The 120,662-nt window shown below is 33.8% G+C and overlaps 11 protein-coding genes, 2 long non-coding RNA genes and 1 other non-coding gene across 20 annotated transcripts; 4 read left to right on the forward strand and 10 right to left on the reverse strand.

Moving 5' to 3' along the window:
* Positions 1–4,003: 4,003 nt before the first annotated feature.
* On the reverse strand, positions 4,004–5,203 carry LOC145955141 (uncharacterized). The gene has a single exon (XM_083069850.1). The coding sequence runs from the start codon at positions 5,201–5,203 to the stop codon at positions 4,004–4,006; it is 1,200 nt and encodes a 399-aa protein (XP_082925976.1).
* Positions 5,204–9,927: 4,724 nt separating this feature from the next.
* Positions 9,928–11,011, reverse strand: LOC109790843 (fasciclin-like arabinogalactan protein 11). The gene has a single exon (XM_020350091.3). The coding sequence runs from the start codon at positions 10,919–10,921 to the stop codon at positions 10,058–10,060; it is 864 nt and encodes a 287-aa protein (XP_020205680.2). The 5' UTR covers positions 10,922–11,011; the 3' UTR covers positions 9,928–10,057.
* A 1,481-nt stretch (positions 11,012–12,492) lies between these two features.
* LOC114915267 (putative disease resistance protein At5g63020) lies at positions 12,493–13,871 on the reverse strand. The gene is made up of 3 exons (XM_029269738.2): positions 13,826–13,871; positions 13,631–13,689; positions 12,493–13,437 (listed from the first exon to the last, which is right to left on the reverse strand). Exons 2-3 carry the CDS (start codon positions 13,678–13,680, stop codon positions 12,900–12,902), a joined length of 588 nt encoding a protein of 195 aa, XP_029125571.1. The 5' UTR covers positions 13,681–13,689; positions 13,826–13,871; the 3' UTR covers positions 12,493–12,899.
* Positions 13,872–23,627: 9,756 nt separating this feature from the next.
* On the forward strand, positions 23,628–28,111 carry ERD2 (ER lumen protein retaining receptor family protein). The gene is made up of 6 exons (XM_020350098.3): positions 23,628–23,887; positions 23,984–24,249; positions 26,810–26,925; positions 27,370–27,443; positions 27,526–27,589; positions 27,675–28,111. Exons 1-6 carry the CDS (start codon positions 23,797–23,799, stop codon positions 27,709–27,711), a joined length of 648 nt encoding a protein of 215 aa, XP_020205687.1. The 5' UTR covers positions 23,628–23,796; the 3' UTR covers positions 27,712–28,111.
* A 755-nt stretch (positions 28,112–28,866) lies between these two features.
* Positions 28,867–30,549, reverse strand: LOC109790845 (putative glutathione S-transferase). Its single transcript, XM_083068753.1, has 2 exons — positions 30,192–30,549; positions 28,867–29,317 (listed from the first exon to the last, which is right to left on the reverse strand). Exons 1-2 carry the CDS (start codon positions 30,504–30,506, stop codon positions 28,961–28,963), a joined length of 672 nt encoding a protein of 223 aa, XP_082924879.1. The 5' UTR covers positions 30,507–30,549; the 3' UTR covers positions 28,867–28,960.
* A 1,562-nt stretch (positions 30,550–32,111) lies between these two features.
* LOC109790848 (putative glutathione S-transferase) lies at positions 32,112–32,931 on the reverse strand. The gene is made up of 2 exons (XM_020350096.3): positions 32,755–32,931; positions 32,112–32,622 (listed from the first exon to the last, which is right to left on the reverse strand). Exons 1-2 carry the CDS (start codon positions 32,914–32,916, stop codon positions 32,263–32,265), a joined length of 522 nt encoding a protein of 173 aa, XP_020205685.2. The 5' UTR covers positions 32,917–32,931; the 3' UTR covers positions 32,112–32,262.
* A 13,903-nt stretch (positions 32,932–46,834) lies between these two features.
* On the reverse strand, positions 46,835–48,882 carry LOC109790846 (putative glutathione S-transferase). The gene is made up of 2 exons (XM_020350095.2): positions 48,422–48,882; positions 46,835–47,466 (listed from the first exon to the last, which is right to left on the reverse strand). The coding sequence occupies exons 1-2, from the start codon at positions 48,752–48,754 to the stop codon at positions 47,107–47,109; spliced, it is 693 nt and encodes a 230-aa protein (XP_020205684.1). The 5' UTR covers positions 48,755–48,882; the 3' UTR covers positions 46,835–47,106.
* Positions 48,883–58,074: 9,192 nt separating this feature from the next.
* Positions 58,075–59,595, reverse strand: LOC145955142 (uncharacterized). Its single transcript, XM_083069851.1, has one exon. It carries the CDS (start codon positions 59,593–59,595, stop codon positions 58,075–58,077), a length of 1,521 nt encoding a protein of 506 aa, XP_082925977.1.
* A 4,251-nt stretch (positions 59,596–63,846) lies between these two features.
* On the forward strand, positions 63,847–65,786 carry UNE1 (intracellular protein transporter, putative (DUF641)). The gene has a single exon (XM_020350097.3). The coding sequence runs from the start codon at positions 64,081–64,083 to the stop codon at positions 65,383–65,385; it is 1,305 nt and encodes a 434-aa protein (XP_020205686.1). The 5' UTR covers positions 63,847–64,080; the 3' UTR covers positions 65,386–65,786.
* Positions 65,787–69,400: 3,614 nt separating this feature from the next.
* On the reverse strand, positions 69,401–69,474 carry TRNAI-AAU (transfer RNA isoleucine (anticodon AAU)). Its single transcript has one exon. It is a non-coding gene; the product is annotated as a tRNA-Ile (tRNA).
* Positions 69,475–75,191: 5,717 nt separating this feature from the next.
* LOC145955143 (B-cell lymphoma 6 protein) lies at positions 75,192–75,482 on the reverse strand. Its single transcript, XM_083069852.1, has one exon. The coding sequence runs from the start codon at positions 75,480–75,482 to the stop codon at positions 75,192–75,194; it is 291 nt and encodes a 96-aa protein (XP_082925978.1).
* A 9,531-nt stretch (positions 75,483–85,013) lies between these two features.
* Positions 85,014–93,028, forward strand: LOC109790844 (NAD(P)-binding Rossmann-fold superfamily protein). Of its 2 annotated transcripts, XM_020350092.3 has the most exons (16): positions 85,014–85,173; positions 85,608–85,853; positions 85,975–86,142; positions 86,296–86,346; positions 86,821–86,955; positions 87,256–87,279; positions 87,427–87,538; positions 87,760–87,885; positions 87,989–88,038; positions 90,428–90,586; positions 90,676–90,771; positions 90,853–90,968; positions 91,061–91,184; positions 91,946–92,059; positions 92,186–92,266; positions 92,620–93,028. In XM_020350092.3, exons 1-16 carry the CDS (start codon positions 85,126–85,128, stop codon positions 92,764–92,766), a joined length of 1,797 nt encoding a protein of 598 aa, XP_020205681.1. In that variant the 5' UTR covers positions 85,014–85,125; the 3' UTR covers positions 92,767–93,028. The 2 variants fall into 2 exon arrangements, with proteins under 2 accessions (XP_020205681.1, XP_020205682.1); XM_020350093.3 differs by lacking the exon at positions 85,014–85,173 and having other exon boundaries at positions 85,713–85,853; positions 85,991–86,142.
* A 2,326-nt stretch (positions 93,029–95,354) lies between these two features.
* On the reverse strand, positions 95,355–96,618 carry LOC109790842 (uncharacterized). 2 transcript variants are annotated; one of them, XR_003803222.2, is made up of 2 exons: positions 95,744–96,618; positions 95,355–95,619 (listed from the first exon to the last, which is right to left on the reverse strand). It is a non-coding gene; the product is annotated as an uncharacterized LOC109790842 (long non-coding RNA). The 2 variants fall into 2 exon arrangements; XR_002238969.3 differs by having other exon boundaries at positions 95,690–96,618.
* Positions 96,619–103,262: 6,644 nt separating this feature from the next.
* On the forward strand, positions 103,263–105,996 carry LOC145954475 (uncharacterized). 5 transcript variants are annotated; one of them, XR_014431670.1, is made up of 4 exons: positions 103,263–104,007; positions 104,115–104,685; positions 105,580–105,646; positions 105,751–105,996. It is a non-coding gene; the product is annotated as an uncharacterized LOC145954475 (long non-coding RNA). The 5 variants fall into 5 exon arrangements; XR_014431671.1 differs by having other exon boundaries at positions 103,263–103,716; XR_014431668.1 differs by having other exon boundaries at positions 103,264–103,525; positions 103,632–104,685.
* Positions 105,997–120,662: the final 14,666 nt, after the last annotated feature.

Below are 120,662 nucleotides of genomic sequence, written 5' to 3' on the forward strand. Positions count from 1 at the left end.
TGACCAAATTCTAACCACCAGTAGAAGATCCCTGCGTTTCACGTGCAGAGGTTGCTGAGCTCGGTTCCTGTGGAACCCACGTCCTGGCATACATATGGCAGCCTCAACCACATCAGGATCCATAGTAGTGTGGCTGTAGTTGCCGTACTCATTCTGCTCATCGTCCCTCAGTGTAGTCCCCAAAAATTCATTGATCGTCCGAGCGTCAAAGGGGACATGCACACCCCTAACATAGCTAGTGAATGGGGGCAAGGCCCTCCTGTCTCAGAGCATTAGTGTAGAACTCTTTGACCACAGCTATGTTAGCCGAAAGTGGGTAGGAACCGAGCTTTTCCCATCGGCGCCTGCGCAGTTCAGCTTGAAACTCGGGAGCCTCATTTGGCTCCAGCTCGACCCGCCTCTCCAGTATAAATTTCCGAGCACTAGTGACCTCGAAATGCTTCTCATTGCGTTCTGTCAGAAAGAGGTTGGAATAGGGTCGACTCGGCCGGCGCGAGGGTTGACCCGATTTCCCTGCACGAGGGCGCTTACTGGAGGAAGCCATCTGTAGAAAATACACAACAGAAATCCCAGGCAGACAGACATGAGCATAAAACATATAAGGATGACCAGTGCAATTTACCGAAAAGGAAACTAGCCCTAGACTGGAAATAAACCCTAAAAAGAAGCTAAAAACAATGAAAAAAGGGGTCCAGAAGTGATTTGCGCCGGGCATAGGATTTCATGCGCCTGGCGCAGGGAGTGTGTAGAAACTCTCTGGAAGCAAATACGCTGGGCGCAAAACATAATTGCGCCGGGCGCAGAGAGTAGAGAGGACTCTCTGGAACCAACGGCGCTGGGCGCAAAAATAAATTGAGCCGGGCGCAAGTAAGCGTTTTTAGAAAAGTGGCCAGAACGGGCTGTTCCAAGATCAGAACGGGCCGTTCTTAAATTCGAAACGGGCCGTTCTGGAATTGAAACGGTCGGTTCCAAATTCCGAAACGGGCCGTTCTGGACATGGAACAGGCCGTTCCAAAGTCCAAAACGGGCCGTTCTGGAATTTGAACGGGTCGTTTCGCAGCTTCAGCCGAAGGCACCGCGCCTGGCGTGATTGCACCCTTAACAAAAAACCCCATGAAATCCCAAAAAGAAGAAGGAAAGATGCAAAACCAGACAAGAAAAAGTTGAGTGTGAACCTACTTGAGATGAGCTGTTGTAGAGGAGGAGAAATGGTATGCGTGACCCTGAGATGGAGAATGCTGAGAGTGAATGATGAAGAGAAGTTGAAGGAGAAGAGGTGGTTAGAATGGATAGGAAGTTTTCGGAGTGGGAAGTTGAGAGAAAAGGGAATGGAGTTGAGAGGGTGAGAGTGAGTGGGAACGTGGGAGAGGAAGTTGAGAGGTTAAGGCATCTGCAGGGTCGCGCCGGGCGTGAAATTACCCATGCCGGGCGCCATATCAGTAGAAGCCCAAAGGTTGCCCTTTCTGGTGTGATGTCGGGCGGTGCCGTTCTGTGCCCGGCTCAATTAGGGTTACTGCGTACCAAAATTTAATGCGCCGGGCATGGCAGATGGCAAGCCCGGCGCCATTAATGCTCAGACCCTCCAGTGGTGAATGCGCTATGCGCGCCGGGCCTGCCTACCCCCTGGAGCACCTAACTATTAATGCGCCCGGCACGCCAATAAATGCGCCGGGCTTGGTCGTTCCAGTGCCACAATGAAGTTTGGGCCGAGCGCAAAATAAATTAAGCCCGGCGTGTGTCTTGACAGAGACCAAATTACTCTAGGTGCGCTGGGCGTGGATAAGACAAGCCCGGCGTGATTAACTCTGAAGCTTTCACCTAGATTTTCCACTCCTCACACTCCTCACATATTCAACTTAAATCTATCCACTCAAGCAAGAGTCACACAATTAATACCTAACACAAAACACATATAATATAATACAACATACATATCATAGACTATGCACAATCACAAAACAAGTCCCAAAAACAAGTATAACATACAATTCTAACTCAATCATAAACAAGCAAAGCTGAAAACATAAGCAACTGAAAAAAAAAACAGATAAAAACACAGTTCAGATCTCTGGGTTGCCTCCCAGGAAGCGCTTGTTTACTGTCCCGAGCCTGACGGTGACCAACTTGAAGTGCTCTACTCTCCTTCTCCTCCTGTTGCTCTTGTTCCTCCTTGCTTTGTGCTCAATCTGAGGACTGTTCAGCAACTGCTCAGAGGAATTGGTCATTCTAATTTGAACAATACCTTGCATACAAGAGAAAGCTGAAGACTAGAGTACACAAGTTAGCTTCATCAATTCATTGCTAACAACAAAAAAAAGAAAAAATATAACAGAAAACAATAAAGGATTAAATCACAAATAGCTATAAATACTAAATCGCCATTCTAATCCCCGGCAACGGCGCCAAAAACTTGTTGAGATTTCCGTTGAAGTACTTTTGTTATAATTGTAAATCAGTTTAATTCTATCAACGGTCTCAAACACGGCAAGTATACCGGCCGTTCAAGTAGTAAAAATATCGTATCCACAGGGATTAGAAGGTAAAATAAGCATTTATTGACTATTCGTGACTAAAGAATAATTCCAATTTATAGTTTGTCATGTAAATGTGAGATGAAGAGCATGACTATTGGAATGTTAAAACTATAAAAAGATTAGTTTTAGAATGGGAAAGAGTAGAAATGGGATAATGGTATTGTGAGGCTGTGGGGGTCAGATTTCACCGAACGTAACACTAATGTATCCTTAATCTCTTGTTAAATTCATTGCTTAGTCAACCCAATAGTTTACTCAAACTTAATCCCTTAGAGAAAGAGCCTAGGTGCGGATATTGAATATCAATCCCTTGAGTACCCAATACCTACACCCGCATTACGGGCTAGGGTTTAAGACTACTAATGGGTCAAGTTCTATCCCTAGATACAATCTCCACTAGGCATATGTTCCAGAACTAATTTCAAAGGTATTTCCCAATACTCAATGGAACCTTAAATCATGCAAAGGGTGATCAATCCAAAGCAAGCATTAAGCAAAGAAACAAACACAACAATGAATGAAACAACAAATATATATATATCATTGAAAACGTAAGGATTACAATAGAGTATGTTGGCTACATCTAACCCCACAAAATGGGTGAAACCACTCAACAAAGAGGGTAAATACAAAATAGAGATGAAAGGAGGATGAAGAACCGAAGGAAAGATCCGCACACGGACGATCCCAAGCCCTGGGAATCCCTTCCGCAGCTCCTGGAGGCGCCCAATGTGAGAATGAGGGAGAAACCCTCGAAAATGGCTTCAAATACGAGCCTGGGAGGTCAGATTAGGGTTTCGCGCCCGGCGCATAAGTCTTCGCGCCCGGCTCAGAGTCTTCTGAGCACTTTCTGCCTCGTTATAAGCCCGGCGCAATTACTTTTACGCCCGGCGCAGTGTCTTCCAGAGGCTTTCAAGCATTCTCTGCCTTAGAGCAAGCCCGGCGCAATTCTCTATTAAGCCCGGCGCAATTCGTTCCAGAGAGTATTGAGGTACTCTCTGCCTCGATCACGCCCGGCGTGGTGGAGTCTCGCGCCCGGCGCATGTATGACTTCCAGAAGTCCACTGCTCTGTTCTTCTCAAGCCCGGCGCGGAGTCATCTTGCGCCCGGCGCAGCCACTCTGCTCTGCTCCTTGGCTCCTTATGTTTCCAATCCAAAAGATCTTCAATCCTCAAATCTCTAGCTCAATACCTGCACAAAAAATGAGGTGTATTAAGGTATTGTTAGCTAAATTTGGGTTAGTTATATCTGCACACAAAATGAACCAAAAAGAGAACAATTATATTGCAATGGTTCAAAGGATGAGTGGAATTTGTTCAATAAGTCTCATCCAAAAAGAGGTAAAATTGAGACTTAACAGGTACGTAGTATACATCTCTGATCTCTCCGATTTTCCCATTTCTCTGTTGATATCGGATCGTTCCTCGGCCTTTAACAGTTACTTTTGAAGCATCTCCGAAAGAAACAGATCAGACCTCCTCCTTTGAAAGCATTTTGAACAAGTGCTCGTCACCACACATGTGATTGCTTGCGCCGGTGTCCAAGTACCAAACAAAGTTATCAGTACAACTCGGTTTGATCTCGAAAGAACAGCTCGGTTTGATCTCGGTTTCTGGAATAGTTGTCACCAGCAACAATCCTTCATCTTCTTCCTCGGCAAGGAAGTTGGTTGGTTCCTCCTTTTTCTTCTCGGACCTACAATCTTTGGAAATATGACCCAGATTTCCACAATTGTAGCATTTTATCGAGTAACACTCCTTGGCCACATGTCCATACTTCCCACAGTTATAACATTCAATAATGTTATTTGTGTTTGATCGGGCACCCCAGGTCTGACCTCGGCCTCCCCGCGCTTGACCTCGGCCACCCTGAGTTTGACCTCGGCCACGCCAGTTCTGTTGGCCGACATACTCATTACCTCGTCCTCCTCTTCCTCGACCACCTAGGCCTCTACCTCTTCCTCGTCCTCTATTATTCTGAGCATAGAGCACCTTCTCCTCCTTTATTGTCGCCTTTGCCTGGAGAGCTTGTTCAAGGGACTCCCCCTTCTCCTTCTTATTCTTTTTCCTCTGCTCATACGCCTCTAGGGACCCAGTAAGCTCTTCGACAGTGAGCGTTGACAGATCCTTGGACTCTTCAATTGCACACACTATATTCTCAAAGTCATCTGTCAATGACCTTAAGATCTTCTCCACAACTCGGCTTGAGGGAAGATTCTCTCCATTCCTGTTTAGTTTGTTCGCCACAGTCTCCACCCGAGTAATGAACTCGGATACACCTTCTGACTCCTTCATCCTCATGTTTTCCAGTTCGCCCCTAAGGGTTTGAAGCCGAACTTGCTTCACGCGTTCATCTCCCTTTTTTGCTTTCTCGAGTATGTCCCATGCTTCTTTTGAAGATTTAGCATTAGCTATCTTCTCAAAGCCCGACTCGTCAACAGCTCGGTACAGCAAATACAGTGCTGCCTTGTCCTTTGCCCGAGCAACCTTCAATGCATTCAGTTGGGCATTTGTATACCCCTCAGTGGTCACCGGTTCCTCGTACCCATTCTCAACCACATCCCAGTTGTCTTGGGAGCCGAGAAGGGCCTTCATCTGCAGCGTCCAGTTGTCGTAATTGACATCTTTAGTCAATTTGGGTAATGGAATGCCATTAGTTAAACCTGCCATCTCTCTTGAGTGTATACGCTCCACTCACACACCTCACAAGAATTTTTTTCTCTTCTCTCGGGCTGGGTACACCAGGTCGGCTCAGGTCGGCTCAGGTCGGATCAGGTCGGCTTACTCTCACCTCACGCACACAAGCTCTGATGCCAATTTGTTAATGAAAAAAGGGCATAAATTTGGGAGCAAAACAAACTCTCTATATTCTCATTCCTGTTGCAAATGAAATTACACTTATTTGTAGTTGAAAGAAAAACACAACGTTTACATATTTTAAATGCCTCTCATAATTCACACCATTAATATTATTAAAACAAAATAAAACTCCTAATTTAAGTTTCATAACAATTATTAGCTCCAATACGTATACGTATACTTACTCATAGTACAATGATATCCCTTTGGTGCTCTTGTTTTCTTGTGAAACTGAAAGCAATACATGATGAAACATGGTATCAGAAACAAATTCATTACGATCATGAAATAGTAAACTAAATCTTAAGATTACCTTTAGTGCTTAGATAGATGGACTCTTGTGTTATTTTCTGGCAGCTATTTCATCATCTGTTCAGACTCTTCCGAGTTTTTATAGGAAAGTGTTTGTTGCTCTCCCTACTTGGTTTGGGGTGGAAATGAAAGTTGAAGTAGGAGTGGAAGAAACAAATGAAATGAGTAAACGACCATATGGCTAAACAACATTACTAGGAAGTATCTGAATGACTCTCTTGTTAATGAAGCTGCTTAAAATAAATAGCATAGTGTTTTACGAAACATCTTCTCTATATAATAAGATAAATTGTAAATAAAACCCATAAAATTATTACAATTCTAGAAAAATCTATTAATTTGGGGGTACAGTCCCTAAGATAAAGTCTCAAAAAATGCAAAAATTAATCCACACTGAACCTTGGATCTCTGCTACATAAACTCCCCATAACTAGGTTAAGCCTAGTTGGTGGGTCCTCCAAAGAAAATTCTATTTGAGTACTCATTTGGTTAGACAGCAACTCTTGACTGTAAGACACTAACAAAATTTTACAACCTTTGTGATCATTACCAGAAGGTATTCCTATCCTATCTAGGTTGATTCCACCCCAAAGATCATCTAAGATGATAAGGATCTTATTCTCCTCCATCTTTATCCTCTCACATAAACGCCTAGCTCTTCCCTCCAGAGTTTTCTCTTGGAATTGCAAACTCATCATGCTCCCAAGTTCCTCTTGAATTCTTTTCAAGTCTGGCCTTTTCATCACGCTTGCCATCACAACCATATCAAAAACCCCGTCCCTTTGAACTCTCCTCGTGATTTTTTCTACCACATTGCGCTTTCTAGTAATACTCAATCCATAGACCCCAAGTATGACAATATTTGGTTGTGTGAGAGCCGTCATAATTTGATTCGAAATTGAGATCATGAATTCAGTGAACGCAGGACCATTGGCAGATTTTGCAAACATTTTAATTTTAGGATTACCATTTTCCACGCCTTTGCGGAAAATGTTGGGTACCAGAGGGAAAATAAAAACTGCAACAGCGGAAGCACACACAACAATAGAAACAAATTAAAGAAACAAACTCAAAAATTAACGTGGTTCGGCACTTCTTGCCTACATCCACAAACAAATTTTTACTAGCAATTTTTACAAGGACAAAATTGCAAAACCTCTCACACAAGTTTTCTGGAAAAACTTGGAAACCTTACACTTGCACACAACTACCCAAGTTCCCAATACACTCAAAGGAACCTATGTTGTTGTGGTGAGTAAACACAAACCCTCACCCTTTATTTATAGTAGTACTCTACCACTACCCTTCTTCAAACTACCCAATGTGGGACTTTGGAAGGTACCCACACACTTTGGCACAACACAAACTACTCAATGTGAGACTTTGGAGGATACCCACACACTTTGGCACAACACAAACTACTCAATGTGGGACTTTGGAGGATACCCACACACTTTGGGCACAACATTCCTCCCTTCATCCAAGGTCTCACATTAATCCATCATCATAACAGGCCACACTTACAGAAGGAGTACTCTTCTTCTTCTCCTTCATACATTTCAAGTCCTCCTTGAATTCTGGACATTTGAATTGAATGTGACCAAACTCTCCACAGTAATGACACTGAATATTACTCATATCTTTCGGCTGGAATCTTCTACCATGTTGATCACCATACTTCTTTCCTCGCTCGCCTTTAGCTAGCAGTATCTGACTGTCTCCAGAGGATTTATCACCACCCATCATTTGTTGATTCTCCTTCAACGCCCTTATCACCTCATCTAGTAGCAATGTACTCTTCCCAGCTAGCAATGATTGCACTAGTGATTTATAAGATTTGGGTAGAGAAGCCAATATCAACAATGCTTGCTCTTCATCTTTGATAGTCTCCCCTGCATTCATCAGTCTAGATACCAGTTCATTAAACTTATTAATGTGATCAAACACATTACCTTCATCTTCCATCTTCAGCGAGTACAGATCCATTTTCATCATCAATCGATTGGTCAACGTCGTCGATGCAAACTTGCCTTCCAACAAATTCCACAACTTCCTTGGAGAGGTTTCTTTCAACACAGTCACTTTGATTTGTGGAGCTAGTGCCAATCGAATTGTGCTCACTGCCTTTTTCTGGATTGTACTCCATTCTGAATCTTTCATCTCACATGGCTTTTCTTCTTCTAAGGCACAATCAAGACCCTGCTGTACTAAATAGTCCTGGATTGTGCATTGCCATAAGGAGAAGTCTATCCTCCCATCAAACAAAGGAACATCTAACTTCATCGTAGTCATAGCACCGTTCTGCTCTGGCCCACGTACTGCTTCTTTTCCTCCCTGGTACTCTGCTTCTCTTCCTCCCTTGAGCAAAACCTCAATTCTTTTTTGATGTGGAAGATCAGACAATGCTGCAACCACAGAGCATACTAAGAATTAAGAATTCCCCAGAGACCTACCATCGAGCCGGTCTCCCGATCAAACCTGGGACTGATACCACTGTTGGGTACCAGAGGGAAAATAAAAACTGCAACAGCGGAAGCACACACAACAATAGAAACAAATTAAAGAAACAAACTCAAAAATTAACGTGGTTCGGCACTTCTTGCCTACATCCACAAACAAATTTTTACTAGCAATTTTTACAAGGACAAAATTGCAAAACCTCTCACACAAGTTTTCTGGAAAAACTTGGAAACCTTACACTTGCACACAACTACCCAAGTTCCCAATACACTCAAAGGAACCTATGTTGTTGTGGTGAGTAAACACAAACCCTCACCCTTTATTTATAGTAGTACTCTACCACTACCCTTCTTCAAACTACCCAATGTGGGACTTTGGAAGGTACCCACACACTTTGGCACAACACAAACTACTCAATGTGGGACTTTGGAGGATACCCACACACTTTGGCACAACACAAACTACTCAATGTGGGATTTTGGAGGATACCCACACACTTTGGGCACAACAGAAAAAGGCAAGACATAGCAGCCCCAGAAGAAGGTGAGCCAAGGCAAGAATTGCGTATTCCTCAGTCTTTAGGGATGTGGAAACAACAGCTCCCATTTTTCTGATGTTCCTAGTCTTCTTGTTTTCTTGTGAAACCGAAAACTTCAGATGCTGGAACAGAAGTAAATGAAAGTGAAAACTTGAGGGAGTGGAAATGAAGGTGAGAATGCATGGTAGATACAAAGAAAAGAAAAGGCTTATAAAGACGAGGGAAGTTGGCATGCATTAATGAACCTTGGCTACACCACATTGTTAGGAAGTATCTGAATGACTCTGTCGTTGACTCGTGAAGCTTCCAGTCAATGAGCCAATTTGAAAACCGGATCTTTGGACCAGTTCAATGAGTTGTAAGGTATTAAAGGCAATTAATTCCTTCACACAACTTATTATAGTAATTTTTTTAAAACTATCATTATATTATTTTTTTCTTTTAATTAAAATTTCTCTTTCTCTTAACTAAATAGAGTATATATCCTAAATTATTTCTTCTTTTTTTTTCGTCCATAAAGTATTCACCGCCGATAGCAGTGATTAATCTCCTTGCTACGTTGGAGGCACCTCAAAGGGTGAGATATTAAAATGTATGTCTTTTAATTATTTCTCTTTATTACTTAAAATTATTCTTTATTAAATTTTCTTTAATTAAAATGTATATCTTTTAAAGAATTTACAATTAATATCTTTTACTAAATAAATAGAATATATTTTAATTTAAAAATAATTAATATATTAAATAATTATTTTAAATTAAATCTTTTTTTTAGGGATTTTAAATTAAATCTTATAAATAGTTAGAATAGTATTATTTTGAAATGCTACATATGATAAGTGTAATAAGTGATTTGGAACACATGATAAGTGCAATATAATAATAGTGTGGATTTAGGATGAATTTGAATCTTCTCCTTCTCGACTCTAACCTTTTGAGATAGGTTTGGGTGCAAGTTTAAGAAAAGCAAATTAAATTTAAGTACATATTTACTCATACAGAAAAAAAAATTATCATCGATAATGTTCTTCAATCATAATTAAATTTTTATCTTAATAATTAACGTTTATATTTGATAAAATATCTATTACTTATATTATCGAAGTTAAATTTTCAATGTTAATTAGATAACAAAAATAACTGTACGAACTAGTATATATAAAAACTTAAAATAAAATATTTTTAATTATAAGAATTAAAAAGTAAATTTATGAACTATAAAAACTATAAAAAAAATATTTGAATCATTAAATAAAGTAAAAATGTAGTTTTAAATTAATTTAAATACAAATATTCCTTTTTTTCCTTTTGCAACAAAACATGCGAGCAACATGGAAATGGATGCTGTTCAACAGTCAACAGAAGATAGTAGCTGCTGCTGCTGCAAGCAGAGCGACGCCAACGGACATGAAGGTTGTCCCATGAGTTCTAAAAAAAGTGGCGGCACCAGAGCTGTCCTTAGCTGACTGAGCCTGATCATCATCTTCCGCTGAAGAGTTATCCTTATCAGCCTTAGGTGCCTTGGCAACAGCCGGAGCAGGAGCTATAGCCTTAGGCTTAGAGAAGTCCAAAGGAATAAGCACCTTATCAACATGATATATGGAAAGTGTCTTATCAGTGTATACAATGCCAGTGAGTGTGGCATTCACCACCCCAGTTGATATGTTCACACTGTTACCATATGCTGTCACATTTATCTGATACCCTGTGGGGCTGTCACTAGCCAGTGTCAGCACAGGATTGCTGAGAGAATCAAAGTTGGAGCTGGAGACATAAGCGGGAAGAACATGAAACTGTATAAGTGCTTTTTGTTGCCTATCTCCCAAGGAGTTGAAGTACCCTGCTTTCAGTTCTGAGAAGGCACCATCATCTGGTGCAAGAATAGTTAGGCCTCCGTTTTTTGAGGTCACAAGCTGAGCGTTCACTTGGTTGATGATTTGGGTGGTTTTCAGCAACCGGATTAGTGTGTTGAATGACTTGGCCTTCCTCAGGATCTTGACGATGTCTTGGCTGCCAGAAGAATCAGGACCTGACAATGGTGAATTGGGCAATGCTGGGACCAATGGTTTTGTAGGCGCCGGAGCCGGTGTGGTGGGGGCAGGTTTTGTAGGTGCAGGTTTCGCTGGGGCTTTAGGGGCAGCAGCTGGTGACTCAGCTAAAGTGGTTATTGAGAAAATGGGAGCAAGTAGTAGGAGCGAGAAGAAGAGAGTTTGCTTCATCTTCTTGTTGCTGTAGATTAATTTGCTTCTAAATTGCTAATGAGTTGGAAATTGTTAATGCAAAGAATGTTTTGATGTGTGGAAAGTGGATTGGGGGATGGTGCTTATATAGATGCCAAGTGAATGGTAATTAGGTACAAGGTTTAGTTATAAAATAACTTTTAATTGTATGTTCTGGGGGATATCTTTTCTCCATCTTTTAGGTGGTATATCAAGGCAGGTAAAGTTGATTGAGAAGTGGATTTGGCTGCTGTATGGTTTGGCTTTTTGCTTGGAAATGCAGGGAAAATTGAATGAGAAGTGAGATCTCATGATAAAAATGCACACTAGTGCAGAAAAAGGAAGCACCCTCTATTATCATTCAGGTAAGCAGATGTGAAATCAAATCAATCACAATTAAGCAAGTTGTAGTAACTGTTCGAGCCTTATTTTTTTATCATTGGGAAAACTAATAAATGCCTCATTTCTTTCCGTAGAACAATTAAACATAAGAGAAGTCAGTCTATTTTTTGCAGTCTGGCAGATAAGCAAACCAAATCGAAGCCAGGTTCTTTAATCATAATATTCTATTATGGCTTATATATTTTATTCTATCTTTACAATCCATCATAATATGGTTTTATGTGCTTCAAGGGTAGATAAAAGGAAAGATTGTTTTGGTTTCAATTAAATAGAACGAGGGAAAAATTGCTGCTATTCACGGGGCGAAGATCTAAGACTAGTGGTTAAAAAAGAGCCTGTAAACAATTTGATCCTCTCCTTATTATTTCCTCTAAGCTAACAATTCTTTAGCCTGCGGTCATCTGAAGACTCAAACGGATATTTCTACTTGAGTATTCATTTGGCTGGATAACACCTCTTGACTGTGAGACACTAACAAAATTTTACAACTCTTGTGATCATTTACAAACGGTATTCCTATCCTAACTAAGTTGATTCCTTCCGAATGATCATCTAAGATGATAAGGATCTTGTCCTTCATCTTTATCCTCTCACACAAACGTCTAGCTCTTCCCTCTAGAGTTGTTTTATGACTAAGTTGCAGACCTAGCATGTTCCCAAGTTTCCCTTTAATTCTTCTCAAGTATGGCTTTTTCTTCACCCTTGCCATAACAACCACATCAAACAGCTTGTCCCTCGTGATTTTCTCCACCAAGTTTCCCTTTCTTGCATTACTCGATCCGTACACCCTATTATGGTAATACTTGGTTGTGTTAGAGCCATCATAATTTGATCCAAAATTGAGGTCACGGATTCAAAGATCTCACGACCATTGACGGATAATCCTTGATAATTAATCAATAACATTCTTGCCTTTTGTGATACTCGTTCTTGATCTTGTTCACTATGCATTTGGAGAAATAGGTGAGCCATAACAGCCAGGCAAGTATTGAGTATTCCCCAAACTTTATAGCATTGGAAACCATAGCTCCCATTTTTTCTTTGAATTCCTTGGCCTTCTTGTTTTCTTGTGAAACTGAAAGCAATCGTGATAGGTTTTTTATAGAATTGAAGTGCTTGGTTCTCTCCCTACTTGGTTTAGGGTGGAAATGAAGGTTGAAGTACGAGTCTAGAACCAAAGAAGAAGCTTAAAAGCAATAAAGATAAGAGTGAAATTGCCATGAAATGACCCTTTACCTGAGCAGAACAACAATGGTAGGAAGTATCTGAATGACTAAATATTGTTGACACGTGATTGAATAATAATACTTAATTCCTTATTTTGTTGTACACTGATTTAAGGACGTGCTCTTCTAAAAGTTTAGTGAACTGAACTAATTTTAAATGGCTTTTGTATTTGATAAAAGAAAATTATAAGTGTTATAACTAACTAAATTTTAAAATAAAATTATATATTCACAAATCACTTCACTTTAAAACTAGTTTTAATCAAAACCAATTTCATTCAAAATTGAATTTTTAAATGCTCACCAAAATACAAACAGATATGTTAACAACTCTTCAACACTGCAGAGTTCTAAAGACTCGTGCATATATTCATTTGGGGGACATTCTTTTGGTTAGACAAAACCTCTTGACTCTCAGCTACTAACACAATTTTACAACCATCGTGATCATTTCCAAAAGGAATTCCTATCTTACTCAAGTCAATTTCACCCCAAAGACCATAGAGGATGATAAGGATCTTGCCCTTCATCTTTATCCAATCACGCAATTGGCTAGCTCTTTTCTTTAGAGTTTGCTGTTGGAGTCGCAAGCCCAACATGTTCCCAAGTTCATCTTGAATTCTTCTCAGGTCTGGTGATTTGGTCGACCAAGAAGACCAACATGTATTCTTTATCTCCACGGTTGCCATGACAACCACATCAAACACCCCATTCCTCTGAACTCTCCTTGTGATATTATCCACCACTTTGATCATTCTTGCATCACTTGACCCATACATTCCAAGTATGATAACATTCGGTTGTGTCAGAGCCGTAATGACTTCATTAACAATTGTGGTCGTGGGTTCAGAGGCCTCGCGACCATTCACTTGCATGCTGCTATACGAACTGAAAGGTATTTTTGAAATTAGAACGGTTTCATACGATGTAGTTATCAATATTTTATTTATGTATAGGTCGGTATTTTTTAAAAAAATGGAACCGATTCATTTCGTAAAAATGGATGAGATAACTGAATAGATTTTGTAAAATGGAGAGGTTCTAATGTTTTTCAATACGGATGGAATTGGTTGGGATCGACCTGGGTACTTTGCACGGTCTTACTTGTGGAGGCTCTTCACATTCGTCCATTATTATTTTCTGCGAAAGATGAGACGTAGCTGTGAGGCAATGGAAACAATACATCCTATTTTTCTTTTTTACCATATTCCCTCGCATGGTATCAGAAACAAATCCATTAGGAAAACAGAACAGTAAATTAAAGTTTTAAGGTTACCTTTAGTGCACACGTCGATGGAATGTCATGTTTTTCTGGCTTCACTTCCTGCTTGCTTTGGAGTGGAGTGGAGTGGAAACCAAGGTTTAAATAGGAGAGAGGAAAAAACAAGGAAAAGGCTTAAAAACAATAATAATAAAAAATAATAATAATAATAATAATTAATAAATAAATAAAAGTGAGTGCAGTTGCCACGAAATGTCCCTCTGCCGGCACACGAAAATTTTACATAAATAATATTTTTTAAAAGAAAAAATACAAAAATAACACCTGTGCAAGTTTATTTACCAGAGTAGAACGATTTACTGTTCATGGTCAGAATTTGGTTCCCCGGGAACCGAATTCTGACCTTCAATATTTTTTTTTCTTTTTTTTTTCTCAGAATTCGGGTTTTATATATATATATATTTTTTGCGCATTTGGGTACAGACTGGGCAAATTTTGTAAGTGGAACGGCTCGTTCCGAAAGCAGAACGGGTCGTTCTGTGTAAAGACATAGAGTTATTTTTTTGAAATGAAAACGGGCTAAGAACGGGCCGTTCCCGAATAGAACTTTTAACATTTTTTTGAATCTGGAACGGCCTTGGAACGGCCCGTTCCAGAACACGTCTTTAGGAATTAAAAATTGGTTTGGAACAGGCCGTTCTGGTTTTGGAACGGGCCGTTCTGGGTAAACAGTAAAAAGTGGCGCCACCAATTAAAAAAATAAAATACATAGGGAAAAAAATATAAAAAAAATATAAAGAAAATACAGAAAAGATAAATATTATATATACATTTATATAAAATTCATAAAATTAATTAAAAAATGAAAAAAAAATAAATTAAGTTAATAATTAAAAGTGACGTTATAGACCATAGCGCCACTTATTTAAAAATTAAAATACAAATAAAGAAAAAAAAATATAGAACATAAAGAAAATACAGAAAAGATAAATAAATAAATATAAATTATAAGAACTTAATAAAATAAATTAAAATCTGGAAAAAAGAAATTAAGTAAATAATTTTTTTTTAAAAAAAGGTAAAAAATGGTGGAACTATGGCCTATAGTGACACTGTGTTGTTATAGGCTATAGCGCCACTAGGGATGGCAAATATAGGGATGGCAACGAGGCGGGGCGGGTACGGGTTTCATGATACCCGTCCCCGTCCCCGCGAGCCAAACTCATCCTCGTCCACGTACCCGTACCCGTCGAGTATGTGATTTTCATTCCCATCCCCGTCCCTGTCGGGTATCGGGTATACCCGTACCCGTACCCGTCAAATTTTTTTTTTTTTTAAATATAATATTTTTAAATTATTTTTTTAATTATATTATAATTATAATTAGGTTATTTCTTTATCTCATATTATAATAAATAATCACACATAAAAAAATATTAAAATTCTTTAATATAATTAAATTGAAAGTGGTTATTAAATTAAAAATGGGAACGGGGACGGGTACGGGTACGGGTACGGGTACGGGGCGGGTAGGTACATACACGTACCCGTACCCGTACCCGTACTCGATTTAATATATCGGGTTTTACCCGTACCCGTACCCATACTCGGTCAAACCGGGTATTTCTCGTCAAAGTCGGGACGAGTTCGGGTATTACCCGCGGGTACGGGTATATTTACCATCCCTAGGCAAATATACCCGTCCCGACTTTGACGGGGAATACCCGGTTTGACCGGGTACAGGTACGGGTACGGGTAAAATCCGATATATTAAATCGGGTATGGGTACGGGTACGGGTATGTACTTACCCGCCCCGTACCCGTACCCATACCCGTCCCCATTCTTATTTTTAATTTAATATTCACTTTCAATTTAATTACATTAAAAAAATTTAATATTTTTTTATGTGTAATTATTTATTATAATATGAGATAAAGAAATAACCTAATTATAATTATAATATAATTAAAAAATTAATTTAAAAATATTATATTTAAAAAAAAAAAAAAAAAAATTTGACGGGTACGGGTACGGGTATGGGTATACCCGATACCCGACGGGGACGGGGATGGGGATGAAAATCTATACCCGACGGGCATGAGGACGGGGATGGGGATGAGTTTAACTTGCGGGGACGGGGACGGATATCATGAAACCCATACCCACCCCGCCCCGCCCCGTTGCCATCCCTAAGCGCCACTGTTATAAATATTTAAATACATATGTAATTCATAATATAAATATTTAAAGGAAAAAAAATATATAAAGTAAACAAATTACAGAAAAAATAAGTTTATAAATGGAAATTAATATTTAATTTATAATATAAAAAATTATTTTAAAAATTAATTCAGTTTATTATTTTTATTTTACATTTCTATTATTTTTTGTTTATTTTTATTTTTTTCTTACACAGTGTCGCTGTGGACTACATTATTTTTGTTAGTCCATCAAGTGTGCTGATCTATCCTATAGCTACATTTTCTTTGTTATATATATTTTTTTTTCTTTATTTGTATTTTAATTTTTAAATAAGTGGCGCTATGGTCTATAACGTCACTTTTAATTATTAACTTAATTTATTTTTTCCATTTTTTAATTAATTTTCTGAATTTTATATAAATGTATATATAATATTTATCTTTTCTGTATTTTCTTTATATTTTTTATTTGTTTTTCCTATGTATTTTATTTTTTTAATTGGTGGCGCCACTTTTTACTGTTTACCCAGAACGGGTCGTTCCAAAACCAGAACGGCCCGTTCCAAACAAATTTTTAATTCCTAAAGACGTGTTCTGGAATGGGTCGTTCCAAGGCCGTTCCAGATTCAAAAAAACGTTAAAAGTTCTATTTGGGAACGGCTCGTTCTTAGCCCGTTTTCATTTCAAAAAAATAACTTTATGTCTTTACGTAGAACGACCCGTTCTGCTTTCGGAACGGACCGTTCCACTTACAAAATTTGCCCAGTCTGGACCTAAACGCGCAAAAAAAAAATATAAAAACAACTCACAATTCGGTTCCCCAGGAACCGAATTCTGAGAAGAAAAAAAAGAAAAAAAAATATTGAAGGTCAGAATTCAGTTCCCGGGGAACTGAATTCTGACCATGAACAGTAAACCATTCTACTCTGGTAAATAAACTTGCACAGGTGTCATTTTTATATTTTTTTCTATTAAAAAAATACTATTTATGTAAAATTTTCGCCGGCACACACCATTGCTACTTTTTAGGAAATATCTAAATGACTTTGTTATACTCGTCTAAAAGTAAATACGTTTTGCCCTTTTTTGTTTTTTAAGGTTAAATTTTACCCTTTTCAATTTGCTACATTCTTTTACAAGTGTAGTAATTATTTAATTCAATGGTATGCGACCATTACTTCTGGTTTTCGTAAATTCGGGACAACTGAACGAGTTCTTCAAATTATAATAAAGAATTAATAAAACTCCATTACTGTTAGATGAAAATTATAAATCATACAATATTTTTTGTTTAAATTAGGCTTCAACAATTTATCATTCTTCTTCCATAAATCGGAAATGAAGGTTGAAGCAGGAGAGATGAAGAAACAAAGACAAGACTCAAAACCAATAAAGAAATGAGTGAAAAGACTAGAAAGTATCTGCTGCTAGGAGGTATTGTTGTTGACTCATTCTATAATTTTTTGTGCCACTCATTCTAACACCTCCTTTTCAAATTATTGGACAAAATATCTTTTTACTGCATTAAGAAGTTGAGAATTAGGAACCGACTTCTCAATATTATTTTTTATTTTTAATTTATAATATATTTTTAATATAATAAATATATTTTTAAAATACAAATTAAAATAAAATATATTATTATATTAATTAGATTATTTAAATATATAATATCTTTTAAAAAATATTAAAAATAAGTATTTAATTTTTTATTTAGATAAATTTTTTAAGATTATTATAAAAGTTAATTTTTGTGTAATTTTATTAATGTGTATGATATTTTAATGAATAAAGTATAATGTTATTAAAAATATTTAAAACATAAATTAAATTTAAAGGATAAAATAAATTTAAATATTATAAATAGCAAAAAGAAAATACATGATTTTTTTTGAATTTTTATTATCCAAACAAAAAATATATAAAAAAACATATACTATAATTGTTGAAGTTGTAGACATTTTTTTTAGTGTCCAACAGTTTTACAATAACCACATCTTTTGAGTTGACTCTTTTCTCTGAGATACATCTCAGTGTGTATTGATGAAGATTTTCGCAATCTCTCCACTTGGCAAGCGGACCAAGTTTCGATGTAGTATTTAAGTATCGTCCTCAAGGATTTGAGAATTTAGTAATTCTTACTCTAATGATTAATATAGAGATGTTGATATGATTGGAAGTGAGCTAATGTGAGGCAAAATTAAAACGGTAATGTAAAAGTTATAAGAACAATTATATAAAACAAGGATTGGACCCTAGAGCACTTGCTAACTCCTAAATTTCATTAAAATAAATATGATTTCATCTTCATGACTTCCACGTTCATTTAGTAATTCAATAAGATCCCTCAAAATTGAATCCTAAAGTAATTAATCTAAAACATGATTCCTCTATGTTTTATGATTAACACTTTGCATTAAGAACAATGACTTGAACAAGGTGACTAAACAAATCAAGTCTATTCCTAGAGCAAGAGATGTTTAGGTGCAAGATTCAGTTCGGGTTTTCAAAAACGTTTTCCAACCGGATTCAAAAACTAAAAATCATACAACGGGTGATTAAGCCGATATAAGCATTAAGAGAAGAATCAAACACAAGTAATGAAAATGAAATGCATATATATATTTAAGAAGAAGAAAAGTTAGTAGTTACATCTAGACCAATCCTCAAAGATTTAGCCCCTCATGGCCATTTACAAGATCAAAGGAGTGGAAGAAGAAATTACAAAGGAAGAGATGAGCTTGATAAGTGTCTAATTAGTTTGATTTAATACTCACTTGAGACACTTATCTAGCACATTTTGTGTACATATTGATATTATTTTGATCTATATATGCTTAGAATCAAAGAGGTGCTTTTGATTAATGTTAGTACAGGGAATAGGAAGCCTTTGATCCAATTTGGTGCTTATTTTGTAGGTTTTGAAACCTGGAGAAGAATGGCTCAGCCATTCTAAAGCGCTCAGCGGAATCAGGTCAGAGAACTTCCCAAACTCAAGGCGCTCAGCCACTTCAAAGTGCCCAGCGGATTGGCCTTGGAGGAGAAGGAGTGCTCTCTGCCTTCAATCCGCTCAGCCATTCCCATCCGCTCAGCGGATTTCATCCAGGAACAAAGGGTGCTCTCTGCCTCTAAAGCGCTCAGCGGATCTCAGGCGCTCAGCCCTTGAGGTTTCTTCATGGTGAAGAACTCCCAATCCGCTTAGCCGTTTCAAGGCGCTGAGCGGATTCTTCTCTTTCCTGCCTACTCTGTTTTAATTCTAGCAATTATAAAAGGGCAGGGGAGAGAGAAAAGGAAAAATAGAGACGAAAACAAAGAGAAAAACAAGAGCTGGGAGCACAGGAGGAAGAAAGAACAGAGTGGGAACGAAGATTTGGAGGCTGGATCACTTGGGAACGAGGATCAACTCTTTTTCTTCATCTCTTCCTTTGTAATTTCTTCTTCCACTCCTTTGATCTTGTAAATGGCCATGAGGGGCTAAATCTTTGAGGATTGGTCTAGATGTAACTACTAACTCTTCTTCTTCTTAAATATATATATGCATTTCATTTTCATTACTTGTGTTTGATTCTTCTCTTAATGCTTATATCGGCTTGATCACCCGTTGTATGATTTTTGGTTTTTGAATCCGGTTAGAAAACGATTTTGAAAACCCGAACTGAATCTTGCACCTAAACATCTCTTGCTCTAGGAATAGACTTGATTTGTTTAGTCACCTTGTTCAAGTCATTGTTCTTAATGCAAAGTGTTAATCATAAAACATAGAGGAATCATGTTTTAGATTAATTACTTTAGGATTCAATTTTGAGGGATCTTGTTGAATTACTAAATGAACGTGGAAGTCATGAAGATGAAATCATATTTATTTTAAGGAAATTTAGGAGTTAGCAAGTGTTCTAGGGTCCAATCCTTGTTTTATATAATTGTTCTTATAACTTTTACATTACCGTTTTAATTTTGCCTCACATTAGCTCACTTCCAATCATATCAACATCTCTATATTAATCATTAGAGAAAGAATTACTAAATTCTCAAATCCCTGAGGACGATACTTAAATACTATATCGAAACTTGGTCCGCTTGCCAAGTGGAGAGATTGCGAAAATCCTCATCAAGTTTCTGGCGCCGTTGCCGGGGATTTGGTGTTATTTAGTAATTCTTGTTCTTGTGATTTTGTAATTTTGTAAATAATTTAGTTTGTGAATATTTATAATATATATAGATATATTTGTTTTGTTGTGTTTTGTGGACTCACCTATATATTTACAAGTAAGTCAAATCATATGGGGCTATTGAAAGATCCTGCCACTGGAAGGATTTGGGTAGTAAATGGTCAAAGGCTCAAACAATATTTGGGTGGCGAGGTGAAAGACTCACCACCATTACTCATCTGAAGGAGCCATGGTCATACAGGAAGTGTCAAGCTAATGACAATAAAGAAGCGCTTACTGGGAGGCAACCCAGCTATTTTGGTTTGAATTCTCATTTTCATCTCCACCCCCTTAGTTGGTCTGGCTATACTGGAGAAGTGCCTAGGACCCAATTGATGATTGTATTCTCCTAGGAGTCTCCTTGGCTGATGATGAGGTCCATGACCACCCGGTCCTTCTTCAGCCATTGGTTCAGGAATAGAGTGTTGAGTTGAAACTGAAGTGGAAGTACCCTCCTGTTCCTGTCTCTCCTGTTCAAGCTTCCTTTGTCGCCTTCTTCTACTATTATTTTTCCTAGCTGTTTTCTCAATCTATGGATCAAATAGCAATTGCTCAGCAGGAATTTTACCTCGCATACAAAGACTGACTTAAACAGAAAAGTTAGAACAACAGGTAAAGAATATATTTAACAAAATTAAAACTAAACAATATATACAATAAGCTCCAACTAGTACAATAGAAATCACAACTATCTTGACACAAGTCCCCGGCAACGGCGCCAAGAAACTTGTTAGGATTTTAAATAGGCAAGCGCACCCAAGTATCTGTAGTATGAATAAAAGGTTGTCGAACCTCAGAGACTTGTGAGATAACTTAGATTTCTATTATATTAATTGATGCTTATAAATTTAAAACTGGAATAGTTACACATATTCAAATTTGATATAGATGATTTTCCAACTTCAAGAAACCACAGAGTAATTTGATTTAAAGAAAAACAGATATAAGAAACAGTCGGGATTTGATTTCATCAATCTCCCTCCTATGTATTCCTATTGATTCTTTCTAAAGATTCCATTACTCATTGTCATTGAGTTCCCTAAGTTCATTCAAACCCAATTCCTTGGCATAAGAAATTCTAAGATATTTAACTCAATGAATGATTCCTCACTTCATTCAGTTAAACATCCCGCTGTAAGAATCAGAACCTGATACAACTATTAATTTCAAGACCATTCCTGGCTCTCAAAGCTAATAGGTGATTCGTTCCAAGTCTGGATTCAGAAACGTTTTCCAACCAAATCCGAAACCCGAGATCAGAGATAAGTGATCAGATTATCAAAGCATTAAGAACAGGACAGAATCACTAACATAAAGTAATGGATGATATATATATATATGAATCAAAGAGAATACATAGGAGTTTGATGATTACATCTATCCCAACCCTAGAGATTAGCTCTCCATATTACAAGAAATCACCAAATTACAAGTTGAGAGGTAGAAGAAGAAGATCCTTTGAAGATTCGCGTTCCCACGAGCTCCAGAGTACTCTATTTTTCTCCTCTCTCTATTTTTTCTCTTTTCGTACAGCATCCTCCCCTTTTCTCTCTCTTTCTTTTCTTATATATGAAAACAGAGTAAGCAAGAGAGAGATGAATCCGCTCAGCGCCTTGAAACGGCTGAGCGGATTGGGAGTTCTTCACCATGAAGAAACCTCAATGGCTGAGCGCCTTAGATCCGTTGAGCGCTTTAGAGGCAGAGAGCATCCCTTGTTCCTGGATGAAATCCGCTGAGCGGATGGGAATGGCTGAGCGGATTGGAGGTAGAGAGCATTCCTTCTCCTCCAGGGGCCAATCCGCTGGGCGCTTCAGAATGGCTGAGTGCCTTCAGTTTGGGAAGTTCTCTGACTTGAATCCGCTGAGCGCTTCAGAATGGCTGAGCCATTCTTCTCCAGGTTTCAAAACCTACAAAATAAGCACCAATTTGGATCAAAGGCTTCCTATTCTCTATACTAACATTAATCAAAAGCACCTCTTTGATTCTAAGCATATATAGATCAAAATAATATCAATATGTACACAAAATGTGCTAGATAAGTGTCTCAAATGAGTATTAAATCAAACTAATTAGACACTTATCATGTATGTGAGTAGATTTTGGACGACCTTTGAGATTTATTCGCATTTTTGTATCATGATACCATTCATCTCCATTATATTCTGGCCACTCATTTTCGTCAGACAATAATCCAAACGAAGTACTATACACATTGAAAACATGTTGTAATTTGTAAATTGGAGAAATGAATGACATATGGTTTAAGTGAACATGTGCATATGCAACTATGAAATGTGAACAAAGCATGTATATCGCTTGAAATTCATCATAGTCACACTTTTGTGTTTGAAAGAATATTCTGAATCTAGCTCTTTGAGGGTCATCCACCCTCACATGGATTCATTGTTTCAAACACAATGAATGAATGATTTTGTCGATCAGACGTTTCAATGTTGTAGAGATAAAAGGATAAGAAATAAAAAAGTGAAGGATCTCGCTATCTTTTTATTTTTGTGCATGAAGTAGTAGAAAATGGTCCTCGCATTTTGTAGTTGTTAGAAAATACCACAATCTTTTTTAATATCTTTCTTTGCACATATCGATTTTTTTAAACCCTCACAATTATTTAATTAATTGATTAAAAAATTGTACATTTGATTAAACATTGGTAATGCAGAATTTGTATTATTGTCCTATGATTATTAAAAAACTAATAATTAAATTTTATTTTTTATTTCTCTCTATTATGATTATATTTTATTTTTTAAAATTAAATAATCAAATTTTGATGAGTAAATATTTAATTTAATTCCTAAAAAATAATAGAGATGGTCGATGGATTCTTAAAAGATTTTTGTAGTATCTGAGTTTCTAAATTTTAACTCCATTATTTAAGTTAGTCTTTTTGTTATATTCAATCACTAATTTTATTAATCTCATGACTAGTCAACTTAATCTTCACTTTGACATATATTCTCTCTTAACCACCAATTATAAATAATGCAAATTTTTATTACTTTTCAACCGACGACGAAACTTTGTCATGTTTTAATATTTTCAACTTAACAGGTTTAAGATTGTACACATAAATTATTGAATTTAAAGTTTAACAAAATAAGTAATCATTCTAAAAGATCTTAAGTTATAATGCATCAATCGAACATGAATACTTTTATTTTAACTATAATACCCGTAATCAAAATATTTAAACATGACAAGATGTTTATTATTGATTAGAAAAGTAAAAAAAATTTGCATTACAACCCATCTTAGATGCTTAAAAGAAATAACAACCAATTAGAAAAGAAATAATTGTCAATGTGACAATTATTTAATAAAATAATTAGTTAAAATTTAAAGACTCAAATATAAATTTAATGTATTTGTCTTTATTTTATTTCAGAATCTTTCATCATTAGTTTAAAAGAAAGAAAAAAATAGGAGAAGCGGTGAAGAGGGAGGCGAGTGCCAGCTAAGGTAGGAAAAGCAAAAATAAAAAAAAGTGAAAGAAAGAAAAGAAATTGGAGAGAAGAGAGGATTTGCGAATTGCGATTGTTTCTCCGTTGCCTTTCCCTCTCTCTGCTTTCGAATCTTGTCTCTTTCTAGGGCAAAACCATGAACGTCTTCAGGCTCGCCGGTGACATGACCCACCTTCTCAGCATTCTCGTTCTCCTCCTCAAAATCTACGCCACCAAATCATGCTCAGGTCACTCTTCTTCTGCTTCCCCCAATTTTTCATTCTCACCAATAATCACTTACTTAACCCATTTATTGCAACTCTTACTTTTTCTTGCCCTTTCAGGGATTTCTCGCAAGACTCAAGAGCTCTACGCGTTGGTCTTCGTCGCACGCTATTTGGATCTGTTCACCGACTTCATCTCCGTTTACAACACCATCATGAAGCTCGTCTTCATTGCCAGCTCCTTAGCCATTGTTTGGTGCATGCGTTTTCACCCCCTCGTCCGGAGAAGTTACGATAGGGAACTCGACACTTTTCGCCATTATTTTCTAATTGGGGCCACCTTTGCTTTGGGACTCGTCTTGCATGAAAAGTTCACCGTTCAAGAGGTTCCTTGCTTTCTAACTCCCCCTTTTGCACCTCATCGATACGAATATGGCTACATTAGACTGTATAACAGTATACGTGTCTCCTCCTTACAAAACCATGCGTTAGACTCAAACTCACATTCTTAAGATTAGTAATTTATATTTTGAATGTTATTTGTTTTGCATTGTGAATGTGTTATTTTTGCCCTGTTACCTTCCCCTCTACTGAAATTGGACTTTCTTGTTTTTCTTTTGTAATATATTTCTGGTTTTTATTCCTTGTGAATTTCTCCAAATGTTTACTTCTTTAAAAGAAAGCATTGGAAGATGTGTTGTATGCGCTGACTGGGTGATTGATTTGCCTGGTCTCAGAGACAAGCTTAGATAAGCAGGAAACTATTGGTTATGAATGAAGGTTCAACCTTGTTTTGTTTTGGGCACTGTAGCTGTGATTATAATCCGAAAATTTCCACCCTTTTTTATTGCTTTGAAGTCTTACATGACACCTTGGCTTTGGTCGTTAGAAATGATTCTTTAATATGTACCCATGGATCCTCATCTTTTAAGGTGGTGCGTGTTTTGTTTTTTGTTTTTCATTTTCAGCATGCATGATTTCACTAGTACAAAAAAATGCCACTTTGTTCTCAGTCTGTTTCCTATTTTGAGGATTTTGTGAAGGAAATGGTGAAAACAAAATGAGGTGGCGTTTTTGTAATTATTGATGAGATCATATTAACTTGAAAGGAAAACAAAAACCTGATGGTGGGAGGTTGGGTTTGTATGCGCAAGGTCCTAGGTTTGAATCGTGGCACCTTCACTGTAATTTCTGTGGATAAAAAAAAAAAAAACTTAAGGGAAACAGAAAACAAACCAAGCACTGTCAAGTTATGTTACAAATTTCCTTCACTTGATTGAAATGGTTATTTTTCATTTGAAATAGTAGAATGTGATATGGTGCCTTTGATTTTAATGTAACTTTGCTCTGTAAAAATGGTTTAGGGTGATGGTTCATTGGATGCTATATTCTTTGTGAGTGAGGAATTATTACCTTAGGGCCCAACTTGAGTATGGCAAGTGGCAGATTACAGCTATCATGTTCCATTGCTTACCATTAAATTAAAATGGTACTTTGATTGGATCCTTTGAAACCATTTCTATACATGGCATATATAGAATATCTCAAATTTCTGTAAACATTGAGATTCAGTTTAGGATTTGATTTTATTCCTTTCCTTCTTTTATTTGCATAATCATCTACAATACCTATAGATTAGATTCTTGAATATTTTGTCTATTTGTGCTTACTAAAGCTTTACTAGCTCATATTCAACTTAAGGTTTCAATATTTCATCAGAGTTTTTAATTTTCTGTCTAACATATTGAATCTGAAGGTTTTGCCAAACTTCTCTGGACAGTAGTGTATCCATTTATATTTTCTGGCTGGAATGTTTGAATGCTGCTCTTACTCATAACAGAAGCTATAGGAAAAGAAAACTTTAAAATCAAAGTTCTCAAGGAATCTCCATGAGAATGATTGGTGGTTACAATTTAGTTTAATTTTAATTACATACTGTTTTTATCACTGATAGACAAAGTCAATGAATAGGTAACTTTTGATTAAGATTTATATGGTACTTGGTCCACGTGATATGATATAGCTCTTAAAGTAATGAACAATATTAGCCGTGTGAACTTATTCTTATTTTATCACTGTTAACCAATGTTGTTCTTCCTTATCTAGTTTATCTCCTGTTTCCATTTGACTTGTGTATCATACAGAGCCTCTATAAGTCACCTCATAACTCCAATTTTTTAAGCCTCAAATTTTGAGAGCCTGTTGTCTTTTGATCCTAGAAACTGGAATGTGGATCTTTTATGCTGCTTTCTAATATCAATTTCAGTAGTTGAATTTACCAACATCAGTTCAGTACTTTGTCATACATTATTGGAACAAAAACTTACATTTTTTTATTGAGATAAGAAGCTAAGGTAAATTATATTATGGACTGATAATCCTGTTTGTTAACAATTAATTGTTACATTATCTATAAACCCACCTAGTGCTAGATCTATTGTTTGGTTGCTTCTCTTCCTAGTTGGCCAAATAATGTAATTGGGTATTTGGGTTCCTGAGTGCTATTCAGATTTTAGGTTGAATTATGTTACAGATCCACTTGGTATCATGCTTGAAATGATGGCCAAGTTTCATGCAATATTTAAGCTAACTCTTGGAGAAAAAGATACATTATTGATAGTTTAAAAAAACGTATACGTGACATGTGATGGCTTTGATACATGATGAGAAGGTAGGCCTCTGCTTAGTGTGTGATAAAACATTTGGGGATATCTATTGCCTTATGCAATCTGCTGCATGTGTAACTGGTCTTTCCCTTTTTTTCTGGTTAATATTGCAAGATAAAGCAAATCCATCACATGGTTTCAATTGTTCTTCCTGTCCAAACGCTTGTCCTTATTGATTGCCTATTTGTAATTGTTCTGTGCATTACATGTTAGCTTAATAATAATTCTGTTACTTATTGTAACATCACGAATATGTTGACTTTATGTAAATCTGTTGCAGATTTTCTGGGCATTTTCAATATACTTGGAGGCAGTTGCAATATTGCCCCAATTGGTTTTGTTGCAAAGAAGTGGAAATGTGGACAATTTGACTGGGCAATATGTATTCTTTCTTGGGTAAGCACACTTTGGTTGACTTAGTACACTTTTTAAAATCTGCCTTTACTTTTTGGTTGCTTACGCATGAATGTTCTCCTTTATACTGGTCATTAGCAAATAGCAAATACTTAAATATGTTTGTCATAACTATGTGAGGTATTGAGATGTCTACCAGTGACAATGATACACGGATATTTGTCATCTTGAACTAGCTAAGAAATTAGACTCCTCTATATGTTTGTCATAACTTTTTTTATCGTACCTGATTTGCAAATCCTGTTTATTTGGCCAAATTAGCACTTTCGTGCTTATTTTGTATTTCCTAATTTGTCTCCTGTCTTGATGTTTGCCCAATTAGTTGAGCAATTAGCCATTAAGTTGTACCATTTTTTCAATTTGAACATGTCTCATAATGTACTGATTTTTATGATAAAAAATGTACTGATTATTTTTAAACTGCAGTGCATATCGTGCATTTTACATCCTGAACTGGATATACCGCTATCTGACTGAGCCTCATTTTACTCGATGGATAGGTAATGAAGGCTGAAAATAAGAACTAGTTTTGAAATTGTATGTCAATGTTTGCAATATGTTGATTTCCTTCTTGTTTTACAGCTTGCGTCTCAGGTGTTGTTCAGACAGCTTTGTATGCAGATTTCTTCTACTATTACTTCATCAGGTAATGTTATTATCTGTTAAGTTTGGTTTTGTTTGTTCTATGTTCGTCATAACAAATAGGTAATATAATGAGTTTTGTTTTGCAGCTGGAAGAACAATTCGAAACTGAAGTTGCCTGCTTGAATTATTGAGTTGTTTTGGAATATGGACCTTTGTGACCAGTCACTGCTAAATTTTACAGAGCGTGGTTTGGATGATGTTAGTTTTGAGATAAACAAGGCTAACTCCTCTCCCTGTTCATGAATGGGGGTAAGTGAGTTTTTTTTAGGTACAAGGGTAAACGGGTTTGAACTTCTGATGAATATAACCGTCTCGTGGCAATTCAAGAGCAGGTTAAAGTGCAAATGTTATGTGATGATATTTTGTATATTCACTTCTCCATTGCATATTATTGTATAGTTTGTATTCTAAGATAGCTGATTTTGGTTATAATACGAATGATCCCTGATCCCTGGCTTAGGTATGATTACGCTGTAAAATTATACAATTTCTTCTTTTAACGGGGTGACTATAAATTTTTTCAGTCGAAATTCCGTTACTTGATTGCTACTTCTATATGTATATAATAGTAAATTATGCTAATTGGACTTAGTATTTTGACCCTTGATGAAGAAATTCTTGGGTAGGCTGTTAATCACAGTAATTGGTTGTAGTAAATTGTGATCTTTAGCGATTTTTACATGAGACATACCATCGATCTTAAAATATTGACTCTTAAAATAATGATTGTGACCCAAAAAAAAAAAATTATATTATATGACATTTATAAAATATTTTAATTTTTATAGTTACAGAAATGGTTTGTAGTGCTTTAAATTTTATAAGGTATTTGCATTTTATAATTATATGAATGATTTAATTACGTTTCATTTTATTCTTTATGCATAAATTTTTTATTTTCTTATAGTTTTTATAGTTATATACATTTTACATTTTAATCTCAATAAAAATAGACAACAGAGACTTAAAAAGACTAAAAATGGTATATATAAATACTAAAATAGAACGTTTTGAATATAAAATATAAAAACTAAAAGTTAGGGTTTATGAAACGATGACCAAAAGGGGAATTAACTTCAATTACACGTATAAATAAATAAAATTTATAATCCATGCAACTGTTCGGTCACTACACTTGGGCCCTATTTGGTTCCGCGTTAGTCTGAGTTAGAAGTGAATGAATTGGAAGCAACAAATAGTTGCATCTCCAATTTGGTATAAACAGAGAGGAATAGATTTATTCTTTATAATTAGAGAAATGGTTGGTAGTAGCAGATGGAACCCAAAATACCATATGTAAATAAAAATAAGAATTACACACTTAGATAGTATGGTTCCGTCCCATTGTTATTCTACTAAAGTATAGAGAGATCTAAACATTAAAAGTTGAAAAAAGTGTCTTTCTGCGATTGTAGTAAAGAATCATGTTGTCTCTTGGTGGAAAGGTGTCCTTGATGAGAGGGTGGGTCAGAAAATTGTTGATCCATGCAGTGGTGGCTGGATATTTCAATGACTCTATTATCTCCATTGATCCAACTTCCTCCCAAACAGGGAGCCAGTACGAAATCCATCCAAGTGCAATATCTAGGTACCCAATATTCTCCCCACCAAAGAATCTCTTTCCCTTTATCTCTTCTTCTATTTTCTCCATTACTTCTCTTGCTACTTTCACACCCTTTTCCCGCTCATCCCCGCTCGAACACATACCAAGCCATGCTGCATCAAAAAGCTATTCTATACCCATTTCAAAATAACTTAATACATCATTTACTACATACACTTGTTTAAGTCACGAATTATACACATATAGTCATATATATATGAAAAAAAATATTTAATATAATAACTAAAATTGTATTAAATAAAGATTCTTAATCAAATAAAAATTTATATTAAATATATTAAGTGATCAAAATATTTTAATATTTATATATTTTTATTTTTATTTTTGATAAATGATCTTAAATAAATAAAATAATATTACATATTTTTAATTGATTTGTAAATAACAAATTTTAAAAACTTCAAAAATCTATTCATATCAAATCACAAAATATTGATTTAGGTGATTCAAATTTCATATTTTATTCAAATTAAATCACACTTAATTTCTTATTTAATTCACGAGACTTTTAAGACCAAAATCAAACTAAATCACACTACAACACCACCACTAATTGAAATACACAACTTCGGATATCGATCTTCTGGTTCTCTTAATTAAATATTCTCATCATTTTTGGGCTATGCATTATTTTACTCATAACTCCCATCATCTCAAACCATATATCATGCTTCTATTTTTATAACCCGGTCTTGGGACGGTTCCATTTTGTGTATCGTAAGGTAAGAATATGGGGACAGAAAAATTTATAAGTAAAGGATAAGGAATTAGAAGGGTGTCTCAATCATTATGAAACATGCGAATCACGGGCCAACCACACTTCACTTTGATTGGAGAAGTTTTGTTCTTACTCAAGCTTATATTGTTTGAGGTGAAAATAAGTTTAAAATTTGGAACAAAATGGGGATAGTTGAGTTAATATATAAGAAATAAATGATAGAGTAACATAAAAGAAATAAAAAGGGATTTGGTAAAATACCTTTTGCTCAACGAAATTAGTCCAGAAGCGAACAAGTGCTCTTTGATAAGGATGTTGAGGCAAGAGTGGATACTGCTTCCATGTTTCATCGATGTATTCAAGGATGATAAGTGACTCAGCAATGGGTTTGTGGGCATGAACAAGAACCGGAACCTTCTTGTGAACCGGGTTCAGCTGGAGAAGGAGATTGCTCTTGTTGAAGATATCTTCTTCAATGTACTCATATTCTACACCCTTGAGTTTCAAAGCCCACTCTACCCTTTTACCAAATGGACTCGCCCAAAAGCTCACCACCTTCACCTCTTCACTTCCCATCTTTCACTACTTCACTTTCACTTTCCTTTCTCTCTTCTATTAATAATATCTTGTGTTAGGTTGTGGTGCTTATCACTATAATTTTCTTGTCGCCAAATTTGACCAATTCAACCATGTCATCTCTCTTCAAATTCGGCCTATTTTTTTCTTCTTCATATTTACAAGTTCTCATTTGTTTCTTAACTTAAAAATAGTTTATTTATGGTCTTTAATGTTGTTAATTTTATCATTTTAGCCCCCCTTATACCATAAATAATTATTTTCAAATTAAGGGGACAAAAAATAATCGCTTTTAAATTTAGGTAACAAAAAAAATTATGTCCAAATATGAGGGACTAAAATATTTTTTAAAAATTTTAGTATGAGTAATGTAAAAGATGATTTTTTATTTTATTTTATATAACAAATGAATATTTTTGTATATATAATTATGTTATAATTAAAATTTATAATAAATAATATTTTTACCATATAAATTATATTTTAGTTTATGATAAATAATTTATATTGTGATTCAATTTTTTTAATTATTGATAATGTCTTTTGAAAATATTAAAAATTTAATTAATAAATAAGAATGAGAATGATTAATTAAAGAAGACAAGATTAATAAATTAAGAAAAATTTTAAAAAACACTATCCTAGAAGGAAAATGATTAAAAACATTCTTGTTAAAAAAGCCTCTATAATACTCTTGTTCAGAAGAAATCTAATTTAATAAAGAAGATTTTTATTTATAATTTATTTTAAGATAATATTAAATTTAATTAAAAATGAAAATTATATTTTTTTTAACCATAGATTAAAATGATATATTGTTAAAAATAAGAAGATATGAAAAAAAAATCATGAAAAAACGTTCCAGTTGAAAGAAAATAGTTTATAACACTTTTGTTGAAGAATGATGCCTAGAATTACTCTGATTTGAGATAATTATTTGTATTTAATATATAGGATATATTTTCTATTTTATATAGTTAAATTTCATCATAAACAAATATTTTAAAAAATTATATTATAGATTTGTAATAAAATAATTTAAACTGTTATATTTAATAATTGATGAATTTTTATTAGAAGATAAAGATGAAAAATGATAAATTAAAAGATATAGGCATGAGAAGCATCAGATACCCAACAAGGGTTAGTTGATTAGATCCCGATTGGATGAATTGATGACGTAACGAGAAGCTGCAAGGAAATTGCTCGTGTCTTTGATAAAATCAGCAACACAGTAACCAATGAACTCCCATCGTTAGATTTTTTTTTTCCTATCCAACGGTTATTTGTTGAGGAATCACGCAAGCAATGACGAAGGTCATTGACTCATAAAGCTTCTTCAACCATTGGAATGAGTCCCTTCTTTTTACATTAGGTTCCATAGTTTGTGAATGTGATTTATCAAAATCGCTGTGGCTAACGATATATGCTTCAATAGGTAAAAAAAAGAAAAACACCCTTCAACGTCATAGACAACAAACATGGTGTTAATTATTGATTAATTGGATAATCTAAAGACATTGAAATATTCCATCTAGAATGAGATAATTTGACAGCAAACTCACGAACTTCACTGAGAAGAGTCAGAACTATAACTCGATAGAGTTGTATAAAAATGTAAGGCTCTTGCGGCTCGCATAAAACATTAATGGAAATAAACAAGTACATACTTAATCCAACTTTGTCAAAGACAATGTGAGAAAAGGACAAGTTTCCTAAATTTGACTCCACAAAGAGAGAGGAACAGATTACAGATCTAAACCTTATGCAAGTTTTGGCTATTGTTTCTGCGATTGTGATAGTAAAGAAGCATCTTATCTCGTGGGGGCAAGGTGTCCTTGATGACAGGGTGGCTCAGGAAATTGGTCATCCATGAAGTGATGCCTGGAAATTTCAATGGCTCTATCATCTTCATTGATCCAACTTCCTCCCACACAGGAACCAAGTAAGCGATCCATCCAAGTGCAACGTCAAGGTACCCAATATTCTCCCCTCCAAAATATTTCTTCCCCTTAATCTCTTCTTCTATTTTCTCTATTATATCATTCGCTTCCTTCAAAGCCTTTTCTTGTTCTTCCCCACTTCTAGACATTGCTACCCATCCAGCTTTCCCAAGCTATATACAAAGTAAACATTAAAAAAATAAAAACTTGTTGAAAGGGTGTTTTTTTTAAATCTAAAAAAAGGGCACAAAATAAAACCTTGTTAATCTTTAATTTGCAACCCCACAAAAAGATAAAAAGAAAACCTTTTGTTCAACGGTTGTAGCCCAGAAGCGAGCATGAGCTTTGTGATGAGGATGGCGAGGCAACAAGGGATAATGCTTCCATGTTTCATCGATATATTCAACGATGATAAGTGACTCAGCGATGGGTTTGTGAGCGTGAACAATGTTAGGTACAGCTGCCATCACCTTTCGGTGGTTTTCTAATTTTATATTAGAAGCGGGTCTCACATAATAATAAAATAATATTAAAAGTTTAGGAGAAATTACGAAAATGCCATTGGGACTTTCCTATAAATAGAGAAGCTGAAAACCATAATTTTCATCCCAAACCTTCTTCTCTTCTCTCTTCCTCTCTTATACACCTTGAGATCTGTTCTCGGTAGTAGTAGTCTCATAATTCAAAGGAGTAAGTTATAGAGAGAGAAGTGTTGTAATTTCCTCCCTTTCAGTAAATAATATTTTTACTGTGGTTATTTTCTCCCTTGTCTCTTTTTTTTACTCATCTCTTATTTTAGCTGTGAGTAATTATTATGTCTACTCTGGTCCTAACAATGGTATCAGAGCCACTAGGTTGTTTTATTCCGCTGTGATGTACATTGGTATAGTGCCGGAGAAAATTCTTAGTATGCTCTGTGGCTGCAGTATTGTCTGATCAGTCACATCAGAAAAGAATTATTCTTATTACTGGATTTTATCATTGTTCCAGTAGGCGGTACTATTCTAGTGGAAGTTACTTAAGTCGGTTTGATAGAGAGAAATTATGGCAGCAAAATATGAGATAGAGAAGTTCAAAGGGAATAATTTCTCTTTGTGGAAGTTGAAGATAAGAGCAATTTTGAGAAAAGACAACTGTCTTAAAGCAATTGAAGGCAGACCATCAGATATTACTGATGAAAAGTGGAGAGAAATGGATGACAATGCTGTTGCCAATTTGCACTTAGCAATGGCTGATTCAGTTTTGTCTAGTATTGCAGAGAAGACAACTGCAAAGGAGATTTGGGACACTCTCGTAAAATTATACGAGGTCAAGTCACTTCACACCAGAATATTCTTAAAGAGGAAACTCTACACTCTTCGGATGAGTGAGTCCACAGCAGTGACAGACCACATCAACAATCTGAATACGCTATTTGCTCAGCTTACAACAGCTGATTTCAACATAGTGGAAAATGAACATGCGGAGCTTCTACTTCAGAGTTTACCAGATTCATATGATCAACTCATCATCAACATAACAAACAATAATGTTGTTGGTCGTCTATCCTTTGAGGATGTTGCCGGAGCTATTCTTGAAGAAGAGTCCAGGCGAAATAATAAGGAAGATAGACTAGAGACTTCTAAACAAGCAGAAGCATTGACGATGATGAGAGGAAGATCAATGGAACGTGGCTCCAGTGGGAGTCAAAATCATGGTAGATCAAAATCTCGAGGAAGGAAAAACCTCAAATGCTATAATTGTGGCATGAGAGGGCACATGAAGAAAGATTGTTGGCACAAGAAGAGTGGAGGAGGAAAGAATTCTGAAGCGTCAACCTCTCAAGGTTGTGTTGCTAGTACCCAAGAAGATGGAGAAATCTTGTACAGTGAAGCAATAAGTTCCAGAGGCGAAAAACAACTCCATGAATGTTGGATATTGGATTCAGGTGCAACCTGGCACATGACTCCAAATAGAGATTGGTTTTGCACTTATGAATCAATCTCAGGAGGATCCGTATTTATGGGAAATGATCATGCTTTGGAAATTGCTGGAGTTGGTACTATCAAATTAAAAATGTATGATGGTACTGTTCGTACAATTCAAGGGGTACGACATGTGAAGGGCTTGAAAAAGAATCTATTGTCCATTGGGCAACTAGATGATCTCAAGTGCAAGATCCACGTTGAAGGTGGAATCTTGAAGGTAGTTAAAGGCAATTTGGTGGTGATGAAAGCTGAGAAGATCACATCAAATCTATACTTGCTTTTGGGAGAAACGTTGCAAGAAGCAGATGCATCAGTTGCAGCAATAAGTCAAGAAGAGGCAACGATGATGTGGCATCGTAGACTAGGACATATGTCAGAGCGAGGCCTGAAAATTCTTGCGGAACGTAATCTCTTGTCAGGGCTTAAAATGGTAACCTTACCATTTTGTGAGCACTGTGTGACAAGCAAGCAACATAGATTACAATTTGCCAAAGTAACTACAAGGAGCAAACACATTCTAGACTTGATTCATTCTGATGTCTGGGAATCACCAGAAATTTCCATGGGAGGAGCAAAATATTTTGTATCATTCATTGATGATTATTCCCGGAGATTGTGGGTGTACCCAATCAAAAAGAAGTCAGATGTGTTCCCAGTATTCAAGGAATTTAAAGCACAAGTAGAACTTGATACTGGAAAAAGGATTAAGTGCTTAAGGACAGACAATGGAGGAGAATATACAGATGGTGATTTTCTGGCATTCTGCAAGCAAGAGGGTATTAAAAGGCAATTTACAGTTGCTCATACACCTCAGCAGAATGGGGTAGCAGAGCGGATGAATCGAACTCTTCTAGAAAGGACAAGAGCTATGTTGAGAACTGCAGGATTAGCCAAGTCTTTCTGGGCAGAAGCAGTCAAAACTGTTTGTTATTTGATCAATCGCTCACCATCAACAACAATTGGTTTAAAGACACCAATGGAGATGTGGAGTGGAAAACCATCTAATTATTCTTCATTACATGTGTTTGGATGTCCTGTGTACGTGATGTACAACTCCCAAGAAAGAACAAAGCTGGACCCAAAATCCAGGAAATGTATATTCTTGGGTTATGCTGACAATGTTAAGGGGTATCGCTTGTGGGATCCCACTGCCCGCAAGGTTGTTGTTAGCAGGGATGTAGTGTTTGCAGAAACTGAACTGCAAAAGGAGCAGGAAAATGACAGCACTATCAAAGACACCAGTATAGTGGAGATAGGAGGAAAATCTAAAGAAGATGACACCTCTGAAGCAGAACAAGAGCACGATGAACAAGAACCAAATGAGGACAATGATGGAGATGTTCGACGAACAACACGTCAGACGAAGAAACCATCTTGGCATTCAGACTATGTTATGGCAAGTCATGATGCGTACTGTCTCTTAACTGAAGAAGGAGAACCATCAACCTTTCAAGAGGCGTTGAGGAGTTCTGATGTTTCTCAGTGGATGGCAGCAATGCATGAAGAAATGGAGGCCTTACATAGAAATAAAACATGGGAACTTGTTGATCTTCCAAAAGGTCGAAAAACCATTGGTTGCAAATGGGTCTATAAGATCAAACGTGATGGCAATGATCAAGTGGAGAGATATCGTGCAAGATTGGTGGTTAAGGGATATGCTCAGAAAGAGGGCATTGATTTTAACGAGATATTCTCGCCAGTTGTTCGATTAACCACAATCAGAGTTGTTCTAGCTATGTGTGCTGCATTTAATTTACATCTTGAGCAACTTGATGTAAAGACTGCTTTTCTTCATGGGGAACTCCAAGAAGAAATATATATGCTCCAACCAGAAGGCTTTAAAGAAAAAAGAAAAGAAAACTTGGTTTGTAGGTTGACCAAATCTCTGTATGGTCTAAAACAGGCGCCAAGATGCTGGTACAAGAGATTTGATTCCTTCATAATTAGCCTTGGTTACAACAGACTGAGTTCAGACCATTGTACGTACTACAATAGGTTTGATGACAATGATTTCATCATTTTGTTGTTGTATGTGGATGACATGGTGGTAGGCCCCAACAAAGATCAGATCCAAGAATTGAAGGTACAATTGGCTAGGGAGTTTGATATGAAGGACTTGGGACCGGCAAACAAGATTTTAGGGATGCAAATTCACCGAGATAAAAAGGATAGGAAGATTTGGCTTTCTCAGAGGAATTATTTACTGAAAGTCTTGCGGCGCTTCAACATGCAAGACTGTAAGCCAATTTCTACCCCACTTCCTGTCAATTACAAATTATCCTCAAGTATGAGTCCTAGCAATGAAGCAGAGAGGATGGAAATGTCTCGAGTGCCATATGCATCAGCGGTGGGAAGCCTTATGTATGCCATGATTTGTACGAGACCAGACATTGCACAAGCAGTGGGAGCGGTCAGTAGGTTTATGGCAGATCCTGGTAGAGAGCATTGGAGTATTGTAAAGAGGATCCTTAGATATATCAAAGGAACCTCAGATGTTGCATTATGTTTTGAAGGATCGGAGTTTGTTGTCAGAGGCTATGTTGATTCAGACTTTGCAGGAGATCTGGATAAACGAAAATCTACTACTGGTTATGTGTTTACACTTGCTGGAGGAGCAGTGAGCTGGTTGTCTAAGTTACAGACTGTTGTAGCTCTATCTACTACAGAAGCTGAATACATGGCAGCTACGCAAGCATGCAAGGAAGCAATTTGGATTCAAAGGTTACTGGAAGAACTCGGGCACAAGCAGGAGAAAATTACTGTGTATTGTGACAGTCAGAGTGCCTTGCACATTGCAAGGAATCCAGCCTTTCATTCCAGGACAAAGCACATAGGAATTCAATATCACTTTGTTCGTGAAGTAGTAGAAGAAGGAAAAGTGGATATGCAGAAGATCCATACAAAAGACAACATAGCAGACGTAATGACAAAGCCTGTCAACACTGACAAGTTTACATGGTGTCGATCCTTATTTGGCCTATTGGAAACATAAGCAACATGAAGTATCAATAAAGAAGAAATGGTGTGAAGATATGATTAACTTAATCATAATCTTCAAGTGGGAGAAATGTTAGGTACAGCTGCGTACAGCTGCCACCACCTTTCGGTGGTTTTCTAATTTTATATTAGAAGCGGGTCCCACATAATAATAAAATAATATTAAAAGTTTAGGAGAAATTACGAAAATGCCATTGGGACTTTCCTATAAATAGGGAAGCTGAAAACCATAATTTTCATCCCAAACCTTCTTCTCTTCTCTCTTTCCTCTCTTATACACCTTGAGATCTGTTCTCGGTAGTAGTAGTCTCCTAATTCAAAGGAGTAAGTTATAGAGAGAGAAGTGTTGTAATTTCCTCCCTTTCAGTAAATAATATTTTTACTGTGGTTATTTTCTCCCTTGTCTCTTTTTTTACTCATCTCTTATTTTACTCATCTCTTTTTTTACTCATCTCTTATTTTAGCTGTGAGTAAACCCTTTCAGTAGACATAATAATTACTCACAGCTAAAATAAGAGATGAGTAAAAAAAGAGACAAGGGAGAAAATAACCACAGTAAAAATATTATTTACTGAAAGGGAGGAAATTACAACACTTCTCTCTCTATAACTTACTCCTTTGAATTAGGAGACTACTACTACCGAGAACAGATCTCAAGGTGTATAAGAGAGGAAAGAGAGAAGAGAAGAAGGTTTGGGATGAAAATTATGGTTTTCAGCTTCCCTATTTATAGGAAAGTCCCAATGGCATTTTCGTAATTTCTCCTAAACTTTTAATATTATTTTATTATTATGTGGGACCCGCTTCTAATATAAAATTAGAAAACCACCGAAAGGTGGTGGCAGCTGTACGCAGCTGTACCTAACATTTCTCCCACTTGAAGATTATGATTAAGTTAATCATATCTTCACACCATTTCTTCTTTATTGATACTTCATGTTGCTTATGTTTCCAATAGGCCAAATAAGGATCGACACCATGTAAACTTGTCAGTGTTGACAGGCTTTGTCATTACGTCTGCTATGTTGTCTTTTGTATGGATCTTCTGCATATCCACTTTTCCTTCTTCTACTACTTCACGAACAAAGTGATATTGAATTCCTATGTGCTTTGTCCTGGAATGAAAGGCTGGATTCCTTGCAATGTGCAAGGCACTCTGACTATCACAATACACAGTAATTTTCTCCTGCTTGTGCCCGAGTTCTTCCAGTAACCTTTGAATCCAAATTGCTTCCTTGCATGCTTGCGTAGCTGCCATGTATTCAGCTTCTGTAGTAGATAGAGCTACAACAGTCTGTAACTTAGACAACCAGCTCACTGCTCCTCCAGCAAGTGTAAACACATAACCAGTAGTAGATTTTCGTTTATCCAGATCTCCTGCAAAGTCTGAATCAACATAGCCTCTGACAACAAACTCCGATCCTTCAAAACATAATGCAACATCTGAGGTTCCTTTGATATATCTAAGGATCCTCTTTACAATGCTCCAATGCTCTCTACCAGGATCTGCCATAAACCTACTGACCGCTCCCACTGCTTGTGCAATGTCTGGTCTCGTACAAATCATGGCATACATAAGGCTTCCCACCGCTGATGCATATGGCACTCGAGACATTTCCATCCTCTCTGCTTCATTGCTAGGACTCATACTTGAGGATAATTTGTAATTGACAGGAAGTGGGGTAGAAATTGGCTTACAGTCTTGCATGTTGAAGCGCCGCAAGACTTTCAGTAAATAATTCCTCTGAGAAAGCCAAATCTTCCTATCCTTTTTATCTCGGTGAATTTGCATCCCTAAAATCTTGTTTGCCGGTCCCAAGTCCTTCATATCAAACTCCCTAGCCAATTGTACCTTCAATTCTTGGATCTGATCTTTGTTGGGGCCTACCACCATGTCATCCACATACAACAACAAAATGATGAAATCATTGTCATCAAACCTATTGTAGTACGTACAATGGTCTGAACTCAGTCTGTTGTAACCAAGGCTAATTATGAAGGAATCAAATCTCTTGTACCAGCATCTTGGCGCCTGTTTTAGACCATACAGAGATTTGGTCAACCTACAAACCAAGTTTTCTTTTCTTTTTTCTTTAAAGCCTTCTGGTTGGAGCATATATATTTCTTCTTGGAGTTCCCCATGAAGAAAAGCAGTCTTTACATCAAGTTGCTCAAGATGTAAATTAAATGCAGCACACATAGCTAGAACAACTCTGATTGTGGTTAATCGAACAACTGGCGAGAATATCTCGTTAAAATCAATGCCCTCTTTCTGAGCATATCCCTTAACCACCAATCTTGCACGATATCTCTCCACTTGATCATTGCCATCACGTTTGATCTTATAGACCCATTTGCAACCAATGGTTTTTCGACCTTTTGGAAGATCAACAAGTTCCCATGTTTTATTTCTATGTAAGGCCTCCATTTCTTCATGCATTGCTGCCATCCACTGAGAAACATCAGAACTCCTCAACGCCTCTTGAAAGGTTGATGGTTCTCCTTCTTCAGTTAAGAGACAGTACGCATCATGACTTGCCATAACATAGTCTGAATGCCAAGATGGTTTCTTCGTCTGACGTGTTGTTCGTCGAACATCTCCATCATTGTCCTCATTTGGTTCTTGTTCATCGTGCTCTTGTTCTGCTTCAGAGGTGTCATCTTCTTTAGATTTTCCTCCTATCTCCACTATACTGGTGTCTTTGATAGTGCTGTCATTTTCCTGCTCCTTTTGCAGTTCAGTTTCTGCAAGCACTACATCCCTGCTAACAACAACCTTGCGGGCAGTGGGATCCCACAAGCGATACCCCTTAACATTGTCAGCATAACCCAAGAATATACATTTCCTGGATTTTGGGTCCAGCTTTGTTCTTTCTTGGGAGTTGTACATCACGTACACAGGACATCCAAACACATGTAATGAAGAATAATTAGATGGTTTTCCACTCCACATCTCCATTGGTGTCTTTAAACCAATTGTTGTTGATGGTGAGCGATTGATCAAATAACAAGCAGTTTTGACTGCTTCTGCCCAGAAAGACTTGGCTAATCCTGCAGTTCTCAACATAGCTCTTGTCCTTTCTAGAAGAGTTCGATTCATCCGCTCTGCTACCCCATTCTGCTGAGGTGTATGAGCAACTGTAAATTGCCTTTTAATACCCTCTTGCTTGCAGAATGCCAGAAAATCACCATCTGTATATTCTCCTCCATTGTCTGTCCTTAAGCACTTAATCCTTTTTCCAGTATCAAGTTCTACTTGTGCTTTAAATTCCTTGAATACTGGGAACACATCTGACTTCTTTTTGATTGGGTACACCCACAATCTCCGGGAATAATCATCAATGAATGATACAAAATATTTTGCTCCTCCCATGGAAATTTCTGGTGATTCCCAGACATCAGAATGAATCAAGTCTAGAATGTGTTTGCTCCTTGTAGTTACTTTGGCAAATTGTAATCTATGTTGCTTGCTTGTCACACAGTGCTCACAAAATGGTAAGGTTACCATTTTAAGCCCTGACAAGAGATTACGTTCCGCAAGAATTTTCAGGCCTCGCTCTGACATATGTCCTAGTCTACGATGCCACATCATCGTTGCCTCTTCTTGACTTATTGCTGCAACTGATGCATCTGCTTCTTGCAACGTTTCTCCCAAAAGCAAGTATAGATTTGATGTGATCTTCTCAGCTTTCATCACCACCAAATTGCCTTTAACTACCTTCAAGATTCCACCTTCAACGTGGATCTTGCACTTGAGATCATCTAGTTGCCCAATGGACAATAGATTCTTTTTCAAGCCCTTCACATGTCGTACCCCTTGAATTGTACGAACAGTACCATCATACATTTTTAATTTGATAGTACCAACTCCAGCAATTTCCAAAGCATGATCATTTCCCATAAATACGGATCCTCCTGAGATTGATTCATAAGTGCAAAACCAATCTCTATTTGGAGTCATGTGCCAGGTTGCACCTGAATCCAATATCCAACATTCATGGAGTTGTTTTTCGCCTCTGGAACTTATTGCTTCACTGTACAAGATTTCTCCATCTTCTTGGGTACTAGCAACACAACCTTGAGAGGTTGACGCTTCAGAATTCTTTCCTCCTCCACTCTTCTTGTGCCAACAATCTTTCTTCATGTGCCCTCTCATGCCACAATTATAGCATTTGAGGTTTTTCCTTCCTCGAGATTTTGATCTACCATGATTTTGACTCCCACTGGAGCCACGTTCCATTGATCTTCCTCTCATCATCGTCAATGCTTCTGCTTGTTTAGAAGTCTCTAGTCTATCTTCCTTATTCTTTCGCCTGGACTCTTCTTCAAGAATAGCTCCGGCAACATCCTCAAAGGATAGACGACCAACAACATTATTGTTTGTTATGTTGATGATGAGTTGATCATATGAATCTGGTAAACTCTGAAGTAGAAGCTCCGCATGTTCATTTTCCACTATGTTGAAATCAGCTGTTGTAAGCTGAGCAAATAGCGTATTCAGATTGTTGATGTGGTCTGTCACTGCTGTGGACTCACTCATCCGAAGAGTGTAGAGTTTCCTCTTTAAGAATATTCTGGTGTGAAGTGACTTGACCTCGTATAATTTTACGAGAGTGTCCCAAATCTCCTTTGCAGTTGTCTTCTCTGCAATACTAGACAAAACTGAATCAGCCATTGCTAAGTGCAAATTGGCAACAGCATTGTCATCCATTTCTCTCCACTTTTCATCAGTAATATCTGATGGTCTGCCTTCAATTGCTTTAAGACAGTTGTCTTTTCTCAAAATTGCTCTTATCTTCAACTTCCACAAAGAGAAATTATTCCCCTTGAACTTCTCTATCTCATATTTTGCTGCCATAATTTCTCTCTATCAAACTGACTTAAGTAACTTCCACTAGAATAGTACCGCCTACTGGAACAATGATAAAATCCAGTAATAAGAATAATTCTTTTCTGATGTGACTGATCAGACAATACTGCAGCCACAGAGCATACTAAGAATTTTCTCCGGCACTATACCAATGTACATCACAGCGGAATAAAACAACCTAGTGGCTCTGATACCACTGTTAGGACCAGAGTAGACATAATAATTACTCACAGCTAAAATAAGAGATGAGTAAAAAAAGAGACAAGGGAGAAAATAACCACAGTAAAAATATTATTTACTGAAAGGGAGGAAATTACAACACTTCTCTCTCTATAACTTACTCCTTTGAATTAGGAGACTACTACTACCGAGAACAGATCTCAAGGTGTATAAGAGAGGAAGAGAGAAGAGAAGAAGGTTTGGGATGAAAATTATGGTTTTCAGCTTCCCTATTTATAGGAAAGTCCCAATGGCATTTTCGTAATTTCTCCTAAACTTTTAATATTATTTTATTATTATGTGGGACCCGCTTCTAATATAAAATTAGAAAACCACCGAAAGGTGGTGGCAGCTGTACGCAGCTGTACACAAGAACCGGAACCTTCTTGTGAACCGGGTTCAACTGGAGAAGGAGATTGCTCTTGTTGAAGATATCTTCTTCGACATAGTCGTACTTTACATCCTTGAGTTTCAAGGCCCACTCCACCCTTTTGCCGAATGGACTCACCCAAAAGTTGAACAGCTTCACATCTTCGTTTTCCATCTTCTTTTCTTTCCGACTTCGGAGCTTCACTTCATTCTTTTCTTCTACGCGCCTTCTTATTCCATTTATTCTGTGTTGATCGCTTATTTTCGTAATTTCACCAAATTATCTTTGTGTCGGCTTCTTCTCTTTTATCATTGTCGTTTCCCGTCACGTGTCACAATCTTACCAATTTTTTTATGGCTTCTTTTCCACCGCTCGTGCTGACTGCTGAGCAAGAAAAATTATTAGGTGATTTTGTTAGATTATGAACATTTAATTTAAATACTAAATCACCTAATAATTTGTGACTAAACATGAAGACTATTTAGTTTCATTAATTTGACTTTAGCTCCCTTTCCAACAGTTTTTCTTTTGAAAAAAACAAACAGTTTTCTTAAATAATGCTACGAAACTATAATCTGAAAATAATCAATCTTAATAATAATTTCAAATTTTAAAAGAATAAAAAATAAACACAATATTTTATTGAATCAAAATCAGTATTCGTGAATATTATATTGACGGATATGTGTACATAAAGTTATTTTTAGTTGTTTTTATCTTAATATTATTAAATTTAGGATAGTCTATTTTTTTCGCTCTTTTATAAGAATCACCATGTTATTATATAAATAATTTTTAATGATTATTTGTAATATAATAATATCTAATTATGAATATAAGAAATCGGATGTTTGTTATTAATTATGAAATGGTCAATAATCAATTTTTGTCTTTTGATATTTTGACCTATCGGTTAATAACTATTTTCATTAGCACTAGAAATTATAGAATCATGAAAAATAAAGACTTCAAAGAGATCAGAAAAACACAAAATCATCAAGTATATAAATTCTTCACTTTTCTACATTTTTCTTCTTTTTGTTAAATCAATTTTTCTATCAGGCATATTTATTTTTAAGAGAATTTCTACGGTACCCTCTATAAAAGAAGGGTACCGGTATTGTTGATGATGTGTCACTTACGTGTAAATTCAAGTTATTTATAATTTTTTAATTATTTAAAATTCACACCCACGTCAGATAAATGGTTAATATGAAGTCCACTTTTTTTTTTTTTTTTTTTTTTCCGGAATCTTTCTGGCTTCCTGTCTTTTTGGCTTCCTGTTTCTTCCCTCTCTACAGGCCGACGAGCGAGACGGCGAAGGCGGAGACCGCTATTGCCGGCGAGTCGTGGAGGACACAACAGGTGGAGATCGAGTATCAGCTTCTCGAGATGGTGGCTCTAACGAGAGTGGTCGTATTAGTGCACGATTGAGCCTCTCTCCAAGCAAACTCGTGCGATGGATGTCGGTGGTTTCAGTCTCCTCATCTTCAGGCCTTGCACAGGCCTTTCCCTTGCGCAATCTGCAGGCATTAGTGGAGGGGAGTGGGTGGCAGCGTCAACGGTAGAGAGGTCAACAAGGCGGGAGAGGAGGGAGAAGAGGGAGGGGCGGGGAAGAGGAGGGAAGGGCAGAGGAGAGGAGGAAGGGGCGGAGGGAGACGGAGGGAAGAGGAGAGATCAGGTAAAACAAGGGTTACTGTATAATTATAAAAATATTAATAAAAACTTAAAAATAAATAATAAAAATTTAAATACAAAATAATTCTTATTTAAAAGGCTGACATGACATTTAAATGATGTGTACATACACATTAGATACAGTACTTAAACCTCTCATTTATTGGGGGTACACTAGCAACCCCTTATTTTTAATGGGAATGGAAAAATTGTGAAATCACGAATGAAAAGAATTTGAAATTGCGATAAGCATAATTTTTTGTTATGAATGTAAATGGGAGACTTCATGTTCTATGTTTTTTTCTCATCTTGATAACCTACTTAATGACTATTGTCATTTGTGATTAGAAATTGGGAAATTACCAATCACAAAGAACTTATGTATGCATATTCCTCACTTCCCAATAATTTTCTTCTTCTTCTTTTTTTTCTTCCATTTTACACATTTTGATATCTCACTTAATGTCAATATTCATTAGCCTAGAAATTGAAGAATCACAAAAGACAAAAACTTTCAAAGAATTAGTACAACACAAAGACTTGAGTACAAAAATTCTTGACTTTTCTATATTTTACTCATCTTTATTAACTCTTAATTTTTTCTATGATGCATAATTCTTTTCAACATAAATGATAAATTATGAAATGGCATAACCAGATGGGAGAAATGAAGAATTTTATTGTGGTATGCATAATTTTTTTCATGTACACAAAAACTTACGGCACTAATTTTTCCTTTTTATCCCTTCATTGTAAAGTTATTGCTACACCATAATTCTCCCCTTCTTTAATTTTTATACAATCATTACCTCCTTTGTAGTCATTATGTTTATTAATTTTTTGTAATAAAATTTTGGCGAGATAAGATTTTTTCTTCACTTTTTTTTTATAGGATATATATTATATTTTCTTCGTTTAATGACAAAAAAAAATCTAATTAGAATTTTATAAAATCATAATTGCGAGAAGGTGGTATGATTAGGTATGACAACGGGGTGGGGCGGGGCAGATTTTACGTTCCTCGCCCTTGCCCCCGTCCCCGATACTCGCCGGGAGTAAAATTTGGGTCCCCATCCCCGCTCTCAGCGGGGTTCGGGTTTTCCTGCCCCGCCCCCGCTCTTATTTTTTTTCTTTTCTTTTTTATTTTAAATAAATATGAACAATTTTAAAAAAATAAAAAAAAGTAAAATAATATAAACTTTTACATATAAATATTTTTTATTTTTGTTTTTATATATATATATATATAAAAGTAATTTTTTAATTATATTATTAAGCGCGGCGGGGTGGGTATTAACATTCCCGTCCCCGCCCCCGATTTTATCAATCGGAAAAACTCGAACCTGATAAACACGAATTTTCCCATCTAAATCAAGGTAGGTTCAGGCAGGGGTGGGTATTATTGATTGTAGTATAAAGTAGCTAGTATTTTGAAATTAAATTATTATTATTATTATTATTAATTATATTAATTAAGATATAAAATTTGATTAAATTTTCGCTTACAAAAGAATAGTAAAACACATACACTTAAGTACGAAAATTCTTGACTTTTTTTATATTTTACTTCTTTTCATTAACTCTTAATTTTTTTGTATGGTGCATAATTTCTTTTAGCACGGATAAAAGATTGAGAAATTGCATAACAGAGATGGGAGAAATGTGAAATTTTTATTGTGATATACATAAATTTTGTCATGTACCCAAAGACTTAAGGCTCTAATTTTCCTCTTTTTATCCCTTCAATGTAGAGTTTTTACCTACATAATAATTCTTCCCTCCTTTGTTTTCCATACAATTTTACCTCCTTTTTATCGCCACTGTTTTTCTTAATTTTTTTGTGATAAAATTTTGGTGGGCAAAATTTTTTTTTTCATAATTTTTTTTATTTGTAAATTTTCTTCTAGCATCACTCATGCACGTTTTTTTTCCCTCTTCGAGAGTTAATATATATTTTTATTTCTATTTTTTTTAGAGTATATATATATATATATATTTTCTTCACTTATTGACAAAAAAAATCCAATTAAAATTTTATAAAATTATAATTACGAGTAGGTGTATTTTGTCATGAGATGAGTACAAATGTACAATTAATTACTATTAATAATATTACTACGGTCATTATAGAATAGAAAGAGTATATATTTATAGTTTATGTAAAATTTTAAACAATATAATATCTACTTAAAAAAAATATCATGTCATTAAAAATTACTATGAAGCTAAATTTTTTTTTTTTTGGTAAAGACTATGAAGCTAAATTTGTATAAGAGACAAATCAATTAATAAATCCAACTCGTGACATAGAAATTGGAGGGACCATAACAATAATAATTTGCAGAAAGGACAGAGCTAGCTAGCAACAGGTTCATGTGAACCTAGTAGCAATTACGACAAGTGAGAGGGATTTGTAGCCCAAAATGTAATTAGATATTTCATGGCTCCCTGAAATCCTCTCAGTATTTATTTAACAGCCCTTAAGTTTCTTATTAAATTCAAAGTAATTGAAAAGACACACATAATGTGCATGCATGCAAAGATGGATAGGTTTTTCCTAAGGACGAAGAGTAGAGGAAAAGTCCTTTTTGCGACGTTGGGAATAAAGAAGCAGTTTGTCTCTTGGTGGCAAGTTGTGACTGATAACAGGGTGGCTCAGAAAATTGTTGATCCATGCAGATATGGCAGTGTGTTTCAAAGGCTCTACTATTTGCATTGACCCAACCTCTTCCCAAACAGGAAGCCAGCAAGGGATCCATCCAAATGCAATGTCAATGTACCCTATTCTGTCCCCTCCAAAGAATCTCTTCCCCTTAATCTCTTCTTCTAACTTATCCATTACTTCTCTCGCTTCCTTCACTGTCTTCTCCTGTTCATCCCCGCTGCCACACATTGCATCCCATGATGTCTTTGCAAGCTGTTACATTACATTTTCATTCAAAAATTACCTATTCAATTCATGCAGGAAATTACTCAAAGCTCTTCTCAATTCGGGCTTAATAGTCCATGGCCCAATTGCTATGTGCCCTTCAAAAGAGTTTATTTAAAGCCCAAACATTTCAATTATTTGCTTTTTTTCGGTGGTCTGTTCATAAAGTAATATCATATTTTGCATTCATTCTTATCATTACCACTAAATTATGTGTGAATAGTATAAAAATATTTTTATAGTATTATTTAATTACAAATTATTATATATAGTATTTTTTTTTTATTTTTACATAACTACTTCAAAAGTTATTTCTGATTGAATGATAATTTAAATTATATATAAAATTAAGCAAAACTCTTATACCGTTAAAAAGGCATCGAAAGTCATTACTACAAGTAATTTAAATTAGTATTCTTTAATCAGAAACTCAACTTCAATTTTAACTTAAACATCAAAGCTTAAGTAGGTATATAACTTTATCCTGAAATCACGTTTATAAAATAAAAAAAAAAACAAAAAAAAAGTGGAAATAGGAAAAGGAGAATTTTACTTTCTCTGCGCTTTACGAAGAGTGAGATGCATATGAAGTAAGAAAAAAAAAATAGAAAGCAAAAAATAAATTAAAAAATATATTACACTATTATTTGTTACTTTATTTGAGTGAAAATAATAATAATTATATAAAAACTTTTTATAATGATTATATAAATTAAATTGGCAAGAAAATTAAATATCTTACATTATTTTTCTTAACAAAAAATGATTTATTATATTATAAAATATTTAATTAATAAATATTAAAAATATAGTCGTGTTGTCCATTTTACCCCTGGTGGTGAGAATGTGTGTTATTTACATTGGAAAGAAAGAGTGAATCCATGAAACATGAAAAATTGAAAAGGTAAAAGAAGAAGAAGAAGATGAAGGTGTGATAAATTACCTTATCAGCAAGAGTGCCCCAAAAGCGTGCAAGCGCCCTTTGATAAGGATGTTGGGGCAACAGTGGATATTGGTTCCATGTTTGGTCGATGTATTGAAGGATGATGAGTGACTCAGCAATCGGTTTGTGATGGTGAACAAGAACCGGAACCTTCTTGTGAACCGGGTTCAGTTCCAGAAGGAGGTTGCTTTTGTTGAAGAGATCTTCTTCCACATACTCGTAATCAACACCCTTCAGCTTTAGCACCCATTCAACTCTGCGACCAACTGGACTCAACACTGAACTCACTAACTTCACCTTTTCACTTCCCATCATCTCTCTCCTTATTTCCATATCTATCTTCTTCTCAACACTGAAACTACTTTACTAATACTAATATAAGGCCTCTCACCCTACGTAATATTTGACTATTCAAAGGGCGGAACAAGGTGGAGTGAATGGATAGGCCCATTTGTCCACTCTTTACTTTCTGCGCAAGAAATTTAAATTAAAATAAATATCATCTGCATCAGTGCAGGTTCGGGAAGCTTCAAGAAAAAAGTAAAATGCAAAAAACAAAAACAAACAAAAAGTATTGCTCCCACGATGAATTTGGGTTTGGTGGGTTTGGAGTGTAGAAGGAGAAAAAAACACTTAAAATTTTAGCTAATGAACAAAAAAAATATAGGTAACATGAGAATAAAACTTTTTTGTAATCTTTTTAATGTGTATTTGATCCTATTGTTCCATGTAGAAAAAGAGTCAATGTTATATATAGATTATAATGAAATATAATATATGTTGTTAAATTTCATTCAAAATGAACATTAAAATTGTGTGTAATTATATGTCAAATAGATTTATATCTATATCTGTAGTAACATTTTTTACATGTCATTGTATATAAAATTTTTGTAGTGATAAAGGTTAAAAAATATAATTTACTAGAATTAAAATAAACAAATAAAATGATATTTGTAAGGATGAAAGCAAATATTTAAATCTTAAATTACTATATATAAAATAAATATTAATTATATGAATTAGACTTGTCCAAAAACTTTAATATTAAATAAAATATTTAGAGGTGAAAATATGTTTGGTCAAACTAAACTTTGATAAGTTTTACTTTAATCTAACTTATAATTACAAAGTTTGAACCTAACTCATTAAAGATAAATATCTAAGGTCTAACTCGATTTATTTAAAAGCATGAGCCTTAATAGTTCACTTGACATATTTTCACCCCCATAAGCCTTTAAGAACAAATAGACTAAACATAGATTTTTTAAAATGGATCATGCTTATTTAATTAAACAATGTTGACACATTAGAAAAAGAAATAAATTCCCAATAAAAAATCAAGACAACTTAATTTTTCTTATCACAACAATCACAACTTAGCTAGCATTGTTTCGGGGATAACAATGTGTGTTGAATTAGGTTAGTCAATCCATCAATTCACCTAATTTTGGTGAGTTGGATTGGACTAATAAACTCACTAACTCACCTTGCCAAATAGGCCAACCCAACAGGTTCAACCCTCCAACCTTTTTTTATTTATATTTTTAAAAGATAAACTTGTAGTGAATTTATATTTGATCAATATTTTTATTTTATAATTTAACTTCTTTTATTAGATAATTATTCTCATTTTATATGAAACAGAAGTATATTGTTTTAATCACATGTTTTTTTACTAGCACATTTTCATGTATAATATCTTTTTTTAAAATAAATATATATATATTACTTTATCCCTTTTTATCAAAATATAATACATCTAATAAATTTTACAAATAATAATAAAATATAAGTTAAAGTAATAACGTATGTTGAAATATTTTAATTGATTTTTTTTTTAAATGGATGGGTTGAAGGTGGGTCAACTTATTAATTTATCATTTTTAACTTACCAACTCATTAAAGTGGGTCAACTTGTCAACCTACACTAAGTGGGGCGAGTTGCATTTTTTTATCCTATTTTTTTTGGTGGACTAACCCACCTTGCCCTACTTTTTTGGTGGGTCAATTTGTCCCACTTCGCTTTAGGTGAGTAGATCCACTTTGTTATCCCTACATTGTGTTTATGTAAAATGTGTTTTAAAAGATAGTGTTTGGATTTCATTGATGGCTACCATGTTTGGTAGTCACAAGATGGTGCATAATTTAATGGTAACACCATTTTTTCTTATCGATAAATGTTAATTGTTAGTTGTTATGTTAGTTGAGGGATGCAAACACATACTCTCCTTATCATTCCAATCATATGCCCCTCCTCCCCAAACTACTAGACCAACCTTATACTCCTGACACCATGGTTCAACTTAATGGTAAAATCTCTTGTACTTGTTGTGAAGTATTTGTCCAAAACCTTCAATCCAAAGTCTTTAGTCTTCGATTCTCAATCCTTAGTCCTCGGTCCTCAATTTCCAAGATTGCAAATGATTTTTGTAATTACAAAAAGGATTCTAATGTTTAAGTTAGTAGATGTTTAAAGTGTTTGGATCTATTTCTTAGTAAAAGTGTACCTTTTGAAGGTCAAATACATACATATATATATATATATATATATATATGTGTGTGTGTGTGTGTGTGTGTGTGTGTGTGTGTGTGTGTGTATGTGTGTGTATAGATGAAAAAATATTACTTTTAAAGATCTAGTCATTTAAATACATTTAAGACCTTTTATTATCGCATAATGGTTGGATCGTATTTTCTACCCAAGCTTGATCACGGAGGGAAATGTCCATCGGACCAAACACTTATCAACCTACCAAAGTATTATGTCTAGCCTATCCATGTGACATCCAGATCCTTGCGACACTATCATGGGGGTATCTTACTGTTGAGATTTCCGTTGAAGTACTTTTTATTATAATTATAGATTAGGTTACTTCCCTCAACGGACTCAAATACGGCAAGTGTACCGGCCGTACAAGTAGTAAAAATATCGTATCCACAGGGATTAGAAGGTAAACTAAGCATTCATTGGCTACTTGTGACTTGAGAACAATCCCAATAAATATGAATGAATTTAAGAACAAAACTACTGGAATTGTTAAAACACAAATAAATGAATTAGAAATGAAATGGGGTGAGAAATGGTAAAATGGACACTTGAAGTTGTGGGGGTTTGATTCCACCAAACAAACACTAGTGAATCCTATGTCTCTTGTTACATTCATTGTTCAGTCAACCATAAATTTACTCAGACCTAATTCCTTAGAGAAAGAGCCTAGGTGCAAAATATTGAATATCAATCCCTTGAGTACTCAATACCTCCACCCGCATTACCGGTTAGGGTTTTAAGACTACTAATGGGTCAAGCCCTATCCCTAGGTACAATTCCCACTAGGCATATGTTCAGAACTAGTTTCAAGGATATTTCCCAATACTCAATGAAACCTTAAATCATGCAAAGGGTGATCAAGCCAAAGCAAGCATTAAGCATGGAATCATACACAACAAAGAATGAAACAAAACATATATATATCATTAACACAAAAGGATTACAATAAAGTTTGTTGGTTACATCAAAACCCCAATACAAAGGATAGAACCTCTCAAAACAAAGAGGGGAAAAATAAAATAGAGATGGAAGAGGAAAGGAAGAACCGAAGGAATGATCCACCATGGCCGTTCCCAAGCTCTGGGAATCCCTTCCACAGCTCCTGGAGGCGCCCCTGAGTGAATGAGGGAGAAAACCCTCAAAATTTGCCTTTTATACGCATTTGGGGAGACAGATTAGGTTTTACGCGCTCAGCGCGTTAAGCTGCGCGCTCAGCGCGGGTGCTTTCCCTGATGCTCCAATTGCTCTCGGCCTCGAGCGCGCTCAGCGCGTTTTACTTGCGCGCTCAGCGTGAAGCTCCAAAGGCTGAGAGTTCTCTCTGTTTTGTGCCCGCTCGGCGCGTGTTCTGGCGCGCTCAGCGCGGTAGCCTTCTCTGCTCCTTAATTCTTTGAGTTTCCACTCCAATGGCCTTTTTATCCTCAATTCTCTACTTGAATACCTGCATATACAAAAGAAACCAAAATGAGAACAATTAAAATGCAATGATACAAAGAATGGAAGAATTTGATCATTAAATCTTGTATAAAAACAAGTATAATTTAGGCTCATCACTTACTGATTTGAAAGCAATAGTCAACAAGTCTTTGGTATAGGAATTTGGGACCTATTCGATACATCTACAAAAATAAAATCATAGTATCACCATCATAGAAGCTTCAAATAAGTTAGATCACTTAAGTAGACTTTAAAGTGTTAGGACAAACCTTCAAACAAGACAAATTGTATCCTAAAAATTAACCTTATTACAAAAATAAATAAATAAATAAATAACCTCAACTTTTATAATTTTCGAACTGAAATAAACTCAGCCTATCAAAACTAATTAGCTACCGTAATGCATCTAAACCCTACAACATTCAATCAAAAAATCCAAACTGTTAGTAAACATTGGCTCATTATAAATTATTTAACCAGCTGGTCCACCTTGTGAGTGCTTGTAATCCTACTCGAGAAAAACGATAAAGAAAGAATTTGTAAAAAGAGAGAAGAAGAGAAAGATCAATAGAAAACTTCAAGAATATGATTTCATGTGTGCACCGAAACACTTTAGAGTTGGGTTATATATACAGTACAAATGAAAAACTTTATCTAAGGGATAAAAACAGAAAATAACAACTAATCCTATATCTAACAGTAACTGAATATAGCTAAAAACAAGAAGGCTAAAAACCTAATTTGGTCCCTTATAATCTTTTTTTGTTTCAATTTAGTCCCTCATTAATTTTTGGTCTCAATTTGGTCCCAAACTAATTAATTAGTTTCAATTTAGTCCCAAATTAATTAATTAGTTTCAATGTGGGACTTCCGTCCAAATTATTTAAACGGAGTTAACTTTTGGCCACGTGGATGCCAGGTAGATGCATACGTGGCATCCACGTGGATGAGAATTTTTTTTGAAAACACCTGGACCGGAACGGCCCGTTCTGAAACCGGAACGGGCCGTTCTGGTTGCAAAATTAAAACACCATCAGTGACGCATAACGGGCTGTTCTAAAAACAGAACGACCCGTTCTGCTTTCAGAATGGGCCGTTCTGGATTCAGAACGGCCCGTTCCAAAACTGTGAATAAAATATTTTTTTGCTTAATTGTGTTTTTGATATTATAATTATGCAATTTTGATCTCTAAAGTTTTAATTAAGTAATTTCAGTCCTTAAAAGATTATAGTTGTGTAATTTTAATCTCACAATTTTTAATTGAACAAATTTAATCTCTTAAATATCATAATTGTTCAATTTTAGTCTTTCTCATTAAAAATTTAATAATTTAATAATTTTAATATATATATATATATATAATGTTTTAAAACTATATAATTGTTTGTTTATTTAAATTAACGTATATTATTTTTTTTAATGTATCAAATGATATATATTTATTATTACTAAATAAATAAAATTTATATATTATTAGTATTTTAATATTACTGATAAATTAATATCAATAATATTTTTACTATATTTATAAATAAACTAATAATTTGATAAATATAACTTAATATATATTAATATACTTTTACAAAAATATAAATATATAAGATCAGATATATATTTCTAATTAATATACTTATATTTTTGTAAAAGTATATTAATATATAACAAGTTATATTTATCAAATTATTAGTTTATCTATAAATATATTAATAATATTATTGATATAATATCCAAAATTATAATATACATTAATTTGAATAGATAAATAATTATTTAATTTTAAAACATTATATATATATATATATATATATATTAAAATTATTAATTTTTAATGGGAGAAACAAAAATCATACTATTATGATATTCGAGGGACTAAAATTGTTCAATTAAAAATTGAAGGACCAAAATCGCGCAATTGTAATTCTTTAAGGACTAAAATTATGCAATTAAAATCTTGGAGATCACAAAACTGCACAATTGTAATACTTGAGAGATAAAAAATGCAATTAAACCAATATTCTTGATTAATTTTATTAAAAAATATAATAATTTTGAAAAATATTTTTTTATGGTAAAAATTTTAAAATTACTTATTTTCATAAAATATAATTATCTTATAAATAGAGTAATAATTTTTTTCTTTCTCTTTCTGTTTGAAGAAATATTTAAATATCACTTTATAATTTTTTACAACTTATTTAAGATTAAAAGAATAAAATGATAAAAATTAATAAAATAAACATAATAAAATAAAATATAAAAAATATTAATATATTTATTTTATTAGATATAATAACATAATTAAAATATAATTAATAATATATATTTTATAAAATTATTAATATTTTATATATATAAAAAATAAAATAAAACCGGAACGGCCCGTTCTGAAACCCGAACGGGCCGTTCTGTTTGCATTTTCGTTGTGTTAATTTTGCACCTGGAATGGGTCGTTCCGGATGCAAAATTAACACACCAAAAGTGCACCCAGAACGGCCCGTTTCGGTTTCAGAACGGGCCGTTATGGGTCCAGGTGTTTTAAAAAAAATTCTCATCCACGTGGCATCCACGTATGCATCTACGTGGCATCCACGTGGCCAAAAGTTAACACCGTTAAAGCAATTTGGACGGAAAGTCCCATATTGAAACCAATTAATTAATTTGGGACTAAATTGAAACCAATTAATTAGTTTGGGACCAAATTGAGACCAAAAATTAATGAGGGACTAAATTGAAACAAAAAAAGATTATAAGGGACCAAATTAGGTTTTTAGTCAAACAAGAAAAAGCTATAACTAGATAAGTATAGAATGAAGATATTATCATTCTATTTCTAATACCCCCTCTCAAGGTGGGCATGTATATTGTGAAGTCCCAACTTGGAAATAGCTATGTTAAAAGGATTAGGATAAAGAGACTTGGTAAATACATCAGCCAATTGACTTGCAGAGGGAACATGTAGTAATTTGATGAGACCATCTTGAATTTTCTGTCTAGTGATATGACAATCAACCTCTATATGTTTGGTTCTCTCATGAAATGTGGGATTTTTAGCAATTTGAATTGCTGATTGACTATCACAGAATGTAGTATAAGGAGTTGCAACAGAGATGTGCAGATCTTGGAACAAGTATTGGAGCCATTGTAGTTCACAAGCTAAAGAAGCTAATGCCCTATATTCAGCTTCAGAAGAGGATCTTGACACAGTACTTTGTTTCTTCGATTTCCATGTAATCAAGGACTTGCCTAAGAAAACACAATAACCTGTAACAGATCTTCTGGTTCTAGCACAAGTTGCCCAGTCAGAATCTGAAAAAGCTTGAATTTTAAGAGTAGTATTAGATGGATAGAAAAGGCCAAAACCAGGGGCATTCTTCAAGTACTTAAGTATCCTCATTGCTTGTTGCATGTGTGGTTCCCTTGGGCAGGAAACAAATTGACTAAGTTGTTGTACAGCAAAGCCAATTTTGGGCCTGGTATTAGTCAAATAAAGTAATCTACCAATGAGTCTTCGGAATGGAGAAGGATCTGAGAGTATAATGCCTTGATCTGCATGAAGTTTGACACAGGGGTCGGCAGGAGTAGACGAAGGCTTGCAGCCAAGCATGCCTGATTCAAAAAGCAATTCTAAACAATATTTTCTTTGATTTAAAACCAAACCAGTTTTGGATCTAGCAACCTGAAGACCTAAAAAATACTTGAGAGGACCAAGATCTTTAATATGGAATCTGGAATGAAGATGATTTTTGACAAACTGAATCTCTGAGAGGATATTACCACTGAGAACTATGTCATCGACATAAACTAACAGAACGGTGACCATTGAACCCTTACATTTCATAAATAGAGAGTGGTATGCGAAGCTTTGTTTGTAGCCCAAGAAGAAAAGCTCGGAAGTCAATTTTTGATTCCAATTTCGACTGGCTTGTTTTAATCCATATATGAATTTTTGAAGCTTACAAACAAGCTTTGGATGAGAAAGAGAGAGACTAGGAGGAGGTTTCATGTAAACTTCCTCATGCAAGTCTCCATGTAGGAATGCATTATCAACATCTAGTTGGTGTAAGAACCAGTTGTTGGCACTTGCCAAGGCTAAGAGAAGTATGACTGTAGTTAGTTTTACTACAGGTGAGAATGTCTCAAAGTAATCAACCCCCTCTGTTTGGGTGAATCCCTTGGCTACTAAGCGAGCTTTGAACCTCTCAATAGAACCATCTGTTTTATGTTTTATCTTGTAGACCCATCGACAACCAACTAATTTCTTGCCAGGAGGAAGATGAACCAATGTCCAAGTGTGATTTCTGTCCAGAGCTTGAAGTTCTGAGGCCATAGCCTGTTTCCAACAATCAATTTGATTTGCTTCTTTGAAAGACCTAGGCTCAACTTGTGCATAGATGTTATGACAAAAAGAAATATGATCAGGTGAGCAATTATCATAAGAAAGAAATAAGTGCATAGGGTATGAAGTAGAGTGGTGAGATTGTGATGCAAAGGTTGCACCACAATAATATTCATCCAAGTATCCAGGCCTGTTCTTTACTCTAAGAGAAGCTCTAGGAGGAGGAATGGTAATTTGATTGTCCTGAGTATTTTCAGAAATAGTGGGATCGTTAACAACATTAGAATTGTTATTATTGTGTGTGAGTGTTGTATCAAGTGAAATGGGTAAAGTAGAGGGAAAATCAAAGAGAGTGAGGTCAGAAGTAGAATTAACAGTGTCAACTTCATTATGAGAAATGTCCAACAATGAAGTATGATAAGGAAATATAGTCTCATGAAACACCACATTTCTAGAGATAATGACAGATTTGGATTGAAGATTATATAGTACATAACCTTTAGTCCCAGGTTTGTAGCCAAGAAAAATACATTTCAAGCTTCTAGGGGCAAGTTTTGTTCTACCAGCAGTGAGTGAACTAGCATAAGATAGACAGCCAAGACTTTGAGGTTAGTGAGATCAGGCTTGGTTGAGTGAACAATTTCATAAGGATATTGGTGATTTAGAAAAGGGGTAGACAGTCTATTGATAATATGAACAGCTAATTTGAGGGAATGAGACCAAAAAATGTTAGGAACTTTAGCTTGAAAAAGAAGAGCTCTACAAACATTGAGAAGGTGTTGATGTTTCCTCTCAACAATGCCATTTTGTTGAGGGGTCTCAACACAGGAAGTCTCATGAGAAATTCCTTTTGCATTATAAAAATCATTGATGAAAAATTCTTTTCCATTGTCAGATCTTAATTTCTTTAATTTGCATGAAAATTGATTTTCTGTTAAAGTGATGAAATTTTGAAGGAGGGGTCTGACCTCATTTTTGTTTTTGAGAAGAAGAATCCAAGTAAATCTGCTATAGTCATCAACTACATTCAAGAAGTATTTGTATCCTTCAATGGAAGGTGTAGCAATGGGACCCCAGATGTCAGTATGAATGAGTTCAAAAAAATAGGTTGATTTGCTATTACTAGTTAAGTATGACAATCTCTTTTGTTTAGCAAAGGCACAGGCATCACAAGCATTAACAGGATTAAAGGAAATATCATAATATTGAGAAGCCAAAACGTGCAAAATTTTATTAGAGGGATGACCCAATTTCATGTGCCACAAGGTACAAGAATGAGTATTATTAGCAAGTATCGAATGTTGTAATGAAGAATTACAAGAAGAAGTATTTTACTCAGATGCATTCAAATTATTATTTCTTAAGAGGTGGAACAGGCCTTGATGCTTTCTAGCTACTCCAATCATCTTGAAGGTAGTTGTCTGCACAAGAATACAATGGTTTTTACAGAATATCACAAGGCAGTCAATGAAATTAATCAATTTAGGAATAGAAACTAACTGGATAGAAAATTTTGGGACAAAAAGTGTGTCATGAAGAATGAGTTTTCCTAAAATAATGGTACCAGAAAATTTAGAAATGACAAATTGTTGATTAGGTAGCCGAATGGAAATAGGAGAAATTGGTTTAAGAGTTTTAAAAGCAGATTTGAAAGGGCAAATGTGGTCAGTAGCACCACTATCCAGTATCCAAGAGAAAGAGGAAGGTACAGAACCTGAGGAATTAACAGTGCATTGATGGACACTTGTTACTGGAGGAGAGGCTTTTTGTGATTGTGATAACAAGGCAAGTATGGTTTGATATTGATCCTTAGAGAAACCAAATTGAGCACTTGGCTTGTCAGATTCCACAGCAGAAGGTTCAGTGACAATAGAAGATTCACTTTCAGCAATACTAGTAGAAGGCTTAGAAGAACTCGAATTATTCTTGAAACTGTTCTTGTAACCTACTGGAAGTCCATGTTTGATCCAACAAGTTTCAGAAGTGTGATTTGTTCGTTGGCAATGATCACAATACTTATTGTTGCGTCCAGCGGATCTATTTGAACGACCTCTGCCTCGAGAATTTGAGAAACCTCCACGATTTGTGAAAGAGTTTTTGTTGGAATTATCTTGAAAATTGATGTTAGCAACTGACTCTTGTGAATTATGAGAGAAAGAACCATTTAACTCACGTTCTTGTTGAAGAACTAGGGATAAAGATTTCACAAGATTCGGCATAGGTTCCATGAGCATGATTTGAGAACGGACTTGAGAGAATTCATCATTAAGGCCACGAAGAAACTTGATAACACAATCATCATCTCGTTCTTTTTTGATTTTGAGAATTAAACCACAATTACATGGAGAGGAACAGGTACAAACAAGAAGCGTACGATACATCGTAAGCTCTTTCCAAAGAATTTTCAAACGAGTATAATATTGTGATACAGTGGAATCACCTTGCTTGCAGTTTTGAAGCTCCTCTTGTAGATTAGCAATGCGCAATTTGTCACCATGAGAGAAACGCTCAAGAAGATCGCACCAAATGTCAGCAGCCGTGTCCATCCACATAACCGATTGTTTGATGGAAGGTTTCATGGATCGTGTGAGCCACGACATCACCATCTTGTTGCATCGTTTCCAAGCGTCATGTAGAGGATCGGTGGAAGGAGGACAAGCAAGAGTGCCAAGAACGAATTTCTCTTTGTTCTTTGTCTCGAGAGCCACAATCATGTCATGTTTCCATTGTTGATAGTTTTTATCAGCGAGCAAAGGAGTGACGAGAACGAGTGCAGGGTTTTCTCCTGGATGTAGAAAAAGGGGATTTGCTGGATTTACGAGGTGATCAGAAGGGTTGTCAGATTTTTCCATGAGAAAACTGTGAGGGAGGAAAAAAAAATGGGTTCCAAAAGAGAAGCAAGCTTCAGAGGACACAATGGCGGAAGCAGAAGTTTACCGATGATACCATGTGAGTGCTTGTAATCCTACTCGAGAAAAATGATAAAGAAAGAATTTGTAAAAAGAGAGAAGAAGAGAAAGATCAATAGAAAACTTCAAGAATATGATTTCATGTGTGCACCGAAACACTTTAGAGTTGGGTTATATATACAGTACAAATGACAAACTTTATCTAAGGGATAAAAACAGAAAATAACAACTAATTTTATATCTAACAGTAACTGAATATAGCTAAAAACAAGAAACAGCTATAACTAGATAAGTATAAAATGAAGATATTATCATTCTATTTCTAATACACCTAGCCACCTCGCGTAAGATATGAACAAACACATTTTGATATTTAGAACTTCATAACTATATATTTTATGTACAGAAAAAATATTAACTATATTATATTCCAATTAACTTGATCAAGGTGCCTTTAACTGAATTGTAAATAAACACAAATCATATTGTACACAAGTAGACTTGGATCGACCTAACTTTCCTGCGATACAAAGAATCTAACCAATGATTTGAAACCCCTGCAGCAAACTTCAGAGAATGTGTGGAAACGGGTCTTAAAAGATAAAATAATTATCGGTAGGTAGAACTTTTGTTGACGAAGCTTCTTTGTCTATTCTTAATAAGATGCCGTAATTTTAACTTTGGACACTGTTAGAGTAATAATACTCCTGCAATATTATAACTTGAATGTCGGACGTGACGATGACCATAAACTTACTATGAGTGATAGATGCAAAAGACAAGCATACCAATATCATTAAATTGAACCATTACTTTGTTTTCTTTGGCCAAAACCGATGCCTTAATTGGTGAATCATAAAATAAACCTCCGTCTTCAATAACATTCCAACTTGTCATATATATAATCTAATTGTTAAATACAGTAATGTCGTCTCTAAAATGTCACATAGAGTAATGAAGTTGGGATACGCATAACACAAATTGTAAGTTGTGACAATCAAAATACCATTCACTTACTAAAAATCTCAGGTTTTATTCACACTTCGAACACATTTACATCCAGTTTTGTTGGATACTAGTTGTATGAGGAGAAATTGAAGGTAAAGTAAAATTTATATAGACTTCGATTATTCTAATTTGATGACAAAGAAGACTATACTAGTAAAAAGTTTGAAAACTATTGTTAAGGTGTTATCAATTATGTTTAAAGGGAGCTTTGTTGATAAAATCTCCATAATTATTATAGTTCGAACTGATTCAAAATACTTGTATAAGAAGTTCCCTTGCCTTTTTTTCTAAGCATTTTTAACAATAAATATTAAATAAAAGGCGAAATTTAATTTCTATGGCGTCCAAAATCCAAGTAAGAAAATAGTTGTATGTAATAATTAGTATGTCTTAGATAAATCCTAACATCAATAGGTATTCAAAATTAATTAATTAATACGTCATAGTTCAGCTTAAAGTCAAATGCTAGTGATAAAGGATCATACATTTTTTCCTTAAACTGAACTTTGTTAGTTGCATGTTCAAGAAGACAAAGCAATGATATTATTATAAACATTACTGTCCAAGTTGACCATAAATGTTGTACACCCCATCTCCTGCAATGAACTGAGGCTATATTTCAGTCACCATCATTCTTTCGGCTGTGTCTCTTTTGTGATGTTTTCCCATCCATGGTCCCATTTTCCGCTTCAGTGGGATTCATGAAGTACTACAGCTAACTAAGTCTATAACTATATTTATATCAAATTGAAATAGTAATACCAATACAAAGACAAGATTCTACTACTATACGATATAATATCTGCATTCTTGCGTCATTTTATTTCAGTGATCTCGCGATCAAAGAAAAGCCAAAGTCCTTTCACGCAAAAATGGAAGCACATTATTGAGTTTCTTTTCTTGTTCTGTCAACAATTTTGCAATTATTAAGAAAACATGAAGAAAAAGTCTATCTCTACTTCATTTGCCGCATTGAAACAGACAAGACACAGCTCCTATCCTCAAACAAAAGATAACGTGACTCTTTTTTGTTTTCTTTTTTCTTCTTGTTTTTGGAGGTTTCTATGTATAAAAATAATGATATTTAGACGCTAAATATTTTATATTTTTCTATTTCTAATTTATTATATACCTATTATATATTTTTTTTCTCTTTTTAAGAGTAGATTAGCTTATGGAGATGTCAAGAAAATTATTTTTCATATATAAACTACAGAATTCAATTTCTTGGAATATTTACGGAGTTTATTATGGATCAAGGATTTCCCGAAATTACGGTGGCTAAAAGTATTTTCAGAAAACCAATAATTAATGATATTTAAACAATAAAAAGAAAACTATCACAAACTTACAAAAATGTTATCACAATATCAATTTATTTATTTGTTTCTATGTGCTCAGCTTCTTTCATCATGCCAACGGGCCACAGTGGACATTAATTGGATAATGGATCTTGTAGCAGCAGTTTCACGCTTTGAGCGGAACATGGACATTGGACACAGCGTCAGTATGTACTTGAAATTTTCCGCCAACAGCAATGACTGTAACAGTGACAAACTTCAAAACAAGTATAATAACCCATCAAAACAAATAAATCAATGGTATTTTAATGTATTTATGTAATCTTTTTAAATTATAAATATATCATAATTTTACTTTTAAACTTATTTTAATCATCTTTTGAATAAAATATAACAAAATAAGTAATAAAATCTATCAAAACAATTATTTTTTATTTAATACAATAAATTTAAGTTTTTAAATTGATGACACAAATTCTTGTACGAAAATTTTATTGAATATCTTAGTGTGTGTTTGCTTTAGCTTTTAGACGTGAAAATTCACGTTTATGGGAAGCAAAAAATTGTAACTTCCACGTAAATTGCCTTATAAACATGGAGAGAGAATGAAAAATTACGTTTCTAAATCTAAACCAAACACGCTATTAATGTGAAAGGAATTGGAACTGCTTCGTTCACATGTCAACATTTTGTGCTCGGCACCTGCCCATTCGGACTTAGTAGTGTCATTTATAATTGCAGAATCAGAAATATACATTTTTTATATTACTAAATTTTATGGTAATGATTTTTTACAAAAAAATAAAAATTGAATTGAATATATCAAGCACATGAATTAACTTGTACAAATTTGTTCCAACTTAATTAATTATTACAGATTTAAATTGTAGACATGTAATTGATTTAAATATATACAAGGGAGAGAACTTTACTACATATAATACTCCTGTTACACTTGAATAAATGTAATTAAATCATTTTACATTAGTTGTCTTTTAAAAAAATGGTGGGATTGGATACATTGAATTAAAAAATGCAGAGCATTTTCCATGTTTCTGTTTCTTCTGCTGCTAATTCAATATTATTTCCTCACCCCTTGTGAGTTTTGGTTACTATAGAAATAGCTTTTTGAAAACCACAATAATGTTTCTGACTACAGTGTCCCGTGTCCCCCATGAATAAAGATGTGTGTACGTATTAAATATTTTGAACATAAAACCTGGACAATGGTAAACTTTATTCAGGTTAGCTACTTAGCTAGACAAATGTAGCCGTTCATATTCCAACCTCGACCCAGTCCAATTAAATATGTAAAGAAATTTTTTATAATTAAATATATCTTTGACATGTGTAACTTGCATTGATTTTTAATTGTTATAAATATCATATTAACTAATATTAAAGCTTATATATAATATATAAAAAAAATAATTCTCATTTTAAATATTGGTGATATAAGGTTAAATTAGGTTGAAACTTACATTTTAAAAATTATATCAAAATTAATATCAATAATTATTTTTGAGCTTATTAAATTATTTGTTATTAAGTTGATATTGAAACACATGATTTTTTTAAAAAAATTTCACACTCGATATGTAAATTATTCACGTGAGAGAAGCATTAGAAATCCAAAATTAACTAATAATATATATATATATATATATATATATAAGTAAGTCTGATGTTATAAAGTGATTTATAAAGATTTATGTAAGGTGGTGTTAATATGATTGTAATATAAAGCTAATTAATTTTAGTGGTAAGTCCATTTTGTGTAGTTGGTTGGGTCCAGAATTAGATGAGCCCCATGAATCACGTAAGGCAACAGGCCCCACACTATCACCTCCCTGGATCGCTATACAGGTATAGTATATTATTCCATAAATTAACATGCCAGGGAAAAGTAGATATGAGCGGCTTCTATGTCAAAGTTCTTGTAGTAGAAGCCTAGTTGGAGTATTTAAGATGTTTCATTTCTAATTTCTTCACAAAGCTAAAGCATTGCACATTTTCCTTTTCCCGCGCTCTAAAAACACTCCTATTTCCCCATTACTTCCATAATTTATGTTACATATAAATATCCTTGGTTTATGGTTGAAAGAACAAAAGGTGTGCGATGGAAACCATGAAAGCAAAATCAGCACTGAACAACAGGAGCAAGAAACTGGCCAAGACATTCCAGAAGGTCCGAAGTGCAACCAACAATGGGATCTGCATGCTCAACTCCCACCTCAAAGTGAAGGAGGATCTCTTCACCCACAGCAAGCCCAAAAACAGACCCGTCATGGAGGCTGATCAGGCTCTCATAGCAAGGCTCTTCGCCGGAGTCACCACCATAAAAGCCGCATACGCCGACCTCCAAATGGCCCAACACCCTTACAACAACGACTCCATCCAGGCCGCCGATCAAGCCGTCGTGGACGAGCTCCGAGCCATATCGGACCTCAAGCGAAAGTTCTTCAAAAAAGACCTCCACCTTTCACCCCAAGTCACCATCATGCTCGCCGAGATTCAAGAACAACAGAGCCTCATGAAGACCTACCAAATCACCATCAAGAGGCTCCAAGCCGACCTTGACGCAAAGGACGCTACCATCTCCAACTTGAAAAAACATCTAAACGACTGCGTTTCCTTCAACAAAACACTCCACAAGAAGCTCAACTCCAGCGGCGCCTTGTCACTCTTGGATACCCTCACGCTTTCCGCCCTCAGCCCAACCCACTTCCTTCACTTCCTCCACCACACTCTCCGTTCCGTCAGAACCTTCTCCAACCTCATCATCACGGAGATGGAGTCTGCTCATTGGGATCTCGAAGCCGCCGTCAAGTTCATCCACCCCAACGCGCTCTTCGCCAATCCCACTCACAAACCCTTCGCCTTTGAATCCTTTCTCTGCATAACCATGTTCGAATCCTTCGCCCTCCACGACCCACACATCAAACACTCGCAAGCCCAAAACTTTGACAACTTCAAAAGGCTCAAGTCTCTCAACCCCAAACAGTGCTTGACCCAAGACCCAAACTCCTCCTTCTCCAAGTTCCTCAAATCCAAGTACCTCCAAGTGGTGCACGCCAAAATGGAGTGTTCCCTTTTCGGCAACTTGAACCAGAGGAAGCTCGTCAACTCTGGGGGGTACCCTGATTCCGCTTTCTTCGTCGCCTTCGCCGAGATGGCTAAGCGCGTCTGGACACTGCACTGCTTGGCGATGTCGTTTCGCCATGATGTTACCGTTTTTCAGGTTAAGAAGAACTCCAGGTTCTCTGAGGTCTACATGGAAAGTGTCACGGAAGAACCTCTTTCTGATTCCAATTCCGCCGAGCTTAGGGTGGGTTTCACGGTGGTTCCGGGTTTCAAAATAGGTAAGACGGTGATTCAGAGCCAGGTTTACCTCTCTCTCCTGGGTTCTCCGGCCAGTTCCTAATACGTATTAATTAATTACTGTATTATTATCCCATGTCATGCTAATATTATGAGTATAATACTCATAATGAGTTGTCAAGTATATGTATACCGTTACCGAGTGTTCATTTTACAATAATGCTTAAATAGAATAAGGAGTAAATGAATACTTGACAACTCATTTTCTGTATTATTACTTGAGGATGGATACCAAAGAACTATGTAATTAGGCAATTTTGAAGTTGTTATTGTAAATTTGATCTCAGAGTAGGGATCTGTTAGACACTCGGTATGGAATTTATAGTACTATACATCGGGTATTACACCTTATCAATTTCTGTGTTTTATTCCGTTATCAGCAGTATCAACTGTAAATTATCTTGTGGAATAAATGGAGGATGAGTCTCTTTTAGTTGCTTACTATTACTTGGTTTGATTTGCCAAGTAGAAGAGTAATGATTCCAAGCATAATCATTAGGTTGTTTTGACTGGAGTGTATGTTAAGTTTTACTTTAATAAGCATGCATAGACTTGAGTACTTAACCAAGTGCTGTCGTAGTATTCAACTATAAACGTTGTATAAAGTAAAGATTAGAGTTTGTGGTTATTTTAAGGAAAAGTTTTGATGATAAGGTTCCGCCGGTGTTTGTGGTATTATTCTGTAACAAAAACAATAAAAAATACGTGTCCAGTATAAAAATGAATTCACATTATGATGCTTACGAGAGAATAATACTATAAGCAATCAAGATATTCATTTAAATTTTTTCTGTTTCAATATGGATGGATGTGTTTGCCTGTGAGGATGTATATCTACATTCGAGTTGATTTAACAATATCTCACCGTTACTTGCTTAGGAAGTGGATTCATTTTAAGGAAACGTTTTCCTTAAAATATAATGGTGTTCAAATTATTGAACTCAGTATGTTTTATTATATACTAATAAGTTTGGTTTTCCATTTAGAATTTCAAAACATTGATTTAGACAAAAATCACACAAGAAACAAAATTGACTTAAAAGTGGTTTGCTATTTTGGAAAGAAGAAACCTAACACGCACTTAATGATTGATTTAGAATTAAAAATGTTGGATTGGTTAGAAAATGAGTCTAAGGTAAGCCTGCCTTGTGTGCATGATTGATGGGTCAGGGATGGGAGAGACAAGCAGATCAAGTACTTAAGTGTGAATGAGAATAGGGAGGCGCGTGGGATAAGTGTGGGTGAAAGGATGGCCAGAGTTAGAGCAGAGACAGGGTCATAGGCATTTTGGGCCCACATGTCAATTGGCCAACAGGGTTGCAATATGATCTTGATTTGAGAGAAGGAGAGTGGTGGGGTACGAGATAATCAGATTTCAAGGGCCCACTATAGAGAAACTTTGAGTGTCAGATTTGTTTCTTCTACACATTTTTGCCAAATATATCTCACTGCCGGTTGGAACAGTAATCGCTTCAAACTATATATGTACTTTTCACATTTGATAGCACATAACTAGGAATGATGGAATATGCTGCTTAATTGGCTAGTTAACCAAGCTCATTAATATGTGGTTAAGTTTCATTTTAGAGAATGCAATCATAGTTGAGTTATGGAGGATAAATTTTGTATACTAGCTGCATACTTAAAATTCAAGTTTGAGATACCAATTAGTTGAAACAACACTGTGCTGGCCCAATTGATTCACTCACTCAGTGGTTTGTGTCGTTAACCTTTAAACAAAGCATAATGAGCCTATGTGATGTATAAGTAGATCTTGGATATAGAGGATCGAGTTGCTCCTTTTCTAGATAAATAACAGTCCAAGAAAATATTATATGATAAAGGACACAAATATTATATAATCCAGACTTGGGCATAAGATAAATTTTAAAAATTGTACATCACAAGGCTATAAAATAAGAGTAAATAATAATTATACAATAATTAATATAAAATAAGAAAATAAACTACACGAGAGAATTCACGTTTAAAAATTAAATACAACTACCATTTTTAAGTGTCCATTGCAATGTAGATTACATGATTTGGGTGAAACACAACTATCAAGTATCCGTTGGAGATTTCTTATTTTTCTTTTTACTATGGTGCACGAGATAGTTGGACAACATGTTAAAACTAGATATTACTCATAAATAATAAAGCCTTTGTTTCCATACTCACTCACAATTGTGTCGCTCAATTAAGATATTTAAGGATGGATTTTAGCATTGGAAGTTGAATATATTATGTTAAAAAGGGAATATTCATTTTATATACGTATGTTGTTTTTATAGAAATTAATTATTATTTTTAATGATAGATACTTTATACTAATATCATGATTAAAAATATATATTACTATTATAATTGATATTTTTTATTTTTCAAATCCTTGCTAGCTCAGCAATTTTATAACTGGAGTTGAGATAAGATAGATCACCAAGTTAAAATAGGAAAAGAAATATTCAAATGCGAAATATAGGTTACACATTTTTTTTAAACGACCATGACCCTAATCTGTATGAATCCTATGCCTCTAATAACCAAATATGTTGATCGCATCATTGATCTGAGGGGGCAACAGAGAAAAAGCTTGTTTATTCTTTAATATACTATATATATGATGGCGGAAAATAATATTCCGTAAACTTCAAATTAATATTAAAGTAAAAGTTAAGCATGAGCAACATATAACATAAGAGTATGTAGGAATTCTGGTGCAATTGGAGAACAATCTTTCCCAATTTGGACATTTTAGTTTATTCGTAGCTTCATCTGCACTCCTGATGCCAAACCCTTTGGGGGCAAATCCAGCTAATAAATACAAAAGAGTTCAATGAATACCTTCACACACCTTTAAGAAAAGTTCAAAATAATGTTTGACACCGTGATGACAAAAGAAAATCTCTTTCACAAAACATTTCATGAGGAAACGCAAAATCCGTGTGTTTTCAGTTTCTTGATGTCATAAGATGGCTTTGGTTTAGCCAAGTACATTCTAGCTAGAAGTGGTGGGCTGCCAAAACAAAAATTAAGTTATGGAAGTTGGGATTGTTAATAGGATGGTTTTTTTTTATTTTCTAGTTTCACTTTTAATTACTAAAGTGTGACCACTATGGTGACATTTTAAATTAAAATATATAAAAAATACTTCTTTTTAAAAATAAAAATAAAATCCTTAAGATGTTGAACAAGTTATTTGAACACATGAAGCAGGATTCATAATTTCTAATTTTCTTCAGTCAAGAGGTCTCACTTAAGTAATTTTTTTCTTTATCAATTACCCTTAGTCAAAAAGGTTTCACTTAACTAAATCTCTCTATCTCAGCCAAAAGGTTTCCCTCAACTAAACCTCAACAACGTTAAGTGGATTAGCCAAAAAAAAAAAAATTCATATGTTCTGTTTTAATTATTAGAATTTTGAGGTGTCATGGGATATCTTATTAAATTAAAATTAGTCGGTTAAAATTGAAATGTATAAATAATTTGAAAGAAAAAAAAAAGGCTTTAAAACAAAATAAATAAATTTTCAACCAAAATGAATACGTATTGCATTTGAAAAGAACAATGTTATTATGTTAATGACAATAAACTTTGACTAGAGTTAAGACACGATTGGTCTTATATTTATTGTCTACAAAAAATAATTGAAATGAAATGTTTACCCTTTATACGTTTAGACATTCTTAATACCAAAAAAAAACAAAGACATTCGTAGTTTATTTATACTTATTAATTCATAATTTACGCAAAATAAAAATATCTGTATAATATCTAAAATATTTTATCAAAATATTATCATAATAGTCCTTAACTGGTCAAAAATCATAATAGTCCTTTTAATCCTCAATAAAAAAGATATTAAATGAAAATATAAGTATATTCTTATATTTTAAAAATAATTTTTTTATTTATTTAATAATTGAAATCCCCGGAATTATCATGGCGCTATTGGTTGTTAAAACTTAAAAAAGAAACAGATAATTGGTATTTATTATGGCGTAGATGCATACGTCAAGCGGATGAATTAACAAATACAAGAAAAATGCAAAAGAAAGTGGCCCATGCAGGTCTCGAACCTGCGACCTTGGCGTTATTAGCACCACGCTCTAACCAACTGAGCTAATAGGCCTATGTGTTATCCTAGTCCAATAGAGTTTAAATAAATTTATATTATTTAAATAAATAACAAAATGGATTGTATTACTTTTTGAGTTAATCACCTATACACTGTGAATGTAAAGTTTTTTTACACTTGCAACCAATCATGTACCTTAATAGTGTCATGTCACTATCTTTTAATAGTGACATGACACTATTAAGGTACATGATTGATTATTAGTATAAAAATGTAAAAAAGCCTTGTACTAATAGAATTTAGGTGATTAACTCTTAGTTTTTATCTTGTATTATATGTTGTAGATGGTATACAGATAAGAGGGTTTTGGGCACCAGTCAATGCGCGACTACACACCCCAGACAAATGAGAAAACTATATTGCCTGCTCTCTCTTATCATTTTACCTGTTATGGTATTGATTCAAACAAAGGATTGAAAAAAAAATGTATTGGTAGATAACCACATCCACATCGGTCAGAATTACCGATGCAGCTATGATTTGGATTTTGTAGGGAAAACTTAATGCTATGAGACGAAAACAAGAGTATGAATGGCTATGTTGGAGCATTATTCTCTCTGAAGGAGGTATATATATAAAAAAACATAATTAGAATAGAAAATTGTACTAGAGGTGATCAATTAGGTATCTTAACAAAAATTAGTTGTGTATGAAATTAGTACACACTTCTTATTAATAACATGACAATAAAAATTAGTAGAAAAAATAATTTGTATCTCTATTTAAAAGTAATAAAATAAATAAATGAATAGATAATAATTCTGAAGTGAATAACTAACTTATTGTGTAGATTATTTTTATATTTTAATTTTTAAGAGATATACCAAGAAAACATTGAAATACAATAAAAGAGTATAAATATCTTTTAAAATATGGACACCAATAATAAATATTTCCTTTATATATTGTTAGAAATAGAAGAGAAAAAAAAAAGAAGAAATAGTTGAGGTAATATCATGAATAAATATGGTAGTATTCATGGAAGAAATATAATTGAATTAATTGAGTGATAGCTGAAAAAGATATGGTGGTGTTTGAAATGAGTGAAGTTAGGCCAAAGTCATTGATGCAGCCCAGCACCTAATAGGGCCGAAAGGGTGCGACACTGCGGTGGCGAAGGAGGACCATTTGAAGCCCATACCTTACCACTTAGCAGTTAGCATCATATGCCTACAACAGAGGCATCATGGATTCCACAAAATTCACTCATTATTAGGAGATACCCACAACCAAACACAAGAGGCATTAGGCATTAGGTACACATGCCATTCAAATTCATATATCATTACTATGTAATCTGTTACTTTAATTGCACTTGAGCCATGGAGTATAAAGTCATACCCATCACATTCTTCCTCATTGCCTTTAACAGCTTTCCAAAACCCATTTTGGTATCACATTAATTCCAAATGTACCCAACCACAAAATCTAAATGAGACAAGAGTATCCATGTATTATATATGTTAATAGAAACACAAGTTTGGAAATAAGTATAATAATAACGATAGAAGGAGGAGCCACACGAGTGCAGTATGTGAAGTGCTTTCATGCGTGCGACTGAGAACACAAGTACGTGCCCAAACTAAGTTAAACATCGGCGTCATGCACTTGCACATGCCCAAACTAAGTCAAATAATATTAAACTATTTTCTTTTTATTTCTCAATAATATTTTATTATCATTGATTTTACATGGGATATATGATATTATATAATTACCTTTCCAATCTGATAGGCTTAACGTATACTATTTTAACTCTCACCACAATTGATATCTTTTGTATTAAATTTATTGGTGATTTAATTTATTTAAATGACTTTATATAAATATATTAAGTATAACAACGATGTATTTAAATAAAATGGCATATTCAAATATTTTTAAGTCACTAACTTGACTATAAAAATATTTTATTCAATTAAATGTTATGTCATGTAAGTCATTAATCATGTTAACTTTTGTTAGTAACTAGTAAGTAGACAAAAGATTAACAAATAGACACACTTTATTCAATTAAAAAATTAAGAAATTTATTTACGAAATGAAAATATATCTATCCACTTTTTTGAATGTAATACTTCAAAAGAATTGTACACCGAGAGTGTATTTTGTAAAATATTTAAAGAGTTTATAAATTTATTTCATCAACTTATAAATTAATTTGATCAAAATAAAATCATTTAATATGAGAGCTTATTCTAAGAATTTATAACTTATTTGCATGAGTTAATTAGCGTAATTTATAATTTATAAATTTTTAGTTATTTATTTATTTATTTATTTTATTGATCTTTATTAATTTACATGAAAATTTTCTTTTATCCTTTTTAATTTATGATCAACTCTTAGCTTATAAGTTATAAATTTTCAGTTAATTTTATCAACCACATCAACATTATTTGACATAAAGTGGTAACAAATTGTGTAACTAAATTCTTCAGAGTTAGTTTGAATAACTTTAGACTGATGTTATCTCCTCTTTAATAAGTTGGAAAGTTCATAGCCAGTCTAAACTTTTCCACAAGCCATTTCTTACTCCTTTAAAGACAAATGAAAGAGCGAAGTTATTCTTAACATATTTTAACTACCCACTAATTTGGGATGATGTGTATAGTCGAAACATACATTGCATTAATTTTAATCGTCATGATATAACTTATGGTAAAGAGAAAATTGGCAACGACTAATAATATGATTGGCGAAAACGCTAATTAATGTAATTAGTGGAAGAAGAAAAAAGTGACGGTGATGCCCTTCTAAACAAACAGCTGCATATCTTGGTTCTTTGAACGCGTTTTTAGACTTTTTTTTATGATATAATTTTTTTGCCAAAATATGCAACCTAAGTGGCAGACCAGTAGTTGTATAGATGGACCATTTTTTTCTTCCTCCTTTGTACTTTAAATTTGAAGATCTCACCTACCATGCTTTCTCAAAATGAGTATATCTGGCATTTAATCCGAAACACCTTTTACTCTCAACACTTGTTTCTCTGAAGCATTTTCAAAGTGTTACAGCTGGTATAACAATTTTTTCAACTTACCCTAGTATTAGATTCATCACCATTATCTGTTGTAAGATGTCACTGCATGCTCCAGTTTCTCTCCCACCAATTCATTATACCTCATCTGTTTCCATGCTATGGTAAGGGCTAGCTAGCTAGGACAATCTCCAGTTAGAGTTCCTTGTGCTCTACACTAATAAGAAAATATTATGTTTTTTTTTTTAACTCAGTTACGTTTGTTGGCAAAAATAAAAGTTAATTGAAAACTATTGAAGATTAGTTAGAAGTATTTAACACATTAAATAATATAATATTAAAGGAGATGACAAATAATGAGAAATCTTATCAAAATATATTAAACATAAAAATGAATAATAATAATAATAATAATAGACTATAGGTTAAAGCTTAAACAGTATAAATAATATCTAAAAATAACTTTATTAGTTAGAAAATCATTTACTAGACACTTATTTTAATTAATCAAACAAGTTTATAAGTTAATTATAAGTTAGTTGAAATAAACGTTCAAATATAAACATCAAATACATGTAAAGTATAAGAAGACATGTTATATTTTCATTGAATAATCAAACAACAAAAACCTAATAAAATTTATTTAAATTTTGCCTAATATGAGTTAATTATGATAATTACGTGGAATTGAAATTCAAACCACTAATTATAGCACGCCTAGTTGCTAGTTAACAAGTCGTTAATATAATTAGAAACTTACATTTCTAAGGAGAAAATTAAAAGAAAAAATAAAATAAATTTATGTATAAGTTAAAATAAATTAAAATCATACATAAGTTAAAAAATAATTAAATCTTCTCGACAATATAATATGAGAGAACTCATTCAATTATATTAATGAGATTTAATTACTTCGGTTAGTTGAGTAAAGTGTGTGAATTGTTATAATTTTTTAATATTAAATTCAATTTTAATTAATAGAAGAAAAAAAATAACTCATTCAATTGTTAACTCCTAAAAATAATTATATATACCAAAAAATTTAAATTTTTATGAGTAGTTGTGCACCAACTCTCCATAATAATTAGTCCAAACTCTTAACATTATCATAAGTTATATATATGGACTTGTGGTTATATAAATTTTCAGACATTGATTATGAAGTTAGTAAACAATTAAAAAGTTAACATAAGTTAAAAGTCTCAAGTATATAATTATATTAAATATTTAAAAAGATAATTTTATTGTCTATAATAACAAGTATGAAACAAAGTTGTCTCGAATAGAAAATAATTATTATGTTATTTAAAAATAAAAATAACATCTCCTATTTAACATTTCTTTATGCAAAACAAATATATATCACGGAATTCCTATTTAATAATTATTTACTAGTTATTGATTTATTGAGATATTTTTGCTAAAAAAGTTGAAATGTGGATATGAAATAGATTTTTTATGAGAATTATAAAAATAAATATTAATCATTAAATTCTAAAGATGTATGAACATTTTAATAGTAAATTCGGTTATTTAACACCATTCATTTTTTATTTATTTCTTTCCTATTATCATACTATATTGACCATCATATTATTTTAGATCTCATCACAAATTGTTAAAATTAAAAAACACAAGTCATATTAATTTTTTATTTATTTATTGAAAATCATGTATTTTTTAAGTGATTATGAAACTTCAGTTCTAATTATTTATGTATAATTACACAACTCAGACTCACTCTCATATAAACTTTTTTATTTATTTATTGAATATATAATGAATGTCATAAGTTCCTGTCTATGAAATAGCTTCTTAATGTTGTGTGGAAAGTGACTTATCAACAAAAACAACTAATAATTTGGAGAAAACTTATACTTTTAATCATGCATGCGTCACTTTTTAATTAGAGACAAGGAAAGGAGATAAAAGTATATATAGGCAATTTCAATCTCCAAACATGTAAGGATATGATATTATCACCAAGTCATAAGTAGCAACGAAGTCCAATTCATGTAAGAGCTTGTTAGATTCCTTAAAACACATTGACTAAGATTTAATTTTTACTTAGTGTATGAAAAACACTTTATTACAAAAGACAAATCACACTTTAAGAAAAGCTACGATTTATTAATAATTAATCATCAATTGTTTAGCAGAGATACACTCGAATCTTTATACACCAACTCTTGGTGAATAAAAGTAAGTGGAAGCCTACAAACAATTGTCTGTCATGGAGTTTTTTCTTTCTTTTTTTTTTTTCATCTGTTCTAATTTCTCTTATCATGACGCCAAATGGGGTTAATTATCTCCTAATTCCAAGTACCAAATGAACAATTTCTCCAGGGGCCAAACCCTCTGTTCCAATTCCAAATGGCACCAAATATAATATTCCAACTGAGAAAACATTGATGCAAAGCTTACAAGTAGACCCAAAAAAGAAGTTCACGTAGTTTTAAATTTACTTTTATATATCTTACTCAATTTCATCGAGTATGATCGTAAAGGGAAAGCAAATAGTCCCAAAACAGAGGAAAGCATAGGCACAAATATTCATTCTACCTTTACACAATTCAACTACATATTCCCTACGATTTATATCACAAATTCACGATCCTCTCTCCCACCATATAACAAAACTGAACGAATAAAAAATGTGGTATCATCTCAAGGAAGATATTAAAGAACAAATAAACACATAGACAAGGTATACAATTAATTTTTTTATTTATCAATGGCCAACGCCAGGGCTGGGAACAGATCTTAGAAGAACTCGATCCATGGTTATTAGGTGTCGTGCTATGAGCTTCTCATCAACCTCCATGGCATGCCCTTTTTTGCTTGGGGAAGAGGGTGGCACGGTGCCCTTAGGAAGTGCACTTAGAAACAAATTGTCCCTTCTTGAAGACGGGCTGACCTTGTTTTGATGCTTCTCTAGAACAAGGTTTCTGGCTTCTAGAGATGAGAAAAATGAAGCAAAGATAAGCATGAATGGGAGCAACAAAGTGATGGGTCGTGCCATGTGTGAAAGAGTGAGGGAATGAATTGTGAGGGGGAAGTTATTGTATTATATAAAACGGGGAGAGCTTGGAGATCAAGCTAGATAGCTTTAAAGGATGGCCAAAGTCAAGAGAAAGTGGCGTGGGGTTTGAAAATCAAAATATGTGATTTAGACAGAGACAGCAAGTGGAATGGGATTGTTGGTATTGAAATGTAGGTGTGTCACTCTATAGTTAATTAATATATTAAAATGTTACAAGGCCACACACGCACCATACAAAACTAAAGGATTTTGTTAATATCTCTCTCAAGAACTAATCTTAATAAATCAACATATATCAGATAGCATATTAATTATTAGGGTGCTAGCAATAGAGTAGTTAATCAAATAGATGTATAAGAAAAAAAATAGTGATTTAGAGTGGGGACTGTGGAGGAGAAAAGTTAGGTGAGGGCAGCCGGCAGGTTGTCTCTTGTTCTTTTCTTGCAAAAAATAATTTTTGCTCACTTTTTCTTATAGTTACTTGTCCCAAAAAATTGTTTAGTGGCAAGGAAATATTTCAACGAATGAAATATACAAATAACTTATATTTTAAGAGAAAGATATACAAATAACATTCTTTATTTGTATTGCATTTGTCGTTGTTGTTTTATTGGTTAGTTAACTTTCACTTCCTTCGCAATTAATTTCCCCAATAAATAGCCATAAATTAGTGAAAGCTCTCACCAATCCAAGTAATTTGATAGTTGATACTACTACTTACATGGCAGATCATGTGGTATGAGGTTTTTAATATACATCCATTTATTTTGATAATTCTTTCAACAAATTATAATATCAATCTTTTAAAAAAAAAGTTACCTAGATTCATAATTATGTAAAAGATCTTTTTCCTTAATGCACATAAAACTGAGATCAATTTCGCCATATTGAAAAGAGATTAGACTTAAGACATAAATATTCTTGATGCAAGTGTTGTGAACTTAATGCTTGATTCCATCCTAGTCAATCTAAGAAATAAGAGCACCAGGCTGTGTGAAGGGCTTTAAGCCAAGAAATTGGACCTAACATTCATTAGTCAAACTATATTTAACGAATACAAATGCTCGTATTAATACTATTTATTATAAAATTTTGCTAATTAACTATTAATTTTAACATCTTAAAATTAAGTATACAATTTTGATGGTTTTAATTATATCTAATAAAATTTAAATTACTTATTAATGTTATTGAATATACTTTGATAATTAAAATAAAAATAATTTATGAAATATATCAATAAAAAAAATTTATTTATAAGGAAAAAAAATTGACCCATGAGAATCGAACTTTGTATCAAGAAATTTACAACATTCACTCATTTTACTATCAACTAAGTTAGACTTCATTGCGTGATACAGAAATATTTAGAATAATCATCATACCACTAAATAAATTAAATTAACTCCTTCGTAGAAATATATTAGAATTAGTTTTTAATTTGTAAGATATTTTATGTAGGAATGAACAAAAGATAGGATGAGATGATTTTTTTCTTGTACTTATTCGACTAAAAATTTGATGAGATTATTTATTTAAACTCTGATCTAAACAATCCCCAAATATAATATAACAAAATAGGTCAATTCAATATTTTAACATATAATATATTAATATTAATCTTATGTATAGAATAAACAAGATATGAAAAATTGATATTTTTATAATATATATTTTAGAATGAATGATATCATTATATATAAGTGTAATATCACGTCATATATAAAAAAATATTATCTTTTAAAAAGTTTTATTATTAATCAGACAAAACTTTTTTTTAGTATTTAATAATTATGTACCATTAGTATAAAGTATTATTATCCTATCAAACAATTACAATCTATTTTTAGTATGATTTTTTTAGTTATTTATTATAAAATTAAAAAAGCTATATTATATATGATAATTTGTGATTAGATTTTAGTTATTATTTTACGGATAGTTTTTTTATTATTTTTTTATCTCTGTTTAGATAAAAATAAAATAAACTTTTTTTATAGTCCCTCTTTAATTTCTTTTATCTTGTTTTCCATTACCATCCACACAAAATATTAATAAGACTTGAATAATTTTCATTAGTAACGACCATGAACTTTCATTTTTTAGTATACAGAATCATGTGATGGATTTATAATGAAGAAAGATTGGATTAAAGATAATGGTGCCATATATTAATTTCGTTAATAATGTGATCATCATTCTACAAAAAGGGTGAAATCACTTTAGTAATTAAAAATAAGATAGCATGATTACATTGTGGGCGTGGCCCGTGTGCATCAGACCTCTTAAGTTTAGGTGGGGCAGTTAGAACTTTCGGTTCTGCTGGATAAATACTACCTTTAACTTATTTATTAAACATGGCTATAATTTGTTTTTCCCAACCTAATTAAGTGTTAACATCATTTTTTAAACTCAGATCACCATTGGCGTAACTAAGTAAAATTTATTCTTACAGCATTAATGGTATAAATTTTACTTATACCATTAATGGCGTAAGTAAAATGTTATTAAATATTCAACAATGTTATACCCTATGATCTATATACTCAAATTAATATCAAACATATGATCGTATATTAATGCTTAATATAAAGGTTGCTAATCTCCAAAAAATTAGCAATCCTATATGCAATCGAAAACGTGCTTTGTTTTCCTAACATTCAAGTATGAAAATTGATTAAATAAACTGTAAAACTAATAAACTTGTGTTTCTTGTGTGCAATGAGATCGCGAGGATCTCATACATACAAGTAGGAGTGGGCAAAAAAAACTAAACTGAGCTGAACTGAACTGAACTGGTGGTGAACTGTACTATAAAAAACTGAACTGTTTGTAAAAAAAACTGAACTGAACTGTTTTAAAAAAACTGAACTGAACTGAACTGTTGTAAAGTTGAACTGTACTGAACTATAAAAACTGAACTGAATTATAAAAATTGAACTATTTTTATAAAAGAATAAAAATTAAATATGTTTAACATGTTATGTCTTAATAGATTAGCTCGATAGTCTAATAACCAAAATTTTAGAAAAAAAGTGATTTGAAAAAAAATTATATCAATTTTGTGAACTTAACGGATCAATTGAGTTATGTTGAACTACTTATTTTTAGGCTTAAAATTCACCGAGTTTGTTTGACTTAATTTTATATTTTTTTCCTTCGAAAAATTTAAATAAAATAGAAAATAAAGTAAAGTTGACAAATGTGTCCTATTTTGATAGATCAATGAGTTAAAATTGTTCAATTTAAAATATCATAACAGTTTAGTACAGTTTAAATTGCAGTTCAGTTCAAGTTTTTATAGTATAGTTCAGTTCAGTTCAATGACACAAAAGAATAGTTCAGTTCAGTTCGTCTGAACTAATATTTAGTTTAGTTCAGTTCATATGAATTACTTTTAAGTTCAGTATAGTTTTTATAAGTTCAGTTCAGTTCAGTTCGTTTTGCCCACCCCTACATACAAGCAACCATTTTTAACATAAGTTCAGTTAAAGAAGGAATAATATGGCTGACTTTTAGTATGCTAATTAATAATTAATATGAATAGGAAAGGGTCCGAGGGGAAGTCAAACTTTGTTGTTGGATAGGATTACAAAGTGTATGCCAAATACTTTTTTTTATCTTTAAAAAAGGTATAAAAGAAGGAAAAGGTGCTGGGAAGAATGGATACAGAGAGGCCTTAATTATTCACACATGTCACAGTTCAGGTGTTTCCCTTGGGACATGATTTACCTACTTACCGAAAGTACTCTGCCATGTCTGCCTTCATGTTACCATAAAGTTGAAACAGGATAAACCATGGTAGAACTACATTATCATCACCACAATATCATACCAATAAAACCATTATGAAAATTTGTAGCCACCCAGAAAAGACTACACTAAATTATTAATCATAGTTCTTGTTCAAGTCACACTAGGTTTTTTTTACCTTAAGGTTTCAAATTTGAGTTTGGTAAATGAAGAAAAGTAGACAATTCAAGATCTCGTATACGAGTTTATCTAACTCGTGTCGATTAGAAATTCAAGTAATTTTAACATAACCAACAAAAAAAATTTAAATGTGTGAAATGAGCTAGCCAATTTAGTAAGCTCACCAACCAATTATTGAATCTCAAACAAAACATATAAGCATTCTCGGTTAATTTTAGAGCATCCTCTCTTATTAGACATTAAAGTCCATTGAAAGTGTTTATGGATAATTTATTTAAAATTATCACATGGTATTAGTATTTATACAGATGCTTAGGAGAGTTTTTAAAAATATCTTATGATCGATATATAATTTATTTTTAATTTATTTTCATAAATTTTTCAAGATAGTTTATAGAGATAATTTATGCAAAACTCATAAAAAGAGTCATCTTCGAATATTGCTAGACTGTATAGGATATTACAAATAAATTATTGAGTAAACTCTTATTATATGACAATGTATAGAATAAAGTAAGAAAAATGGTTTAGGATAGGTGAACACAAAAAAAATCGGTCTAAATCATATGAAGGAAAGCATTAAAGTCTAACTTTACTGGACTTCCTAACATACAATCATTATGTATTTCTATTCAATTATACTTATGTTACTATCAAACCACAAATTTAAGTTCTTTGACTGTACCATTGATTTCTTAAATTAGTATAACCAAACAATTTGGATTAAGAAAAAGAATTTAGAGTGTGTTTAGAAGGAGAATTTAAATAGAGTACTTCATTTGTTTGAAAATTTTTAAATTTTAAAAAATAAAATATTTTGTTTGGATGGAAAATTTACAAAGAATTTAAAATCTAGACATTTGTGAAATTTATTAAAATAGTAAAATTTTAAATTCTTCCAAAAAAGTAAGAATTTAAAATTTCTCATGTTTATTTTTTTTATTTTACTTATATATTTTATCTTATCTCTTATATATTCATGTTTTTAATTATTAAATATTAAAAAATATTTTTAAAATTATTAAATACTATCTAATATTAATTTTTAAAATTATTAAATATTTAAAAATTGATTAATATTTATTTTTATAAAATTTAATTTAAAAATTTTAACATATAAATATATTTTTAAAATCAATTTTACCATGGTAAAATCAAATTATCATATCTAAATTAATAATTTAAAATTTAAAAAATTTGAATTGACTTATCTAAACAAAATATTTTAAAAATGATAAAAATTAAAATCAAAGTAATTCAAATACTAAAAATTTCAAATTCCTTAAATTTATAAAATTCCACATCCAAATACATAAAGAATTTGACTACCCAATTCTCTTAACCATATTCTTAGACATAAAAAAAAAATTAATTATCATCTTTAGTTCACAATCAAAAGAATTTCTCAATTATAATTGCAGTTATAAACTTATATAAATAGTTGATCAAGCCATAAACAAATATTAAGTATGGAAGAAAAACAATAACATTTATCCTATAGAAACAAATGTAGCAAATACATAAAAATAGGTCCAATTACATTAAACTTTAACAATTGAAGAGTTAGCTGCTCATAGTAATAGCCATGAAAAAGAAGCAACCCAAAGAGAAAAGATAAAAAATGAATCCATAATCATCCAATTCATTACAATATCTCATATTTCGTTTCTTTATATACTCCAAATAGTTCAGAACCCAAAGATAGAACATACATCTCTATAATGCTATGGGCAATAAAGGTTCAAACCCAAAAAAAAGAAAAGAAAATGAAAATTTTGAGTTAATTCTCGTAGGGATCCCTGCATAGGTGTCTGGATTATTTGTATATGAAATATTGCTTAAAAAAATTCTATATAACTTACAAATATCGAATTTTTTACTGTAATAATATTTTTATAAAAAAAATTTCCAAAAATGAATCCTTGGAAGTATTTACCGAAGTGAACCTGTTTTCTATAGTTGTCGAAATTCGATTCTCCGAAAATTGAATTTTAAATCCTCTATTTTTTTGTTTTATATAAAAACTGTTTTATTAATTATATAAATTTATATATAAAATAATTTATAATTATAAAAATTTATAATTTATAATATTAATCAAAAAACAGTTTTTATAATTATTAACATAAAAATTATTAATATTATTAAATTTTGTAATTATAAATTATTTTATATATAAATTTATATAATTAATAAAACAGTTTTTCGAAAAGGAGTGTATTAGAATCACCTATCTTAAATTATTAAAAAGGGTGATCCTGAACCCTATAACTTACAAATAACAGCAACGGGAAAAATGTATGGTTCGCTGTTGTTTTCCATTGATAAAGATTTTGTTTTCTTCAAATTTATAGAAATGGATGGATGATAAATAGGTTGGAGTTTTAATTGGAGGAGGACCTTCTTCTTTTGGGAAGAGATATGGAAAATTTTCTGCAGTTTGTTGATCCAATTACAGCTGTTGAAAAATGAAGATAGACAGATTTGAAAGAAACACAAGTCACATGTTTATTCAGAAAAGTCAGCTTGTGATGTCATTAGTTGTAAAATTGTGCATCGCTAGATTTGACAATTTATTTAGTTGTATTAATTTCCAGCTTAGTAGGTAAATATAAGAAGCTTCAGCTGGATTGGAGTTGTTTGGAAGCATTAAAATTGCAAATCATTTTCTCACGCTACACCAAAATTAAATTTTTGTGGCAATTAATTTATTTTTTAGTGACCATATAAATGGTCATTATTTTTTTTACCAGCATTTAAATAATGGCTGGTGTATCTAGTGTCGCTAATACTATTACCAGCATTTATATAAAATGTTGGTAAAGACCTACTAAATTGTCGGGAAAACTTATTTTTTTTAGTGGCAATTTTAGTAGCCATTTTAAAGGCTATTAAAAGTTATTTTTTCAATTGTCTCCTTTCCATCCATTTAGTGACTTTCTAAATTCATAACTTATATACTCTTTTTTTTTTATCTCTAGTCGATGTGAGATGTGTAAGATGAAGGTTGTCTTCTATTTATATATTTTTTAATTTATTTTTTTAATTGTCTTATCTCTTAAGAGATGTGAGATTTATAAGGTGAAAAATAGTGGTAATTTGATACTAATTTATTATAGTGAATTAAGAGTCTAACTCAACCCTATAAATCAACTTATAAAATGATAGTTATTACTCACTTATATACTATTTAATTATCTTATCTCTAATCAATGTGAGACTAATTTTTTTCAATAAATAATTGTCACTAATAGCAAATTTTAGTGTAATATAAATACACTTTTAGTGGCTATTATATATTAACTATTAATATTTTTATTATATAATTAAATAGCGGCAATTAAATTATTGCTATTAAATAATTGTCGTTAAAAACAATTTTTGTTGTTGTGTCAGATTTGGCCACAAATTCTCAGATAGGATAAAATAATTTATGTTTGCTTTTCAATCGGTATGTATTTTATTTATTTATTGAACTACAAAAACAAAACGTCAAAGTATGAATTTAGGACCATATTTATATTATTTTAATCTTTTAACACTATATATATATATATATATATATATATATATATATATATATATAATTTATAGTGTATTATAAAATTATATTTAACTATTGATAATTTATTATAAAAATATTAAAACATAATTTAAAAATAAATTTGATACATTTTTTATAGTTGTGCACAGGGAACTAAGTTTTTTTTTTTTTTTTTAGGGGAGGGAACTAAGTTAATAACTTTAAAGAAGTCTTTCCTCTCAACATAATTTTTTAATTTATAAGATTCAAATTTAAAACTTTACCTGATCAAATTCAGTAAAAAAAACATGTCTAAAAATATTTTCATTAAATAAAATTTTCTGTAAATTTTATTTTTAATATAATTATCTCAATATATGTATATAGAGAAATTTGTGTCTTGTATAGTTGTAAAGTCCTCAAAAGCATATGAACACAACGACATGGATAATACTTTTTTATAAAACATAATAAAACAGGTAGATAATACTTATGCATGTGTTGTTTGATTTAAATGATTAATCGTTTAGGGGTGTTAAAAAATGAGTTAAATCGTAACTTAATTATTCAGGTGATAAATGTGACTCCCAGAGGAATCTAGTTTTGCAGTTTTTGTTTCAAAACTGTGAGTTGGATGTATTTGTGACTATATTTTGTATTTTGGTATTGTTGTTTTCCCTTGTTATGGAACAGAAGGGTAATATTGTTTCTGATTCAAGCTTTTAATTGTTTTTATTGCTTTTATTTATGTATATATTTGGATTTTAGCGTCGCTGTTGTCTCAATCTAAACTTTTTACTTTCTTTTATCTAATTCAAAAGACTTGACAATCACGTTATTACATTATGAAGGATTAGATTAGGCAAATATGAAATACTTTATTGAAAAGTCATTTGAATTGTTTTATATTTTATATGTAGTAATTTTTTAGATGGACTAGCTCACGTATTTAGTTTGGAGTAATATTTTTAGTGTTACATACTACACATATCATATATGATATTTTTATAATGGGTTGGAGTACCTTTATACAATTTTTAATCTTAATTATTTAGCTTATAAAAAAAATTGTAACTTAATTAATCTATAACTTTTTTTATATAAAAAAGAAGTAATTAAAAATTAAACTTAACTATAAAAACTGAATTATATTTATAAAAAGGTAAAAATTCTCTGATTTTTTTTCTCGTATCTATCACTGTAAAAAAAAATCATTCAATTCAAACAATTCGATTTAGTCGCAAAAAAAATCAAGTCAATTTAGCATAAAATTGAATTCAAATTAATTTGCTGAACTAATAAAACAAATAATTTATTCTTAGAGTAAATAAGGTAAATCATGTTTATCGTCTCACTTCTATTAATCGGTGAGCTCCCTCTCACAATATTTAAGTTATGTTTGAAGTGATCCGATATAAATTAGGTCGCTTTACCATTTTAAATATTTGAAATATTTTATAAACTTGCAATTGAATTTGTACAAAATTCATGCTTTATTGTTTAGTTTAATTTTCTTTTCTTTTTCATGGTTTTAAATATTAATTTTAAAGTTAAAAGTAAATTCCTTTTTAAGTTAATAATTAATAACAATCAAAAATTGATTTGAAATATTGTAATATATATATATATTACGATATATATATATATTAAGAAAAATAAATAAATTCATTATAAACTTAAAAGGTTAATAAAAAAATATCATAACTAATGGATATGATAATAAAATTTGATGACTTAAATTGTTTTTTCAACTAAAATAAACAAATAAATACAGTTTTAGTTGCTGATGTAAGAAATTTTTAAAATATAAAATCATGCAAATTTATCAATAAAAAATAATTAAAAATTCAAACAAAAAAATAAAATTAGAAATGATAACAATGACTAAAAATATAAAACTAAATAACTGAAATTAATTTCTACATTAAAGTCTATTTTATTTTTCTTTTATATGTACATAGGTATTAATGGGGGAATACATTAGAGGGAAAAAAAATTAATAATAATAAAAATAAGATAAACACAAACATATTCTAGGAGAATCACTTGTTTGGTATTCTAGACAGCTGAAATGAACAGTATCGGGTTTGTGGTTGATATAAATCCTGCACTGTAAATATCACAACAACCATAACTTGACAACATATCGCTACGATCACTTCCAAAATGGAAGCGCTTTTCACAACTCCTTCCACGTCTGTTCTCAAATTTCAGGTACATTTGGAAGAAATATGAGCCTTCTTATTTAATGTTTCATCATTTTACACTCAATATTGCACTGCGTATGTCAAATTATCACTTTTACTAAGCCAAGCTAAAAGATGTTATCTCATATTATCCTTATTGTTCACTAAATTTTGGCTATCTGAGTGAGAAGTTCGTTATGTTGTGCCTTTTGTGAATTTGGTCGAATTTCAAGATAAATTTTTAGAGAAGTGTGTAAAGCCATGCGCGATTGGGTTTGATATATGCAACTGATGAGTGGACTGGATGCATTCATATCCTTATTCATCATGCTAGCTGATTCTACCTGTTGTTGTTGTTGTTGCTGAAGATGAAAATTCCCACTTCATCATAGTTAGTGGAAGTTTGGTCATTGAAATCACTTTTGCTTCGTCTTGTTTCTCTTCTTTAAATTCATACTGCAGGGCCCTGAATTGACTAGAAGCAAGTTTAGTAAGAAATTTTCACACACTATTTTGGCATCACCTACGCTGCCTAAACCATTTCTTCAGATATATGGTAGACCTCAGACATTGATTTATACGTCAACCAGACTCTCTTCTGGATCATATAGAGCGACCATATCAGCTGAAGCTGGAAGACAAAATTGGGATTTTGGAAGATTTGTGAAAACACTGTACTTCTTCAATGGGTTCCCTTCTCCTGCTAAGGTAACACTTCATTCATTTTTAAACTAGTACAACTTGAGAGTAATAGGAAGAAAGAGAGAGAGAGAGGTGAAAGTTTGGTATAGATCAACTAATGAGTTTTCTTCATTTCTGAATTGTGAAGTTCTTTGACTTTCTAGTTGAGAAACTATCCGCATCTAGTCCTTCCCCTACTGAATTGGTTAACTCCATGGGAACTTCTGATCTGGTCCTGGTAGCCGGAGCTACTGGTGGCGTTGGTCGAAGAGTGGTTGATATATTGCGGAAGAAAGGAATTCCAGTCCGAGTATTGGTATTGTTGTTAACTTACCTTGCTCACTAGATTTCACTGCAAATAATAGTTTCTTGATAGAAAGAAAAGGGGAAAAAACTTAGAAATTTTCAGTCTATTAATTATTTTCTTTAGCACTTAACAATATTACATTTCTGTATCTATTTTTATCAGGTTAGAAATGAAGAGAAAGCAAGAAGAATGTTAGGCTCAGATGTTGATTTGGTGAGTCTCTTTAATTTGATGTACTGAAAGACTTTACAAATGATCAAATAAATGTGGTAGTTTGACTAGTTTCTCAGTTTGCTACAAATTACTTTTGGATCTGAATTTTACTAAATTTGGCAACTTAGATTTCTAGTTATCAGTTTGTTGACAATGAGTTGTTATTGGACCTTATACAATGCCTCCAGCGATGATGGAAAATTGATGTTAGTTTGGAGGGTATGGTTTGGAAAGGAAGAGATAATAAATTGACTTCTGGCCATTTGAAGTTCTTCACTAATTTTTGTGTGGAACATTTGCTAAAGTGTCAGGTTTTGGTGGAAGATAATGATGCTCATCAATGCAGACTTTCCTGTTATTTATATATTTTTATTTTTTTTATCCGGTGATTGCAAACTTTGTACTACATAAATTGATAGTATCTTTATCCATTAAGTTCCTCTGCTGCCAACTTACCTTTATGTGTAAACTAAGGTTGTAGGAGACATTACAAAAGATAGCACTTTGATCCCTGAATACTTTAAAGGTGTGAAGAAAGTGATTAATGCTGCTTCTGTCATTGTTGGCCCTAAGGAAGGAGATACTCCAGACAGAGCAAAATACAGCCAAGTATGTCCATTAACTTTATTAAGTGTGTGTTTGTTTTATTGTTAAAATTTGACAAACGTACTTGAATGGAGAAGATAGAAATAATTGCTTTGTATTTTGGTGCTTTGAAAAGTGTGTTTTTACGTTTTCGTTAAAAAAACAGTTTTTCAAACACGCTGTAAGACAGTAGAAATTTGATTTTTCTTACACAGTAATCAATGCTTATGTATCAATGAGAAATGGATGTTTTAGTTCCATGATTATTTAGTGAAGGCTTCATATTTATTTCTCTCTAACAGTATTAAATTATTAATGGTGCAGGGAATTAAGTTCTTTGAGCCAGAGGTAGCTTACTGATTTTGCTTTCTGTTGACATCATCTTCCGAGTCAGATTTATTCTTGTCTATTTAATTTGGAAGTTCAGTAGGTCTGCGAGCTCATTTTGTGAAGTTCTTGAGGCTTTTTTTCTTAGTTATTGGCTGTTGAAAACAGATAAAAGGTGATTCACCCGAAAAGGTAGAGTACATAGGAATGAGAAATTTGATCAAGGCTGTGAAGGATAACCTTGGACTTCGAGGAGGAAAGCTATTATTTGGATTTGAAGGTAGATTCTTAGTTGACAAAACAACTGATTGTGATTATGGATTCAACTTAATTTCCCAATCTAACATCTTGACATATACATGCCCAGTGGCCCCAAACATAACTTAGGTGCATCGCAATAAAAAGGAAACTTGTAGAAGCTGAATTGATTTTTATTTAACGTGTTTTACTTTTACTGCTGTGCATCCTGTGAATAAAATTTGTTCTCTATTTTCCTTGCAGACAATAATTACAGGCAGATTCCTTGGGGTGCTTTAGATGACGTGGTAATGGGGGGAGTTAGTGAAAGTAATTTTCAAATAGACCCAAGTGGAGCTGAAAATGGTGGACCAACTGGAGTTTTTAAAGGTATGTGATAAATAAATTTTTGTGAATGCATGTGACTGCACTTTTGTGGGAACTTGTACCCGATGTTTTGCTGCTCAAAATAATACAACTGTGTCTAGTTCAGGCGTTGTTTCAACGGCAAACAATGGTGGCTTTACAAGTATCCGAACTAAGGTAATGTATAATTATTTTTACTAACTTTTTATTGTGGCCTGGCAAATGGCAATGACATACTTGATTCAATACTAGACCACTGTAAAAATAAAAGGTCACATTTTTTATTAATGTTGTTATAGCCAACTCTGACATAATCTTTTTTTAATTCTAAAATTGACCTCAATTTAATGTGTTTAATAAAAGATATCCCATGTCTTCATTCCTAGTGTTCTCTTAAATTTTAATGGATGGATATAAACACTGCATTGCAGTGCTGGTTCAATTATAGCTTTAGGTAAGTGTTCTGAATTGTGATACAGCCTTCTAATGTGGTTTTGAATCATGAATCACCCTTTTGCCATTTTTTAGTAATTTAACAGTTAAGTGCTTATGAAATGTATATATTAATGAACCATTTTGTTTGAAGTAAGGAAAGCATTTATTTAGTACGACACTAAGAAAGGAAGAATGTACTTTTCCCCTTGAAATCACTTAACGAGAAATATGAAATGGAGGATCACAGCATATCAGCGTATAAAATATTTTGCATTTGTTATTTTTCAGGAACTATATTTTTTCAACTAGTTGAATTATTTAAGTTAAAATCAATGTTTAATCTTATGGATCAACGTGAAATAACATATTTTTACGGAAAAATACATAATTTGGTCCCTTATAATAATAATTAATAGTTTCAATTTCGTCCTTCTATAATTTTTTATTTCAATTTGGTTCCCAATAATTTAAAAAATGTCAATGTGAGACTTTCCATCCAAATTTCACAAACGGTGTTAAATGTGATGACGTGGATGCCACGTAGATGCATAGGTGGCATGCCTCCTCACCCCCTTCTTTAATGATCTGGAATGGCTCGTTCTGAAACCAAAACGGTCTGTTCCGCTTGCATTCTTTGTATGTTAACTTTGCATCTGGAATGGCCCGTTCCAGATGCAAAGTTAACACACAAAGAATGCAAGCAGAACGGGCCGTTCTGGTTTTAGAACGGGCCATTCCAGATCCAAGGATTGTTCTTGATTTCTTAGTTCTCTCCATATTGAAATTTTGACCGGGACAAATTGTGAACGGGCCGTTCCAGATCCAAGGATTGTTCTTGATTTTCTTTAGACTTTTTAATACAGAGTGTCGTCTCAATTTGGAGGAATTCAATGGTATCTTTGGATTTCAAACCATAGGGGAAAAAAACTCAAGATCATTTAATCCATACATGTTTTGGGGATTGTAACAGGTCATACACAATGGGAGGCTGGTAAATACAATTCATCTACATTTCGTCACTCTACCATTAGAATTATACATAAGTTTATTGCATCTACTGTTCTAAGTCGTGACGGCTCAGACAGTAAAGTACGCCTAACTAATTTATTATTTATATGGGCAATGATGAAAAATAGAGATAAGAAGATCAATTCTGGTTCATATTTTAATATTTGAATTTATGTTATGAATTTTTGTTTTCAATCTTTGAACCACATTGCTGCATTTTGTTGAGATGTAACACTTAAATTTAAACATCAGTCAATGCTCCTTTAATGTAACACTTAAATTTAAATTTAAATATAAATCCTGGTTGGTGTTCTGGAACGGCCCGTTTTGGTTTCAGAACGGCCCGTTCCAGGTGCATTAAAGAAGGAGTATGGGACCTTGTCACCTGTGTATCTACGTAGCATCAACATCATCTACATTTAACACCATTTGTGAAATTTGGACAAAAAGTCTCACATTGAAATTTTTTAAAATTATTGGGGATCAAATTGAAACAAAAAAATTATAAAGGGACGAAATTGAAACTATTAATTATTATAAGGGACCAAATTAGGTGTTTTGCCTATTTTTATACTGTAACATTAAATTTTAGCAATCCTTTTACTAATATTTCATCACATCAAGAGCAGTTCACTTATGTGCTCGCTTAATTCTTTGATCTCCACAGCCAGGTATATGGATAGGGATGTCAGACATCAAAAATTTATTGGCTTTCACCTAATAGCTTAAGATTTAAACTAATGTGCTCACTAGGATATGTTTTAGCCATCTAGTAGAAGCTCTGGAAATTTTAAATAAACGTATAAATAAACCGCATAAAGAAAGCAAAAGAGTCAGATTCATTTTCTAGTGGAAAGATTGCAGTAGTGGCTTTATCTTTACCTATCCTCTTTTTTGCTAGAACTGAGAAATTTCTTTAGGAAGATTGAAACAATCATATCCTCTTGTTCATTTTGATGTAGTGAGTATGCATGTAATTGAAGTGTCTCATTGTAATTATTTCCAAGTCCTATGACTAACTGTTATTACTGTGATTATCAAATATTTTGATTTCACTTTAACTAATTACTTAGGGAAACTAAATTCCTGTATCAAAAGCAAAGTTTTCACAATTGGTTTTCAGAATTTCTCAGAACCTGAAAATCTTTCTGCATATGATGGTTTGGAGTTCCGTCTAAAAGGTGATGGGCGTAGATATAAACTCATTGTTCGCACGAGCAGTGATTGGGACACTGTTGGTTACACTGCAAGCTTTGTCACTGAGAAAGGCAAATGGCAATCGGTAGTTATCATCTATAGCAAATAGCAATAGTTGCAATCTAGATTATCAGATACCGACTCTCAAGTGTTTTGTTCTTTTGTCTTTCATAGATTCGAGTGCCATTTTCTTCCTTGAGGCCTGTATTTCGAGCAAGAACCATGACTGATGCTCCACCGTTTGATCCAAGCATTGTTATATCATTACAGGCATGGCTCTGTTAATATTTCTTTTAGATCTTTTACCTTAGAAATCTCACATTTGTTCTTAATGAAGCAAAATTTCTGCAGCTCATGTTCAGCAAGTTTGAGTATGATGGTAAATTAAATGAAACTTTTGTGGAGGGTCCATTTGAGCTTCCAGTATCTACTATACGGGCATATATAAAGGATCCAATTGTGCCTAGGTAGACTTATCTTTTTGGTTGTCTTTCCTCCTCCTTTTTTCCCCGATATAATGCTTAATCTTTTGTTGTACAACTTTTTGTGTCACATCTAGGTTTGTACATGTGAGCTCAGCAGGAGTTACCAGACCTGAAAGGCCTGGACTTGATCTTAGTAAACAGCCTCCTGCCGTTCGATTAAACAAGGAACTGGAGTATATCCTCACATTTAAACTAAAGGTAAAAATATGGTGAGGGTTCCTTGTTTAGCACAGATATAATACAAAATTTCCAGGTCTCCGTTTGTGTCTATCAAGGTCACTTTGGTCTGCAAAACTGTTTTTGTTGGTTAAGACTTCTGATTCTGACATGAGTTCACTGTTCCAATTTGGTTTAGCATATTATAGAAGCTAAAATTAGTTTAAACAAGAATTAATTTGTAAAAGCTTTTTTTACTAGTTTTTCCAAAATTTTATTTTTCACTTGTACATAAATTAGTTTTAATTTCAACACCAAAAAAAAATTAGTTTTAATTTATGAAAAAATTTATTTTAATTTTATTCTCTTAAAAGTTCTTTTGAAGGAACTTATCCAAATATGTCACAAAATAACGTGGTTCAAGTACTCTCACCACTTCTAATACATAAAAACTGTTTGTAAGTTATAACAGCTTCTATTCAACGTGGATCTTTTTGGATTGAACGAGGAAAAAAAAAAGGCTTTTAGGGGTTATGTAGTCTAGTTTATCTTATCTATTTCCCCCACTACTTATAATTTATGTCAATGGTCAACCATTGGAATTTTTCTATAATTTTAGCATAGCTGTTAGACTATGATTTTTTTTCCCTTTGTCACTCAAGTTCACGGAAGAAGAGGAATACTCCTTCTCCACATAGTGTCCCAAGGAACGTCTTTATTGCTTACCATGACCTCTTTAATTGTGGAATTCCCATTTCCGTGTCACATCTTGTTCATTTGCTAACAGGTTTGTGTTGAAACAGGGCGAAGATTTACTTAGAGAAAGTGGCATTCCCTATGTGATTGTGAGGCCATGTGCATTAACTGAGGAGCCTGCTGGTGCCGATCTTATTTTTGATCAAGGAGATAATATCACGGTATCATGAAAACAAAATGTGGATGTTTTTCTTGGTCCAAATGTTCTTACTAAACCGTCTATCTCATGATATATAGTAGCATTTTGCTTATTTTGCCAAATGCCAATCTAATTCAAAACTTAACAGGGTAAAATATCAAGGGAAGAGATTGCTCGCATTTGTGTAGCGGCACTTGATAGCCCTTATGTATGTGACAAAACATTTGAGGTCAGCCTTTTCTTTTATCATGTTCATATTTATCATAATTCGTTTAGTATTTTTACGTTTTCTAAATGTAATGTGAACTTCACTTAAATGGGGGACCTCCTTTTTGAAGGGGAGAAGCCCGCTACATGCAGGCTCTGGCCAGAATAGTGTTATTAGCCTTTTAATTGAGTATGCTGCTGCTGCTTCTATTCAGAAATACCCCAATCATAGTGCATTTTTGGTTTTTATATGGCCCAACTGCTTTTTTAGTTTTTATAAACTGTTTTTCCTGCCACCATGGATCTAGTATTTATTTGATTCTAGACAATCTCACTCTATTTCGCAAGCAACACAATCTGTAATACTTATTGCAGGTCAAAAGTGTCATTCCATTTAGTGAGCCATTTACTGTGGATCCAGCAAACCCTCCTCCAGAAAAGGACTATGACATATACTTTAAAAATTTAGGAGAAGGCATTACAGGGAAGGAAGCTCTCCAACAAAATCCTGTTTCTGTTTAGTGTTTGGCATGTCGTGCATTTGTGCTATGAATATTGCAGATGTTAGTACGTTGAGAGCTATACAGTCTGTGATCAAAAGAGATATAAAGTTGACAAAAATCTGTGATACCTTTTAAACCAAGTTAGATATACCTTTACCTTATAAGATCCATGTATATTCTGTCTCCAAACATGGGTCCTTTTCCTCACTTGTTGTAGCAAATTGGAAAATAATTTTTATATTCAAACAGTAAGAAGATAGAATTATCGTTTTCCTGTTACAGTTTAGGTTTACATCTCCTTCTAGACAAGAGGAATGAGAATTACAAGAAGACATGCGTGGTGTTTGAGAACCCTAACCGTAAATTATTATTATTATTACCAAAATCCCCACACCACACTTTCAAAGTTACGTTGTTTTGACTGTACGATGTCTGTATACTATTTATCCATCTTAGAAATTTATTCAGTGTCATGAAAAACATAAAACATGTTACATTTAAATATATTTTTAGTCTTCATACTTTAACCTATGTGTGATTTGAATCTCCTTAACTTAGTTGCTTGAATTTAGTTCATAAAGTCTTTTGATCGTTCAAAATTAAGTCTCTTATTTTAAAATTTTCATTCAATAATTAATAGAAATGTAACAGACGAATGGTGTATCATTATTTACTAAAGGTAAGAGGTTGGGTGTATAAAGATTTAATTATATAAAGAAGAGAGAAGGACGTTAACTTACTAATTACTAACATTAGCAAATCTACATTTCTCGCATTTTTCTTTCACTAATAATTTACACAGGTCTGGCTTATAAGCATTTTACGACGCAGGCATAAAATTTTAAGTCCGTGCTCCACTAGCTATTTCAATTTTCAAGTCGTTTGTCTTCGGAAAGATGTGGAAATGACACAAAAGTCATCTTTGATCGCAGTATATTTGTAAGTGGAAAAAAAATGATTTTAAGAAATTAAAAGCATTATGTTCATATAGTAAGACCGTGCAAAATCCAACTCAAACGTGTATAACCCTCATATTATCGGATTCATCTAGGTTTAGAGACGAGTTAGACTCTAAAAATTAGTTCAATCAAAATTTAAAAATAAGATAGAGTCATATATAGTCCAACTCAACCAGTAATTTACTCAACTTTTTTTTTTATGAATAGGAAAGAAAAGAAAACAAAATCAGAAAATAAATCTGGCCCAAGTAAGTTAAATTGAAACATCAGTTAAAGTTAATGGTGAAATAATTGCAAGGAAAGAATCAAATAATTTAATTACAGTATGAGAAGAGAAACTCCCCTTTACAAGTCTATTAGCACACATATTAGTTTTTTTTATATACATGCTGAAACGTAATTTCTCAATCTAACTCTTGAAAAGATTGAATCTTCCTTAAGATAGTAGTATGAGGTGGAACGGAACGTCTTTATAATGAATGAGTTGTACAACCAACTTTGAATCAGTTTCGCAGATTAAGGTCAAGATTCTTCTATCCTAAGCAATATGAAGATCAGCTTTACTCAACTTTAATTATATTTGTCATAGTTATATCTTGCATTTTATTTTGTGTTTTGCCAAAAAAAAAAACACTCATATACTAACTTCTTTTATTTATATTATTATATATTGACAATAAAATTTTTGATAACCAACAAATTACTCATCATTTAGTTACCAATCATCTATTTTATTATTTTTTATTTTATTTTTAAAATAAATATAGGGATAAAGGTGTTTTTTCACTAGTACTAATAGAAGTACTTTTTTTTTCTAGGTTAAGTACTTATCATTTAATTTTTATATTATTATGTATAATAATTTGATATAAATTATTCGTAAAATTTCAATTACATTAATAAGAATGAAAATTTATATTTCATGTTTTGAGTTAACATAATCTTATCCTAAATGTACCCAGTCTTAATTTAATCTAAAAATTATTATTTACGTAACCTATCTAATCTCGTTTACCTTGTTATATTGAATTGAATAAAATTTAAGTGTAGTTCCTTAAATATAATTGGTGTTGTCTTTTAAATACAGTCAAAATTTTATATTAATATTATATAAGTATATTTAATGTAAATTTCATTAATATACATTTACGAATCTTATCGAAGTAAAACTCTAACTTCAATTAAAGAATAACATGTGATATATACGTGAGTTTTGCCCTATTTTGGTTATGTAAGTCTGAAAGCCATTTGCATTTTTGAAATGTTTTTGGATAAAAATGACACATGGGCCCATTATGCTAGCATAATAAAGATAATGTGCAGATGTTTTTCTTATCTTTTTTACAGTATGTTGGTAGTTAACTAGCTAGTGTCTTTTAGTATTAAAAATCAAAACAGGACAGTATATTACTATTAATAGTTTTTAATAATAAAGGGTATTTTTATTTTCGTAATCATGTGTTGGACACTGACTAAAGTTTGTCATTTCTATATGGGTGCATGGTTTTCAAAAAAAAGTTTCCGAACGGGTTTTAAAACAGTGTGTAACAGAGAAGGGAAATTGGGTAGACCCAACAACCCTACATCAACATGTGGCTATTTGCATCTTAATCAATGATGAACAATATAGACATTAGAGACGGCAAAGGGACCCAAAGGTACTGCAGGTATCTCATCTGAAAATAATGGATAACAAATTGATACACTATATATGTTTTCTTAAAATATATAAATTCACATATACATCACTTTTGGCTAGAGAAAAAGAAAAGAAAATACACGTAAATAAATTCCTGTGAATATGATAAAACAATCATAGGGAAGTTTTGGATTCCCTTTGTATTCTAAACAAGAAACAGTGCAACAAAATCTTCGCACTTTGTTTACATTCACTGTCAGGCACAACAGAACACCTGCAAAAAGAATAAGGCATATAATTTTTCAGTGCAAATAAGGAAAAAAGCAGAGGAAATTGATATGTACCATGGTTGGAACCAATGGAACAGGGAAAGAACTAAGAAGAATGAATCATTATACACCGAAACAAACTCTGAACTTTTTGCGATGTCTTGGTGAATTTTTGCTTCTGAGTCTTTCAAGCATTTCTTGCTCAGTGAATATTCTTCCCGGGGAGCTCAAGAACACTGTGCGTGGAACCGGAGGAGACCATAAACCACTTTGCTCATAGTCAAAATCGAACTGTGACTCATCATAGAACTTCTCTAGCAACCTATCGGACACAGATTTTGGGACGAGTTGAACTTGAACCTTTTGTGGGGAGGTCTCATGGGACACATTGGTTTTTTTTGCTAGCATTTCACTAAGAGATATGAATGGTGATGATGGTAAAAGAAATTTTGAACACGCCAATGTGGTGCATGTGGGATAATGAAAATACAGGGTGGGAGTGATGCAGCATTTGAAATGGAGACAAATTTTATGAGGGGCTAGATGGGAACTGTGACAAGGACGTGTATGGCTGTATGTAATCATAGATAGGTCGTGATCACCATAATATGTGATATTGAGATTCTTTTGGTGTTTCAATGCCAAGTGTTCAGTTTGTTTCTTATAAAAAAAAAAAAAAAAAAAAAAAAAAAAAAAAAAAAAAAACACATTTAAATATGTGAGAAAATGCACTCTTTGGAGGTCATGGATGAACATGAACACAAACTCAACTTGGCATGGCCCTACTTCGTGGGTTATCCTAAAGCTTTTCCATTTCGGTTGGTCCTGAGCACCAAAGCATGTGTGTAATCATTTCAGGGACACTTGTTTTTGCACCTATATTTCATATGCGGAAACATTAGGCATTAAGATAATGTTTGAAATTTTGTGCTTGTTAAGTTGAATTGTTTGAGCGATATATATATAAGTTTTTGTTTTGTTTTATCAACATCATCTGCGCAGTATTTTAAAATGGACAGCATACAGATGAAATTAAGATGGAATCAAGTGTGTTGAATTATTTATTGAATGAATAAAGAATGCACATGGGGTTGAGAGTTTGACCAAAATTCTGACAACTCCGGCAGTTTCTCTCATATATAATACTATTTAACTACACACAAGATGTGAAGTGGCATGGGAAAAGTTTGATTCGTTTTATCCTTCTTTTTCTTGCCTGTGTTTGAGAGTTAAAATGTCAGCTTTTGTTTTCATCTTTTAGGTAGAGATGAGGTATATATCAGCATCCTAAAACCTTACACGCATCATCATTTCACTAACTGCCCGGGTCTCAACAATGATTTGGGCTTGGGATTTCCCTCCCCTCCTCTCCTAAATTTTCAATCACAAAGATAAAGAGAAAGCTAGAACAAGGTAATGATGAAATCGCCTTCTTTCACTTTAATGGATTTAATATTATTTCCTCTACAAAGTAGGTTTGGCCATGTTGAAAATGCAGCAGGGAAGGCATAGTCTCACTCATTTGTGACGGTGTTGATTAGGGCTTTTTGCCAGAATATATTAAAATAATTATTTACTTAAAATAAATTATTTCAAAAATTATTTACTAAAGTAAATTATTTAATTTATTAGATTTAAGTTTGACGGTTGGAAGCTTGTTATACAACAAAGTCCACAAATATGAAGGAGAGGGAGGAAAAAAGAGGACAGCTTTGCCTACGGGAAATTATCGGAAATTAATTTCCCAACAAAAGGACAATTATAAAAACATGAAGAAACAAAATAAATGTATTGATAAAAATAAAATAAAATATGCTGTAAATAATAATTGTCTAAACTCTATATTTTATTGGATGACTTTAGGCTGGCTGAATTAGCCAAACACATATTCTGCCACCTCTAAAAAGTAAAAACAATATCAAGTTTGGTTTCTCAATCATTAACGATGAACTCGCAAATTTCTTAAACCACTTTTTTTTTTGTCAAAATAAATCATAAATACTTTTTTTACTCATGATATATACTCTTTTTTTTAAAGCACATCTCTTTTTTTAAAAAAAAAAACTTAAATTATCTTTAATTTTTTAATTTTACACTTCCAATATTCAATTTAACATTTTCTTCTTCTTTTCATACACCTCCTTCCATACTCTTTTTAGTTTTCACATGCATCCCTTTAATTTTTTCTTACTCCCTTTCCAAAAGAGGCGAGGGAGAAAGAGAGTGATTTAAAATTTGAGAAAATTAAAACTAACTATTGAAATAAAGAGAAATGGAGGAAGATAGAAGAATGCATATGAAAACTGAAAGTAATAAAGAAGAAAGTGTGTAGAAAAGAAGAAAAAAAGTCCAAAATTAAAAATTAGATGTATAGAATTAAAAAATAAAATAGTTAAGAATATTTTAAAAAAAATAAAAAAATAAAGGGGGTCTACTCATTAAAAAAAAATGTATAGATCATGAGCCATTTTTTTTTCTCCGTTTACAGGAAGTGTTGGGCCTTACCCAATTTGGCAATCAAAATACATCATCCATAATCCACAGTATGAAAATGGGCCACCCAAATTTGGGCCTTGGGTACAAAGGTATCTCTCTTCAAAGAACAGGCAACATACACATAGGCCTGTCCGGTAAGCAAATATAGATGATAAAGTGAGGACTGCATTTTAAATGATAAAGTCAAATTATAATTATTAATTAAAATGAACACTTGATATTTTAATACTTTTTACTTATTATGTGTATACATGTATTTATTACAATCTTAATTATTAATTAAAAAATATTATGTATGAATATATTTTTAATTAACAATTGCAATTCTGCTGTCGTTTGAAATACAATCTTTACTTTACAGAGTCACATGACATCTTCTATAGAATAAGAAATAAGATTAAGAACGATAAAAACCTGAAAGTGATTAAAAAGATGACTCCTATAATTAGTCATGAGATCACCCACCCGATAAGACTCCCTTCTTAGCACGAACCAATAAACATGGCCTTTAACCTTTATTCCTATAAATTTCATGAATAGCTTTGATCAAACTCTTACAAGGATGACGACTAATAGCAGTTAATGAATCTAAATATATTTGATAATTCAAAAACCCCTTTCTCAAGCTAAATTAATAACATCATTTGAGCTGAGTAGTTCGTCACTTCTTCCATCGACCAAGTTGCATTATTGAAGATAAATTCATTTATTTTCAACCAAATCACGTACAAATTAACTCCAAAAGTGGCACTCCAATACAAACTATTTATGATATCATGATTCACTAAATTAATCAAAAGCCAATGTGCCAATCATTATCAAAGAAGAATTCCATACCCACACCCCTTGGATGAACAAACCCCAAACAGCTCTACTAGATTGACAATCCGAAAAAATATGCCAAACCACCTCCACCAGAGATTCACATATATACACCACAGAGATTTGAAGAAGCTAACCCCAAACAATGCCTTTTGTCATTAGTAACAATACCTCTATGACTTAATTAATATCCATAAAAAACCACGTATTCCATCACACATCAAGGACTAGGTCAATCCCATTTCCTTCCATTCGTGGCATAGTTGCAACAATTTTACTGATGTGAGTCTATGGAAGAATTCCCGTTGACCATTAGTATCAATATAATTTGCCACTATTTTATCAATCTCGCAGTGGATATTCCAAGTGTCTTCCACCAATGAATGGGCCACAACCCACTTATCTCGCCAAAATTTACTAGATTGGCCCACCCTACTCTCCAACAAATCTTAACATAAAATTCATCCTAATCAGAGGTGTACCTATGGTTTTGGAGTTAGTCCATACTCCAATGATTCCTTCTATAAAAGTCCTATTTATTTTAGTTTCACTTAATGGAGGGACTTAAAGTTCTCAATCCACACAACTCCAAATAAAAGAGAGCCAAGGTTAAGGTCTCAAGGGGCTTGACCCTCCACTTGTCACATTATTTATATAAAAAAAAAACTCTTGCTAACTCTTTTTTTTTTTAATTTTATAAATATTGTATGAAGTTATATAATTTTTCAAGTATAGATTTATATGACTTTTTACAATATTTTCAAAATTGAACCAATCATTAAATCAAGTTAAACACTAATTCAATATTCAATAGTGATTTTACTCCAATCATTGTGCAAGTTAATTAAATCAATCTCTTAATGCATCACCAAACATTGAACTTTTTCTTTCCTCGTGCGACAGGAACAACAACATAAACCAATGACTTTTACCTTTTTGACATAATTTCCAATTTAATTTTTCATGTTTATGCACTTTTTATTTTAATTCTCAAAATATGCTTCATTTAGATATTTTTATTTGATTTCATTAGATAAAATTTTGTTTATTTTATTTTTAAAACACCAAAAAGTCAAAAAAAATTGATTTTAGCATTATTATATTTATTTTATTTCATATATAGATAATAAATTGATATATTATTAATTTTAATTTAAATCATTTTTTATATGAAATAAATAATATTTATATGATAGTACATGAAAGAATATGTCTTAATAAAATTAATCACTTAAAATAAAATATAAGGTTTTGAAATGCAATACAATTTTACAAGAATTTAAATAAGTTTTTTCCATATATTTTCATCAAATCATATATTATAATTTATGATAAAATTATTTATTTTTATAATAATTACTTTAAAAATCGTATTTAGTATTTAAAACATTTTTTAATTGGTGGTATAAAGTTTTTAGACTAATATATAAAAAAGTTAAACTTGTTTTACAAATTATCAAATGTAATGCAATTTTACAAAAATTTAAAAATTATACTTATTATTTAAAATAATATAACTAATTGATATTCAAGATCATGGCACAACTATGTTTAACTTGTGTAAATTATGATAGTTAATTGCACAATTTTAGTCCTTGAACAATTTTGAATATAATTATTAATTAATTAATGTCTATTTCAAGCTAGTTAATGCTTTTATCTTTAAAATTGGAAGTTGGTATATAGAATAAACTAAGTAGTGCATCGTGTAAGTTAGTTTATATAATGGATTATGATAATTTTTAATAGTTAATTTATTATTTTTATATAAAAAAATGGCCCATGGACTATCCTATTCCTAGTCCTAAGATCTCTGTGGGCTTTTTGGCCTTGTGAAGTTTTTTATAAGTGAACTTTGGTTCATGATATATACTTTTTTTTTTTTTTTATAAGTACACCTCCTTTTTTAAAAAAATAATTAAAATTTTAAAATATTTTTAATTTTTAATTTTTAATTTTACATTTACAACATTTAATTTAGTACTTATTTTTCACACATCTTTCTCTTTTTTTTCTTCAATTTTTACATGCACTCTCTTACCTTTCCTTCACCCCACCTATTTTGGTAGTATGTGAAAACTAAAAGAGAAAAAAAAAGTGTGTAAAAAAGAAGAAGAAAGTAGCAAATTAAAAATTGAAAGTGTAAATTAGAAAATTAAAAAAAACTATAATATTTTATAATTTAAAAAAAAATAAAGGAGATGTACTTAAAAAATAAAGGAGGTGTATATATATGAGAATTTTTATAAATGCACCTCCTTTATTTTTTTTAAAAATTATAAAATATTGTAATTTTTATTTTATTTTTTTAATTTTACACATTCAACTTTTAATTTGTTACTTTCTTTTTTTTTACACATTTTTTTTTTCTTTCAATTTTCACATGCTATTAAAATAAGTGGGGTGAAGGAAAGGTAAGAGAATATATGTAAAAATTGAAAAAAAAAAAAAAAAAAAAAAAAAAAAAAGAGGAAAGATGTGTGAAAGAAAATATTAAATAAAATATTATGGGTGTAAAATTAAAAAATTAAAAAATTAAAAATATTTTAAAATTTTAATATTTTTTCTAAAAAAGAGGTGTATTTATAGAAAAAAGGAGGTTTATATATAATGAACAGTGAACTTTTTAGTCCTGTCGGCTTTTTTGGCCCTAAAGCCCACATGGACTAGGACTTTGGAAGGTAGCCTGACCCATATTTCAAAGGTCTAATCCCAACTAGCACACAATCCTCTCTAAAAGTTACTTCTCGACCTCTTCTCGTCAATATAAGGAATGAATTTGATTCATCCCACTTCCACACCTAATAAATATAAATAGACACTTAATATTTATTTGTATAATAAATGACAAGAAAAAATAGAAAAAGATAGATACAATTATTAAAGTTTTAGTCACAACTTTGAAAACATAGGAATTAAAAGGCCAAGGATTTTTTTTCTTCCAGCAATAAGTTTGATGTGCTAGCTTCGTGAATTGTAACAATCAAGACTAGAACGACAACTATTTTATTTATTTTTAGGTATTGAAGAGTTACTCGAAATGTGGCTAAAATATCACTATTTTTTATTTAATAATCAAACATATTAAAAAGTTAAATTTATAATCTTTAGCTCCAACTTTGAACTAACAGAATCCTTCATCGTCAAAGGAAAAGATAAATTTTGAATAATTTGAATAAATTTCTCCAAAAATATTTATATACAGTAAAAAAAGTAAATAAATAAAACAAATTTTTTAAGTTAAAAATTAATTAATGCATAGGTTATAATGAAACAAATTCTCTTATACTAAAAGTAAGAGTTATTACACTTAATAACTCATTAAATAACTCATGATTGTTGCATTACATTAAAAGTTCTTATTAAATAGATTAAATCTACAAATTTTTACCAATTTTAAAAATTTTGATATTTTGCTATATAATTTCAAATTAATGTATAATATGCATTATTAAACAAAGTAATTATACTAATAGTCATTCATAGAGTAAGTGAATTTCTCTCCAAGTTAAAATAAGGATTTAGAGGAGTAAATAGAAAAAAGATTTTACAAATTAATTTATGTCTTTTCCACGCCAAACATCAAATTACTCGTGTTTGATGTTGTGAGACCCGTGAACCCCTTACACTACAAAAAAACTAATTAAATATGGCAGTTTTAAGATGGCAGTTTCAAGAAACTGTCACTATTTACTTTATAATACGACAGTTATAAAACTGCCATTATTTTCATTCAAAATATGGCATTTATAAGTGCCAGTATTTTAATGATAAAAATGTATGTAAAATATGACATTGTTCTATTTTTAAAGATGTCATTATTATTTGCTTCTAAACTAAACTTTATTTTCTCTCATATTTAACTTAATGAAATTTGAAATTTGAATTCCCATTTTTTGTCTTTTATTATTTATTAAGTAGATATTCATTTATTAATTATTTAAAAAATTCATTAAGAAATTTTAAAAACTTAAAACTATAAATTAAATTGAATCTTAATTAATTAGAAGTATTAATACTTTGTTGGAAGGATATTAATATTCCTTGCAAATAATAGTTGATTGCACTAAAAAAACATGCTAAATAAGGGAAGTTATTTTGTAGAGGTTTTTAAATTTTTTTGTAAATTATTAAAAATTTAAGAATTTGGTTTAACGTTGCAAAATGAGTTGAAAAGTGCACTTTTTTTTTACTTAATCTACGGAGATTTATGACCTCTTCTAATTAAAATTTTTATTTTCCCGCTTAAATTCTTTTTTTTTTCCCTCTTTAAAATAGAAAAAATTAGAGTAAATTAATTTTTTCCCTCTCAAATTTCTACCCAAAAAAAATATGAAAATCATTCACTTCCCTTTCTCTCGTACATTTCCAAAAAGAAACCCCTAAACCTAATTGCTTGAGTTCTCTCTCCCTACAAAAATCTCAAAACCCTTCGTTTATCGTCGCCGTGGTCGTTGTGCTCTTTCGAGTTGTCGTTGCTGCCATGATTCCTCGTCATTGTGCTTCCTTGTCGTCATGCTCTTCCGAGTTATAGTTGCTGCCTTGCTTCCTCAGCTATAACAGAACAAAAACGTCTCCATGCTTATTATTTTGGTTAGTATTTCTGCCAAAGCGTCTTGGTTCTTGAAGCATTGTTGGTAAAAATATTCTTGAAATTGGTTTCGCATACTAAATGGATTGATGTGAGTTTTGTCAATAGGAACAGCGGTGCCAATTTTAGGAAGTCCCCTTGTGCATGTCGAAAGGAATTTGTTCTTTTGTCTTGGAAAAGAGAAGAGACGACTGTAAAACATCTTGTGCAATTTAATTTAACTTTTGGTTGGAAGTTTTATAGTATCAATTTTTGTCTCTCCAAAAGGTAGCTAAGAGGCTTTATTTCTTCTTCCCAGATTCGAGGGTTTCTGTGTTTCTTGTTTCAGGAGAAACTGAAGAGCAGTTAGATTACGTAAATTTGTCAATCTGACAACCTTGATATTGAGACTTATGTTAGAATGTGTTGGGGAATATATTCGGAGCATTCTGTAAAAAAAGAATTTGCCTTCTTATTTTATTGTGTGACGAGCACTAACTGAAAAGTTAATATCAAATATTTTTTTATCTTAAACATATTGTTAATAATATCAGCAGCTGGTTTAGCTGCATCTTGAACCAAAGTAACACCAAGCTGGATTGGCTGGTTTAGGTGCTGCATACGTTCAGTTGAATTGAGTGCTGGCTGGTCACCAAGCGGTGCAGGAGCTGCTGGAACAGCACCACTTTTGACAGCTCCTGCTGCAGCATCCGTGCAATTTTTCACTTTAAACATATTGATGCATATATGTTTCCTAATCTAGCATGTTGGAGCAAGTGTGCGATAATAGTATGCTTTTAACCCAATTTTTTTTATAAAAAAAATATCTTATTTTCATCAAATCCATTTTTATAACTTCATTTTGCACATTTGATTTTTGTAAATTCTAAATTTTTAAACCCATATACTCATTTAGTTTAGAGTTTTAATAAATTGATTTTGAATAAATGTATTTAAATAATCTATGCTCTGTTGTTTATTTGTATCATATCATTTTTATGCTCTGTTGGACTTATTAATTTATTTGTATTTCATCATTTTTATGCTCTGTTGGACTTCTTCCAAGACAAAGTGACAGAAGTTTAGGTTCCTCCACTTTATCATGCGGAGCGGCTGAATCTTCCACACCTTTCTTGGAAGCCTCTCTTTGAAGGATGTCAAAGAAACAAAGTTGAAGAGAGCGGTATTCCTTTTCAACTTTTTCTAGCATTATCTTCGATCTTTCATTCTTTTCTTTCATGTTACCCATTTCAGCTTTAGCAGAATTAATTAAGTTTATCTTCCTATATTTTGGAAACAAGTTCATAAAACTATCTGTCAATTCACATTTCAAAGACACCTATAAGCTTGAACGTACTTAGAACAAAAGATTCCTCCTTATTTCTTATTTATGCATCATATTTTATGTCAAGGCTAAGCTACACAGTAGTTTCCTATTCATATTAATAAAGGTAATGCTAATGTTTCCTGAGAAATAGCAAATTGAAAAAAGTATTCAATTAAAGTGGAAAAGTCAGTTTGTTATTTCTATGGTTTAATTTGGTGCAGAAATTAAAAAGATATTCTTCAGAAACTATTTCCAACGCAGCATTTCTTTGGATCTGATCATATTAGTTGAAAAATAGAATAATTAAATGTAAACTTTTTTTGACTTTTGTTTCTTTCAAACTTGGTTCAAGATAGTATCTGTAGTAAAATCTTATTCAAAACATAAATATTATTAACAGTCGTTCAGTTTAATCATGAGATGAATGAAAATTTTCCTATTTTGCCTACTGCATAATTAATTTTCAAGTTGAACAATTGATTTTCATGGAAATTAAAATATTAAAAGAGAATTAATAAGTAAAATGTAAAATCAACTAAAATTTGTAAATCTGCTATAAGTAATTATGAACACAAATCCTCTTAAGTTAATCACCTACTCAATGCATTAAGCATAATTATGAACACAAATCCTCTTAAGTAACTTGAGTGTTCAAAGAATATATTGCGTAGATCTTTCATGAAAACTTTTTGTTCTTATATAGCTATTAGTTTTATATGTTAGCTATATATTGATTCCTTGATTCCTTAGGTTGTGCATAAGGCTTAGGATGCCTTTGGACGTATTGATTCCTTGATTAACAACGCTAGTGACAAAGGTAATTTCACTCCCCATTTTTCTGCTTCTATATAATTCCTGTAATATATGCTTTTTTGTTTTCATAAATAATATTATACATATACCTTTTACCTTGTATTTCAGGCATCAGATGTTGGAAGTGGTGCTCCATCACCAAACAACATAAGAGGATCATCAAGAGGAAGCAATGGTGATAATGAGGGTAGCCAAAGGAAGGCTAGTTAGGCACATTAGTATATTAGAAAATGCTACTTTAGTTTATGTAATGAATCTATAACTTATGAAGTACTTTGACTCTGTTTGATATAACTATTTATGTTTTCCCTGGTACAAGTAATGAATGAATCAATGTTGAGAATTTCGTTGAAACACTTTTGTTAATATTTGTAAATTTGTTTAATTCTATCAACGGTCTCAAACACGGCAAGTATACCGGCCGTTCAAGTAGTAAAAATATCGTATCCACAGGGATTAGAAGGTAAAATAAGTATTTATTGACTATTCGTGACTAAAGAATAATTCCAATTTATAGTTTGTCATGTAAATGTGAGATGAAGAGCATGACTATTGGAATGTTAAAACTATAAAAAGATTAGTTTTAGAATGGGAAAGAGTAGAAATGGGATAATGGTATTGTGAGGCTGTGGGGGTCAGATTTCACCGAACGTAACACTAATGTATCCTTAATCTCTTGTTAAATTCATTGCTTAGTCAACCCAATAGTTTACTCAAACCTAATCCCTTAGAGAAAGAGCCTAGGTGCGGATATTGAATATCAATCCCTTGAGTACCCAATACCTACACCCGCATTACGGGCTAGGGTTTAAGACTACTAATGGGTCAAGCTCTATCCCTAGATACAATCTCCACTAGGCATATGTTCCAGAACTAATTTCAAAGGTATTTCCCAATACTCAATGGAACCTTAAATCATGCAAAGGGTGATCAATCCAAAGCAAGCATTAAGCAAAGAAACAAACACAACAATGAATGAAACAACAAATATATATATCATTGAAAACGTAAGGATTACAATAGAGTATGTTGGCTACATCTAACCCCACAAAATGGGTGAAACCACTCAACAAAGAGGGTAAATACAAAATAGAGATGAAGGGAGAAATGAAGAACCGAAGGAAAGACCCACACACGAACGGCTCCAATCTCCGGGAATCCCTTCCACAGCTCCCAAAACGCGCCCAATGTGTGAATGAGGGAGAAACCCTCGAAAATGGCTTCAAATACGAGCCTGGGAGGTCAGATTAGGGTTTCGCGCCCGGCGCATAAGTATTCGCGCCCGGCTCAGAGTCTTCTGAGCACTTTCTGCCTCGTTATAAGCCCGGCGCAATTACTTTTACGCCCGGCGCAGTGTCTTCCAGAGGCTTTCAAGCATTCTCTGCCTTAGAGCAAGCCCGGCGCAATTCTCTATTAAGCCCGACGCAATTCGTTCCAGAGAGTATTGAGGTACTCTCTGCCTCGATCACGCCCGGCGTGGTGGAGTCTCGCGCCCGGCGCATGTATGACTTCCAGAAGTCCACTGCTCTGTTCTTCTCAAGCCCGGCGCGGAGTCATCTTGCGCCCGGCGCAGCCACTCTGCTCTGCTCCTTGGCTCCTTATGTTTCCAATCCAAAAGATCTTCAATCCTCAAATCTCTAGCTCAATACCTGCACAAAAAATGAGGTGTATTAAGGTATTGTTAGCTAAATTTGGGTTAGTTATATCTGCACACAAAATGAACCAAAAAGAGAACAATTATATTGCAATGGTTCAAAGGATGAGTGGAATTTGTTCAATAAGTCTCATCCAAAAAGAGGTAAAATTGAGACTTAACAACTCCCCCAAACTTAGAACCTTGCTTGTCCTCAAGCAAAAGGTCATTAATCTAGCAGATAACAAGCAGTGCAAGTGTGTCAAATTCTACATCCCAGTTCACTTGTATTTTCTTTTCGCAAGCATGAACCTAAGATGGATCTCCAGTCACAATTATTGCAAAAGAACATGACAAGGTGCAAACAAAGGTTTCAAAAGAGATCAAAGAGCTGAGAAGAGTAATGACTATCTGTGTATACAACCTCACTAGGAAGGTGTTTCTCTCTATGCACACTAGTGTATCAGGGTGAGTGTTTCTCTCTAGTCTACTACTCACGCCACATGATTCAACTTTGCTCTTCGTTTCCAAATGAAACCAGTGGTAAAACAAATGCAGGCACTTATCACAAGGTCTTTATTTGGACAATTCTGGGTCAAGCAGGGTCAAGCATTAGCAGTTTTATGGTTTTTCAAGGATTGCAGGTGCTATGGCTTAAGAGAGCAATTGGAATTTTTACAATGATATCCCTCTCCATACCCCAATACAACAATTTAGCACACATGCCCTTTCTCGGATCCAAGCCATTTGCCTTTATGAGATACATATTTACACTTTTGCATCTTAATATTTTTGTTTTTTTGTTTTGCTTTATCTTTTTTTTTTTTTTTTTTTTTTTTTTGAATGGCTGATCACATACTTCCTTTTTCCCCAAAATTTCCCATTTAACAACTCCCCCAAACTTATTTGATGTCATCAATTTGCTCTCTTAACCAAAGCAACGGTTATGGTTAATTTTTCCTGGTTTGGGAGAAGTAGAAGGTGTGGTGTTTGGGCTTAGGAAAGTATGAGTCAAGTGAGAAGTGAAAATGGCTTTTTGGCTTAGGAGGTTAACAAAATAAGGAACAATATGAATGCCTTGATCACCTAAGTACACACATAAGTAAACCACCAGGGAAACTCAAGCAAAGTCTATCATGCAACATAAGCGTAGTTCACTCATTAGTGTTTAGGCTCAAACCTCACCCGGCTATTCATCCACAAATTATCAAACTCAGCTCAGTTCTATGATCAACATTGAAACCCGTATGCAACTAGTCATGAACTAAAGATCTAATGTGACTTGAAAATGTCTAGGGTACAAACACTATAAACATCAAGCAAACTACAATCCAGAATCAACCACAAGCAAAGCAAGTATCAACAAGATTAAAAACCATGCTAAAGCAGAATATTCACAAAAAGAACTAACAAAGTAATCACCAAAAAGAAATAGATATATAAAATAGAGTTCTGGGACTAGAACAGTTAAACAACTACAACTGAGAAACAGAAAAATTGAATGACAACAAATAATAAAAGTAAAATGGTCCAAGGCCAGCTCCATCTGCATCATCATGGGGCGTGGTCATCATCAGCAGCTCCGGGGTCAGCTCCACCCTCCTCAGCAGCAACTCCAGCATCCTCGGAAGCTCCACCCCCCTCAAAGAAAGGAGCCTGGTCCCCAGGCCACCCCGTGTAAGCATGATAATTAGTGGTGGTGGGGAACTGGTAATCAGGGGCAGAGTGCAGCGTGAAACTCCTGAAGGCATCAAACATGAAGGTCTGTCCACGGTGGAGAGATTCCATCTGGCCCTCGTGCCTCTGCATAAAAGTATCCAGGCGGTCCTCCTGTCGCTGCATGAATGTGGCCATGCGACCCTCCAAGGCGTCAAAACGCTGATGGATAGTGAGTGGAGGGTCTGAGGCAGCAGCATCATCCATGGGCACGTCCTCCTGGGGCCCAGCAGCATGAATAGGCTCGGGGGCAGGGACTGCTGGTGGCGCGCGGTCCTGGCAATAGGCAGAGATGTATCTGCTGTCAATGGCCCTGCCAGGACCCTCAAATGGTGGCGAGTGGACATCCACACCTGCCAACTAGCATAACTGCGTGATGAGAGATGGATGTCCAAGGGCGGAGCCAGGTGCAGAGTTGGCGCAGCCCGAGATCTCTATACAGATAATGCCGCCCAGGTCCACGGTCCTCTGAGTCATAATGCAATACATGAGCATGGACCGAGACCAGTGCAGGTCAGATACATGGGAGCACGGGAGAATGTTGGCATGCACCAAGGCTGACCAGATCCTGACCACTGGAAGAAGATCCCGGCGCTTCACGTGGAGAGGCAGCTGAGATCGGTTCCTGTGGAACCCACGTCCAGGTACGCAGATAGCAGCCTCTACTAGAGCGGGGTCCATCGTCTCAGTGGTGTAGTTGTTATACTCTGACTCCTCATCAGCCCTCAGCGCAGTCCCCAAAAATTGATTAATCGTCTGGGCGTCATAGGGGACTCGCACACCCCTAACATAGCTAACAAATGGCGCAATGCCCTCCTCCAATCGCAGGGCATTGGCGTAGAACTCCTTGACTACTGCTATGTTGGCCGGGAGTGAGTAAGAGCCAAGCCTCTCCCACCGGCGTCGGCGTAGCTCTGCCTGAAACTCAGGGGCCTCATCAGGCTCTAACTCGACCCGTCTCTCAAGAATAAACTTCTTCGCACTGACTGACTCAAAGTGCTTCTCATTTCGTTCAGTGAGGAAGAGATCAGAATAAGGTCGAGTCTGCTTGCGAGGAGTTTGCCCAGATTTGCTTTGATGTGGGCGTTTGCTGGAAGAGGCCATCTGCAGAAAATAAACAACAGAAATCCCAGGCAAACAGACATGAGCATAAAACATATAAGGATGACCAGTGCAATTTACCGAAAAGGAAACTAGCCCTAGACTGGAAAAAACCCTAAAAAGAAGCTAAAAACAATGAAAAGAGGGGTCCAGAAGTGATTTGCACCGGGCATAGGATTTCATGCGCTTGGCGCAGGGAGTGTGTAGAAACTCTCTGGAAGCAAATGCGCTGGGCGTAAAACATAATTGCGCCGGGCGCAGAGAGTAGAGAGGACTCTCTGGAACCAACCGCGCTGGGCGCAAAAATAAATTGCGTCGGGCGCAAGTAAGCGTTTTTAGAAAAGTGGCCAGAACGGGCTGTTCCAAGATCAGAACGGGCCGTTCTTAAATTCGAAACGGGCCATTCTGGAATTGGAACGGTCGGTTCTAAATTCCGAAACGGGCCGTTCTGGACATGGAACAGGCCGTTCCAAAGTCCAAAACGGGCCGTTCTGGAATTTGAACGGGCCGTTTCGCAGCTTCAGCCGAAGGCACCGCGCCTGGCGTGATTGCACCCTTAACAAAAACCCCATGAAATCCCAAAAAGAAGAAGGAAAAATGCAAAACCAGACAAGAAAAAGTTGAGTGTGAACCTACTTGAGATGAGCTGTTGTAGAGGAGGAGAAATGGTATGCGTGACCCTGAGATGGAGAATGCTGAGAGTGAATGATGAAGAGAAGTTGAAGGAGAAGAGGTGGTTAGAATGAAGTTTTCGGAGTGGGAAGTTGAGAGAAAAGGGAAGGGAGTTGAGAGGGTGAGAGTGAGTGTGAACGTGGGAGAAGAAGTTGAGAGGTTAAGGCATCTGCAGGGTCGCGCCGGGCGTGAAATTACCCACGCCGGGCGCCATATCAGTAGAAGCCCAGAGGTTGCCCTTTCTGGTGTCGCGCCGGGCTCTGCCGTTTCTCGCCGGGCTCTGCCGTTTCTCGCCGGGCTTATCTAGGGTTACAACGTGCAAGCATTCAATGCGCCGGGCTTGGGCAGATTCGCGCCCGGCGTATTTAAGGCTCAGACCCTTCAGTATTTAATGTGCCCGGCACCCCCAATAAATGCGCCAGGCTTGGTCGTTCTAGGGGTTTTAATGAAGGCTGGGCCGGGCGCAATAGGAATTGCGCCCGGCGTGGGTCTTGGCAGAGGCCAATTTACTCTAGGTGCGCAGGGCGTGGCTAAGTCTCGCCCGGCGTGATTAACTCTGTGAAGCTTTTACCTAGATTTTCCACTCCTCACACTCTTAACATATTCTGATCTATATTAACCCACTCAAGCAAGAATCACACAATTAATACCTAACACAAAACACATATAATATAATACAACATACATATCATAGACTATGCACAATCACAAAACAAGTCCCAAAAACAAGTATAACATACAATTCTAACTCAATCATAAACAAGCAAAGCTGAAAACATAAGCAACTGAAAAAACAGATAAAAACACAGTTCAGATCTCTGGGTTGCCTCCCAGGAAGCGCTTGTTTACTGTCCCGAGCCTGACGGTGGCCAACTTGAAGTGCTCTACTCTCCTTCTCCTCCTGTTGCTCTTGTTCCTCCTTGCTTTGTGCTCAATCTCATGATTGCTCAACAATTGCTCAGAGGGATTGGTCAATCTTGTTCATAGTACCTAGCATACAAGAGAAAGTAGAGGACTAGAGCGCCCAGGTCAGCTTCAACAATTCATTCCTACCATAAAATGAAAATAAAAGTAAAAGAATAAGTCACAAATAGCTATAAATACTAAATCTCCATTCTAATCCCCGGCAATGGTGCCAAAAACTTGTTGAGAATTTCGTTGAAACACTTTTGTTAATATTTGTAAATTCGTTTAATTCTATCAACGGTCTCAAACACGGCAAGTATACCGGCCGTTCAAGTAGTAAAAATATCGTATCCACAGGGATTAGAAGGTAAAATAAGCATTTATTGACTATTCGTGACTAAAGAATAATTCCAATTTATAGTTTGTCATGTAAATGTGAGATGAAGAGCATGACTATTGGAATGTTAAAACTATAAAAAGATTAGTTTTAGAATGGGAAAGAGTAGAAATGGGATAATGGTATTGTGAGGCTGTGGGGGTCAGATTTCACCGAACGTAACACTAATGTATCCTTAATCTCTTGTTAAATTCATTGCTTAGTCAACCCAATAGTTTACTCAAACCTAATCCCTTAGAGAAAGAGCCTAGGTGCGGATATTGAATATCAATCCCTTGAGTACCCAATACCTACACCCGCATTACGGGCTAGGGTTTAAGACTACTAATGGGTCAAGCTCTATCCCTAGATACAATCTCCACTAGGCATATGTTCCAGAACTAATTTCAAAGGTATTTCCCAATATTCAATGGAACCTTAAATCATGCAAAGGGTGATCAATCCAAAGCAAGCATTAAGCAAAGAAACAAACACAACAATGAATGAAACAACAAATATATATATCATTGAAAACGTAAGGATTACAATAGAGTATGTTGGCTACATCTAACCCCACAAAATGGGTGAAACCACTCAACAAAGAGGGTAAATACAAAATAGAGATGAAGGGAGAAATGAAGAACCGAAGGAAAGACCCACACACGAACGGCTCCAAGCTCCGGGAATCCCTTCCACAGCTCCCAAAACGCGCCCAATGTGTGAATGAGGGAGAAACCCTCGAAAATGGCTTCAAATACGAGCCTGGGAGGTCAGATTAGGGTTTCGCGCCCGGCGCATAAGTATTCGCGCCCGGCCGCAGTGTCTTCCAGAGGCTTTCAAGCATTCTCTGCCTTAGAGCAAGCCCGGCGCAATTCTCTATTAAGCCCGGCGCAATTCGTTCCAGAGAGTATTGAGGTACTCTCTGCCTCGATCACGCCCGGCGTGGTGGAGTCTCGCGCCCGGCGCATGTATGACTTTCAGAAGTCCACTGCTCTGTTCTTCTCAAGCCCGACGCGGAGTCATCTTGCGCCCGGCGCAGCCACTCTGCTCTGCTCCTTGGCTCCTTATGTTTCCAATCCAAAAGATCTTCAATCCTCAAATCTCTAGCTCAATACCTGCACAAAAAATGAGGTGTATTAAGGTATTGTTAGCTAAATTTGGGTTAATTATATCTGCACACAAAATGAACCAAAAAGAGAACAATTATATTGCAATGGTTCAAAGGATGAGTGAAATTTGTTCAATAAGTCTCATCCAAAAAGAGGTAAAATTGAGACTTAACAATCAACTTTATGTTTTGTATTTTGTTATTACAAGTTGAAGTATATTGAATGAACTTGGTTGGTTGAATTTTTTAAGAGTTGTTGATTACTTCGATTTCACACAATTATGACATTTTAAATATACAGGCGTTTTTAATATTTAAAATATTTAATTAAAAATTCAATTTTTATAAATAATTATGATAAAAAAATATTTATTTGAAAATTACGACAGTTAGAAGTGTCATACTTTTATGTACAAATTGTTATAATAATGACAGTTTGATCATGCCATATTATTATGGAAATAATGGCGCTCAAAATTGTCATTATTAACCTATATAATTATTTTTATTGTGTAATTTACGACATTTTAGAGTGTCATTATTTACACGTCTAAACCGTTGCTTTATACAATGTATTAAATGGCGGGTGTTGCGACGGTGCGCTTGTAACCGTCATTTTTTACTCTGTGGCGGCATAAATTATGGCGCTGCACGGAACTGCCACACATGTATATATTGACGGTCATAAATGTCATTATTTACAATTACAACTGCCATTATTAACGCGTTTTTTTTGTAGTGTTACTCCTTTTCTTCTTCTCAACCCACTCTCACTCTCACCCTCTCCTTTTTCTTGTTGCTGGTTTTCTTCTTTGGGGTGACCTTGGACTGAAGGTGTTGACCAAGCTTAGGCAAAGCTAACTGAAGATTGTCTCTCTTCTCCGTTCGTTTTCAAGTTTTCTCTTCTTCTCCGATCTCTGTGGTCCTGAAGCTCGGATTTTCGCATCAAGGTAAGGGAAGCTAGTCCTTTGATTTGTTTGGCTGAAAACGAGTTCTAAGAACTCTTTTGTGGTATAATGTTTGCTACATTTGAGCTGAAAACTGCAAAAATTGATGAATTGGGGTTCTTCGGGTTTTCGAGGTCCTTGCGGAAATTTTGAGTAAATCTTGATTTGTGTTTGCATGTCGAAAATGAGACGTTTTTGTTGATACGTGGTGAGAATGGGAACTTTTGGCTGGGTTGCATGTTGATTTTCGCAGGTTTTGATGGAATTTTTGAAGTAGGTGAGGGTTCCTGTTTGAATTCGCGCTGAGCGCAGTTCTTCGCGCTGAGCGCGACTTGAAATGGGGACTCACTGGGTGAATCGTGCTGAGTGCGGGGAGAACCGCGCTGGGCGCAATAGACCTCTGTAGGTCTCTAGTTGAGACGCACTGAGCGCGCACTTGAACGCACTGAGCGCGCATTTGAAGTTCCGAAATTGACTTCTTAGTATTCATGAAAGTTGTAGCCTTGGATGTTAGCTTTCCAATGGCGCTGGAATCATCCAAAAAGGAGTTTTAAAACTCCAGTTATGGCTGTTTTAGTGAAGAGAGGTCAAGCTGCCAGCATTACTTATAGCTGTTTCGGTTTTTAGAATTTTTAACAAGGTAGATGAAAGAATTAGGACTTGGTGTCTTCATGAGAGTTGTAGGAAATTTGATTATCTTTCATATGAGATAAGGATGAGCATGATAGGAGTAGTATAACTCATGATGTGTTATTTTCTGTGAAGGTTGCCATTTTCCATTTAGTGATTTGGTTAAGTTTAAAGTTGTTTTAGGTGCTTAGGTTGATTGGTGTTGTTTGGGTGGGTGATTTGACAAGATAGATGAGTTGTAAATAAGAGGATTGGGTCGGAGTATGTGTTGAACATGTCGTACGTTGTGAAATTGTTGATCATGCTATTTTATGTTGTTGATGATGAAATGCCACGCTGTAATGTATATATATGTATATGCTGATATTGATGCGTTGCGCTGAGCGCGGACCTTGTCGCGCTGGGCGTGAGACTCCTTGGGAGTCTCTGCCCTGTGGCCGCTGGGCGCAATTTGAATTGCGCTGGGCGCGAGACCAAGGGGAGGTCTCTGCCTTCCCCGCGCTGGGCGCGGGTATGGGCACGCCGGGCGCGGGTATGGGCACACCGGGCGCGCGAGACTCCTGGGAGTCTCTGCCTGGCATGCGCTGGGCGCGTGTGAGCCTTGGGATCTCTGGCTGAGTCCCGCCAGGCGCAGGCATACCTGCGCTGGGCGCGCTAGCCCCTGGTGCTCTCTGGTTGTACCGCGCTGGGTGCGACCATGAGTGCGCCGGGCGCGGAGATGAGAAATTTATATATGTTGGTTAATGTTGTTTTATGCTTAGTTGAGTTGTAGACGAATATAATGTGATGACTAATGGATGATGTTGGTTGATTGATGTTGAGTTGTCCAGTTGTGTTGTGTTGCAAGTTGATATGTTGAGTTGCAAAAGTTGTGTTGTGTTGAATGCTGATATGAATTGCTGTAGGCCATAATGGCTGAGTTGTTGTAGGTCATAATGGCTGAGTTGTTGTAGGCCATAATGGCTGAGTTGCTGTAGGAGATCTCCGAGTTGATATGCGTGACGACGCATTGTGTGCTGATTTCTGATTATGCTGTAAGATTGATGAGGTGTATGCTGAAGATGTGTGCTGTTATGGCTAAATAATGTGGTACTTTAAATGAATTTTGTTAAGTTAATTGATGTGTTGAAGTGTTGTGCTGTGCTATGCTGGGCTGTGCTGAGTTGGGGGATATTATAGCTGCTAAGTCGGTGCTGTTGTTAGCCACATATGGGTGCTGATTCTAACCGCTAAGGCAGTGCTGATATTGCTGCATTGCGGTGCTGATATTGTTGAGTGGTATAAGCTGTATAAGTGTGCTGATAATTGTATCTGTTGTTTATTTATATTGATATATATATATATATATATATATATATATATATATATATATATTTGTATGTTGAATTTTAATTACACTAGCTTACCCTTTTGTTGTCTCCATGATGTTGGACTGCGATGATCATACTATGTATGGGAGCAGAGCAGGGATAGGTGGGCGTCTAAGGATGAGTCTTCGACGGACCAGTAGAGCTGATCGTTTTTTTGACTATTTTGTTATGTAGCTACTTGGGATAGTAGCATTGATTGGACTTTGTGTTGTACACTCTAACTCTAGTCGGATAGAGACTTTGTATATATTTATATTCTAGATCCTATATTTATATACTTGTCCTTTCTGTCTGGCGTTTCCGGTGTACAGTGGTGTGTGTGTAGTGACCAGCCGGGTCGTTACACATCTTTTGATTCACCTTAAAATGGTTGTTTTGAGACTTGTTTTGAGGTTGCACTCACCCAACTTTGAGAGTGAAAACACATCTTTTGATTCACCTTAAAATGGTTGTTTTGAGACTTGTTTTGAGGTTGCACTCACCCAACTTTGTTTGATCATGAAATTGTGAGTTATTTGATTAGCATGGCATGAAAGATCAATAATTGAACATTTAGCCAAGCTGGTGAGTGAGAGAGACCAAACAGTGCATATATCATATATTTCCACTTTTGAGAGCCATCATCATAATATATGTGTTTGCATTGGTTGAATCTTGAATGATTGTTCTTGTGAGAAAGTTTTGGACAGGATCAAGGCATTCCCTTGTAAATAACTGAAATCTTTGTAAGCCTAGAACCAAACAGCCAGCCAGAATTGAATCTATTCTTCAAAACCTGTTTGAGCTTTAACCTTCAAATCACCTTAAACCTTTCCCAAATGCCAACTCATCACCCTAACCAAAACTTTTGAGAGTGAAATGAAAATGAATTGGGAATTAAGTTGGGGTAGTGGTAAGAATTGTCAAGTTGAGAGAAAGTGGTGAAATTAAGTTAATGCAACTTGAAGGGAAGAGTCACCCCTCCATCATTTTTCTCTGTTCACATTCAAGTGTGCTTGTTATTTTCATTCTGTCATTATTTTGATCTCAAAAAAAAAAAACAAAAACAAAAACAAAAACAAAAACAAAAAAAAAACAAAAAAAATCAAAAAATCAAAAAATCAAAAAATCAAATCAAATCAAGAGCAAAATAAGCAAGCACCTGTACAAAGAGTCTTAAAAGAGAGAGGGACCTCTTGAAATCTAGGCAAAGAACCTTAAGGAAAAAGGGTAATTAGAGGAAGATTTTGGGCTGAGAGATTTGGTTGGAGTTGAATATTTAGAGTGAGCAAAGTGGAGTGTTTGGTTCATGTTCATTTTACTCTCTTGAGTTTAAACCCTGTTAATCTGAAAAACCACATTCCTTTGTTAACCAAGCCTCAGTCAACCCTCAACTTTCCAAAAAAAAAAAAAAAAAAAAAAGTCCTTGTGATCCTTAATTTTCTCTCAAAGAGTAGTACTGAAGAAATGATATCAATGCTTATGTTCATAGAAATGATGAATGGACTTGAGAGAAACACTCACCCTGGAGAGCCATTGTTAGGAGAGTATGTTCAGATATTGGTTTGTAATGTTCATGCTATGATTTGCCTTGCAATTTTTGTGTTTGGGCATGGTTGTTTTTGTGGTTGGTTTTGATGGTGAATTGATTGAGTGTTTGCCTTACTGTTGATCCAGAAGAAATCTCATGATGGGAAATATCTTTTTGGTTTTGATTGGTATCTTGTTGGGGACCAACAAGAGATTAAGTTGGGGTAGTAAAAACTTGATGAAGATTTTCGCAAACCTATCACTTGGCAAGTGAACCAAGTTTCGAAGTAGTATTTAAAGATCGTCCTCAGGGATTTGCGTGTTTAGTAACTCTCGCTCAAATGATTTAAAAGAGAATGAGTTTAAAAATTCAATTGAGTGAAAACAGATTCAAACAACACAATAAGGCAAATGTAGTAAAGACAATGATTAAGAAACAAGGATTGGCTCAGATGCACTTGCTAACTCATAGATCTTCTTAGCATAAATGCAATTCTAATTTCATTATTTCCACGTTCATTAAATAATCCAACAAGATTCCTCAAGGTTGAATCCTAAAGTCATTAAGCTCAAAACATAATTCCTCAATGTTTTGAGTCTAACACTTCGCATTAAGAACAATAACTTGAACAATGTGACTAACCAAATCAAGTCTATTCCTAGAACAAGAGGTGATTAGGTGCAAGATTCAGTTCGGGTTTTCGAAAGCGTTTTCCAACTGGATTCAAAAGCCAAAAATCATACAACGGTTGATCAAGCCGATATAAGCGTTAAGCGAAGAATCATTACACAAATAATGAGATCAAAATGCATATATTTAAGAAGAAGAGGAGTTAGTAGTTACATCTAACCAATCCTTAAGAAGTTTAGCCACCCATGGCCATTACAGAATCAAAGAGTGAAAATAAGAAATTACAAAGCAAAGGATGAAGAAATGGAGTTGATCTTCGTTCCCAAAGGATCCAGCTTCCAAGTCTCTGTTCTTCCTTCGTTCTTCCTTCTTCCCAAGCTTTTCCCCTGTTTTTCTCTGTTAAATTCGTGATCCCCGTATTCTTTGTTTTTCCCCTTTTATATTGGCTTCAAAACAAGGCCAAAAAGTAACTTTCATTTCCACGGCTGCAGCTGCAGATCCACGGCTATAGCTGTGGAGAGTCCTTCAGAGTGAAGAAACCTCCAAGGCTGCAGCTGTGGTTTCACAGCTATAGTTGTGGCAACTCCTTCAAACTTAAGGAACCTCCAACGCTCAAGCGGTGAAGCCACAGCTATGGCTGTGGCTCTCTGGAATTTTTATTGGGTCCTGGGTGCTTCCACGGCTTTAGCTGTGAGTCCACAGCTTTAGCTTCAACTCTCTGGAGCTTCAAAGTACATTTCAGATTTCCACAGCTATAGCTGCAGATCCACAGCTATAGCTCCAACTTTCTGGACCTCTATATTCTTCCCAGACTTCCACAGCTCGAGCTCCAGATCCACAGCTATGGCTGTGGATCTCTGCCTAGCCAAAAATCCTGCAAAAATTGAGGAAATTCCTTAAGATTGCTACTACTCCTCTGCTCTTATAGTATAACTTAATTCTATAAATTAAAGGGGTAAAATACATATATATTATCTATAATTATATATAAAGATTGCCAAAAGTTGAGTGCAAAACATACAAAAAAGGACACTCAACAATATTTATATTCTAGATCTTATATTTATATACTTGTCCTTTCTGTCTGGCGTTTCCGGTGTACAGTGGTGTGTGTGTAGTGACCAGCCGGGTCGTTACAGATGTGGTTGAGACTGAGAGTCTCCCACTCGTTCGCACCGAATGTGGAAAAACTTAAGTCCAACCCTAATCAATCAAAGGATCTCTGCCTAAATCACGTTTAACACCACATGTAATAACATTTGATGTAAATTTAGGTAGAGATGAGTTTTTCTTCTCATGCTAATGCTATTCAACCCACACCCAACATGATTTCAACCCAAGATAATTATTTCTCCTCAAGCCCGACGCCACCAATCATGTGCTTGGCGTGAGTAAGATAGAGACTCCTTTTTAGAGTCACGCCTGGCGCCTTGAAGACGTGCCCTACACGATATCAATTTTCGTACTTTTGCAAAACCTGCTTTTGCAAATCCACTTGAAATCCAACAATCCCAACAACATGCATTGCACTAAACAACATTTGTACAACATGAACAACACAAATTCATCATCAAAAGCAACATGCAACCATAAAATTACCTGAAATCATCAAAACACTCATAAACATCCTCAAGAACCCAAAACCCTAAAAGACTTATTACTCATCTTCATCCAATCAATCATAACAGTTGTACCAACCTAGCATAAGGCCGAGCTCAACCGAGTTCATTAGACAATTTTGACCGAGGTGACCATTTAGTCAAACCAAAGTAAACATATGAAACGCTGAGGTGTGACATCGGAGAAGGGAGATTGGTAATACACCTTGGCATATCAATGACATCGAATATGGCTTAACCGCCGATAACCCTCAGAAGATAACCGAACAACAGTTACACGGTTACTCAGGAATGACCACAGGTAATAATATAAGCAATACATGAGATAGGACAGATAACTAACTTGATCGTCGGAGTCCTTTTTGCAGGTACATCCGAGGACCTCAAGGAGAAGATCGGACATCGCAAAGAGAATCGAACCTTGGGAAGAAGACATCTTACACCAGGAGACGAGTTGATATCGGTAAGAACAACAGTCAACACTAGTGTAATTACAATTTTCAACATGCAATCCAACACAAGATACACAAACTTCCCTTACCTCTTGGAGCACCTAAACAACAAAAGGAGAAAAGAATAACAGTCTCGTACAACTCCAAATCCAAATCCCAACTTCACAAGTCCTAATCCTTCAACTCAACAACTCCTATCAGCTACAAGAAAGGATGGAAAGGTTTCTAACCCAGAGAAGAAAAAGGGAAAGGTCTGCTCAAGTTTAGAAAACTTCTCAATAGTCTATCTCTATACAATTTTGAAAACTTGAGCTATAAGACTCAAAACTTAAGAAAATCATTTTATACTT

This window comes from Cajanus cajan, chromosome 2, assembly GCF_000230855.2.
Source record: "Cajanus cajan strain Asha chromosome 2, NIPB_CcT2T_4, whole genome shotgun sequence".
Classification (NCBI taxonomy): domain Eukaryota; kingdom Viridiplantae; phylum Streptophyta; class Magnoliopsida; order Fabales; family Fabaceae; genus Cajanus; species Cajanus cajan.

Excerpts from the sequence above, each read along its gene's own strand:
- ERD2 (XM_020350098.3), top strand. The coding sequence starts at position 23,797 with ATGAACGTCTTCAGGCTCGCCGGTGACATGACCCACCTTCTCAGCATT. Across the intron at positions 24,250-26,809 it reads AAAAGTTCACCGTTCAAGAG|ATTTTCTGGGCATTTTCAAT; the intron begins GTTCCTTGCTTT and ends AATCTGTTGCAG. Across the intron at positions 27,590-27,674 it reads TTCTACTATTACTTCATCAG|CTGGAAGAACAATTCGAAAC; the intron begins GTAATGTTATTA and ends TTTGTTTTGCAG.
- LOC145955141 (XM_083069850.1), bottom strand. The coding sequence starts at position 5,203 with ATGGCAGGTTTAACTAATGGCATTCCATTACCCAAATTGACTAAAGAT.
- LOC145955143 (XM_083069852.1), bottom strand. The coding sequence starts at position 75,482 with ATGGCACGACCCATCACTTTGTTGCTCCCATTCATGCTTATCTTTGCT.
- LOC109790846 (XM_020350095.2), bottom strand. The coding sequence starts at position 48,754 with ATGGAAATAAGGAGAGAGATGATGGGAAGTGAAAAGGTGAAGTTAGTG. Across the intron at positions 47,467-48,421 it reads GGGGCACTCTTGCTGATAAG|CTTGCAAAGACATCATGGGA; the intron begins GTAATTTATCAC and ends GTAATGTAACAG.
- LOC114915267 (XM_029269738.2), bottom strand. The coding sequence starts at position 13,680 with ATGGACGAATGTGAAGAGCCTCCACAAGTAAGACCGTGCAAAGTACCC. Across the intron at positions 13,438-13,630 it reads AGACCGTGCAAAGTACCCAG|TTCGTATAGCAGCATGCAAG; the intron begins GTCGATCCCAAC and ends AATACCTTTCAG.
- LOC145955142 (XM_083069851.1), bottom strand. The coding sequence starts at position 59,595 with ATGGAAAAATCTGACAACCCTTCTGATCACCTCGTAAATCCAGCAAAT.
- LOC109790848 (XM_020350096.3), bottom strand. The coding sequence starts at position 32,916 with ATGGCAGCTGTACCTAACATTGTTCACGCTCACAAACCCATCGCTGAG. Across the intron at positions 32,623-32,754 it reads CTACAACCGTTGAACAAAAG|CTTGGGAAAGCTGGATGGGT; the intron begins GTTTTCTTTTTA and ends CTTTGTATATAG.
- UNE1 (XM_020350097.3), top strand. The coding sequence starts at position 64,081 with ATGGAAACCATGAAAGCAAAATCAGCACTGAACAACAGGAGCAAGAAA.
- LOC109790843 (XM_020350091.3), bottom strand. The coding sequence starts at position 10,921 with ATGAAGCAAACTCTCTTCTTCTCGCTCCTACTACTTGCTCCCATTTTC.
- LOC109790844 (XM_020350092.3), top strand. The coding sequence starts at position 85,126 with ATGGAAGCGCTTTTCACAACTCCTTCCACGTCTGTTCTCAAATTTCAG. Across the intron at positions 90,587-90,675 it reads AGAAAGGCAAATGGCAATCG|ATTCGAGTGCCATTTTCTTC; the intron begins GTAGTTATCATC and ends TGTCTTTCATAG. Across the intron at positions 92,060-92,185 it reads ATCAAGGAGATAATATCACG|GGTAAAATATCAAGGGAAGA; the intron begins GTATCATGAAAA and ends AAAACTTAACAG.
- LOC109790845 (XM_083068753.1), bottom strand. The coding sequence starts at position 30,506 with ATGGGAAGTGAAGAGGTGAAGGTGGTGAGCTTTTGGGCGAGTCCATTT. Across the intron at positions 29,318-30,191 it reads CTAATTTCGTTGAGCAAAAG|CTTTTTGATGCAGCATGGCT; the intron begins GTATTTTACCAA and ends GGTATAGAATAG.